The following is a 144179-nucleotide window of genomic DNA, read 5'->3' as shown; positions in this document are numbered from 1 at the left end:
ACAAGGATCACTCACCGGGGGGGACAAATTTGCAGAAAACTCTAGGCGTCAGGGATAATTTTGTTTTGGTTTTTGTTTGTTTTTGTTTTGATTTTTAGAGGTCGGGAGTGACCCCTTAGGCAAGGGTTGCTCCCCTGGGGGGATGGGGAATTGTATTTAGACCATTTCTGCCTCCCTTGGGGACAGATCAGCCGATTTTTGTTAGGCCAATTTGTGGCAATTTCACCCAAGGGGAGCGACTCCTTAGGGGCAAGGGTCGCTCCACGGGGGCAAATTTATTTTAGGCCATTTCTGCCACCCCTGGGGGAAGATCAGCCTATCGTTATTAGGCCAATCTGCCCCCAGGGGGGGCAGAAACCACTAGGCGCCAGGGATCATTTTCTTTTTTGTTTTTTTTTGTGCTTTTTTTGTTTTTTTAGAGTTGGGGAGCGACCTCTTAGGCAAGGGTCTCTCCCTAGGGGGCAAATTATATTTAGGCCATTTCTGCCCCCCTTTGGGGCAGATCAGCTGATTTTTGTTAGGCCAATCTGCCCCCAAGGGGGGCAGAAACCTCTAGGCACCGGGGATCTTCTTTTTGTGCCAATTTCACGCAAGGGGTGCGACCCCTTAGGCAAGGGTCGCTCCCCGGGGAGGGCAATTTTTTTTTAGCCCATTTCTGCCACCCCTGGGGGCAGATCCGCCTATTGTTATTAGGCCGATCTTCCCAAAGGGGAGGCAGAAACCACTAGGCACCAGGGATCATTTTTTTTGTTGATTGTTTTGTGTTTTTCTGTTTTTTTAGAGATGAGGAGCGACCCCTTAGGCAAGGTTCGCTCCCTAGGGGGCAAATTATATTTAGGCCATTTCTGCCCCCCTTGGGGGCAGATCGGCCTATATTTCTGAGGCCAGTACTAGACACCAGGGAGTTTTTTTTATGGTGAATTCCCAGAAGGGGAGAGACCCCTTAGGGAAGGATCACTCCCGGGGGGCAAATTTATTTTAGGCCATTTATGCCCCCCCCCACCCTTGTGGGCAGATCAGACAATTTTTGTTAGGCAATCTGCCCCCGGGGGGGCAGAAACCACTAGGCACCTGGGATCTTTTTTTTTGCCCCAATTTCATGCAAGGGGAGCGACCCCTTAGGCAAGGGTCGCTCCCCGGGGGAGACAAATTTATTTTAGCCCATTTCTGCCCCTCAGCCTATTGTTATTAGGTTGATCTGCCCGTAGGGGAGGCAGAAACCTCTAGGCACCAGGGATCTTTTTGCTTTTTTAGAGGTGGAAAACGACTGCTTAGGCAAAGGACGCTCCCCTGGGGGTGGGGGGGGCAAATTTATTTTTTGGCCATTTCTGCGACCCTTGGGGGCAGATCGGCGTATTTCTATTAGGCCAATCTGCTCACAGGGGGAGAAACCACTTAGGCACCAGGGATTGGTATGTGTGTGTTTTCATTAGGGGGGCAGCCCCTTGGGTAAGGGTCGCTCCCCATGGGGGTGAATTACTGTTGGCCATATCTGGCCTCCTTTGTGGCAGATGGGCCTATTTTTGGAAGGCCCATCTGCCCCCTAGGGGGGCAGAAAGCCCACCAGAGACCAGGGAAGTTTTTTTTTCCAAAATAAGGACCATACCCCCACCCCAAATGAATGGGACCAAAGATGTTCTGCCCACCAGTGGGCAGATGGGGCAATTACCCCTGATCCACACCCCGGGGGCACAAAGTCTACTAAATGCCAGGGAATTAAAAAAATAATAATATTGGGGTGGTGGCTACTAACCAGTATGGGCCTGGTTATGCCCCCACCCCAACTGAAGGGGTTAACAGTCTTCAGCTCTCCCCGCACTCTAAAACATCTTATCCCACAGCAAGCAAGAAGACATTTGATTATTTTGAGTTTTGGTTTTACATTTGGGACATGAGATCTTGGCTAACTCTCAAAATTGTCCCACTTGGAATGACAAGGGCTGCACTTTATGGACTTTGGAACGCTGCCATGTAGAAAAATCCACAAGACCTAGACACATCTGAAAACTAAACATCTGGGTGATTCCATGGTGGTGTGTTTCACATACACCCCGCACCATTTTCGTACCCACAATGCCCTGCAAACCTCCAACTTTGCTGGAAATCACAAATTTTTCCCACGTTTTTGTGATGGAACCTTCCGGAATCTGCAGGAATTCACAAAATTCCTACCACCCAACATTGTCTCATCTATACCGATAGAAATTCTGCGGCACTTGTCACCCTAAAAATGTTTTTTTGCAAACTGCCCTTTTGGAGCCCCTTTGGTGCCCCCTCAATATCGACATGATTTTGGTTCTTCCCTTTCACAAACACTTGGCCCACCTACAGAAATGAGGTATCATTTTTACCGGGAGACTGAGGGAAACGTTGGGTGGTATGAAATTGGTCCCAGTGTGTTGATCCCACACAGAAATGTGGGAAAAATTAGATTTTTTAGCTAAATTTGAAGTTTGCTGAAGATTCTGGGTAAGAAAGCATTGGGGGATCCACGCAAGTCACACCTCCCTGGACTTCCTCGGGTGTCTAGTTTTCAGAAATGTCTGGGTTTGGTAGGTTTCCCTAGATGGCTGCTGAGCCCAAGACCAAAAACGCAGGTGCCCCCACAAAAACAGATAGTTTTGTTTTTGATCATTTTGATGTGTCCAGATAGTGTTTTGGGGCATTTCGTTTCACGGGCAGTAGGCCTACCCACAAAAGTGAGGTACCATTTTTATCGGGAGGCTTGGGGGAACGCTGGGTGGAAGGAAATTTGAGAAAAAAGTGTTTTTAGTGGCCAAATTTTTAGGTTTGCAAAGGATTCTGGGTAACAGAACCTGGTCAGAGCCCCACATGTCACCCCATCTAGGATTCCCCTAGGTGTCTAGTTTTCAAAACTGCACAGGCTTTATAGGTTTCCCCAGGTGCCGGCTGAGCTAGAGGCCAAAATCCACAGCTAGGCACTTTGCAAAAAACAGCTCTGTTTTCTTTGTGAAAATGTGATGTGTCCACATTGTGTTTTGTGGCATTTCCTGTCGCTGGTGCTAGGCCTACCCATGCAAGTGAGGTACCATTTTTATCGGGAGACTTGGGGGAACACAGAATAGCAAAACAAGTGTTATTGCCCCTTGGCTTTCTCTGTCATTTTTTCCTTCCAATTGTAAGACAGTGTGTAAAAAAGATGTCTATTTGAGAAATGCCCTGTAATTCACATGCTAGTATGGGCACCCCGGAATTCAGAGATGTGCAAATAACCACTGCTTCTCAACACCTTATGTTGTGGTCATTTTGGAAATACAAAGGTTTTCTTGATAGTTATATTTCACTTTTTATATTTCAGGAAATGAATTGCTGTATACCGGGTATAGAATGCAAACCGATTGCAAGGTGCAGCTCATTTATTGGCTCTGGCTACCTAGGGTTCTTGATGAACCTACAAGCCCTATATGTCCCCGCAACCAGAATATTCCAGCTGACGTATCAGTATATTGCTTTTAAAAATCTGACATCGTAGGAAAAAGTTACAGAGTAAAACGTGGAGAAAAATGGCTGTTTTTTCCACCTCAATTTCAATATTCTTTTATTTCAGCTGTTATTGTCTGTAGGAAACACTTGTAGGATCTACACAAATGACCCCTTGCTGAATTCAGGATTTTGTCTACTTTTCAGAAATGTTTAGCTTTCCGGGATCCAGCATTGGTTTCTCACCCATTTCAGTCACTAACTGGAAGGAGGGTGAAAGCACAAAAAATAGTAAAAATGGGGTATGTCCCAGTAAAATTTTAAAATTGTGTTGAAAAATTGGATTTTCTAATTCAAGTCTGCCTGTTCCTGAAAGCTGGGAAGATGGTGATCTTACCACTGCAAACCCTTTGTTGATGCCATTTTCAGGGAAAACACCATGAGCCTACTTCTGCAGCCCTATTTTGGAAAAAATGACATTTTCACTGTATTTTGGCTAATTTCTTGGTCTCCTTCAGGGGAACCCACAAAGTCTGGGTATCTCTAGCATTCCTAGGGTGTTGGAAAAAAAGTACGCAAATTTGGCATGGGTAGCTTATGTGAACAAAAAGTTATGAGGGCCTAAGCGCGAACTGCCCCAAATAGCCAAAAAAAAGGCTTGGCACAGGAGGGGAAAAGGCCTGGCAGCGAAGAGGTTAAGGTTATGCAATAATAAGGTTTTTCCACTTAAGATGAAATATATTACTCATACTGATGAAATATGATTAATGATGAAATTATAAGCTTGCATACTATATGTGGTTCACTAAAACGTATTAATTAAGCACATTTTGGCCCATATTTATACTTTTTAACACTGCATTTGTGTCATTTTTGACACAGAAATGGCTCAAACTTGCAAAATACAATTGTATTTTGTAATTTTGCGCCGTTTTTGCATCAAAAAGTGGCACAAATGCAGCGCTAAAAAAGTATAAATATGGGCCTTTATATTTTTCCTTGTGTCACCATAATTGTGGCCTACAGTACTTGCATTTTGCATTCATGTAAAAGTGTTGATTTTTTTTTTTTTCATAATGTGAACTCTTCTTTCAGATTTCGTTCCCATGAGAAGCAAAGTCCCTTTGTAATAAATTAATTGTTAAAGCATGGACAGTTATGCCCATTTGTCCTTGGAAACATTACAATCCAGGAACATGCACTGAGATCTTATACATTTGTTTCAAACCTGTTAGGAGGCACACAAAAACAAGATGTTCCCAAGTTAGACTTGGGAAATTGTCCAAGTGTTACAAACTGGAGTCTGGTGGGGGGGCGTGACCGGCAGCCGATGAGGCTGCAAGCTTAGTGCGGAGCTCCGGAGCTGGATCGTGGCCCGGCCGGCATATATACCGCACTGAACCCAACAACTTAACAGCAGACCACCGTGGGCCCTTCCGGAGCTCTGCTGGACCTAGATGTGCCACTTTTTCTTAAGTTTTGAACTGCGTCAGAGGAGAGTTTCGTGAAACCCTCGGTCGGACAGAGAAAGTAGTGCAAAAACAAAATGGCGACTGCGTCGTATGCACCGCCCACTGAAGGCCAGAGAACGAAATGAACTCCCTGAGCAAGAGCAGCAACCGGAGCCCGAAGCCGAGTCCATAAAGTGCAAAAAAGAGCCCGGTGAGTGAGTGAGGGCATGGGCATGGGCAAAAGAGAGCGGTGAAGCACCGCCGGAGAATGGAGAGAGAGCAGAAGGATGCCCTCGGTGTTGGGGTATAAAAAAGAAAAGAAACAGCTGATCATCGGGACCAGTTTGACCCATGGGGAGACTCAGGAGGCTGCCGCCGCATTCCCAGCCTACTCTGAGCGGAGATCACTCGTTGTTGACCCGGAGATGTGGGGGTAGAATCGGAACCATCCCATCGCAGAGACCTGGGGGCAAATAGGACCGCTGACACCCTCGAGCATAACGGGGGCCCCCTTTTAAGAATCGGACCTGCGGTTCCCCTACACCCACGTGCCTCAGTAGCTGAAGGAGGGTCCGGGGTGCCGGAACAAAATACCCCCGCTTCGGTGCCCGCGCAGTAAGGAACCTGAGACACTACTTACCTGGGCGAGCCTGCGACCAGCAGGACCTGCTCCCCGACTCACCGCTCCGAATCGGAATCTCGTGCTGACCTCACCGAGAAACAAGCGAACTGGCGAGAGGTGAGGCTCTGCAGCGTATCCCTGACACGGCCCACGGATCCCTCCCTGAGAGTTGGAGTTGACCCCCCTGGAGGCTCACCAGATAGCCGACACATCAAAGCCAAGGGAACACGAAGGGAATGGGGCAGGAGTAATCATTAACAATAGAGGGTCTACATTGAAGGATCTCAAAGGTAAACAGCTATAAAACACCCATTACACCCCAACCTGCACCTCGAAACCAGACCCCGTATGAACACCCCAAACAGAACCCGCAAGAGGGCACAGAATGGGAAACGGAGAAGACCCGAACCCCCGTCAATGATAGAAACTTGTGGACAGTGGTAATTGGATGGGGAAAAAGACAGGCAACCTGAGCAGAAATCGCTACCTTAGACCCCTGCACTGGTAAAATTGCACAACTCACCCTCTTTAACCATAGCACAGTTCCAGCCATGGGGAAACCCAAAAAGCGAGACGATCAGGCCCAAACGGAATGTATAAACGTGAATCAACCCACCCAGCCCTCCAGCCAGGACTCCTCACACTGCCCTACCACTCAAGAAGCAACATTAGACACAGTGCTCCTGGCTATCAAAGAATCCCGTGAAGCACTCAAGGGGAAAATTGACAGTCTCTCGTCTGAACTCTCACTACTCCGATACGACCACCGCAAACTGAAAGAAAGAGTGGACACAAGTGAAAAATCTTTAACCACTATAGACATCACGCAACAAACTACATCTAAAGAAATGGTACATTTGACTTCCCGAATTAAGGCATTAGAAACCAGAGCAGAAGATGCCGAAAACCGAACACGTAGGAATAACCTTAGACTTATTGGAATACTGGAAGGCATGGAGTCTTCAGCAACCAGCACTGAAGCCTTTCTGGAGGAGTGGATTAGAACCAGTATGGCACCAGAGGGCCTGGCAGCTTACTTCACAATAGAAAGAGCACATAAGATCCCCAACAGAGCACCGCCACCGGGGTCTAGACCACGCACAATCATAGCTAAACTGTTGCACTACAAAGACCGAGACCACATCCTCGCCCGGTCAAGAAAACTAGGCGAAATATTATGCAACAACCAATGGGTCATGATCTTCCCGGACTTTAGGAGAGAGACCCAGATGCAGAGGGCTTTCTTCCACGGGCACAAGCGCATTCTAATAGACAGTGGGATTAAATATGCAATGCTCTTCCCTGCCAAGCTCAGAATAGAACATGAAGGCAAAACACATTTTTTCTCTTCGCCACAGCTGGTGGAGGAATGGCTAGAGTCACTGAACCTAACCTCGTCGACGATGCCCTCCAGCCCCCCCAACGAACCAAGGAAGAAGCGCAGCCGCTCATCTAAACAGATCACAGAGGTGGCCCCCTCTAAGCACCAATCCCTGCGGAAGATGCGAGATGCTGTGGAAGCAGCAGCGGCCCTCAGCAAGGGAACTAACCCTAGACCTGAAATTCTAGCAATCTGTCAGATCCAGACTCCAGCTGCGGGGCTCATCCATATCCTCTCGAGACACTGCCACTAGCCTGCCTAGAATAACTCCAGGAACATCTGAAGTAATTATCGCTAAAAAGAGTGGGTCCTCTGATCCGTGAGTATTTAAGAGAAAAACGTATAAACCCGGCTTGGATCCTTACCCAGCAGTTGGGCCGGGACAATAATTGTGGTAATTCTTGGGATAAAAGAGTGCATAACTTTGAACTTACCATTCTGAGGCCGGGCCCCAGGAGAAGCCTGGGACACGCACTCTCGGTCCCTACCACGCCACCCTCCTATAGGATTGTAGAACTGGAATGTTATCAGTTTGGACGGGAAGAGTTTTTGTAACCGGTCCTGGGGAGTGGGAGTTGGGATTTCTGTTTTTTCAAGTAGTTTTAAGGGAACATTGTGCACTGAGGCCTAGAATGGTAGATATACCTAGTCCCAAACACTTACTAGAAAGTTGTAGCGAAAAATCACCCCTGAACCACTCCTACATTATTAGCCAACAACCAGTGAACCAAGACCATGACTTCCAACTACAAGCTAATAACCTGGAATGCTAGGGGGTTAAATAATATAGCCAAGCGATATAAGGTACACAGCTACATCAAACGCAGAGGGGCACATATTGCTATTTTACAGGAAACCCACTTGCTAGAGCAGGAAGTCACGGCACTACGAAAAAGGTGGAGAGGCCAAATATTTGCCACTAACTACTCAGTGTTCGCGAGAGGAGTACTAGTTTGGATACACCCTGGCATCCCTTTTCAAGCTTTACATACATACATAGATAAAGACGGTAGATATGTAGTCATCTCGGGCAGACTAGATGGGAGAGAAATAACCCTCGGGGCCTCTATGCCCCGAACCAAGACCAGAAGAAATTCTTTGACAAAATGTCTGGGGAGCTGAGCCCGATTCTTGCGAACCCGAAAATGATAGGAGGTGACTTTAATTGCATCTCTGATATTACTATGGATAGATCACATCCCCCCCTCTCACAGACTCAATCTATAAAATCAGCTAAGGCATTCTCAGAATGGCAACAACACTGGCAAATCAGAGACTGCTGGAGGCACCTCTACCCACATAATAGAGAATATTCCTTTTATTCCGCGGTTCATGACCTACACGTAAGATTAGATACAATACTAGTCTCACTGGAGCTACAACCTGTTGTAAACTCAGCTGAATACCTGAGCCGTACCATCTCAGATCACAACCCTTTACTAATCTCAATTAATTGGCATAGAGAAAAACCAGTGATACCCACTTGGAGACTCAGAACTGAGATATTAGAGGACGAGGCCTTTAAACATCACCTCCACAATAGTGTAAAAGACTACTTCAAACTAAATGCAGGAACTGTGTCCTCTAGAGCATTAGAATCGGAAACCTTTAAAATAGAAACTAGGGGTAACTGTATTGGGAAAAGTACTGGAGTGTGCAGATCTATCGAAACGGAGCTTAATAAATTAGAAGACTCCCTAAGAGATACCGAGCGAAAGCTCCCCTCTAACCCTAAACTGTCCTCCCTTTTGAGGGAAACTAAAACGAAAATAATAGAAGAAAACATTAGACTCTCTCGCTTCAACTATAAGCAATACATAAGTAGACAGCATGCGGAAGGAGATAAAGCAAGCGCACTTCTGGCTTGGCTAGCTAAACCCCCCAAACATCAAACTATTATACTTGAAATAGAGAAAGATCCAGAGATTAGAGGTACTTAGCCAAAAATAAATTAATACTTGCTTCTTTGAATATTACTCCTCTCTATATGCTCCACCCTCCGAAACAATTAACTGCACTCAGATCACAGAACTGGAGTCACTAAGGCTCCCTAGAATGGAAGCTGAAGAAAGCACAACCCTAGCAGCCCCTATCTCGATTGCAGAAATCAAAACTGCAATACTAAGCATGGCAAAGGATAAAGTACTGGGAGCAGACGAGCTCCCGTCAGAGTTCTATCAGCTATATCAGGACACATTAGCACCCAGACTTTGCACACTATATACGGAAGCTTGGCAAAATAACAAATTACTGCATTCCACTAACGAGGCCATAATGATTTCCTTATTAATACCAGACAAACCTGCTACCGATGTCCACTCATACCGACCGCTTTCAATGCTGAACTTAGACTATAAAATATTAAGCAGAATACTAGCTAACAGACTTTTACCCTACATGTCCTCTTTGGTTCATCAGGATCAATCGGGATTTATCCCACTACGCAATACAGCACTAAACATCAGGCGATTAATATCACTTCTTCATTCCCTACCTGATACCATATCACAAGCAGCAATAATCTCAATAGACATTGAAAAAGCAGTCGACAGCCTGAGATGGGATTACCTAGAGCAAGTCATGTTAAAACTTGGACTGGGAGAAGGCTTCGTCCGCTGGACGAAATTACTATACACAAACCCCACAGCAAGAGTACGTACGGGCAACACCTTCTCTGAGCCCTTCACAGTGGGAAGAGGGACTAGACAAGGCTGCCCACTCTCCCCTCTTTTATTTGAAATCGAAGTAGAAGCCCTCGCACAAACCGCAAGATCCAAAGGTTACTTTGAAGGCATCCCAATGAACAATTGGACACACCACATCGTGCTATACGCCGATGACATGCTATTATTCCTTAAAAACTTGGTGGTGGATCTCCCTGGAGTGATAGAAATGCTAGATAATTTTGGCTCGGCCTCTGGACTCAGGATTAATTGGAGAAAATCCTCAATTTTCCCAACCTCCGAAGACACCCCAAAACCCCTTGACACCTGGGCTTCATCCACCTTCAAATATCTTGGAGTCAATATCTATCATTCAGTAGAAGATTTACTAGAAGGGGACATACAAAGCACAATCAGGGGAATTAAAGCTAGCATGCACTTCTGGAGCACCTTGCCCCTTACAGTCGCTGGAAGAATTGCACTGATTAAAATGATAGTACTGCCCAGGCTTTTATAATTCTTCTCCACGCTACCTCTAATAATTCCCTGCTCGATATTTAAAAGTACTGAGTCCTTAATTGCAAGCTTCATTTGGGGTCCCAACAGACACAGAATAGCACTTCAGACCCTACAAAGACCTACCTCTGAGGGAGGTTTAGCTGCGCCTAACTTAGAAATCTACTATTGGGTGGGACAAATACAATGGTTAGCAAGACTGATTAACAAACCCTGAGTCACAGTTGACTTCCAAATACCATTAAACTGCCCATTAAGTAAAATCCTGCACATAATATTGATCCCCAGGAAACCGAAAGAGCCGCTTCCTATAGAATGGGAATCCATTAGACACTGCTGGGAACTCTATCTCAAACGCTCCCGCTTCAAAACACCTTACGCTCCTGAAATCCCCTTGGAAGCTCTGAATTGCCTCCCAAATAAACAAATCTTTAAACATATTAACAAACTGATCCCATTCAACATCACGAAAATAGGTGATCTATTTGGTAATGGGAAACTTTGTTCCTTTGTGGAGCTGCAAGACCAGTTTGATCTCCCTTCTGGATTGTTTCTCACACATACTGCCATTGTTAGAATCATTCAAAAACTGTGGGGCAAGGGCGCCTGTGAACCCCCAGCCCATAAGGGATGCGAACTCCTATGCTCAATTGGCGAGCAGAGGAGGTTAATCTCTGGTATATATAAACTCATGCAAGGCGACACCTGCACTCCGCTAAATAAACTCAAGACAAAATGGCAAAATGACCTTGACCTGACACTAGAAGACAATCAATGGGCCAGAATTACATCCCACGTCTACACTATCTCTAGAAATGCAAGATTTCAATTGATAAATTTGTATATTTTCCACAGAGCTTACCTAACTCCTAAAAGGATAGCCAAAATATATAATACAAACAAATCTGATTGCCCACGCTGCTCTGACCCGGTAGCAGACATACTACACATGTTTTGGAAATGCCCCCTAATTAGCGCATACTGGTCGGAAGTATTCGGGAAGGTAGCCCGATAGCAGCAATCCTGGGGGACTTCCCATGCCCATCGACACATACGATGTCAAACAAATTCATAGACCTAGCTTTGATCTTAGCGAAGAGAGAAATATCATTACATTGGAAGGACCCAGGTGGCCCACTGATAATTAGATGGCTAGGCGCACTAGAAAAATGGGCCGAAATAGAGAGCACAGTACTAATGAAAGAAGCATCCCGAGGCCAAAGACCCAGGGAGAGTGTTACGCAATGGGACTTACTGCTTGAAAACTTTAAACCGGCAGAGGCCCCCTCCATGGACGAAGACAACTCTTTATCGAACTCGGACTCCGAACACGCTGCTACAGCTACTTAATAACAACGCCGGAGCTTTGACTTACCTCGAGACTTTTGAGACTTTTCGTCATAAGAAATATATTGAAGTACTTAGTGCACGAAGGGGGGCGGGAGGGTTTAAGTTGCCGGGGATTATCACAACATGTTTTGATTCATGTTATCACCCATATAAAAGTAATAAAAGATATATAAAAAAAAAAAAAACTGGAGTCTGGTGATAATTTATGATTGGATGATGCTTATTCAACATAATATGGACTGAAATCAGAATATTTTTCCTGGATTAATACTTCAATGGAAATTCTAACTTAAGTCAGTCACAGTCTTGGTAAGCCCCAGAAACTTTCCTGATGCTTGCAGATGCCTTGCTGAAAGCATGCTTTGCTCATAGAGATTCCCTGAATGATGTATCCCTTGGAGAGGTATCTTCCTCTCTGCCATTTGCTATTGCCCTTTGAAATGTCCTTTTAAGTTAGAAATTCCACTATGCTGACACTTTTCTTCCTTTTATTTTTGGTTAGTGACCTGTAGTGCTAAATTATCTTTTTCCAAATTATGTTTGTCCTTTTTGTATTTTTTTGTATTTTGCAGGCATGTGTTCCTCCCCACACATGTATCCCTGATTTGGTTAGCTGTAGGTTTGACCTGAGCGCAGCCATAGATTATTTGCTAAATTTGAATTGACTGATTGCAGATCCTGAGCATCGTGTATTATCTGTGTCACAGATATTCTTATTGACTTTATGTATTATTATTATTGAATGCTTAGTTTTATTTATGTTAGTTCACCTTAATGTATTTCCTCACCTTGGGCAACTCTTGGTGATTAAGTATCTTTATAATTTGGTCTTGTGCATTGTCTGCATGAGCTTGTGCTTGTAATAAATCTTTTAATTTTATTCCTGATTGGAGTTTTCCTTCTGTGACCACAGTGGTTATGGTGTCTAAGTTGTTGGGGTGGTGTTGAAATATTGATGGTTCACCATACATCTTTCTGGACCCAAAGGTCCATCAACATCATTGCCCATTTGATTCCTGCAAAGGATGAAAAATGGGCCCACAATGGTTTAGCAATGAGATTACAGAGAAAGGGGGAGAAGCAGGGAGGGCTGTAGAGAAGTGGAAAGATGAAGGTGGAGAAGAAGGAGTAGGGAGTGACAGGTATCGAGAGACAGAAGGCAAAAGTTATTGACGCCTGAACAAATTATTTTCAGTTGTTGCCCAAGCTGACACAAATTTGCAATTTAGACCCAAAGAGGCATAGAGAGAACTAAGAAGCTACTGGACAGGCAACCGTCAGTGTGGAATGCCCACAACTTTTCTCACCTCCCTGTGGCATTCAAAGCCAAATGTCATTCTTGGAATATGCCCAGTGATAGTTGAGCCTTCATGGCTTGTGACCTTATTTGACAGCCACCACCACATTGACTCCTTGTGCCTGTAAACCCCTTGTTAGTCTGTGGAAGTCCATTAGTGTTTGACACACCACCTGACCACCTGCAAGCATCACAGGACCACCAAGCTAGTAATTAATGCTGCAACCACTCTACCTTGTGTGAGAACTATACTGTGCAACAGTATTTGATACTCAGATTCCTCCACCCATGGCAGAGCATTTGCCAACAAGTGAATGAAGAAATTGCACCTGCAGAGCTTAGGCAAGAACTCCCCAGTCCTCTGCTCCTTTCTGACCCAATTGATTGATGTGTGCATCCAATTAAACTGAGCAAGACTGAAAGGTATGAACACTTGCATCCATTTGATAGCTCACACATTATGCTCTGGCTACTTTTCACTCTCATTACCACATAAAGAAATTCCAGAGAATGCATACATAAATATGTAGCATAAACCGTGAAGCAGATGCTTACATTGTGCCTATATGATTTTATTTACTAAAAGCCTGATCTAGAAAATGGCGAATGGTACTTAGTCTGTAAGGATGCAGCAGGACATAACGACTTTCACTCTGACAGACAACTGTCCTCCAAATTTAGAGATCACCACTAATCCAGTATAATGGGATTAATTCCAAATATGGGGCTATTCCATTTTACCATTAGAAAGGACCTATTATGCAAAATAGTGCCAGCCTTAATTTACAAAGCCCAGGTATGGCATTTGGTTTTGAACATATACTCAGATAAGGATGGGAAAGAAATATGGAAAAAGTGCTCTTTCAAATACTTAAGCTAGAACTTTGATCTAACATTTACGAAGTGGGTTTTAGTGTTTGAAATGGTTTGTATGATAAAGGAAATCAGGTAAAGATTAACCTTCTTTGGTATAGCTACATCTCAGCATAATTAGAGAGTGGATTGGAATATTAATTCTTTTGGCTTTGTTGATTGATTCTTATCTTCTAAGGTCCCACACTTATGCTGGCAGCTATAAGGAAACCAATGGTTTGTCAAAAAGAAGAACCAACTGGTCAAAGTATTTTTTATGATCTGTGCTGTAGTGATCCTACTTTAATTCTATGAGACAGTAGGAAAAAGGTGTAAATTAACGTTATTAAGATTGCAAAGTTTCCTGTTTTGGATAACATTGATGCTGGGGAAGGAAGATGGGATTAGTAGAGTGTATGGAGCTGCAAGGAAAACTGTCAGGAGGTAGTGATTCTTTGTTAGTGTATGGTTCATTAGCCTGAGAGATTAGGAACTCTCTTGTAATCAATAAAACGTGGACGACAAGGATTATATCATGAGAATTTAATACATTTACTTACTCCTAATGAATGTTTATGAGGTACTTTATACTGGGAGACAGTTAAGAAATGTGTGTTGTGAAATATTGTTGCTGTTTTGTATAGATTTAATTTATATGGTTTAGGTATGTTTAAACTGAACAAATATAAAAAGTAGTTGTCCATCACTATAGCTGATTTTTCTGTATCAAAGTGACTATTTCTACCATTTGGAAGAACAATTTTATGGGTGGGAGTAACATTTGGAAAAACATCCTGCAGTGTGTTTATTGAATGGTGAAATTTTCACCACCAGAGTGGATACTAGAAATGCATCATCAAAGTGGCGGCAGGTCATGAGTGCTCTCATATCCTGTCTTCTTAAAATGCTGACGTGTTCCTCTACAAATTAGGTGCAACATATTTGCTTCCACATAAAAATCTGACACACTTTCTATGCCGATCTTTCACAGGTTTCTCAGTACTTACACCAACAGACTTAACTCATGAAATGGGCAGCAAGCAAAAACGATAGCATGATTTGGGAACCTCATGGATGAGGTGGAATTGCTTCCAAGAATGTGACATTGTCCATTGTGTAAACTTTAATCAGGTCAGTGTATGTTTGATTTCTGGACGCTCTTCTGTTATGGTCTTCATTTGTTTTGTTTTTGTTTTACCTGTAAATATATATATATATATATATATATATATATATATATATATATATATATATATATATATATATACAAAAAGAAGAAATGTCCTGACAAGCGTGTTACGGCACACTTATTTCTCAGGTGGTGCTGGTTTAAGGCAGGACGTCCGTATTTCAAAAAAAGGATTCTCTTTCTACTTTGACAAGAGAAAACCGCACTCCGTCGTTGTGGCAATAATAGTTAAACTTTTATTCCATTAGTGAGATCACAAACAAACAAAACAGGAATCCCCTGACGCGTTTCGGTCACACCGGACCTTGTTCACAGGTGTTTTCTGTATACTGGTTTAGCGCTTTAAATAAACTACCCAAGCTCAACAGAAAAAATACTAAAGTTACACCAAATTATCAACAATTACTCCTTGACATCACAAAATATATATACACTTTAGCAAAGAAAAAACAAAAACTTTTTTACAAATATTCTCTATCTATCTATCTATCTATCTATCTATCTATCTATCTATCTATCTATCTACCTGTCATCTGTCTATCTATCTGTTGGCCTATCTATCTATCTATCTATCTATCTATCTATCTATCTATCTATCTATCTATCTATCTATCTATCTATCTATCCATCTATATATCTGCCTCTATATTACCCATTGGCGGGCGCCACTAGGTAGTTATAGTTGCGACTTTTTTTCCATTGACTAAGCATTTTTTCTTTTGCCAATAACTATAGCGCCGCTTGACAAATCTTCACAAAACTTTCAAAATGTATACTTTGATTAGTACAACTGCAATCTTGAAAGTTTCAGGATAATTCAGCAAGCGAGGGCCGAGAAAAAGGAGGTGGGGGCAAAACACTTTTTCACCATTTTAAGACAATGGGTTTTTTCAAATTTATGAACATGACTACAGCCCGAACTGCTGGACGCAATTACACAACATTGCCAGAAAGCTAGCTCTTGGTCCAGAAAGTGTGCTTTTATGGTTTGGTGTAAATCCATTCAGTAGTTTCTAGACATTAGAGTTTTAAAAATATAGATATCTAGGGACGCAGATCCTCAGTGGGTCCAAATGTATCTGTGCTGATATCTGATTGGCTACCAACACTTCAAGCAGGAAGTGCTGACAGCCATCTTGCCATCCCATAATGGGGTGGGAGAGAGAGAGAGAGATTGATTGTCATTGAAATGGTCTCTCCACACAATGACAGAACAGAGTAACAACAGAGTAACTTCAGGCCTAATGGTCAAGGTCTTCTGCTGTCTCTCAGTATGCTGAAGGTGCAAGTCCTAGTATGGCTTCATAGTGTGTTTGTTTATTCACTTGTGTTTTGACTTTTAAACCTTCCCAGTGATGGACTAGTCACATTCCTTTCCAATCACATGTGCGGGTTAAATTTCATAAGTATGATCGGAAGCCCCAAGGAAAGGAATTATGTATGGCCTAAAGGTTAAGGTCACTTCCCTTTGCAATGAAAGTTGAGAGTTCTACTCCAGGTGTGTCTGCAGTCACTTTTGTTCTTTAATTTCTTTTAAACTTTAAAGTTTAAGGGTCATACTGAAAGGTGTTCTCACTCTTTTTAATTGACAAATGCATTTTTCTTTTCAATTTCTCCAGACATTTCACATTCAGTATATCATTCAACAAAGCCTAAAAAACTCTCTATCTCCCTCTCTCTCTTTCTTTCTCTCAATTTCTCTCTTTCAATCTTTCTCCCCCTCAGATACTCACTCACCCACTCACAGACCCACTCAGACTCCCACACACTGTTAGACCTAGCAGCCGTAGGGTGGTCACCCCTAACATTTTGCCTGCCTCCCTCTGGTTTTTAGACTCTGCACACTTTACCACTGCTAACCAGTGCTAAAGTGCATATGCTCTCTCCCGTTAAACATGGCAACATTGGATCATACCCAATTGGACTATTTAATTTACTTATAAGTCCCTAGTAGAGTGCACTATATGTGCCCAGGTCCTGTAGATTAAATGCTAACAGTGGGCCTGCAGCACTGGTTGTGCCACTCACTTACGTAGCTCCTTAACCTTGTCTCAGGCCTGCCCTTGCAAGGCCTGGGTGTGCAGTTTTACTGCCAATTTGACTTGGCATTTAAAAGTATTTGCCAAGCCTAAACCTCCTCTTTTTCTACACATGTCACCCCTAAGGTATGCCCTAGGTAACCCACAGGGCAAGGTGCTGTGTAAGCAAAAGGTGGGACATATATCTGTGTAGTTTGCATGTACTGGTAGTGTAAAACTCCTAGATTTGTTTTTACAAGGCTGTGAGGCCTACTCCCTTTATAGGCTAACATTGGGGCTGGCTTCATACATTGTTTGAGTGGTAGCTGCTGATATGAAAGGAGTAGGAAGGTCATATTTAGTATGGCCAGAATGGTGATACAAAATCCTGCTGACTGGTGAAGTTGGATTTAATATTACTATTTTAGAAATGCCACTTTTAGAAAGTGAGCATTTCTCTGCACTTAAATCTTTCTGTGCCTTACAATCCACATCTGGCTGGGTTTAGTTCACTTTGCATCGAGAAGATCGACGCAGCACCAGCATAGCGACCGGAAATTCAATGCACGGCCCACCGGATCGCTGCACAGCCAAGCCAGAACGACGCAGCCCGACTTCCAGAGAGGAATTGACGCAGCACCTGCTGTGCGTTAGAAAATTCGAAACAATCGGCGCAGCTCCTCTGACTTCATCCTGCCAGTGCAGGAAATCCACGCATTATCCCCGGGGCGTCCGAAAACCCTGTAACCCAAAGAAGATCCACGACCGAGCACCAGAAATCGACGCACAGCCGTCCCTGAGTGAAAACTAAACAACGCATCGCTGTATGCGGCCCAAGAAATTGACACACACCCCTTTGTTTCCACGCATCTCCTCCTCTGAGGTTCCTTGCAGAGATTTTTCATGCTAACCAGGTACTTTGTGCTTGAAAGAGACTTTCAGTGCTTTTAAAAGACTTAAGACACTTTATATCACTTTTACAGTGATATCTCAACAACTACTTATTGCATTTTAATTGTTTTGACCTGCATTTATCCAGATTAATATTATATATTCTTCTAAACATTGTGTAGTGTATTTTTGTGGTGCTATAATGTGTCTGATTTAGTGCACCAATACTTTACACATTGCCTTCTAAGTTAAGCCTGACTGCTCAGTGTCAAGCTACCAGAGGGTGGGCACAGGATAATTTGGATTGTGTATGATTTACCCTTACTAGAGTGAGGGTCCTTGCTTGGACAGGGGGTAACCTCACTTCCAACCAAAGACCCCATTTGTTACACACACCCACTCACAAATCAACAGAAACCCTCATGCACGCACTCTCACACCCAGACACTCTCACAGCCACTCTCACACTAGATACACCCTCTCACACACCCGCTCACACCCTCACGAGCCCACTCACAGACCCACTCAGATACTCATGCATCCACTCACTGACCCACTCAGACCCTTGTGCACTCACTCACAGCCCCACTCAGACCCTCATGCACCTGCTCACAGACCGAGACACTCACGTACCCACTCACAGACCCACTCAGACTCTTACACATCAATTCACAGACCAACTGAAACCCTCACACACCCAATCTCACGCCTAGACAAACACTCTAAAATCCACTCTCACACCCAGATACACCCTTGCGGCCAACCCCCACTTTGCATGCCCTTCGGCGATGCGCAGCAGTGGTTGGGTTAACGTATTGTAATGAAGCTTACTTTATGATTAAAAAAAACATACAAATTCACAGAAAAAATCAAAGGTTGCAGGGACGTTTAGTTAGACTCACATTTCAGCTGCACAAAACCAGTGAAATACAGCAGTTATAGTTACCTCAGCTAACAATAATTGGCTCCCCTGTAATGCACTGCTTATGACCTTAATATGACATCACTCATGACATGGTCAGTGAAATCACTGATGACATCTTAAATGAAAAACCTAATTATAACATCGCTATAACCTTTTGTTTTTTAGTGAAAAAAAAAAAATATATATATATATATATATATATATATATATATATATATATATATATATATAGCCAGTAGGTGGTTATAGTTAGGACCTAATTCCGATAGACAAAGGTCTGTTTTTGTTTTGATAATACCTTTGGCACCGTTTGATGAATCTTCTTTCAGTACTAGTGTACTGGTCATTTTAGCTGCTATCTGGAAAGTTTTGGGGTGATTCGTTAAGAGGAGGCTGAGAAAAAGAGGGGGATCCAAAACATGTTTTCGCCATGCAATTTCCAATAGGGATTTTGACACAACTACAGCTCAAACTGCTGGATGAAATGACACCAAATGTGGCAGAAAGCTAGTTTTTGGTCCAGAAAGAGCCAGTTTTGTTATTTGATGAAATCTATTCAGTAGTTTTGGCATTATTAAAAGAAAAAGAAATATAGATATCAAGGGATGCCAAATCTTTGTGGCTTCACTCGCGGATGATCCACAGATCCGGGAGAAAAGAAAAGTCCTGATTGGCTAGCAACAACCAGAAAGGAAAGTTGCAGCTGCCATTTTCTATCCTGCGTCTAGTCAAGGTGAGGAATAAACACTAACAAAATAGCATAAGAGGTCCGATACACGTATCTTGACCCCATAGGAGAGATGGTGGGGTCCCTGAGGGTCCCCTCATGGGCAAAAATTGCACAATTATTATTTTTTGGGCTTATCTGCGGTTCTGTGGATCCACTGTGGCACTCAGCGCAGACCCACTGTATAAACTTGCAAAGGGTCTGCCAATCCCCAAAAAATGAAAAAACACCCACTCAGGCACCAGATTTCCAGCATGAGTTTGGATGCTTGTGGGGGTATTGACTGCAGGGCCCCTGGTGCTGGTTCTATTAATGTTTGGTAATTACATATTTATTTACTTTAAAAAAAACATACAAATTCACTGAAAAAAAACAAAGGTTACAGAGACATTGTAGTTAGATTGACGTTTTACCCAAACAAAACCATAGACGTTCAGCAGTTATAATTATGGTTATAGATATACTTATCAGAAGAAACTATAACTCATGCTGTTAAGTAACTTTAGGCCACGAGTTATAGTTTCATAAGTATAACTATAAGTCTAACTATAACTGCTGAATTGCTGAATGTCTATGGTTTTGAATGGGTAAAACTCCAACCTTACTATAACGCCCCTGTAACCTTTATTATTTTCAGGTTGCCAGTAGGTAGTTATAGTTAGGAAGGTTACAGTATGGAAAAAGCGTTCTTGGCTTATCTATAACCTTGGCCACCATTTGACAAATCTACATGAACTTTTTCAATAAAAGGGTGCTGGCGCACAGAAAGTTTTGGGCTGATCTGTCAAGCAGGGGCCGAGAAAATGGAGGGTCAAAAACATGTGTGTCCTATGTTAATTCCCATAGGAGTTTTGAACACGACTACAGCACGCACCACTGGATGGAATTACACCAAATTTTGGAGAAATCTAGCATTTGGTATGCAGATTACACTTTTCATTATTTAGTTTAAATCAGTTCAATAGTTTTTGAGAAATTCAAGGAAATCCAAATTTGTATATCTCTTGCCACAACAACTTCACGAATAATCACAAGCTCATGCATGGAAATACAGAGCTCTGATTGGCTGATAGCACTTCAAACTAGGAAGTGTTAGCAGCCGTCTTGGGGCTTGACTTCAGCCGAGTCCCAGAAATAGAGATTAATATTAAGACAAGGGGCCAGGGTAGAGACACCCTGACCCCTTAGCTCTGGTGTGGGGGGTCCCAGAGGGATCAGCTCAGGCAAAACAACACTTAAAAAAACATTAAATGCTGCAGATTTGTGACAAATTCAAGAATTTGCAGCAAACAATAGTCCCAGGGTGCGCCTAGTCCCAGGGGCATTGCCATTTTTATTACAGGGGTACTGTGTGCCCACTCCCCCGCAGTCCCAGGGACCCCACCTCCCCAAGGCTAAAACGATTATGTGTGTGGGGGGGGCACCAAGACCCCCGCAACCCTGAGGACCACCACCTCCCCTGGGCACAAATTAAAATTGAATGTGGGGGGCTGCTCGGCCCCCACAACCCTGGGGACTGCTACCTCCCTGGGGCACAAATTAAAATTTAATTCAGGGGGGCCGAAGGGCCCCTTCACAGCTCCGGGAACCACTACCTCTCCAGGGCACAAATTAAAATTGAATGCAGGAGGGCTGCCTAGTCCCACCACAGCCCCAGGGAATGCTACCTCCCTGGGGCACATCTCTCAGTCTAATGCCGGGAGGGCCGCACATCCCCCACACAACCCCAGGGACCACCAACTCCCTGGGGTAGCCATGGAGCACCCCCAAAAAAATGTTTTTATTATTTTGCCGGGCCCTGGAGGATGTGATCCCTGGGGTAAAGATTGGCTTGAGGAGAGGGGCCATGTGGCCCCTCCCCCCAAAAAAATATTTAGGCTTAGCCTCCAGGGATGGACACCTCGGGCCAAGATTGGTCTGGGGAGCGGAGCCTCATTATCTCATTATCTCCTCTCCGAAACAACAATTAAATATTTATGCTGGGCCCAAGGGGATGGGGCCCACTAGGCCAGAGATCGGGGGTGGTTGGTTTAACATATAACGTCTTGTACGTTTAAAATGGCCTTGTACATTTCAAATGAAAGGTTGCAGGGATGTTATAGTTAGTTTCTGAATTTAGTTGCACAAAACCAGAGAAATTCAGCAGTTATAGTTAGAGTTATTTTAAGTAACTATAACTCACAGCCTAAGGTAATTATATCTCACCCCCCATGCACAATTTTTTCTTCAATAATTTGACTGCTGATGATTCATTGATATTTTTATTGACATTATAAAAGTTGTCCGGAGTGCTGTAATATCTGGGGTATGGCGAGGGTACGAGTATAGTTACCTTAGGTTGTGAGTTATAGTTACTTAAAAATAACAGTGAGAGTGTCTGTCTGGGAGTGAAATTGGGTGTAAGAGTCCCTATGTGGGTGTAAGTGTCTGTGTGTTTGAGGGTGTATCTGGGTGTGACGTAGGTGTGAGAGTGTCTATGAGTGGGTGCGTGAGTGTCTGAGTAGGTCTGTGAGTGTGTGCATGAGTCTCTGAGTGGATCTGTCTGTGCATTTGTGACTCTTTGAGTGGCTCTGTGAGTGGATGCATGAGTCTCTGATTTGGTCTGTGAGTGGGTGTGTGTCTAAGTGGGTCTGTGAGTGGGTGCATGAGTGTTTGAGGAGGACTGTGAGTGGGTACTTGAGTCTCTGAGTGAGTGTGTGAGTGAGTACATGAGCTTCTGGATGGGTCTGTGACTGAGTGCATGAGTCTCTGAGCAGGTCTCTCATTGGGTGTGTGAGCCTGAGTGGGTCTGTGAGTGGATGCATGAATGTATGAGAGGGTCTGTTAGTAAGTAACTGATTGTATGAGTGGATTTGTGGGTGGGTGCATGAGTGTCTAAGAAGGTCTGTGAGTGGGTGTATGAGTGTCTGAATGAGTCTGTGAGTGGGAGCATGAGTCTCTAAGTGGGTCTGTGAGCGGGTGCATGAGTGTCTGAGTGCATCTGTGAGTGGGTGTCAGTACCTGTGTGAGTTACTTGGCCACAAAGATAATCACCTGCCCTTTTATCTAACAAGAATCCACAAATTTGAATGAAATATATTCCCAAGTGGAGTTCTGTCTGCCTCCTTGGGCAAATATACAGTATCTATGTATTCTACACTTCAGCTGTGTAATGGACCACGAGGCAATGTCACCAGTGACCTTGTGTGCGTTTTGGCAACATGAATAATCCTGTGCCTCTTTGTCTTGGGTTCTGTGATAACATGAATCCTCCTATAAAGAAGCCAACAAGACTACAAAGACACAAATCTTCACTAAACCAAAGTCATTCCTCTTATCTATTTGAAGGAAGTGGTTCTTTGTTTTGTGGAGATGTCCTCATATTGCTCAGCAAAAAATGCACCATAACAATTGGCAGGAAATGCACTCAGGGCCCTTTGCGAACCTGTCCTTCATCCTTGTAAAATGCGGGGAGATCTTTGCATACTACTAAGGTGGATAGTGTGGGCCAAGCAGGTGGAGCTTCCAGCTGATTTGCACATTTGCATGCTCATAGCAATTTAAAGAGAGAACCATGAGCCCTAGGGGAGGAGGGTCGTGCGCCCCCTCCTCCCTGGGTCGATTTCGGCCCCAGGGACCCCATCCTCTGGGCACACCACTAATCAATGGGTGTGGAGAGCCGTGCAGCCTCCTCTCCCTGGGTTGATTTCCACTTTGGGGACCCAATGCCCAGGGGGCCCGGCCAATGCACCTGGAGGACCTGTGCACCCAGTGTGCACGATGGGGACCAGAGGATACCAGGAGCTGGCATTGCTAGTGTATACAGGGTTCTGCTAAATGTGCAGCTCCCTGTGTGCAAGAGCATGCAAGAGCAGTAGTTTCATCTCTTTCCCTGCCCTCATCTTGGTGGGCAGGGAAAGAGATAAAACCTCTGCTTCCAGCGGGTGAGAGCATTTTACAAGCTCTCGCCCACTGGAAGCAGAATGTTTGCTCTGACTTGACGGCAGCTGTCAAAGCTCCCACCAAGTCAGAGCAAACAGCTATGCCCCGGTGAGGGGCATCCTGGGACATAGCAGAAGCTGGCCCTAGGGAGTGGCAGTACCCAGAGTCATAAGGAGGCCATTTGTCCCCCCTCCATTGTTTCAAATTAGCCATGGAGAGGTAGTGACCCTTGGGGTTAGGGGTCCAAGACAGACCCTCTTCCCTATTTTATTTCAGCCCCAGGGAGGTGTTGGTCCGTGGGGCTGTTGGGGGGCCATGCGCACCCCCTTATTTTCAATGAATTGCCCTGGGAAGGTGGCGGTCCCCGGAACTGCAGGGGCCACGTGGGCCCCCCAACATTCATTTGATATTTATCCCCAGGGAGGTGGTTGTCCCCCAGGCTGCCGGGGGTCCATGCGGGCCCACCAGACTTCATTTCATATTTAGCCCTGGGGAGGTGGTGGTCCCTGTGGTTGTTGGGGAGGCCATATCGGCCTCTCCCATTAGAAATGAAGATTTTGCCCCCATGGTAGTGGTGGTCCCTGTGGCATAGAGGGGCAACGCGGCCCCCTGCATATATTCACAGAATTTCCCCACGGTGGCGGTGGTCCCTGGGACTCAATGAGTCTTAGGAGGGAGGCCCTGTGCGCCCTCTTCCTTTTTTAAAAAAATGCACCCAGCACCTGGCCCATCCAGGAGATCTATTCAAAACAAGTTTGGGAGACTGCGTTTGTTTTTCTAAAATTTCACCGGATTCCCGAATCCACCACAATTTTCTTTGAAAATTAAAAATAATGCTTTTTTGCCTTGGTGGGGCCCCTCTGGGACCTCAATACCAGAGCTAAGGCAACACGATGTCCCTATCCTATCCCCTTTTTTTCTTCTTTTTTTACATTTTTCCTGGGATACAGCTTCCCAAGATGGCTGCCAACACTTCCTAGTTGAAGTGTAGGCAGCCTATCAGATCTCAGTACAAAAGCATTTGCAAAGCCTTCGTGCCTCCAGATATCTATATTTATTTTCCTTCTAATTTCTCAAAAACTATTGAATGGATTTACACCAAACGACACAAATGCTTTTTTCTGGACCAAAAGCTACCTTTCTGTCAAAATTGGTGTAATTCTGTCTAGCTATTCGGGCTGTAGTCATGTTCAAATCCCTATGGGAATTATAACGGGAAACACACTTTTTTTTACACTCCTTTTTCTTGTTCCACGCTTGACGGATCACTCCTAAACTTCCGATGTACAACAAGATTATCAGAAACACTCTTCTTGGAAACTTTTGTGAAGATTTGTCAAACTGCGCCTAAGATATAGGCAAGTTAAAAAACATTTTTTCTATGGAAACATGGTCCTAACTATAACTACCTACTGGCAACCGCCAGTAGGAGATAGATATATATATATATATATATATATACACACACACACACACACACACAGTGTGTAGATATGGAGTTAAGAACTTAAGAATAGTGAATGAATCTATACTTACCTACTTGCACTTCTCAATATTTTGGTCCTCTATACTTTTTAAACAATATTCTGTCCATAAGATATTTTTGACCTTTTTATTCTGTCATGATCTGCATAGGATACCCCCCATGGAACACCTCCTTGTCGCAAAGTAGCACATAATTCAACATTGCATTACTTTGGCTTTCTAACACAAGTCCTGGCTTCTGTTCGATAGTTAATCCCATCCCAACTCTTTGCACCAAGTTAATGCCACTTTTGGAATGCAAACTGGGAGAAAAGTGTTAGTAATTCTGGGCCCACTTCTTTTGGCATTCTCTCAGTTTGACTTTTATGCTCTTTTTCTTCTGGTATCTTACTAACCCTCCATTCACATATCTCATACCTCTTCTTTTATATTTTCAACACCCTCTCTTCACTCTCTCCAGTACATACTTTCTTGCATCCCCTCACCTCCTGCTCGCACACACAAATGCACCCACACATTTGTAAACACTGCCTTTTCTCTATCTTTTGCCCTGGCAGTATTCTGACATTTGCATACCTCCTTCACACATTTTTATATAGAATCACATTTACAACTAACATACCTGGTGTTCACTCCATGCTCTCTGCAAAGAGGCCAAGGATTGGATGAGCATGTATTCTGGATCTCTTTAATACCCACTGACGAAATTTGCTCTGCCTTCTGCCAGCTCTCAAATATGTCTGTCTATAAAAACTAACCCACAACTTGTGCTCACCCAAATATAGAGAGGAAGCTCTTTTCACAATACGCATTATACATGAGGAATATGTTGTATAAAAAAACTACAGAAACACAACACCCTAAAAAAATCACATAAAACAAATTCAAAATGTGGAATGTACATAGGAACAACATTCCTTTCCTAGGCTAAGTGGGGGCTTGGGGGGAGCATGGGCTTGCCCGGTCTCCTCCCGGGCTTATCGGGCATCAGTGGGAGAATCCACCACGCAGAGGATTTTGTTTGGAGTAGGGTTAGGAAAGGGCGGGCACAAAAGGTTGGGTATAAGAGCAAGGGGCAGGGTGTGGGTGGCCTCTTTGGCCGTTTGTCACACCCAGTAGGCGGTTCGCAAATTTGGTGGGTATGTTAAATAGGTAGGCCTTAGATTGTGTTTTTGGTGATTTTTAAGTTTTTTGAGAGAGGTTATTAAAATGGATGAGGCCAATAAGGTGGTGCAAGCACTGAAAGTGCTCCAGGATGAGGGCAGAGAGGATCTCTTGCGGGAAGGGGTTTTAAAGCAGGCGTGGGTGGGGCTGAGGAGACCTAAAAGGGTTTCCTCTGAGGGCGAAGTGGCAGCCGAGATGGCGTGCTCGTCACCCGTGCACTCCGGCAAGAAGTTTAGGCAAAAAAGTGTGCCCGGGTGAAAAGCAAGAGTTTCGCCCGACCGCGTATTACCTGAAGAGCAGGCAGGGTCCTTCGATTCACCGGCAGTCTCGGCGACAGCTTCTCAGGGAGGGATAAGGTTCACGAGGCATGCGGGAGCCTCGATAAGGCAGCGGGTCCTCTCTAAGGGTCGGGGAGCCCTGGAGAAGCATGCCGTGACAGTCATGGGCCGCGTGGTGGTGCGGCAGGAAGGAGCGCATGCGCGTTTAGATGCGCGCGCAGCAGTGAAAAGGAAGAAACAAGCTCAGCTCACTATAGAAAAAGACAGCGAGCGAAGGGAGAGGAGCTTAGAGGAAAGGTCCTGGAGAGGTGCAAACAAGATGGCGGCACCCTGTACTGGGGTTAATGAAGCCATAATTGTGATTTCAGGGGAGGAAGATAGGGAAGATGATCAGTTGGTATTAACCCATATTACAGGTAAGCCAGTTTTAAATATTACTTCAGGAGAGAGTGGTTTCAGGCAGTTTGTTCCGAGGTTAGTGAGTCCTATGTTACGCAATGTTCAGGAATGGGAGGTAGAAAATCAACAAAAAAATAAAGCTAGGGAGCAGGTTGAATTTGTTGACAGTAGTGGTTTGGTGATGAGGGGTACTATTTGCGGTGAGACAAGTGGGAGTGGTGAGTCAGGTATGGCACAGGTCAGGCTGGATTTTTGGCAGTCAGGTGTAGGGGCGTCGCAAACTGGGTGTGATGGCACTCATGTTTTGGACGAGCAAGGGGAGCAGTCGACTAGACAGCTTGGACGGCCGCCTCAGGGACAGCAGTTGCTGGTGAGGGTCGGGGCACCCTCAGGACGTCGGCTGGAAGAGAGGGTGCAATCCGGAGCGGTTTGCCTGACCACGGGGGAGTTGAGGGGTCCTTGCCTGGGCGTCCAGGATTTCTACCCAATGCATGAAGGTGTGCCATCTACCTGCCGGGGCGCTGCTGTGACGAAGACGTGATTCTTGATTATGAAGAAGAGGACGAATTGGAAGAAGTTTTGGCGGGTCAGCGGAAGGCGGTACAGAGTGGTGTGTCGTGCATTGCCACACGGGGAACGGTTCAGAAGACGGTCCAGAGTGATCGTAGGGTTGGAGGAGAGCGACAGGTGTCTGTGGCCGGCAATTTACCTAGAGGTGAGACTAATAAGGTACAGCCAAGCAAGACGGGGGCTTAACAGGTTAGGTTTGTTCGTGCTAAGGGAAGCACTGGTATGGACATGGGTATTCAAACGGGTGATTGACAACTGTGAAGGTATTGATGTTTCTATTCAGGTATGAGGTGGCGAAGCCCTGAGTAAATCCAAGGTAAAACAGGTAAGTGATGGCTTGGTTGCTGTTCCCTCATGTGAAGGGTCTGGGGGTTCGATAAAAAACAAGAAGGTGCCATATATGGGAGTGTCGATGCCATTGGGGGTGCATCTCACTCAGAAGTTGAAGGAAAAAATTTGGAAGGGGGAATTTATTGATGTCTTTAAACTGTTACATAGAGAGGTTCAGTCAAAAGAGGGTTCCAAGAGGAATGGGAATTGGCACGTAGGCCCAGGGTTCCTACTACAATTGAAAAATTGGACATCTGCCTTTTTGTGAATTGCCAGCATTGTCCTGAACTGTAAACTTCATACTTGTATAGCACACTACTCACCTGTTAGGGTCTCAAGGAACAGTATGCATATCACTGTGGAATCCCTCCTGGCTTTTCTTTGTGAGGTGCCCACTCCTGGGCAGCCTCCAACATAAAGCCAGGCATCCCAGCACTGTTGGGGCTGTTGTGGAGATTAAGCAAGCTATTGCCCAGAGTGGGACCCATTAATAAGATTAGGCAACAATAACAGAATTATCAGGTCTGAGGAAATTGAGCGCAAGACCTGCTGCGGCAGGAATTGAACCCTGGTCCCAGGCCACACTTCTGCTTCAGGGTCTGCCGCTCTAACCATTGAGCCACACTTATCCACTTTTCCTGAGTGCTGTGTTGCATTATTTAAGTACATGGATTTTGTACGTAGGGCTCAGATGGATTATGGTAGTTTTGGTTGGTTTCGTTATGACGAGGAGTTTAAAGCCAGAAAGGCATTGTGCCCGGATAAGGTTTGGGGAGAGATTGATAACGAGCTATGGATGCAATGGCTGAGAACGGCAAGGAATATCCCAACCACGCATACAGCGAGTGGTTTGCCTATATAATACAAGCCCTTTCAGGGTCGTCCCACCCATAGTGGGGCGGGGTTTGCGGCTAGGGGGCAGGTGCCACAGAATAGATCATGTTGGTCATTCAATTGTGGAGTGTGTACCAGACAGCAGTGTAAATTTCGGCATGAATGCTCCAGTTGTGGGGGTAGACACCCGGTTTTCCAATGCTTTGGGGGGATGCATTGGGGATGGCAAGGTGTGCAAGGTAGAGGAGGCGACAGCGGTAGGGGTCAATTGTCACAGTTGGCAGGTAAAGGGTCCTATGCCCGTTAAGATAGAAGTTCTGAGTTTTTGGTTGCAATTCTATCCCTGGTTGGAGGAAGCCAAAGTTTTGTGGTGGGGTTTCAAAGATGGGTTTAGACTGTGTTATCAAGTTCAACCGATCAGCAGATGGGCTAACAATTTGAAGTCGGCAAGGGACTATCCTGAAGTTGTGAGAGCTAAGCTGCAGAAGGAATTGGATCTAGGCCGAATTGTTGGGCCCTTCTCTTGTTGGCCATTGCCTAGTTTAACCATATCTCCTTTGGGGGTAGTGCCCAAGAAACAGGAAGGCGATTTTCGTCTAATTCATCATTTGTCATGGCCAATGGGGTTGTCCGTTAATGATTTCATTGCACAGTAGGATTCGATGGTGCATTATGCTTCAATGGACGAAGCTGTTTCATTGGTGCAGAAATGTGTCGGGCTGAAATGGCGAAGTCTGACATACAGTCAGCTTTCAGACTCCTCCCTGTACACCCTGAGGACTTTTCATTATTGGGCATGCAGTTCGAAGAGGCAATTTTTGTGGACAGGATGTTGTCGATGGGGTGCTCTGTTTCTTGTTCATTGTTTTAAATGTTTAGTACTTTCTTGCAGTGTTTTTTTCAGTTTAGATGCGGTTACAGATTTATAATGCATTACCTTGATGATTTCTTTCTTGTGGGTAAACCTGATTCAGGCGACTGTGGCAAGGCTTTGTCATATTTTGAGGAGGTTATGTGAGTTATGTGCCAGTTGGGGGTTCCCTTGGCACCCGAGAAAATGGAAGGTCCAGCGACGTGTCTAAATTTTTGGGGGATTGAGTTGGATTCTAGGAATATGGAATTGCGTTTACCCAAGGATAAAGTGCAGAAGCTCATTTCTCTGTTGGAGGAGGCGGTGCAGAGACCCAAGTTAGAGTTGCGTCAGGTCCAAAGTTTATTGGGACATTTGAATTTTGCATGGAAGGTGGTGAGAGTTGGTAGAGCTTTTTGCACGAGATTAGGTTTTGCTATTCGAGGAGCAGTACTACCTCATCATCATGTGCAGCTAAGGGCAAGTGTGAAAGCAGATTTGAGCATGTGGATTGTTTTTCTAAAAAATGTCAATGAAGTCACGATATTGGTGGACGAGGAGAATTGGGTTTGGCACATCCAAGTTTTTTCTGATGCATCTGGAGCTCACGGTTGTGGTCTTTTTTGGGGTGGGCATTGGACTGCAGAGAGTTGGCTGGCCAGCTGGAGAGCAGCCAGGCATAGCATTGCTTTATTGGAATTTTTACCCATAGTGGTTGCATTGTCCCTATGGGGTGACAAGTTTGCCGATAAGAACGTTATGTTCATTGTTGATAACCAGTCTGTGGTCAACTTGATAAATTCTCAGAAGGCCAGGGATGAAAAGGTGTTGAAGCTCTTAAGGCTCTTTTTGTTGAATTGTCTGAAATTCATTATAATGTTTAAAGCTAAGTATGTCCCAAATATTCAGAATGATATTGCTGACGCACTGTCTTGTTTCCAGTGGCAGTGATTCCGTGGGCTGGCACCGGGTGCGGATATACAGAAGACGGAAGTTCCTGGGGAATTGTGGGAGATAGGAGAGTGAGAATGTCGGAGTTGGTGCAACAGTCTATAGCTCCATCTACTAACTGGAGCTATGTCCAGGCTTGGTTGGAGTTCCTAAATTCAGGTGCTGTTCGGCGGGAGGGCGGCAGGGCGGTATGTAGTGAAGGCGAAAGGATGCAGTGCAGTTTATAATGCAACAGATTGAAATGGGGGTGTCTGCAGTTACAATATCAGGTAAGTTGTTGGGGATTTCATTTTATGATAAATATTTTGGGGGTTATGATCCAGTGGAGGGCGAGATCTGTAGGAGGATACTGGCTGGGTGGGCCAGGACGGGGGGGGTGCAAGACTTGATTGCAGACGTCCGATCACTTCTCAGCTGTTACGAAAGTTACTGTTAACATTAAATAATGTTTGTTTTTCCACATGGGAGATTCAATTGATGTCGCTATGTATGTCTTGGCTGTTTCACAGGGCGTTCAGAATTTCTGAGTTACTGTGATTACAAGGTAAGGAAGGCATATCACATTCAGCGGTACAGGTAAGAGATGGGGATTTATACATATGGCTCCGTGCATCTAAAATAGATCAGTTGTGTAGGGGCCGTGAGGTGAGATTGGAAGGTAAGGGGTCTCGGGTGTGTCCAGTTGAACTTTGGTTTTTCTTTTCCAGTATGTTACCGGCAACTTCCAGGTGGGTATTTGTTCATGAAGATGGCTCCAATTTGAGGTCTTCTCAGCTGCTTTCCGTTTTAAGGATGGCGCTTAAATGTTTGCCATGGCACCGCAATTTTATGGCACTCATTCTTTTAGGATTTGAGCGGCTACTGAAGCAAAATTGATGGGAATGTCAGATAAGGCAATTATGGATTTGGGGCGCAGGCGGTCTTGATGTTTCCATTGTTATGTTAGGTTGAATCAACAAGGAATAATCTGACCTGTTTGATGTTTCAAAATGTGGTTTTATCTTTGTCGTTTTTTCTGCTTTGTCCCCCTGACACCCCACCCCTTTTTTCTTCCATATATTTTTTCTCGTAGGATGCGTGGCGGGCCCGGACAGAGCTTTTACAGTTTAGATAGTAGGGCAATCATTTGTGCGTTGGGCCGAGAAGCAGGCTGCCTCGCGACATTTTGGAAGGCAATTGGGGGTGGATGGGGCTAGGATAAAAATTAGTTGGGTAGGGAAAAGTGGCATGATGTGAGGGGAGTTGTTGTATGTCCTGTCAACAAGATTAGAGTGAGGTGTTTGCCCTGACTTATTATTAATTCATTTGGGGGGAAATTATTTGGTTGCGTTATCTGGTATTGGTCTTCTGAAAAGCATGAAAATGAATATGTTGAGGATAAAACAAAGATGGGCAGGAACACATATAGTTTGGACCAGTTTGGTAGGTAGGCGCATTTGGAGAGACGCAAATTCATATAAGGGTATAAGTGTTGGAGGAGGCGGTGCAGAGACCCAAGTTAGAGTTGCGTCAGGTCCAAAGTTTATTGGGACATTTGAATTTTGCATGGAAGGTGGTGAGAGTTGGTAGAACTTTTTGCATGAGATTAGGTTTTGCTATTCGAGGAGCAGTACTACCTCATCATCATGTGCAGCTAAGGGCAAGTGTGAAAGCAGATTTGAGCATGTGGATTGTTTTTCTAAAAAATGTCAATGAAGTCACGATATTGGTGGACGAGGAGAATTGGGTTTGGCACATCCAAGTTTTTTCTGATGCATCTGGAGCTCACGGTTGTGGTATTTTTTGGGGTGGGCATTGGACTGCAGAGAGTTGGCTGGCCAGCTGGAGAGCAGCCAGGCATAGCATTGCTTTATTGGAATTTTTACCCATAGTGGTTGCATTGTCCCTATGGGGTGACAAGTTTGCCGATAAGAACGTTATGTTCATTGTTGATAACCAGTCTGTGGTCAACTTGATAAATTCTCAGAAGGCCAGGGATGAAAAGGTGTTGAAGCTCTTAAGGCTCTTTTTGTTGAATTGTCTGAAATTCATTATAATGTTTAAAGCTAAGTATGTCCCAAATATTCAGAATGATATTGCTGACGCACTGTCTTGTTTCCAGTGGCAGTGATTCCGTGGGCTGGCACCGGGTGCGGATATACAGAAGACGGAAGTTCCTGGGGAATTGTGGGAGATAGGAGAGTGAGAATGTTGGAGTTGGTGCAACAGTCTATAGCTCCATCTACTAACTGGAGCTATGTCCAGGCTTGGTTGGAGTTCCTAAATTCAGGTGCTGTTCGGCGGGAGGGCGGCAGGGCGGTATGTAGTGAAGGCGAAAGGATGCAGTGCAGTTTTAATGCAACAGATTGAAATGGGGGTGTCTGCAGTTACAATATCAGGTAAGTTGTTGGGGATTTCATTTTATGATAAATATTTTGGGGGTTATGATCCAGTGGAGGGCGAGATCTGTAGGAGGATACTGGCTGGGTGGGCCAGGACGGGGGGGTGCAAGACTTGATTGCAGACGTCCGATCACTTCTCAGCTGTTACGAAAGTTACTGTTAACATTAAATAATGTTTGTTTTTCCACATGGGAGATTCAATTGATGTCGCTATGTATGTCTTGGCTGTTTCACAGGGCGTTCAGAATTTCTGAGTTACTGGGATTACAAGGTAAGGAAGGCATATCACATTCAGCGGTACAGGTAAGAGATGGGGATTTATACATATGGCTCCGTGCATCTAAAATGGATCAGTTGTGTAGGGGCCGTGAGGTGAGATTGGAAGGTAAGGGGTCTCGGTGTGTCCAGTTGAACTTTGGTTTTTCTTTTCCAGTATGTTACCGGCAACTTCCAGGTGGGTATTTGTTCATGAAGATGGCTCCAATTTGAGGTCTTCTCAGCTGCTTTCCGTTTTAAGGATGGCGCTTAAATGTTTGGCATGGCACCGCAATTTTATGGCACTCATTCTTTTAGGATTTGAGCGGCTACTGAAGCAAAATTGATGGGAATGTCAGATAAGGCAATTATGGATTTGGGGCGCAGGCGGTCTTGATGTTTCCATTGTTATGTTAGGTTGAATCAACAAGGAATAATCTGACCTGTTTGATGTTTCAAAATGTGGTTTTATCTTTGTCGTTTTTTCTGCTTTGTCCCCCTGACACCCCACCCCTTTTTTCTTCCATATATTTTTTCTCATAGGATGCGTGGCGGGCCCGGACAGAGCTTTTACAGTTTAGATAGTAGGGCAATCATTTGTGCGTTGGGCCGAGAAGCAGGCTGCCTCGCGACATTTTGGAAGGCAATTGGGGGTGGATGGGGCTAGGATAAAAATTAGTTGGGTAGGGAAAAGTGGCATGATGTGAGGGGAGTTGTTGTATGTCCTGTCAACAAGATTAGAGCGAGGTGTTTGCCCTGACTCATTAGTAATTCATTTGGGGGAAAATTATTTGGTTGCGTTATCTGGTATTGGTCTTCTGAAAAGCATGAAAATGAATATGTTGAGGATAAAACAAAGATGGGCAGGAACACATATAGTTTGGACCAGTTTGGTAGGTAGGCGCATTTGGAGAGACGCAAATTCATATAAGGGTATTGAGAAACAGTGAAAAAAGGTGAACAGGGAAATGAGAAGTTTTTGTCGGGCATAAGGTTTTTCAGTTCTGTTACATGAGGAGATTGTTTTCATGGATGCTGATTTGTACAGGCACGACGGAGTGCATCTTTCTTTTTGGGGAATGAATATTATCTATTGGACTTTCGTTCGGTGATTGCGGATTTGTTGTGTGAAAAGTTGTGGGATCGGTAGAGGGCTTGGACGCCTTTTCAGGTGGGGCAGGAAAATGCCTGGTGGGTTTTCCTGTGTGGGGGGGGGGGGGAGGTTACATAGAAAGGCTATGGGGGGAAGGGAATGGAGGCAAAAAGATGAGAGGGCAGGGAGTTTTCACAAGGAACACAAGGGAGGAAAGGCAAGGGTAACTACAGAAGGTGGACGGCAGGACAGATGGGTAATGGATTGGTCAGGTCAAGGTGGGGATGGGAAAGGGGTATTGTTGAGGGGTAGGTTTTAGAGGGGGGAGGGGTTTAGGAAGATATATGTATTAGTGAAGGAATTGTAGTTTTGTAAGGCTTAATGCCAAGGTTAATGTTTTCTATACCAGACCTGTGCTATTAAAGTGGCCTTTTACCCTTAAAATGGTGTGTGGTGTTTTTGTACGCCGTCTCGCCCGATGGTGGTTTGGGGGGAGCATTGGCTTGCACGGTCTCCCCAGGGCTTATCGGGCGTCGGTGGGAGAATCCACCATGCGGAGTGTTTTGATTGGAGTAGGGGCAGGAAAGGGCGGGCACAAAAGGTTGGATATAAGAGCAAGGGGCAGGGTGTGGGCGGCCTCTTTGGCCGTTTGTCACACCCAGTAGGCAGTTCGCGAATTTGGTCCCACCCGCCCTCCCATTTTCTTGGTACTTAGTCTTCTTGGGACTATGGCTTTGGGTATCTGCTTTAATAGTTCAAGTCTCTGCTTAGGATGCAGTTGCTTTGGTGATTTTGTTCATGCCGCTGGTAGACAGGTCTGGTAAGTGGGGTTTTTCACAGACAGGCTTTGGGGGGGAGGGGATGGAGGTAAAAATATAAGAGGGCAGGGAGTTTTCACAAAGGAGGAAAGGCAAGGGTAACTACAGAAGGTGGACGGCAGGACAGATGGGTAATGGATTGGTCAGGTCAAGGTGGGGATGGGAAGGGGTATTGTTGAGGGGTAAGTTTTAGGGGGGGTTTAGGAAGATATATGTATTAGGGAGGAATTATAGTTTTGTAAGGCTTAATGCCAAGGTTAATGTTTTCTATACCAGACCTGTGCTGTTAAAGTGGCCTTTTACCCCTTAAAATGGTGTGTGGTGTTTTTGTACGCCGTCTCGCCCGATGGCCAGCGTCTGGTTTTGCAGATTTGAGCGCTCATGTGGTGGTAGGGCACAAGGGGGACCAGGACACTCTTAGATGGAACATCAGCCCCATCTGTGCTTGTGAAGTCACTGCGCTTTTTCCACTGGTTCAGTTCTGCCCGAATCACAGGCGCCTCTTTCTCTCTCCTACCCTCGCGCTCACTTTTCTCTTTCACAGCTGTTCGCTACTCTCCTTTGTGGTTTGTGCCATCAACAGGCTAATATCAGGTTTCCAATGAAATCAAGATTCACATTGTCTCTTAACTGGATGTTGCACCGACATTACTTTACAAAATTAAATAAATAATAATGTCTCTGGCACACTGTGCTCTGCTGTCTCAACGTTCAATTGACGTGAAAGCTTAGGGCCTCAAGGGCCAATTGTTTCACACAAAAATAAAAAGCTACAGAAACTGGACTTTAGTAAATGTCATTTGCAGTGTGCAAATTTGAAAATAACACTCTGGTCCAAATATATTGAGTTTGGCCTGTGTATAAGGGAGCGTTCGAAAAATGAGAGTGCTTGCTGGTGATGAAGCAGAAAATGAAGGTTTTGATTTATTAACGCTTAAACGTAGTGTGACATAATCATGTGTGACATTAACCGAACTAATAAAGACTGTACGGGGACAAAATGTGCCCTTAGAGTAGTTTGCCAACATTTATATGCGTGCTTTGTATAACGTGGTGTATTAGAATTGCACCAATCTGACATAATCATAAACGTATGCTACGATTCGCTTGCTTGAACTACGTTAGCTTAGCATTACTTTAGAGGAGGCTTTGGCCTAGTGGCCTGGTCTCACGGTTTAGATGTTCGTATTTTTCCAATGTGCTATTAAACGTGTATTTCTGCTTGAAGCTGTACTTTTCCACAGAAACTGTTCACATGCTTATCTTAAAGTTTTGTGCCAGCATGGCATATTTTCTCTTTAATTCAAGGTCGATTTGCAGGTGCGGACAATGGAGGCTCTGAAAGTGAGCTAATTGGGAGACAATGTTGCGATTTGCGTACCCATCTCCAAGGATAATGTATGCTTAAGTAAAAGCTTGAGAACTGTCGTTTTTGATTGGTCAATTTGAAGCTAACCTAGGAACCCTCCAATGGAGACCCTACAGGACTTGAACTGTTGTCTATAAAAACCAGGTGCACGAGAAGAAAAGACGTCATTTCTACCATTACCCGGACACTACGCCATTTTGACTTCGTAGCTATTATGGCCCACTTCGCTGCGACGCCATTTTGAGAGACTTTGATGCTTTCTCTAGTCGAGAGAAAGAGACTTTAATGATTCTTGCCCTAGAGACTTTAACTTTGATCCCTTTGCATGAAGTAGTAGTTTTACCTTGCCGCCGTGAGGCAATTGCCCTGTCCACCCTTGCCCCTTTGTCCCGTCCCATGCTGATCGAAGAACGGTACCTGTGAGACGAAAACTTCCTTGTATGCTGATCGTAATTGGTAAATATGAAAGGAAATTGTAAAATTGCATTGTGTTCCTTTTAGGTAACCAACTGCTGATTTTTGATAAGATCCCTAGGTAGGAATTTTCTAAATTTATGTTGCTAAATTGTTTTGCATGAAGACCCACATGCCGATGCTAATTTGAGGTTAGATGAGGATTACATATGTCGCACGATGCAATTTGAGATCTTGTTATGCTGACTAAATGTATTCAATTAGTTCATTACAGATTATCGTATTAGTGCTTTGCATTGCCATTATCGAATGCCTTGTGATTCAAATGCTACATAGATTACACTTGTTTCGACGATATGGACAGCTATTAATGTTCATTTATGTTTATCATTTGGTGTTGAGACACATTTATATTGTGCTAGCTTTGTTAATATAGGGAAATAAATTCACTAACTTTGCAATAAACTGGTGTGGTTATTCCTGACTGAAAGGTCAGGGTTCGCCGAAATGTATTCTGGACTAATCATTAAGTGTTATGTTGATCAAGGTATTGCTTATGTACGTTATTGATTATTGATTTGAGATGAGATTGATCGATTAAGAGTACAGAGAGTTCCCACTTAGTCAAAAGATTCATCGGCCTAAAGAGCGTCCGAACACAGGTAAATTGTTACTACGGTTCGCTCTATCAGTAGATGGTAGCAGAGGATGGTTACGTCTTTTGGGACCCTGTACTATTAAAATACATGGTGTTGAATTAACGGTTACGCATTTTGAGGCCTCATTCGAGAAGTTGAATTAGATTTTTCTTGAATAAAATAGATTGACAGAATGATGATGGGCTAGGTCCACCGCGACTTTCCCGGGATCTCGGAGCTTGCGAATGGAGAGAACGGAGGTGTGGAAACAGCGTTGGCGGTACTAGTGATGGTGTGAGTGAAGTTAGGGTTTTGCGCTTGCACAGCTTATTGCCGCAGGGTGTGTGAAAAGGTTGCGAGGACTTTTCTTTTTTAAGGATAGCGGAGGTGCGACTCCGAGTGTAGAAGTAGAGAAGTCGTCGAACTTCATAGAGATATCGGAGGTGCGGCTCCGAGTGTGAGAGTAGGGAAGTCGTCGAACTTCATGTGCGTGTGGCGCTTTGTGCATAAAAAGGTCCACGTGGTTGTTGTTGTTGAGACGGGCCCTGCGAGGTCAAGAGACTCCGGAGTATGTTGATCCATGTTGTGGTCTGGGCGGTTTAGTAGGTTGATCGGGCGTGGTCAACGAGTCGGTACGTGTGTTAGGGAGTGAAAGAAACTTCGACTTCGGGCTCTGACAAGATTCTAAGTGCACTAGAACAGATCATTGACAAGTTGAGAGTAGGTCTGCAGGTCAGATTTGCTTGCGAATGTGGGGACTGAGAAAGACGGAATAGCGGCCGGAGGCTAGTGAAAGGTCCCGAGGCTAGTGAAAGGTCCCTAAGGTCCTGAAGCGACTGTGTTACCCTTCCTGTAGTAAACCGACAGATCTGTTTTATTTTTTGGTAGCTCGCAATATAAGCAAGAAGTTGTTACGAAAAGAGGTGAGTGAAGGAAGACTAGCCGCGAGGCTTTGTCAGCCGCAGTGTGTGTGAGTGTGACGTCACTAAGAGCCGCGCTGGGATAGGTTGGTTGGAGAGAAGGGTCGCGCACGGATTGGACGCAGTCCGTGGGGCTCGTTTGGAAGGGGAAAGGCAAGCGAAGAGTATTCCGGGAATTAAAGTCACCTATTGATTACAAATTTTGTGGAATAAAAGTGACCTATTGATTATAAACTTTGTGAATTAAAAGACGAGAAAATGAAATTCCTTAAAGCATTTAGGAGCGCAATGAAGGGGGAGTCTTACATCAAAGCGAGCGTAGGGGAGGAGACGCCGCCCGAGGGCACACCAGCTTACATTGTAATGGAGGAAAAAGGGGTTGCTCCGTGTCTTTGGCTAAAGCAATGGCACAAACTGACAGAGAAACATGGGAGCGTAGCGTTCCCGATACATGGGACATTCAATATAAGGATCCTAGAGAATTTGAGATTCACGATGTATGACATGAAGGTACCTCCAAGGCCAGAACAGTTTGAGGCTCTAGCAATCTGGGAACTAATGGCCAGACAGCAACAGCAGAAGAAGTTTGAGACCAGGATGAGAAAGGTAGAAAAGACACTAGCGGATGCTAGGTGGGATAATGCGCAGAAGGTGTGGAGGTCAGATATATTGCAGGGGATAAAATTGTTTCCAGCAATTACTAAGGAAGAAGAGGAGACAGGTAAGAAAGCTACCTGTAAGACAGACAGGAAGTGTTCCAAGGATAGAGAGGACGAGGAAAAATTGAGAAGAGAAGAGGAGTTAGAGGATGAGGAGTTAATAATGCAATTGCTGAACGACCGTCCACCACCTTATGCGGAGAATGGACAAGGTCCAAGTACCAGTTCTGCCCCTCCGGCATCGGTACAGAACAGTGAAACCCGGAGTTCAGGAGCGCCATCGGGATCTAAGGACCCGAGTTTACTGTTCACCCCGCAGATACCGCAGGTTAGGAGAATATATCCAGATGTGCCCATAATGAAACCAGCAGAAAATTATCAACCGCAGATGCCAGGGTACTACAGCAGTGACAATAGTGGAGGAATGGTTCTAGAACAAACAGTAAGGGGAGTACAGAATGGTCACAACCCAACAATGACACAGGCTGAATCAACTCAGTTTATGATGCCTCAAAAGCAGATGCAGGGAGGAAACGCTCATGCTCAGATGACAGGGAGTCAGATGGGCATGCCGACAATGATGACCCATAGTATGGGGATGAGCATGCCTCAGAACGTGGGATATGGACAGAACCCAGACGCGATATCACTACCCATTACTGTAGGTCCACCGGTACCTCTGTATAGCCAGCCTAACTTAGGCATGAACAGTCAGGGATCAATGCTGCAGAATGGGACAGAGAGGAGGTGCATAGAGAACACTCCAGGGATAACTCCGATAGCGGCTCAGCCAAGTGGATCTGGATCCTTGATGGAGTTTAGTCCCATATGTACTCAGTCTACACTGGTGAGGTCAAGCCCCCCACTGATAATACCTTTAACATCGAATACTGAAAAGTTGCCGCAACCATCAATGGCAGTCGATGTGAATGCTACACTGATGGGGGTAAATGCGCAACAGCTGACACAGTGGTTCAACAGTCTGAATTCCACACAAAGTTCAGACAGTGGGAAAGGAGAAGATTACCTGAATAGGATGAGGCTGAACATGGAAGCACAAGAATTGGTGGAAGGGACTATAGGTGTGAATAGGTTAGAGTCCTACACGGAAGAGGAGCTGAGGTATCTATGTCCAAAGATCACGAAAGAAGTGAACAAGGTACATAAAAGTTTGCAGGAAGTAGCGGACAGAAACGGGATCGACATAGGCAAGACGAAACACTTGAGCAGGAGCTATAGGTTGGATTTTGGGACCACAGATTTTGAACACATGAGGTCAGCAGGTATGAAGGCACACCTTAGAGAATTGTTGCAGAGTGCCCAAGTGTGGAGGTGCTTAGACAAGTGGGAAAGCAGGTGGGTAAAAAGGAAGGATAAGAGGAGGGACAGTGCTACAGAGCACAACGAGAAGAGACCACAAAGCAGCGAGACAGTAACCATGTTACCAATGAGGGAGACAGCAGGGGGAAAATTAATACATGTACCATGGCACAGAAGCGACATTCAGTCTTTTACGGATGATTTTCCCAAACTGAGAGAGAAGCCGATTGAATGGTATCAACAGACTGATAGGTTTGTGAAGCTTGCAAAATGTCTCTGGGAAGACCTGAACACTCTCTTTGAGATTGTGGTTCCGGCAGATTTGTGGGAGGATTGCAAAAGAGCTGTAGGTTGGCCGACAAGTGAACCAGAGAGAGACAGAGAGACGGGTGCACCATCACCTATGGTGATGAGCTTGTACTATAAGGTGATTGAGCATTTGAAGACGAAGGTTGCCGCGAAAAATGTGGATTGGCAGAAGATTGATCGAACTGCCCAAGAGGCTAAAGAATCGATTCATAGTTACTATGAGAGGTTGTTGAAGGCGTTCAAGAATTACAGTGGCACGGAAACAATTGAGGCGAAGGATATGCTTCATTTTGTGTTTAGATTTGTGGAAGGGTTGGGACCAGAGATAAGTCAGATGATAAAGTCGCATTTGATTTGCTGGCAGTCGAAACCGATTGATGAGGTCTTGACTTATGCGAAATACTGTAGCGACGAAATTGAGGTGAAACAGAAAAAGCTGAAAGAGAAGGTGATGATGATGCAGCTTAAAGCAGCTCAGACAGGTCTGCAAGGTTTGCAAGGGATGCAAGGGTTCCAACAGCAGGTACCGCAACCGCAGCCGCAGTTGCAGGGAAACATGGCATTTCAGCCACAGGCGAGACATCTGACGAACCCAATTACAGATCCGGTACCAGTCAGCATTGGTAACTATCAAGGGGTACATCAGTTTGTGGTATGTGACTCAAGCCCGATAGCACTGTTAGGGAGAGACCTATTGTGTAAGTTGGGTTGTTCAATAATGTGTTCGAACGAAGGAATAACAATTCAGACGAGCAGTGATGGGGAAGAAGAGGACAGTGTAGAGGGGGATGAGATGGAAACAGTCGATGGAGAGTATCCTCTGATTTGTCTTTTCCCGATGATAACTGAAGAAGATATTCCAGCTGAATTACGGGAAACAGTCGGAAAGGAAGTGTGGGACATGACAGGGAAAGAGGTGGGATTGATGAAAGGAGTGGAACCAGTGAAAGTGATGGTAAAGCCCAATGCGATCTTTCCCCAGACCCCACAATACCACATGCCACAAGATACCCTCATGAAAGTTGCTCAACTTATTGACGAATTTGTAAAACAAGGAGTACTGAAGGAAGTGTTAAGTAGTCCATGTAATTCACCAATAATGGGACTAATAAAGCCGAGTGGAAAGGTCCGACTTGTGCAGGACTTGAGGAAAATAAATGACATCATAGTCAAATGCTGCCCTGTTGTACCGAATCCAGCTGTGATAATGTTTCAAATTCCTTGCGATGCCGAATGGTTCTCAGTCATCGATTTGTCACAAGCATTCTTTTCTGTGCCTCTTCATGAGGACAGCCAATTTCTCTTTTGTTTCAAATTCCTAGACAGAGTATACAGTTGGTGTCGAATTCCTCAAGGGTTCTCTGAGTCACCGTCGATATTCAATCAGGTTCTAAAGAAAGACTTGGAAGAGTTAGAGTTGCCATTCGAGTCAACCCTAGTACAGTACATTGACGACTTACTGGTTGCATCAAAGACAGAAAACGACTGCACAGCCGATACCATTGCTCTATTGAACCATTTGGGAGGGAATGGACACAAGGTGTCTCCTTCCAAATTACAGTTCTGTCAGAAGAAAGTGAAATACTTGGGTCACCAAATAGAGAAAGGGTCACGGAGAATAATGAAGGAAAGAATTACAAGTGTACTTCAGATGAGTCTGCCCAAGACGAGAAAGGAGGTGAGGAAATTCTTGGGAATGGTGGGCTACTGTCGCCAGTGGATTCCCAACTTCTCGACTCTAGCGAAGCCTTTACTGAAACTGACCCAGAAGGATGCTTTGGATCAAATTGAACTGAAAGGAGATGAAATGGATGCTTTTGTTGAATTGAAAGAATGCATGTGTAGGGCTCCAGCTTTAGGTATGCCTGATTACACAAAACCTTTCACATTGTTTTGTCATGAACGTGATGCATGTTCTTTGTCTGTCTTGACTCAAGCCCATGGTGGCGTAAACAGACCAGTAGCGTATTTTTCAGCTACTTTGGATCCGGTCGCAGCAGCACTCCCAGGGTGTTTGCGCGCCGTAGCAGCAGTTGGTATCAGCCTCACTCAGAGTGAAGGAATAGTGATGGGACACCAAGTAACAGTCATGGTCCCTCACTCAGTTGAGATACTTTTGACCCGCTCCCGAACGCAACACATGACTGGAGCAAGACTCACAAGGTATGAAACGATAATTCTGGGCTCACCGAACGTGCAGCTGAAAAGGTGCACTACGTTGAATCCAGCTACCTTGCTTCCTGGAGAAAATGCTGAAATTGAGAACGCTGAAGACGTCGAGCATGACTGCCTTCAGGTGACTGAATTTTGCACAAAACCCCGACCGGACATTAAAGATACTAAGCTTGATGAAAGTGACCAAATTCTTTTTGTTGATGGTTCATGTCTAAGAGATGGGATGGGGATTTTGAAAGCAGGATACGCTGTATGCACTGTAACAGGGGTCTTGGAAGCGGGATGGCTTCAAGGAGTCTATTCTGCACAAGTAGCAGAACTTGTAGCCCTTACCAGAGCATGTCAACTGTCTGCATTGATGAAAGTCACCATTTACACTGATAGCCAATATGGGTTTGGGATTGTGCATGACTTTGGACAACTATGGTCACAGAGAGGTTTCCTGACTTCTTCAGGATCCCCAGTGAAAAATGGGGAGAGAATAAGGGAATTGTTACACGCCATTCAAGTGCCAGCTGAAGTTGCAGTGGTAAAGTGCAGTGCTCACACGAAAGGACAGGACTATGTTTCTCTGGGAAATGCATATGCAGATCAAGTCGCAAGATTTTGTGCCTTGAACTGTATATTACTGAGAGATGAATGGAACTCAATAAGTGAGCCAGAACTCGAACCAGCTGAAGCATTTGCCTTGAAGGTCGTAGATACAATAGAGGAACTAAAAGCATTACAAAATAATGTCAGGGAGGATGAAAGAGATTCCTGGATTAAATCACAATGTATAAAGAGACAAGACGAGTTATGGGTTTCACATGAGGGAAAATTTGTTTTGCCAAATAGTCTCTTATCACAGCTTGCGCGGTTCTATCATGGGCAAGCTCACCTAGGGAGAGATGCCATGATAAGATTGTTCAAAACTGATTGGTTTAACCCCAGATTTCGTCAAGCTGCAGAAGCAGTTTGCCATCGATGTGTCACTTGCCAGCAGATGAACCCAGGAAAGGGAACGGTTGTGAACGCGAGCCACATTGGTAGGGCAAGCGGTCCTTTTAGTCGTATGCAGATGGACTTCATTGAGATGCCTGTGCATGGAGGTCTAAGATATGTGTTGGTGATTGTGTGCATTTTTAGTCACTGGATTGAGGCATACCCCACACGTAGAAATGACAGCCTTACAGTTGCCAAGCTATTATTGAGAGAGTTGATACCACGTTTCGGATTCCCGATCTCTTTAGAATCAGATAGGGGAAGTCACTTCAATAACGAGGTGATAAAGTTACTTTGCGAAGCGCTGAACATTGAGCAAAAGCTGCATTGTAGCTATCGCCCTGAAGCATCAGGACTGGTGGAGCAGATGAATGGTACACTGAAATCAAGAATGGCGAAAATATGTTCATCGACAAATTTGAAATGGCCTGACGCATTGCCCTTAGTGCTAATGTCAATGAGAAACACTCCTGATAGAAAAACTGGATTGTCTCCGCACGAAATTCTCATGGGCAGGGCTATGAGACTTCCTGCAGTTGCCGCAAACGTGCTTTTGAATATTACAGATGATATGGTGTTAGACTACTGCAAAGGACTGGCTGACGTGGTTCGCTCTTTCTCTCACCAGGTGGAAGCGACCACTTTGCCACCGATCCAAGGTCCAGGACACGAACTGAAAGCAGGTGACTGGGTCGTGGTAAAGAAGCACGTGAGAAAATCGTGTCTGGAACCCCGTTGGAAAGGCCCTTTCCAAGTGATCCTGACGACAACTACCGCTGTGAAGTGTGCGGGGGTTCCCAACTGGATTCACGCCAGTCACACAAAGAAAGTGTTGTGTCCCACAGATGAGGAAGTTGAAGCGCTGAAATTGCCAGTGCCTGATAAAACAGTGCCGAGTGCTGAGACAGAACAAAAGCGAATTGAAAGCGAACAAGCAGCAGCAGGAGAAAAAGAGATATTATTGGAGGGCGAAGAGTCCGACTCACTTGGGGAAGACCAAGGAGAAAGTTCAGACAGCGACGAAGAAGCTGCAGGTGACAAAGAGCCTGAAGCAGCTGAGGGTAGCAAAAAGCCTGAAGCAGCTGAAGGTGACAAAGAACCTGAAGCAGCTGAAAGTGATACAGAGCCTGACGAAAGTAACGGTGACGAAGGGCTCGAAAAAGGTGAAAAGGCAGGAGAGCCTGATCAGAGGAGGGCTTTCCCAGAAACAGACGATACAGAAAAAGGAAAGGAGAACGTGATCGGTTCCCCTGAAGGAGGGGACAAGGCAGAGCAGAACGAAAAGGTTCAAACCTCTACAGAAAAGGTCGCAGGTCCATCAAATGGACATGGTGCAAAGAGGAGACTAAGTATATCACCAGTAAAACAAAGGTCTGGAGAAGGTTTGAACGACGGAGAAAGGCCAAAAGTAAAAGAGAAGAGGAAAGAAGTGTCTGTCGTGGTACCAACCTCGAGTGAAGAAAAAGACTTGACAAAAGAGGAAAGTACCAGCGAGGCAGAATCGAAAAGAGAAGCAAAATTGAAAAGGAAAAGGATACCAAACAGGAGATATTCTGGTCCTGAATGGGCATATGCAGTCAATGACGATTGGACTGACGAGTTTGTATCTCTAAGCATTGAGAACGAAGAAGAGGAAGAGATACCAATAGAAAAGAAAAGTTTCATAGACTCTGTCGATTGAAAGGGTGATAAATGATATTGCTTGCTACAATCTAACGTGAAACAAAACAACCAGCTGAGACATTGCTAAACCGGATGAGACATTTGCTAAACCGATAAAGACTGAGTTATTGCCGAATTGAGACAAATGCTGCTAACCGATAAGTGACTGGCCTCTTGAAGAAGACGGTGTGAACGTTGCGCTCGCTCAGCTTTGTAACTGAATTGCTAAATAGTTTCATTTATAAGTGCTTCTAACTCTCTGATTCTATACAGATCATGACGCAAAATAATAGAAAGAGATATTGTAAAAATGTGTGTATAGGCTTGGTAATCACATGTGTGATAATAATAATGGCGATTGTGTTTGGAATGCATGGAAACGGTGAGAATGAGACTATTGAGGCTTCTACTATTGCTCCTGTTACTGTCACTGAATTAACACCATTGAAAAGACTAGCATTGGATGAGAGGCTCTTGCACGATAAGAAAGAGCTTTCGTATAATGTTTTCTATCGCTTACTAACAGAATATGTTGAGACAATGGATGCGAAAGATTGTTATGTGTGTACCCAGATACCGACATCAGTGAAGGAAGGGGTGACATATCACCACATGCCTCTTACATACGGGATTACATGTAGTATAGTAATGTCTAGGTTTTATGGTCAAACTAACATACAGTATTTTTACTCAAATTATGATGTTACCTTTGCTTATGTTCCTATAATAGCACAGCTTAGCCAGATTGCTAAAGATTGGGATGCTAAAATAATGAGGGAATTTTTCGAGCCAATGCAACCTTTTGAAACGGCTCATGCTCATAGGGAGAATCTTACCTGCTCACTCTCTGCAGTAGAAATAAGCTTTTTAGATCGCACAGATGATAGAAGGGCACAAATGAAGGCGAAATTAGAAAAAGAACTGCATAAGAGGACTTCAGTAGATAATTATGATTTTGCTGCAATAAAGACACAAGGGAAAATTGCTTTAGATGCTTGGCATGTAGGGAAGTTTTGTATATATTGAGGTGAATCTTATTATGACAACATCTTTGTAGGGGCGAGTGAGTGTAAGCACACGTTTATCTTTAAGGCCAAATGGACATTCATGATGAACGGACTTGACCCTGTCATTCCAGGGGTATATTACATTTGTGGGCATAATGCCTATTATCGTCTTCCAAAGGGATGGTGGGGGAGATGTTATTTGGGTATAGTGTTCCCAAAGGTTTATCAACTGGATGACGTATCGATGATTCAAAAGACATCTGGATCCCATCGTATCCAGAAAAGAGAGACCGCAGCTGCTGTGGTAGGTGATATATTTGGAGCCATGATTCCTTCATTGGGAGTTGTGCTGAATTCCATCAAAATAAGAAAGTTGTCTACTATAGTGGATAACATGTTGACAACGTTTTCAGGTGCTATAATACTGATAGATGCTGAACTTGCAGCGGAAAGAGCTATGACTCTTCAAAATAGGCTTGCTTTAGACATTCTTTTAGCAAAGGATGGAGGCGTTTGCAAAATGATTGGTGCCAGACACTGTTGTACCTATATACCTGACAATAGTGTGAAAATTAAAACTATGCTTGCTAATCTAACAAAAGAAAGTGCAGATTTAAAGGAATTGAAAGAACCAGGAGTGTGGGAGAAGGTTGGAAAGGGACTTGCTTCAGTGGGACATTGGATTGGGGGAATTTGGAACGGAATATTATTGAAAATAGTAGAAGGAATATTAATAGTGATAATTTGTGTATTTGGAATTTGGGGAACAAAAAGGGGAATAATAATGATTATGGAAAGAATTAAAAGAAGAAAGGAGGAGAAAATTATGAAAAGAATGGCAGAAGAATACAAAGCGCAAACTAGGGGAATTAAAAGGAAAAGGGAACTGACAGAATTTTAATGGAATAAAATTTGTGGGCTAAATTTGTGTGATGACAAGTAGTCATCAGAGGAGGGATTGATGAAGCAGAAAATGAAGGTTTTGATTTATTAACGCTTAAACGTAGTGTGACATAATCATGTGTGACATTAACCGAACTAATAAAGACTGTACGGGGACAAAATGTGCCCTTAGAGTAGTTTGCCAACATTTATATGTGTGCTTTGTATAACGTGGTGTATTAGAATTGCACTAATCTGACATAATCATAAACGTATGCTACGATTCGCTTGCTTGAACTACGTTAGCTTAGCATTACTTTAGAGGAGGCTTTGGCCTAGTGGCCTGGTCTCACGGTTTAGATGTTCGTATTTTTCCAATGTGCTATTAAACGTGTATTTCTGCTTGAAGCTGTACTTTTCCACAGAAACTGTTCACATGCTTATCTTAAAGTTTCGTGCCAGCATGGCATATTTTCTCTTTAATTCAAGGTCGATTTGCAGGTGCGGACAATGGAGGCTCTGAAAGTGAGCTAATTGGGAGACAATGTTGCGATTTGCGTACCCATCTCCAAGGATAATGTATGCTTAAGTAAAAGCTTGAGAACTGTCGTTTTTGATTGGTCAATTTGAAGCTAACCTATGAACCCTCCAATGGAGACCCTACAGGACTTGAACTGTTGTCTATAAAAACCAGGTGCACGAGAAGAAAAGACGTCATTACGACCATTACCCGGACACTACGCCATTTTGACTTCGTAGCTATTATGGCCCACTTCGCTGCGACGCCATTTTGAGAGACTTTGATGCTTTCTCTAGTCGAGAGAAAGAGACTTTAATGATTCTTGCCCTAGAGACTTTAACTTTGATCCCTTTGCATGAAGTAGTAGTTTTACCTTGCCGCCGTGAGGCAATTGCCCTGTCCACCCTTGCCCCTTTGTCCCGTCCCATGCTGATCGAAGAACGGTACCTGTGAGACGAAGACTTCCTTGTATGCTGATCGTAAGTGGTAAATATGAAAGGAAATTGTAAAATTGCATTGTGTTCCTTTTAGGTAACCAACTGCTGATTTTTGATAAGATCCCTAGGTAGGAATTTTCTAAATTTATGTTGCTAAATTGTTTTGCATGAAGACCCACATGCCGATGCTAATTTGAGGTTAGATGAGGATTACATATGTCGCACGATGCAATTTGAGATCTTGTTAATTACAGATTATCGTATTAGTGCTTTGCATTGCCATTATCGAATGCCTTGTGATTCAAATGCTACATAGATTACACTTGTTTCGACGATATGGACAGCTATTAATGTTCATTTATGTTTATCATTTGGTGTTGAGACACATTTATATTGTGCTAGCTTTGTTAATATAGGGAAATAAATTCACTAACTTTGCAATAAACTGGTGTGGTTATTCCTGACTGAAAGGTCAGGGTTCGCCGAAATGTATTCTGGACTAATCATTAAGTGTTATGTTGATCAAGGTATTTCTTATGTACATTATTGATTATTGATTTGAGATTAGATTGATCGATTAAGAGTACAGAGAGTTCCCACTTAGTCAAAAGATTCATCGGCCTAAAGAGCGTCCGAACACAGGTAAATTGTTACTACGGTTCGCTCTATCACTGGCCACACTAGAATCATACCGTAACCAAGTTTTGGCATCGAAGGCAGGCCGCGCCCAGCTCACTAAACGTGGGGTTGAACTGCTTTTGTTTGCAACTGAAGTTTGAAAGAAGGAAAGCGCAGTAAAAGCAGTCATTTTGTGGCTTCGTTCCAAGTGTTTGCTTAGATATTTTTTTAACTCTTTTGATTAGGATTTAGGAAAATAACTTGAAGAAGGTGAGGTGCGCCCTCCCTTGTTTGCCAAGGCTGGGATGCTGTTAGTTCGGAGCTGGGGGTTGGGCCCTCGGTTTAAGGGGGTGTAGCTCAGGAAATGATAGTGCAGTTTTTACGGTATATATACATGGTGAGCTGCGCTGCTCACTGACAGAAGGACCCCGCCGTCGCACAGAAGAGTCTGCTGGCCGCGTTGCAGAGTCTTGAAGTCTTCTGAACAACATCATGTCGACCGCCGGCAAAGTAAGCTCGAGAGCTTCAAACATTATTAGCGCTGGGTTGCACACGAGTGAGGGAGTCTTTTGGACCGAATGTTGCACGGACATTTGAACTGAGCGATTGGTGCAAAATGACATTTTTTTGCGCTGATCTGACGGTGCAAATGTCTGTGCAAAACTGCCGCAGCAATAGAGCAATATGCCTAGCCCTTAGGTGTATACGCCTACTTAATTAAAACAATGAAAAAAGCTTCAGTGGGAGAACAACATACTTTTTCTCTTGGTTTGAAGCTGGCCTGTATGATGCTATTAGCACTGCAATCATCTGCGTGAGGCACATATTTGAAATAAGACAGACGCAGCATTTTAAAGGGATCCCTTTTTCCACCACGGCTTTGAAAAGTATTTAAAGAGGTCCGCAAGACTGTGTGAAGGCGCCTCAAATTTATTATATTCATGAGTTTTAGGTAGCAAAGTGGGCATCGAAATGGCACGTGCTATCATAATATGTGGTCCAGTGACGTAGCGTGGGTTGTCAGCACCCGGGGCAAGGCAAGTAATTTGCGCCCCCTAACCCGTGGATTTTAGCACTCGAGTCGAGCTGCGAGTGGGAGCGCGCCCCCCCCCCCATGTGGCGCCCGGTGCGGCCGGCCCCCCCTGCACCCCCCACGCTACGCCACTGATGTGGTCGACATAGCGTGCTTTAATTCAGCTGCCGGATCAAACTGTTCCGACAGAGCTGAACTGGTGTTTGCTTCACGCCCTCCGACAAAGGTTGCTCACAACTGACCGGTCTGTCAGAACACATAGTATAAATAATGAAGCAGCGATTCAGATGGACGAACATCAAATACGACATTTCGATATAGAAAAGAAACATTTAGAAATGCACCAGTTCAAGCATTATGGTGTATATCTATTACGTAACCCTGCATATACATGGAGAATGAGAGGGTGAATTAATGAACGTCGCAGGGAGGCTAAAATGTATCTGATTTAATTGATGAACAGGTATTTGGATTGTAGGAAAGGATGATTGGGTGGATAGATGAACAGACGACGGATGAATGGACGGATGGGTGCATGGATGGATGGATTAGTGAAAAGATAGATGACGGAATGGGTGAATGGGTTGTAGGTGGATGCACTAATACGCACGGATGGCGGGATCTGTAGAAAGACGGGTACATTGATGGTGTACAGAGAAACACGCACCCTTGTAGGTAAAGTTTTTCTGACTGTCTCAGCAATTAATAAAAGATAGCAATAGATGGACTGACAATTGCATAATATACATATATTTTGCTCACTGTTGCAGTCTGTCATAGATAAAATATAGATTATACGTTTGACAGGTAGATGAAATTTATGGACCAATTAACATAAGATGTGCAATAGAACACACATGAAATGTTGTAAAAGAGAGAATCCTCTTTATATACCTACAGGAAACGCGCAACACGTATTTACAATGCAGGAGTTTCCACTTTTGAACGAGGCAAAGGGTGATTTACCTGAGCTTCAGTCACGTGGGTAACGTCAATTGCCCCATGCATGCATGTGTGGTATACGTTCACCCATGTGTTCGCAGGAGTTCTGTGTATTTGTGTGTGCATGTTGGTGCATCCCCGTGTATGCCTTTGTACCATCTCTTCATATATGCATTCGTGCTGTACCCATGCATGTCTGCATAGAGTGCCCCAGTGTGCAATTGTAAGGTGTTCCTATCTAAATCGCCCTTGTAAATACATGTTTGCGAAGGCTCAGCCGAGGATGCGTCCCTGTGTATGCCTCTGGGGAGTTCCCCCGTGAACCAATCAGGTCTCTTTCGCTCCCATCCTGCCATTCCCCTCACTTTCCTTTTCATAAGGCTGCACTTTGCTGAAATACACTGATTATGTTTCTTGGCACATGTACAGCCTCCAACTAAGTGAAACAGATGCCGTCCAAATGGAAAAAAAAAATAGGTTCCGCCAAGGAAACTATACAGCACTCATTACAGATAAAGTATTTTATAGTTGGTAATCAAAAGTTTAATAGTGAGCAACATTTATTCTAGGTTATTTGATATTCCTTTTAAAGTGGGTCCAAAGTGTACTTGTAATCAGAAATACAGAAGAAAATGCAAGCAAATGATTGGCCTACCGTGCAGAACTGTATGAAATGGGCATCGTGCCCAACATTCTTGGCAATGTAATTGCCCAGGCCGCCCATTTAACACACCCAAATGGTCATTTATTTTCCATTTGATATCTTTTTAGTTTGCATTTCTGTGTAGGGTGCTGTGCCACAAAGTACACATTTGTATATCGACCTGCAGTATATCGTCTATCAACATTACACCTACACAAGTAAGTGTGGAGTCAAGAATAGTAAATCTATACTTCCCTATGAATGCTACTTTAACTATAAGTTGGCAGTCAAAAATGTGGTTTCAATTCATGTGTAGGTTGATATCATTGGCCTCGATATTTTGATACACAGCCTGAGGTTCGATGGGAATCCCAGTTGGTAGCACTCTGCTGTAGAGTGGCATTGCTTGAAGAGCGCATGCTCCTACCAGAGTAAATCTGGTTGCTTGACATTCAGTGAAGAGGGACTTTGTAGGAAGAAAACTCTAAAGAAAATTAAAACCATCTTAACCGTAGGCTCAAAAGGGGGCACTGTTCAGAGAACAGCTGTGTAAAGGCAAGTTGCATGCATTATTGTAGAACTTAGGACCAAGATCCTGAGACCCTCTGAGAACCGCTGTCCCCCACCCTCGCAGTGTAGTGGTTCACAAACCAAAGTCGAGCAAGATCTGCTGGTGGAAGCACATTAAGTACAGGATGTCCTTATTCGATGATTCAGCTATTCAGGAAAGCTTGTATGAAGGCCTCTGGGGCTCCGACAATATGGAATTCACCTGGGTTGTGGTGCTAAGCAAGCAAAGCTGTCAATGCCTGCATGAATATGGCTGTTTTCTTAACTTCTGCAATGTGCTTTTTTCTCAGCAGATAGCAACTAGATCTATCTGATTCAGGCGAGAGCTCCAAAGAAGAGTTTGCGTTTGTGTAGTGAACACTGCCACGCGGTGTGGTCCCAGATGTCATTGTCAGAATATTGTGTGACATAAATATGGTGTCTTAAGTATCATCTACAAAAATACTGCCACATTGCAGTTAATAGAAATTTTATACCCAATGGAGCGATAGCTATAACACAGTATCTTAATCAGATAATATTTTTACAGAGCATTTCTGCAAACAACCTTCTTACATAGGTGCCAACACTGTGCCTAGGATTAGAGGTCTGAGAAGTCTGAAGTTTAATGATTCACAAATTTGCATAGTCTTTAATACTTTACAAGACTTGTAAGTGCAATGCCGGCAAAGTTATCTTTTTTTTTTTTTTTTTTTTTTAAAGGGGCACATTTATTAGTACTGTATGGTAGAATGAACCCATTTCTCCCTTTGCTCAAGTTAGCTTGCAGACTGCTGCTGCTCAGCATTCAGGTCACTTGCTTGAAACCCCCACCTCCCAGCAGCATCCCTGACATAGGTCCAACAGTTGCCAGCAAAGTCTCCAGTTCCAAGAAACCTTTTCTGCCCCAGACTCCAGACCCCCTCCTGCTCAGATTCTCCCTCCCACTCCTACTCCCATCACCTTCTGTTTATGGTGACCACGGTTCGGTTTCCAGCAGAGATTTTCTGCCTCACAGTGTCTCAGATGTTCTTGGTGGGGCATTCTGCAGCAGGAATGATCACATCTGGCAGTGAGAGCTGGCAAAACATGATGTCAATAAAGGTTGCCAAGTTTTCCTGAAGTTTCCTGATTTCACTCAAATTAGTAGGTGTAGTTTAAACTCCATCCACCCTTCCTAAGAAGAAAACCTAAAAGAGGACATATTGCACTAAAGCGTGTATCTGAGAAGAAAGACCCAAGGCTGCATTTAGAAGCACTGTCTGGATAATTAGCTACACATCTGGACCTGTGAAGGTAAGTGTTCATATTGAGAACTGTGGCAAATTAACCCTGCCTATTCATGAGATTCTTATGTCTCATTCTGAACACATTCATTTCAACACTCTGAGATCCAACCAGCTCACTTTTGGCCAACCCAGGTGGTCTTCTGAGCACTCCAATATTGTAAGGTATGAGTTTGGGCACCCAGTGACATACACAAATACATGCTTGTTACACTCATAAGAGTGAAAATCTAGGAGGTGGTTGAACAGAAGACTCAGCAGAGCTTCATGTGAAAGTGTCATATTTAATAGATAAACATAAACATCTCTATTGATCTTCAGATAAAAAAAAGTAAAACTTACAATTGGTTCACTGATATATCATAGACCCTCTCTCTACACGTTTTCATGTCCACACTGATTACATATGTCAATGCTCTACATGCATAACTGAATATATATATATGTATGTATATATTTTGCTAATAACTTTGACACTGTTTGATGAATCTCCACTAAACCTTCCAAAAAAGTGCTACTTATTGACTAGTTTGTGTATGGAAAGGTTCAGGATGATCTGTCGAGGAGGGAAGAGAAAAAGGAGGGAGTCGCAAACCACGTTTCCCCAATTTATTTTTCCATAGGCTCTTTAGACACAGCTACAGTCCAGGCCCCTAAACAGATTTACACCAAATGTGTCAGAAAACTAGATCTAAGTCCAGAAATAGTGCTTTTTGTGTTTTGGTGTAAATCTGTTCAGCAGTTTTGGAAAAATTAAGGTGAAAAAAAGAATAGATCAACTGCAAATGATCTGCGGAGGCAAAAAATCTTCCTGAGGTTTGATTGACTGCCGCCTCCTCAAAAATGAAGTGGTGGCAGCCATCTTTGGGGGTTGGGACTTAGTCCTGACTCCCAAGAAAAAAGGCAAAAAAGACATAAAGGTGCAAGGTAGGGAAACCCTGACCCCCTAGTCCTGCTGGCGGAGTCACAGAGGGACTCCGCTTGGGGCCAAAAATATATAAATATTTTTTTGCAATTTGTGGAGGATCAGTGAATTTGTCTAGTATCTGTGAATCCTCAGTAACATTTTAAAAAATCACAGGCTCCCATCTGTTTTTGTTAACCCTGCCCCCGGTGCGCCACGGCTGGGGGGAGACTGCATTAGTTATAGGGAGAAAGAGCACAGCCCTCCTCCCAAAGCCTCAAAGAGGCCCTGGGGACACCAACCTCCAGGCCTGATGAGTTAAATAAAGGGGAAGAGGCGCACTGCCCCCTCCTTGAGTGTCCAAGATGCCACAGAAACCTCACCCCTGGGCATGATATCTTAATTAAAGAGGAGCAGACATGAGCCCCACCAAGCCTCCAAGAGGCTGCAAAGATCCCACCCCCGGGCCAGTATCTTAAATAAAGGGGAGGAGTGCTGCGCCAACCCCTCCCTGAGCCAGGACAGGCCCTGGCGACCCTATCCTTTGGGGTATGTGTAAGGAAATGCCTCCTTGGCATGGTTACCCCCTGACTTTTTGCCTTTGCTGATGCTATGTTTACAATTGAAAGTGTGCTGAGGCCTGCTAACCAGGCCCCAGCACCAGTGTTCTTTCCCTAACCTGTACTTTTGTATCCACAATTGGCAGACCCTGGCATCCAGATAAGTCCCTTGTAACTGGTACTTCTAGTACCAAGGGCCCTGATGCCAGGGAAGGTCTCTAAGGGCTGCAGCATGTATTATGCCACCCTAGAGACCCCTCACCCAGCACAGACACACGGCTTACCAGCTTGTGTGTGCTGGTGAGAACAAAATGAGTAAGTCGACATGGCACTCCCCTCAGGGTGCCATGCCAGCCTCTCACTGCCTATGCAGTATAGGTAAGACACCCCTCTAGCAGGCCTTACAGCCCTAAGGCAGGGTGCACTATATCATAGGTGAGGGTACCAGTGCATGAGCATGGTACCCCTACAGTGTCTAAACAAAACCTTAGACATTGTAAGTGCAGGGTAGCCATAAGAGTATATGGTCTGGGAGTTTGTCAAACACGAACTCCACAGCACCATAATGGCTACACTGAAAACTGGGAAGTTTGGTATCAAACTTCTCAGCACAATAAATGCACACTGATGCCAGTGTACATTTTATTGCAAAATGCACCCCAGAGGGCACCTTAGAGGTGCCCCCTGAAACTTAACCGACTGTCTGTGTAGGCTGACTAGTTCCAGCAGCCTGCCACACTAGAGACATGTTGCTGGCCCCATGGGGAGAGTGCCTTTGTCACTCTGAGGCCAGTAACAAAGCCTGCACTGGGTGGAGATGCTAACACCTCCCCCAGGCAGGAGCTGTAACACCTGGCGGTGAGCCTCAAAGTCTCATCCCTTTGTCACAGCCCAGCAGGGCACTAAAGCTTAGTGGAGTTGCCCGCCCCCTCCGGCCACGGCCCCCACTTTTGGCGGCAAGGCTGGAGGGAACAAAGAAAGCAACAAGGAGGAGTCACTGGCCAGTCAGGACAGCCCCTAAGGTGTCCTGAGCTGAGGTGACTCTAACTTTTAGAAATCCTCCATCTTGCAGATGGAGGATTCCCCCAATAGGGTTAGGATTGTGACCCCCTCCCCTTGGGAGGAGGCACAAAGAGGGTGTACCCACCCTCAGGGCTAGTAGCCATTGGCTACTAACCCCCCAGACCTAAACACGCCCTTAAATTTAGTATTTAAGGGCTACCCTGAACCCTAGAAAATTAGATTCCTGCAACAACAAGAAGAAGGACTGCCTAGCTGAAAACCCCTGCAGAGGAAGACCAGAAGACAACAACTGCCTTGGCTCCAGAAACTCACCGGCCTGTCTCCTGCCTTCCAAAGAACTCTGCTCCAGCGACGCCTTCCAAAGGGACCAGCGACCTCTGCATCCTCTGAGGACTGCCCTGCTTCGACGATGACAAGAAACTCCTGAGGACAGCGGACCTGCTCCAAAAAGACTGCAACTTTATCCAAAGGAGCAGCTTTAAAGAACCCTGCAATCTCCCCGCAAGAAGCGTGAGACTTGCAACACTGCACCCGGCGACCCCGACTCGGCTGGTGGAGAACCAACACCTCAGGGAGGACCCCCGGACTACTCTACGACTGTGAGTACCAAAACCTGTCCCCCCTGACCCCCCACAGCGCCGCCTGCAGAGGGAATCCCGAGGCTTCCCCTGACCGCGACTCTCTGAAACCTAAGTCCCGACGCCTGGAAAAGACCCTGCACCCGCAGCCCCCAGGACCTGAAGGACCGGACTTTCACTGCAGAAGTGACCCCCAGGAGTCCCTCTCCCTTGCCCAAGTGGAGGTTTCCCCGAGGAAGCCCCCCCTTGCCTGCCAGCAGCACTGAAGAGATCCCTTCATCTCTCATTGACTTCCATTGCGAACCCGACGCTTGTTCTAACACTGCACCCGGCCGCCCCCGCGCCGCTGAGGGTGAAATTTCTGTGTGGGCTTGTGTCCCCCCCGGTGCCCTACAAAACCCCCCTGGTCTGCCCTCCGAAGACGCGGGTACTTACCTGCTGGCAGACTGGAACCGGGGCACCCCCTTCTCTCCATTGGAGCCTATGCGTTTTGGGCACCACTTTGAACTCTGCACCTGACCGGCCCTGAGCTGCTGGTGTGGTAACTTTGGGGTTGCTCTGAACCCCCAACGGTGGGCTACCTTGGACCAAGAACTGAACCCTGTAAGTGTCTTACTTACCTGGTAAAACTAACAAAAACTTACCTCCCCCAGGAACTGTGAAAATTGCAGTGTCCACTTTTAAAATAGCTATTTGTGAATAACTTGAAAAGTATACATGCAATTGAAATGATTCAAAGTTCCTAAATGTACTTACCTGCAATACCTTTCAAACAAGATATTACATGTTAAATTTGAACCTGTGGTTCTTAAAATAAACTAAGAAAAGATATTTTTCTATAACAAAACCTATTGGCTGGATTTGTCTCTGAGTGTGTGTACCTCATTTATTGTCTATGTGTATGTACAACAAATGCTTAACACTACTCCTTGGATAAGCCTACTGCTCGACCACACTACCACAAAATAGAGCATTAGTATTATCTCTTTTTACCACTATTTTACCTCTAAGGGGAACCCTTGGACTCTGTGCATGCTATTCCTTACTTTGAAATAGCACATACAGAGCCAACTTCCTACATTGGTGGATCAGCGGTGGGGTACAAGACTTTGCATTTGCTGGACTACTCAGCCAATACCTGATCACACGACAAATTCCAAAATTGTCATTAGAAATTGATTTTTTGCAATTTGAAAAGTTTTCTAAATTCTTTAAAGTCCTGCTAGGGCCTTGTGTTAGTCCCTGTTAGCATTTCTTTTAGAGTTTAAAAGTTTGGTAAAAGTTTGAATTAGATTCTAGAACCAGTTTTAGTTTCTTAAAAAGTATTCCAACTTTTAGAAGCATAATGTCTAGCACAGATGTGAATGTGGTGGAACTCGACACCACACCTTACCTCCATCTACAGATGAGAGAGCTAAGGTCACTCTGTAAACTAAAGAAAATAGCAATGGGCTCCAAACCTACCAAAGTACAGCTCCAGGAGCTGTTGGCAGAGTTTGAAAAGGCCAACCCCTCTGAGGATGGCAACACAGAGGATGAAGATAATGACTTGGAGGAAAATTCCCCCCCTCCAGTCCTACTTAGGGAGAACAGGGCTTCTCAAGCCCTGACTCCACAAATAATAGTCAGAGATGCAGGTTCCCTCACAGGAGGGACCAACAACTCTGAAATCACTGAGGATAACTCCAGTGAAGAGGACATCCAGTTAGCCAGGATGGCCAAAAGATTGGCTTTGGAAAGACAGATCCTAGCCATAGAAAGGGAAAGACAAGAGATGGGCCTAGGACCCATCAATGGTGGCAGCAACATAAATAGGGTCAGAGATTCTCCTGACATGTTGAAAATCCCTAAAGGGATTGTAACTAAATATGAAGATGGTGATGACATCACCAAATGGTTCACAGCTTTTGAGAGGGCTTGTGTAACCAGAAAAGTGAACAGATCTCACTGGGGTGCTCTCCTTTGGGAAATGTTCACAGGAAAGTGTAGGGATAGACTCCTCACCCTCTCTGGAAAAGATGCAGAATCTTATGACCTCATGAAGGGTACCCTGATTGAGGGCTTTGGATTCTCCACTGAGGAGTATAGGATTAGATTCAGGGGGGCTCAAAAATCCTCGAGCCAGACCTGGGTTGACTTTGTAGACTACTCAGTGAAAACACTAGATGGTTGGATTCAAGGCAGTGGTGTAAGTAATTATGATGGGCTGTACAATTTATTTGTGAAAGAACACCTGTTAAGTAATTGTTTCAATGACAAACTGCATCAGCATCTGGTAGACCTAGGACCAATTTCTCCCCAAGAATTGGGAAAGAAGGCGGACCATTGGGTCAAGACTAGGGTGTCCAAAACTTCCACAGGGGGTGACCAAAAGAAAGGGGTCACAAAACCTCCCCAGGGGAAAGGTGGTGAGACAGCCAAAAATAAAAATAGTAAAGAGTCTTCTACAGGCCCCCAAAAACCTGCACAGGAGGGTGGGCCCAGAGCCTCTTCACAAAACAATCCTGGGTACAAGGGTAAAAACTTTGATCCCAAAAAGGCCTGGTGTCGTAGCTGTAATCAGCCTGGACACCAAACTGGAGACAAGGCCTGTCCCAAGAAAGGTTCCACTCCAAACTCCAATCCAGGTAACACTGGAATGGCTAGTCTCCAAGTGGGATCAACAGTGTGCCCAGAGCAAATCAGGGTCCACACTGAAGCTACTCTAGTCTCTGAGGGTGGGGTGGATTTAGCCACACTAGCTGCCTGGCCGCCTAACATGCAAAAATACAGGCAGCAGCTCTTTATTAATGGGACAAGTGTAGAGGGCCTGAGGGATACAGGTGCCAGTGTCACCATGGTGACAGAGAAACTGGTTTCCCCTGGCCAATACCTGACTGGAAAAACCTATACAGTCACCAACGCTGACAATCAGACTAAAGCACATCCCATGGCAATGGTAACTTTAGAATGGGGAGGGGTCAATGGCCTGAAACAGGTGGTGGTCTCCTCAAACATCCCAGTAGACTGTCTGCTTGGAAATGACCTGGAGTCCTCAGCCTGGGCTGAGGTAGAACTAAAAACCCATGCAGCCATGCTGGGTACCCCTGAACTGGTGTGTGTAAAAACAAGAGCACAATGCAAGGCACAGGGTGAAAAAGTAGAGCTGGAGTCTGGAAGAAAGGCCCAGCCTACCAAGAGAAAAGGAAAGTCAGTTGGGAAACCAACTGCAACACAGTCAGAAAAAGAGAACCTCTCTTCTCAGGAAGAAGTTCTGCCCTCTGAGGGAACTGAGCCTTTGGAGCTTGAACCTTATCAGGTTGAGCTCTTAGGCCCAGGGGGACCCTCAAGGGAGGAGCTGTGTAAGGGACAAGAAACCTGTCCCTCTCTTGAAGGCCTTAGGCAGCAAGCTGCTGAAGAGTCCAAGGGCAAGAAAAATGGAACACATAGGGTCTATTGGGAAGATGGACTCCTGTACACTGAGGCCAGAGACCCCAAACCTGGTGCCACTAGGAGAGTGGTAGTGCCTCAGTGGTTCAGAGAGTTTATTCTGACCTTAGCCCATGATATTCCCCTTGCTGGGAATTTGGGACAAACCAAGACGTGGGAGAGGTTAGTCAACCACTTCTACTGGCCCAATATGTCCCACAAGGTTAAGGAGTTTTGCCTCTCCTGCCCCACCTGTCAAGCCAGTGGTAAGACAGGTGGGCACCCAAAGGCCCCCCTCATTCCACTTCCAGTGGTGGGGGTCCCCTTTGAAAGAGTGGGTGTGGACATAGTTGGTCCACTAGAACCTCCCACAGCCTCAGGAAATATGTATATCCTAGTAGTAGTGGATCATGCTACTAGGTATCCTGAAGCTATTCCCCTTAGGTCGACTACTGCCCCTGCAGTAGCCAAGGCCCTCATTGGTATCTTTACCAGAGTGGGTTTTCCTAAGGAGGTGGTGTCTGACAGAGGTACCAACTTCATGGCAGCATACCTAAAACACATGTGGAATGAGTGTGGAGTGACTTACAAATTCACTACACCATACCATCCACAAACTAATGGCTTAGTTGAGAGATTCAACAAGACATTAAAAGGCATGATCATGGGGCTCCCAGAAAAGCTAAAAAGGAGATGGGATGTCCTCTTGCCATGTCTGCTTTTCGCTTACAGAGAGGTGCCACAGAAGGGAGTAGGATTCTCACCCTTTGAACTTCTGTTTGGTCACCCTGTAAGGGGACCACTTGCTCTTGTTAAAGAAGGCTGGGAGAGACCTCTTCATGAGCCTAAACAAGACATAGTGGACTATGTACTTGGCCTTCGCTCTAGAATGGCAGAGTACATGGAAAAGGCAAGCAAAAACCTTGAGGCCAGCCAACAGCTCCAGAAGTTTTGGTATGACCAAAAGGCTGCAATGGTTGAGTTCCAACCAGGGCAGAAAGTCTGGGTTCTGGAGCCTGTGGCTCCCAGGGCACTTCAGGACAAATGGAGTGGCCCTTACCCAGTGCTAGAAAGGAAGAGTCAGGTCACCTACCTGGTGGACCTGGGCACAAGCAGGAGCCCCAAGAGGGTGATCCATGTGAACCGCCTTAAGCTCTTCCATGACAGGGCTGATGTAAATCTGTTGATGGTAACAGATGAGGATCAGGAGGCAGAGAGTGAACCTCTCCCTAATCTTCTGTCATCAGACCCAAAAGATGGCTCAGTAGATGGAGTGATCTACTCAGACACCCTCTCTGGCCAACAGCAAGCTGATTGTAGGAGAGTCCTACAACAGTTTCCTGAACTCTTCTCCCTAACCCCTGGTCAGACACACCTGTGTACCCATGATGTGGACACAGGAGACAGCATGCCTGTCAAAAACAAAATTTTTAGACAGTCTGACCATGTTAAGGAAAGCATCAAGGTGGAAGTCCACAAGATGCTGGAATTGGGAGTAATTGAGCGCTCTGACAGCCCCTGGGCTAGCCCAGTGGTCTTAGTCCCCAAACCTCACACCAAAGATGGAAAGAAAGAGATGAGGTTTTGTGTGGACTACAGAGGGCTCAACTCTGTCACCAAGACAGACGCCCATCCAATTCCTAGAGCTGATGAGCTCATAGACAAATTAGGTGCTGCCAAATTCTTAAGTACCTTTGACTTGACAGCAGGGTACTGGCAAATAAAAATGGCACCTGGAGCAAAAGAGAAAACAGCATTCTCCACACCTGATGGGCATTATCAGTTTACTGTTATGCCCTTTGGTTTAAAGAATGCCCCTGCCACCTTCCAAAGGTTGGTGAATCAAGTCCTTGCTGGTTTGGAGTCCTTTAGCACAGCTTATCTTGATGATATTGCTGTCTTTAGCTCCACCTGGCAGGATCACCTGGTCCACCTGAAGAAGGTTTTGAAGGCTCTGCAATCTGCAGGCCTCTCTATCAAGGCATCCAAATGCCAGATAGGGCAGGGAACTGTGGTTTACTTGGGCCACCTTGTAGGTGGAGGCCAAGTTCAGCCACTACAACCCAAGATCCAGACTATTCTGGACTGGGTAGCTCCAAAAACCCAGACTCAAGTCAGGGCATTCCTTGGCTTGACTGGGTATTACAGGAGGTTTGTGAAGGGATATGGATCCATTGTGACAGCCCTCACTGAACTCACCTCCAAGAAAATGCCAAAGAAAGTGAACTGGACTGTAGAATGCCAACAGGCCTTTGACACCCTGAAACAAGCAATGTGTTCAGCACCAGTTCTAAAAGCTCCAGATTATTCTAAGCAGTTCATTGTGCAGACAGATGCCTCTGAACATGGGATAGGGGCAGTTTTGTCCCAAACAAATGATGATGGCCTTGACCAGCCTGTTGCTTTCATTAGCAGGAGGTTACTCCCCAGGGAGCAGCGTTGGAGTGCCATTGAGAGGGAGGCCTTTGCTGTGGTTTGGTCCCTGAAGAAGCTGAGACCATACCTCTTTGGGACTCACTTCCTAGTTCAAACTGACCACAGACCTCTCAAATGGCTGATGCAAATGAAAGGTGAAAATCCAAAACTGTTGAGGTGGTCCATCTCCCTACAGGGAATGGACTTTATAGTGGAACACAGACCTGGGACTGCCCATGCCAATGCAGATGGCCTTTCCAGGTTCTTCCACTTAGAAAATGAAGACTCTCTTGGGAAAGGTTAGTCTCATCCTCTTTCGTTTGGGGGGGGGGTTGTGTAAGGAAATGCCTCCTTGGCATGGTTACCCCCTGACTTTTTGCCTTTGCTGATGCTATGTTTACAATTGAAAGTGTGCTGAGGCCTGCTAACCAGGCCCCAGCACCAGTGTTCTTTCCCTAACCTGTACTTTTGTATCCACAATTGGCAGACCCTGGCATCCAGATAAGTCCCTTGTAACTGGTACTTCTAGTACTAAGGGCCCTGATGCCAGGGAAGGTCTCTAAGGGCTGCAGCATGTATTATGCCACCCTAGAGACCCCTCACCCAGCACAGACACACTGCTTACCAGCTTGTGTGTGCTGGTGAGAACAAAATGAGTAAGTCGACATGGCACTCCCCTCAGGGTGCCATGCCAGCCTCTCACTGCCTATGCAGTATAGGTAAGACACCCCTCTAGCAGGCCTTACAGCCCTAAGGCAGGGTGCACTATACCATAGGTGAGGGTACCAGTGCATGAGCATGGTACCCCTACAGTGTCTAAACAAAACCTTAGACATTGTAAGTGCAGGGTAGCCATAAGAGTATATGGTCTGGGAGTTTGTCAAACACGAACTCCACCGCACCATAATGGCTACACTGAAAACTGGGAAGTTTGGTATCAAACTTCTCAGCACAATAAATGCACACTGATGCCAGTGTACATTTTATTGCAAAATGCACCCCAGAGGGCACCTTAGAGGTGCCCCCTGAAACTTAACCGACTGTCTGTGTAGGCTGACTAGTTCCAGCAGCCTGCCACACTAGAGACATGTTGCTGGCCCCATGGGGAGAGTGCCTTTGTCACTCTGAGGCCAGTAACAAAGCCTGCACTGGGTGGAGATGCTAACACCTCCCCCAGGCAGGAGCTGTAACACCTGGCGGTGAGCCTCAAAGGCTCACCCCTTTGTCACAGCCCAGCAGGGCACTCCAGCTTAGTGGAGTTGCCCGCCCCCTCCGGCCACGGCCCCCACTTTTGGCGGCAAGGCTGGAGGGAACAAAGAAAGCAACAAGGAGGAGTCACTGGCCAGTCAGGACAGCCCCTAAGGTGTCCTGAGCTGAGGTGACTCTAACTTTTAGAAATCCTCCATCTTGCAGATGGAGGATTCCCCCAATAGGGTTAGGATTGTGACCCCCTCCCCTTGGGAGGAGGCACAAAGAGGGTGTACCCACCCTCAGGGCTAGTAGCCATTGGCTACTAACCCCCCAGACCTAAACACGCCCTTAAATTTAGTATTTAAGGGCTACCCTGAACCCTAGAAAATTAGATTCCTGCAACAACAAGAAGAAGGACTGCCTAGCTGAAAACCCCTGCAGAGGAAGACCAGAAGACAACAACTGCCTTGGCTCCAGAAACTCACCGGCCTGTCTCCTGCCTTCCAAAGAACTCTGCTCCAGCGACGCCTTCCAAAGGGACCAGCGACCTCTGCATCCTCTGAGGACTGCCCTGCTTCGACGACGACAAGAAACTCCCGAGGACAGCGGACCTGCTCCAAAAAGACTGCAACTTTATCCAAAGGAGCAGCTTTAAAGAACCCTGCAATCTCCCCGCAAGAAGCGTGAGACTTGCAACACTGCACCCGGCGACCCCGACTCGGCTGGTGGAGAACCAACACCTCAGGGAGGACCCCCGGACTACTCTACGACTGTGAGTACCAAAACCTGTCCCCCCTGAGCCCCCACAGCGCCGCCTGCAGAGGGAATCCCGAGGCTTCCCCTGACCGCGACTCTCTGAAACCTAAGTCCCGACGCCTGGAAAAGACCCTGCACCCGCAGCCCCCAGGACCTGAAGGACCGGACTTTCACTGCAGAAGTGACCCCCAGGAGTCCCTCTCCCTTGCCCAAGTGGAGGTTTCCCCGAGGAAGCCCCCCCTTGCCTGCCTGCAGCGCTGAAGAGATCCCTTGATCTCTCATTGACTTCCATTGCGAACCCAACGCTTGTTCTAACACTGCACCCGGCCGCCCCCGCGCCGCTGAGGGTGAAATTTCTGTGTGGGCTTGTGTCCCCCCCGGTGCCCTACAAAACCCCCCTGGTCTGCCCTCCGAAGACGCGGGTACTTACCTGCTGGCAGACTGGAACCGGGGCACCCCCTTCTCTCCTTTGGAGCCTATGCGTTTTGGGCACCACTTTGAACTCTGCACCTGACCGGCCCTGAGCTGCTGGTGTGGTAACTTTGGGGTTGCTCTGAACCCCCAACGGTGGCTACCTTGGACCGAGAACTGAACCCTGTAAGTGTCTTACTTACCTGGTAAAACTAACAAAAACTTACCTCCCCCAGGAACTGTGAAAATTGCACTGTGTCCACTTTTAAAATAGCTATTTGTGAATAACTTGAAAAGTATACATGCAATTGAAATGATTCAAAGTTCCTAAATGTACTTACCTGCAATACCTTTCAAACAAGATATTACATGTTAAATTTGAACCTGTGGTTCTTAAAATAAACTAAGAAAATATATTTTTCTATAACAAAACCTATTGGCTGGATTTGTCTCTGAGTGTGTGTACCTCATTTATTGTCTATGTGTATGTACAACAAATGCTTAACACTACTCCTTGGATAAGCCTACTGCTCGACCACACTACCACAAAATAGAGCATTAGTATTATCTCTTTTTACCACTATTTTACCTCTAAGGGGAACCCTTGGACTCTGTGCATGCTATTCCTTACTTTGAAATAGCACATACAGAGCCAACTTCCTACAGTATGCCTGTGGGTTGTTTTCTTGTTAATAAATCCTGTATTTAATCCCATTCCTGCACTTCAGTTTCTCTTAATCACAGGCTGCATTTAAATGACCTAGGCATGACCCAGACTGGCTACATCCCCCTGTTGAACTGCATAACTCACGCCAATACTTTGCCGCTCACCATAGATGACCATTTTATCCTGATGTGTGCATCACTAGTTTGTTATCCCTTTACGTTTTGGCCAGGGCCTGCTGCAGAGTTCACAGAAAACGAGTTTAAAATTTCCATCAACCATTTCTTTCATTGAGTTATTTAATTCATCCAGCCATCAGTATAGAGACAGCATGTGAGTTTGCTCTACACCATTTTTCATTGGTTCCTCTACAGGTGAACAACCAATCCTCTATTTTTTTCAATAAACACTAAACACAACAAAATAACCGAGGCTTTCAGATGTTCAGATGGAACAAGTCAATGCCTCAAAACATAGTTCCACTACCCCCAGGATATATCCCCGCTTCTGACAAAAGTTCCTCTCTTATGCCCAAATTGCTTTAATAATCTTAAAACTTTAAGTTACATTGACATGTTCCAAACATAACAAAATGGAAGAAATACATTTAATGTTTAGAACCTCTTAAATGTAATCAATGTGTCGGAAAAACATTACATGTAAAATTAGCACAAAGCTCATATAAATAATGTTTGCATCAAACCTGATTGAACAAACTCAGAATATGTCAACACAGTAATTTTATCATGCTATGATTCCTATTTTGAAAACAGAAAAGAAAAAGGTGGAAGAAGGATTAAAAGAAAAGGCAGAAATGAAATTCATGTCGTTATCAAAGGATTGTTTATTAGAACAAAGTCAATTAGTTCAAGGAGAGAGAAAGAAGCTGTGGGGTATAGTCCAGTAATATATAACATTTTCTGGTGAAACCCTTCAAGGAGACTTTCAGATCTTGAAAGTATTAGATATACAGATAAAAAGACTAGATAAGCTATTGTGTTAAGGGTGAACATACAAAGTCTTCTGAAATGTCACTTTTTACTGAAATAATGTTCACTCTTTCTAATTTATGGTTATGAAAAAATATATTTCGCCATGGCCCAAAAGAGTAAGGGGCATATTTATACTCCGTTTGCGCCGGAATTGCGTCATTTTTTTTGACGCAATTTCGACGCAAAACTAACTCCATATTTATACTTTGGCGTTAGACGCGTCTAGCGCCAAAGTCCATGGAGTTTGCGTCATTTTTTAGCGTGGACACCTACTTTGCGTTAATGAGATGCAAGGTAGGCGTTCACGTCTAAAAAATCTACTCCGAGGCATGTGCATCGGATTTATACTCCCGTGCAAAATTCACGCCCGGGAGTGGGCGGGTCAAAAAAAATGACGTACGGCCGCTTTTGCGCCGTTTTTTAGCGCCTGCAAAAGGCAGGCGTTAAGGGACCTGTGGGCTCTGAAGGAGCCCAGAGGTGCCCTCCCATGCCCCCAGGGACACCCCCTGTCACCCTTGCCCACCCCAGGAGGACACCCAAGGCTGGAGGGACCCATCCCAGGGACATTAAGGTAAGTTCAGGTAAGTGTTTTTTTTTTTTTTTTTTGTGGCATAGGGGGGCCTGATTTGTGCCCCCCTACATGCCACTATGCCCAATGACCATGCCCAGGGGACAGAAGTCCCCTGGGCATGACCATTGGGCAAGGGGGCATGACTCCTGTCTTTGCTAAGACAGGAGTCATTTCTATGGGGGTTGGGAGTGGAAAAAAATGGCGCAAATCGGGTTGAGGCGAAAAAATAGTCTCAACCTGACTTGCCCCATTTCTTGACGCCCAAGCTCCATTTTCCCCTACGCCGGCGCTGCCTGGTGTACGTCGTTTTTTTTAACGCACACCAGATGGCGCCGCCGGCTTACGCCGGCTAACGTCATTCAATAAATACGCCGCCCGCATGGTGCTTCAGAATGGCGTTAGCCGTCGCTAATTTTTTTGACGCAAAACTGCGTTAGCGCAGTTTTGCGTCAAAAAGTATAAATATGGGCCTAATTCTCTCCATGTTTCCAGTTAGTTGTAATGACTTATAGAGCAATCTTTAGAGATAAATCAACTAATGTGTTTGTCATGTAACAATTAAACGATGCATTGTGAGTGCCACCTGGTAAAACATGTAAAATCGAAAATGCAAACGTTTCTTTGCAAATTATGGTATTCATTCCTTAAAAAAATATGTTGAGAACAATTAAAGACCACACCGACCACATCACATCTAGTAAAAGTGGATGAACAATATCTTTCATGTTCGAATAATTCATCGTACAAAATATGACTCTAGTTAACAACAATGTCATCAAAGAAAATTAACAGCTCGAGGACCATAATGAATCTTGATCCAGATTTCGTCCCAGGGGTGAGTTGACAGCTAGCTTTGAAGAACAACTGTTTCTCTTAATTCTTAGCAGATGAGATTCTTTTAATAGGAGACAGTCGGTAAGTATGAAAGTGTAAAGGTTCCTATTGTTCCCCTAATCTGAAGACACTTGACACCATCCTGACACTCGGGCATTTGTAGATTTTATTGGTAGCCTCGATGAAAGAAAGTGATTGTCTAAGATCCAACCTAACTCCTAGTAGGCAAGTGTCTACGTCTACACAAAATAACAATTATCACAAGTTGGGGACCTTATGCTTCAAAGAATGAATAGATATTGTCTCAGGTTACCACTTGTCTCTTGTGAGCAAGGGTCATGTGCACTGTTGGGGCCAATAAGTATGCTTGCATTGTTTGAGATCAATTATTTTTCTTGTGTACTCTTCATAATTAATTTCACCAGCATTACATGTGTTCTCTGACGTCACATGATAGACGTCAGAGAATGCCATGTACAGAAGAAGGAAATGTTGCCACCCTAGACAGTGCAACCTTTTGCCACGATAATTCCTCATCACCCTCTTGACATGATGACAAATGTTGTTGTTGCATGGGCGATCCACCCAACAGAGGGACGATTAACAAAGCTCGTGATATAAAAAGAAAACATCTACCACTTGAAGGTTTCTTTTATGTTTTGAGTACGTTTAAAACTTTTATGGGATTCACAAATCATTAATAATACCTGCAATACACTTGGAAATCTATGACAGATGAATATTTCCAAGAGTATTCTGGTTTTGCAAATGTGCCTGGACACGTTTTGGTGAAGGTAAAAAATCTACTTCTGTAAATGATGCAAAACTGTGTATTTGCACGTCTAGCTATTTTTTAATCCCTGTGGAGAGCACCCTTTCCCTACTCCACGGATCGTCCTTTCCCTGCCCCTCACTTGAAAGCCACTTACTCCTGCATCGACTCGAATAAGTGTGTGTTCTCAACACTAGTCTGAGTTCACGCCTTTGTCTCTATTTGTTGCACCAGACATGTCGCTACCTACTGTACTTAAGTCTGGTTTAAAATAACAAAGATTTCTGAGCACTTGGAAGCGTATATGCCTTTCCAGTGAGGGGATGCATCCAAACAAGAATCCGAGCCACGAGATGCGCTGTGCTCATTTAAGGTTTGGTGCGCTACTAAAGCTTTATCTAGAGGGTTGCATCATTTATTATAATCTGCATACAATGATGCACTTGTGGATCAGATTTATGTAACTGCACAATCCTTTCCAGTTTCTCATTGGGAGGCTGACCGGCTATCAAAAAGGGCCAAGAGGCAACTGAAGTGCTGGCTCTGGCTCTCTGACTGTCTGGGCCAAAAGACATATTCAATAGCATTGCAAGTGGGTTGATAAATGGGTATGGTGATACAGGAGTCAGTCAGGTATACTGATTCTGGTCTAATGACCAATTCCAGTCCAATTACCTGCCATTCATAATTTTTGGTTCTAGAATGGAGAATAACAAACTGGCCCCAGAATCAACCATCCAATTCCTCACCCTTCTCTGATTCTGAACCCTTTCCGGCACACGTTCTCAGGCTTTTAAAGGGAGGAAATGTGCTTGTGGGCATACTTGGCTGTACCAGGTGCGCCCCTGCACTTGGTAAAGATTGGAATCGGGCTGGGTGGTTTCTGCCCTTCGGAACTCAGAATGGGGGCTTTACTTGTGGGTTTGGCACCAGTCCCACCTACAGACAGGCTGGGCTTCATGGAAGGCAGGCATGCAACACATACAAATTCACAAAATGGTCGAAGTGTCTGCTGGCAGGCTGCCAGGAAATGCTGCTTGGTGAATAGGCCCGTTCACGCACCAGCTCCTGCTGCATTCTTAGCCATTCCCGCTGTGTTTATTCTTAGTTGAACGCCAGGTTTGTTAAGTCAACATGTATGTTAACACATGCAAAGGGGTGTGTGAAGCCAAGATTGTTGGCATTCTCTCTTCGTGCATCTGTCATTACTAGAGGATTATCTCCAGAGTACAGTTAATCCGGTCTCGACTTCAGAGCTGAGTGCTCCGTTGCGCTGCAGGCGTCCTACACCAGCCACGTGTCTGATCTCACTGTGAGAGCAGCAGAGCAGCTACTAGCAACAACTTGTAGGCTGTGGTCTTGGCTCCTGTTCAGAAAAGGATCCTTGCTCAGCCCCGTCCCTGTTCATTACATGAGCCTCGTATCGGGCAATACAAGAGTGGCAGGTTTCAGGTGAATGGGCGGCACCTTAGGAGGGAAACGGCTACTCCTCTCCCTGGAAGATTATAACTTGAGTAGAGGCCTCACAATACCACAGGTGGGGCTTCTACAAACCGAAGAGAGCAAACATCCACAGAGCTCTAATAATTCAATGTGAATTCAATTCAATTGAGCTGTAAAGAAATGACACCATAAAGCACCTGTTTCCTAGTGACGCTATCCTTCTTCCCACGTACATACATGGGGGCAGATTTAAGAGCCCCTTGTCATTTTTTTACGCTAAGGTGGCCTCTTCTCTCTGCCATATTTACCACTTTGTAACCCCTTGCACCACATTATGCCTGTGCCAGAGATAATGTATGGAAAGGGGGCCATTAGGAGGCTCGAAGAAATGGAGCGGTGACATTTAAAAGATTTCACTGCACCATTTTTCTGTAATTTTTAACGCTCAGAACAGCTGTTAAAATAGCACACCCATTTAACTCAATGGGTCTCCTTGCACTTTGCTACACTAGTGTCAACGTTTTTGACCCAAGTGTAGCAAAGCATCCCAATAGAGCCAACAATTTTGACCCTATTGCTTTAACTACGGCCTGGTTCACCATATCTTAAATACGGTGCACACATGGTGGTGTTAGGGGTGTGCAGGGGAACACAAGAAAAGTGGCGCTGCATTGGATGCAGCTGCCACTTTTCTTAAATTCGGCCCATACAGAGATCAAAAAGATGGTGCCACGAATCGTGTTCCTTCATGGTGTTTAAAAACATGGAATGTGATTCTTCCATAGATACCGGTGAACCCATCATTCAATTCTTTCAGGAAGAACTGAAAATCCCTGGTGACTGAGAAATACTTGCTTAACTATTTCCTTTACTTTCTGAGCTCTGTAAACAAACTCTTCCTTGACTCCTCTTACTATTTGAGAGCGACTTGCCTAATTAATTTGCTCTACAGTATTGCAGTGGAAATAGATCATGATCCCCCCACCCCTGAGTTTTGCTTGAGAGTTTGTTTACATCACAGATTCTCTCCGGTCTCGTTTGCAACTTTATCTTGCTTTTATGATGTTGTACAGCGCTCCCTCACCCCCGGGTTTTGTATGCACTTTATAAAACTAAATAAGTACTAAAATGAATGCTGGTGGCTCATTAGATAACATTGAATGGATTAAATGAAAGGATGCTCTATAATTTAAAAGTAAATTTAAGACACATTAAAAGGTAAGGTTAGTGCGTAATATACAAGGAGGAGTTTTCTTTGCTATATAAATACTAAACTACAAATAGAAAAGGAATATTTACATATTCAAAAAATATTCAAACACAACTGAAGATACATACATGCTACAATGGAAAGGAAGCCAAAGAATGACCACACATTTTACAACATTTTACAAAAAGACAGTGAGAAGGAATGGGACCGGAAAACCTACACTGATAAACAAATGTATACCACTCATTCAGGAAATCAACGTTTAACTTGTCAATACTCAGATAAGTGTCATTTTCTGGCAGTGAAGAATCCAGCTCAAATAGTAAAAGTCATGTTTTTCCACTGATTAATGGCAGTCTACCAAAGGACAATGCAAAGACTTCGGCGATTTCAGCTAGTTTATGCATAGCTACTTCTCCATTTTCATTAGTAATACTTTTTATTCCTTGCCATTGAAGAATAGCTCATTGATACATTGAAGCTTAGCTTCGCTATTGATTCAAGGGCATTTTGTACTGGGTGGCCCTATGAATTTTGACCAAGGGTTGGGGCTCTGCCCACCAATGGGGTCAGTTCGCTATGCGGCCTCTGCACAACCTGATAGTCCCTGATGCACAACTGAAAGATAAAGTCACACAGTGGTGAACGTCTACGTATGTGGAACGTGCTACCTCTCAGTACCCTGCACCGAACAGGTGTTCCTGTGCTCTACTTATTGCTGTCCATTAGCCTGGGGTAGAACTAAAGGGGCAGGGAATTCCTTCAAAGGGCACCCTTGATGGCCCATCCTTAGGATTTAGGGCTTCTGTCACCAGGAATGAAACGATTCTGCCAATAGGGAGCCTCTGTCCTAGCTGTAGTGTTAGTGAGGCAACCAAGGAGTATGCATATTTCATTTCAGTATGTGGTCTTGTAGTCATGGTCATGTGGTCATTCCTCTCAGCCTGTCCCTTTGAAATATTAATATTCAAATACAATTAGTAGAAATGGAAAGAACTGCACCATCTTAGACCTTTTACTAAAAGAGAGTTGGACATTTTTAGGCCGAGTTGCAAAGTCATGTCATACGTAAAAGAGTACCTATGTAGTACTGCTTCACTCACTCCCTATTAGTACTAGAGCAAACAGGACACATTCCTTTCAGACATGTCAGAATATATGGACTTTCAGTGGCCGATTCACAAAGCTATGTGCGACTGCATAAGAGTACTCCTGTAGTAATATTTTAGGTATACTTACATGCTTTTCAGAATCAGCCGCCAAGATCCAATATGGGACAAAATTTTGAATATTTATGTAATATTTAGATACAATTAGGACAAATGGGAAAGACTGTGTCTTCTTTTCAGTTTTACTGCTAGTGTATTCGACATTTTAGGCTGATTCTCAAAAGGATCTTAGGGTACCTAAAGGGACAAAGAGTACTCATGTCATACTACTTGCCATCATGATAATTGTGTGTGCAAATTGACCCACTGAGTATCAGATCTCCAGCCCACTTTCGTAAATTTGCCTCAGTGGCATGGGCCTGATATCAATCCATAAATTATATTACAGCATTTATCCTATCTAATCGTTAAAGCATTCAAGATGCCCAGTGTCAGAAAGCTAATAAGTAGTTTGTCCATTTTAATGACTCTGCTGCTGCAAGAAACTATTTTTTACGTCTCGCCTGTGACAGTGCAAGCATTGCACATGCTCTGGCTTGCAACAGATATTGATTAGAACAAGAGGCTTACAGCCTGCCCACTGCTTACCACTGGTTGGCTTTGTTGTCATTTTATTTATTGCCTTCTAATTGGCCAGTGCGTACCGTCTTGACTTCCTCTTCTCTTGGCTAGTGCATTGACTGATTGCTTCATTTTGAATAGCGTCCAATGCTCTTGGTGCTCTGATTGATGTATTATTTTTCGTTTTTATTATCTTTGCCTGTCCTTGTCTGTGTTGCTTGTTCCCTCCCACCCACTATGTTGATTCCTCCCCTATCCCCATTGTCTGTGTTGCTTCTTCTCTTCCCACCCACACCCCCATTGTCTTTGTTACTTACTCAGTCTCCCTCCACCCCTTCCCATTGTATGTGTTGCGTCTTCCGCCTACCACCCCAGTTTGACCATGTTCCTTATTCCCCCCAAACCTCCCACCTTCCCATTGTCTGTGTTACCCAGCCCCCACCTGCTATGAGTAAAAAAAGTGCTATGGTGTCCTAGCTCTTTTTTTGTCGTGTTAACCCTTTCCCTTCCACCCTTCCTCTCATAGTCAATGTTGCCCGCTCCTTCCCACATCCTTTCTGTTGTCCTAGCTGCCCACCCATGCGCCATAAGAAAAAAATCACTATGACGGAATAAGTGATGGCGGCATCATAGCACTTATTTTTATAACTTTTAGCCATGCTAAATAGCCCTGCGCTGCTATACGACATGCTAAAAACATTGGTAAAGCCAACAGTTCTTGAATAGGCAAGACCTATTGCCTTTCCTATTGCTTGTTCTTTTTTGCTTTCAAACCCTGAAAGATTAACTATGTCTTTAAATAGACTGTCAACAGAGTTGAGAAATGAAAATGTCTTAATGTTTTCCAATAAGTGTATTCATTTTTTCCTTCGAAATGTTCATGCAAATACCTCTGTAACAGGAGCGCTTTTCAGAAAAGGCCTGTGGCTACCCTTGCAAATCTAAAAAAAGTCGAAAGAAAATGTGTTTTTCAAGTGTATGTCTTTCTGACGGAGTGTATATATACATATGTGACTAATATGGCATAAACCAACCTAAAAAAGCAGACAATCGCTTTAAAAACCAACAGGAGTTTAAAATGATGAGACACTACTCGAACTGGCTGAAGGACAGAGTTGGTTGGAGATACTGGGCAATTACCTCAGCAAGGAGTATACTAATGACTGTAGGCCTCCAAGAGAAGGATGGGTGGGATTACATTAGCTGAGATGAGGCGGTGCGGGAGATGAAGGCCATTGTTTTGTGGGGGTTCAGTGACTGCAGAGCTAGTCTGCTGAGTTTTGTCCCGTAAATCGCCGTGAGCGCAAGAACATGTGCTTTTAAGAAAACAGTTCACTGCGTCCCTAAGCTTCTCCTTAATTAAGTTATATTTCTCTTATTCGTCCACAGGTCATAAAATGTCGGGCAGCGATTTGCTGGGGGGCTCATCAACCCCTGAAGGTAGAGGAGATCGAAGTGGCGCCACCCAAGGCCAATGAAATCCGCATTAAGGTATCAACACTATTGAACTAATACTTTCATGTCTTTTTTTTTTTTTTAAATGATGAGGCACATTTTGAACTTGAGAGGTATTACAGTCTATGGTTACCCTGGGAATAGTTACTTTCGAAGTCTAGAAACTGGTTCGAAGTGCAGAGAATGTGATTCCTGCGCAGTTTTTGTTAGTGTGAAAATAGCTATGTCTATTAACTTTCCAGATCTTAGCAACGGTTCTCTGCAAGACTGGATTACTGCACCAATTCCAAATGCAACCTAAAAAGTTGCAAAATCATCACTAAAGTGTATCTTGGATAGTCGCCATTTTCTGTAGTGCCGATCATGACTAACCTAAAATTTCATAACCCTCAGAAATCACGACTCACCATACGAAGAAAGCGGCGCACACATTAGTAGCAGAAGATTAGTAACTCGATTCCTTCATTAAACTTGACGATTAGGTACAAATATTCTTGAAGGAAATCTAGATAGTTATAGCCTGGAACGAGTTTGTCTTTGAAAGAACAAACTGAACCAGCTTTTAATGTCTCTATAGTATTGGCATTCCATGTGGCTCTTCTCAGACCCACTATCATTCCCAACAATGTGATCAGCAGGGCAGTTAGGCCGTTGTGTACGAGGACGCCTCCAATTTCCAGGGATGATATTTACAGGGCTGGACATGAAGGGCAGTTGATCTTCGTATGTGAAAAGAAGGGAAAATAAGTGATTTCAAAGAAGGGTCGTTGAAAAGGCAGATGTGGTGAACAAGATGGTCCTCGCCTCTTACGGAAATTAATGTTAATTTTTTCATTGCTCTTAAACACTCTGCAAGTTACACAGTAGTGTCTTTGTTCATCCCTGTCACACTCTATCCCTATTATGAACAAAAACCGCATGGCAATTGCTTCCAACCAATAAATAGTTGTAGCCAGCGTTTTACATTGAAAAATAGAAGTGCAGGTACTCACTATTTAGAGTACCTGTTTACCCCTGAGAAGTGCTGGTACTCTCCCATTAGATGTTTTGCAGCAGTGCTGAGAAGTACAGGTAATCTGTCTTTCAAATGAAAGAAGTGGCGGTACTCAATCCCGGACAGTACCTGCCCATTTATACCACTCAGAGCCAGACAGGCCTTAGCGGGCATCAGGCGTTTTCCCGGGAGGCTAGAAGGGTGGGGGCCGGTGCTTTAATGGTGGGGGCTGGTTTTATTACTGGGGTCCGATCTTGCAGCTGTGCTGCAATATCGACCACCAGTAACAAAGGCATCAGTGCTTCACACTTGCACTGCCCCGTGCCCCCTATCCCCGATCCGGGGGCTTGTTGGATAAAATTGTCAGGGCTGCTTTGGGTTCCCAGTCCGGCCCTGTTACCACCGGTTGTAGCTTGAAACTCTTCACTCTTTGCAGTAAAATGCTGCTAAGCCTAAAAACAAGGCAAACGCAGTTAAGGACAATTCACACAGTCCACATCAGGGCCTTTATAACAGGGTCGCCAGAAGCTTGATAACTGGAACCCTAGACCTCTCCAACCACATCTTTCATTGGATAGTTGAGAACTCTTCTAAATGGCCATAGCCAGAGGTGAAAGTTGTTTATTCATTTATTACACTAAGTAGATAACAAGCTTTAGGGCCGCCACAAAATGTTTTTCAGCAAAATATAAAGGCACATGTGCGTTAGCTAAATTATAGGTGATATCCAAAATGTAGACACCCAATATTGACAAATAATGCAACCAACTACTGCCTTCAGCTTCAGAAATAAGCAGGTTGTTTACGACTGCAGACGGTAGTGTCACAGCTCTAGTCGCGCAAATAACTCAGACTAACAGCTATGTGGCTTGACTTTTTCCCCTGGCTTTAGACTACTCTTGATTCTGTTTAAACTGATAACCCTAACCCAGAGCTCAAATTCCCTTCCTCTAAGTTCCGTTTAGTCTCCAAAGCCTGGCTTTTGACGCCACTTGTTTGAAATGTGCCCAATGTCTCGAGCAGAAACCTAAATAAATGTTACCTTGTGAATCAATTTTGTCTCTACTCCCTTTAAAGTACAGAAACTAGCTTTACACTAGCTGTGTACTGATTAAGAAACTTGAACCGAGGCTCATGGAGACAATCATATTGACTTATTCATATTCGCCTGCTCCCAGAGAGCCTCCACCGTTCCCAGTAGAGGAGAAAGGGAGAGTACTAAAACATAGTTCTGCAGATCTGCCAACTTGAGACTAAAGTTTGCTGTGCGAGAAAGGGGCGTGGCTTTTGAAAGGAAAGGGCTTTATGCCGAGAACTCACAGAGAAGGCCTTCTGCCCCCATCCCATGCCCCATCGACCTCCTTCGTCCACCAATAAATAGAAAACAAAAGGTTGTTGAGGCTCCTGTTGATGTCCTGGGGTGTTTCACACTCCACAAAAGGTGAGCTGGAAATCCATTCTCTGCAGTGCAGTGGTTTCCAGCTTGCTTTGCCTACCACCATGTGATTTCGGCTCCTCACTGGATACTGTGTAAAGGAAGCCAAAATCGAGTGACACACAGTGGCACAGTGTGAGTTGGTAGGTCTGGTTGTGTAAGGTGGCCATTTGTCAACAGTCACCCTTTATCAGTGGGGATAGGTGTATTATGATTCTTGGATGAGTAATATCCAAGGTATCTCCCTTTGAAGCAGGATATGCCCAACACTAGACAGACCACCTGCAACATTTCCCAATAAAAGAGAGGATTTCAAGACATTGTTTGTGTTATTTGGGAGATAGTCTCACGCAAGACAGCTTGCATCACAACTGCACAGCATATTTGTCAAGCCTAGCATCTTGGAGTGATTTTACCCCAGACATTTTGCCTTTTACTCTTTCTGTTTTGCAGAGTGTGTTTTTGTTGGCCTTAGGACTCTGCACACTTTGCCACTGTGAACCAGTGCTATTGTGTGTGTGCTCTCTCCTTTAAACATGGTAAAATTTGCTTACACCCAATTGTCACATTTAATTTACTTGTAACTCTCTAGTACATGGTGTCACGGGTACCCAAATTCCATTTGATTGAAATGCGAACTATTTTGGGTAAAGTTATCTGTGGTGGCAAACCCCATAGCATTGCCCTGTTGATATTCTGCTTGAATAGGACTGAGACTTTTTTTTAAAAAACACAAAAACTCAGCAATGCCACATTATGACATCTCTCTCTTAGTGATGTTCTATCAGACTCAATGAAAATGGAACAGGAAGTTTATTAAGTGTCTTGCCCTCTTCCAGCCTGAAAAGAGGCACAACTTTTGTCAAGTATTTATACATGTTCAAATATATATATATATATATATATATATATATATATATATATATATATATATATATATATATATCTTTACATTTACTGATTCATTTGGGGGTTAGGTGTAGTTATGGAATGCTGCAGTACCTTTGTCAGACTGATACAAAAAACTGCCACAAAGCTGAAGGCTTCTCTTGTCACTCATAGTTTCAGGGTGCATCTGAATGGTAAAAGTGTTGAATAACATTTCTTAGGTTTAGACACTTGGGCCTCATTTACAAGGAAATGGTGCAGCACGGTGCCACAAGTTTTTTTGCTGCACTGAGCTGCATCATTTCCAAAATGCAGAGATGCACTGTATTTACCAGAATACGGTGCATCCCCGTGTTTTCCCCTGTGCCGGCACTAAACCAGCTGCCTAGCACCAATGCAGGGGTGATTGTTTTTGTGCGGAATAGTGATTAATGGCGTTTTGCTGCACACATAAAAAGAGGAAAAAATGAGGAGAAATAAAAGTATTTCTCCTCGTTGGGCCACTCTAATAACACTCCTGGGGAGGCATCAGTTTTTGGTGCTGCTATACATTTATGTTTCCTTGTGAATCTGGAGCAGTGTCAAAAAGCAATGGATGTCGTGGTGCTACACCCACAGCAGCACCAATTGCATGCCCCTTTGCTGCAGAAAACTGCGTCGGGTTGGCTCATACTTACAAGGCTACGTTAAGCCACGAAAAGTGGCTTAACCCCACCTTGTAAATATGGAGCAGGACATAGCGCTACCAGAGCATCATAAAAAGTGAAGTTCCGGTGGCGCAAGGGGCTTGTAAATAAGCGCTATAGTTTCCTTAGACAGTAAGACTACTTTTATTGGCTACTATAATGAGAGTGCTGTAAAGGCAGACCTGCCAACCTGAAAATAAAAATCACTGAGTGAGAAGGGGGCGTAGCTGTGGAGGGTGCAGGGCTTTATGCTGAACTATATTTGAGGCCCGTCTGCCCCATGCCTTGCCCCAAATGACCTCCTTCTCCCTCCTCTGAAAAAAACAAAAGCATGAAGATTGCTGGGGTGCAGTCAATGTCCTGGGTGTTTTCACACCTCCTAATGGACATCAGCTGTTTACAGCCTTCAAAGAGGAGCTGGAAATCCACACTTTCGGTGGTTCCCATCTTCTCTTACCTGCCACCATGTGATTTTGCCTCTTCACCGGTGAACGCATGAAGACAGCCAAAATCGTGTGATTCACGGAGGCACCATGTGAGTTGGCAGGTCTAGTAAAGGTACTAATATTAGGCCAGGGAGCTCTCCCTTCCTGAGTAGGAGGTCGGGGGGGGAGGGGTCCTACTTCACAGCACTGTCCACAAATTGTTTCAACAAAACTGCATCCAGGCCTTTCCTAAACAGCAAGGACATTTATTTAATCAAACTTACCACATTAAATGCCTGTAAACATGGATGTCAAAGTGCCAGTGCTTTAACGATCGCACAATGTGTTGATGAATGTAAACAAACAGGATCAGGGAATTACATCAATTTACCTACTTTCTGTTGCAACAATACATCATTTACGGCCTTCAATGAGCACAACTCCATCATTTACACTTACGTTGCTTGTCTTGTGGCCCAGAGCTTTACAAAATGTCAGCCCACCCTGCTTCCAAATGTGCCAGATCAGAACTTCCAATACTGTCTACTGGTACTCAATGTGGACATACCTTTGCGTGCAGTAGAGTCAATGATGGGTATGATGGGCATGACACAGCCACATTGCATAATTATTGACCATTAGAATGCCAGACTATTGTAGATTTGAGCGTAGGTTGGGCTAAGTTCATTGTAATTGTGATATTTTGACCCCTGCAGTTGTATACAAGGTACACACTGCAGATTGTGGGGAAACCAATAATCTAGGGAAACCCTGAAGAGTGTTATTCTAAATAGACGCAGGCAGCCAACCTGATGGGAATTGTGGAGATAATGTAGGTGGCCCCCATCGAAAGGCTGTTAGTATTGGGCAGAGTTACTGACATATCAGGTTTATAAACTACCACAGGACACTTTAAAAAATCCTTCTCAGTGTGTGCAAATCCATTTATTACATATCACAGTAGATCTCTCACTACAGAGAGGACCAGCAGCTTTGTTCACAAAGCCCATTGAAACTTCACTAACCGCAGACCTTTCTCTTTGAGAGTCAGTACTATTCCTTCATGGCCCTGCAGTGCTACAATATACCAAAGTATACATAAAAGTGATGGATGGAATGCTTTAATTATTCTCAGTTACTACTAATTACATGGGACTTCACCCCCGTCCATCTTTATTTTGCACATAATGCCACCACAGTTTGTACTCAGCCATATGCAAATCAGTCTTGACCCTGCTCCAAAGGGAAAAGGCCATCCTGAATCACCAGGCCAGGTCCTTCCTGAACCAGATCACAAGCTAATATATACCAGCCTACTATCAAAATGTCACCTAATTGATGCCTCAAGTGTCACGTCTGCCTTTCTTTTGTTTATGTCAAGTGCGTAAAGTGCTTATTGATTACTTCATGGACTGTTGTTTCAATCAACCGCACTCATACAAATATTGACTATGGTACCCTAAACTATATTTATGTACGTTCGACATTGTTCCTTGAAGTCATTAGCTTTCAAAATACTTTAAAAAGTACAAAAAAGAAATATTGATCGATTTTACAGGAGCAATGTTAAAAAATTCAGTACAGTGAACATATGAATTATATGGCACCCTTTAGTGTGCACTTATTCCTCTGATGCATTATACGTTGGGTAGTAAAATAGTGCGCTACTACTGGGACGAGTACTAGGTTGTATCACCACCCCATTGTCCTGCCATTACAAGTATAACGCGGAGAATGGGGAATAACGTGCAGGCCCATGTGTTACTGGGGCACTTAGCACATGTTTTTACCTAATTCTTGGTCCGTTTCCTCTCACAATTTCCACATTTTCTAAGCTGGCGGAATTTGTGAACGAAAAAGAAAGTGGCGGTAGTGTCCGAGTACCACTAGCTACAGCAAAGGCTCCTAGTAGTGCCACAGAAATATCACAACATCTGTGGAGTGGTAGAACCATTGAAAATCATGCGAGAATAACACTTTGCACTATTTCTAATAAAGGCATACGCTTACAATGCATTTCAACACTTTTATGATCTTCACAGGTCAAACTAATGTAGAACAATGTAATGATATATATCCTGCAGCACAACTCATCATCCGCAATCTAAAAACTCACAAACGTTTTTTTTCTAACTTATTGCTTTTCTATTTAGAATACTTGTATAGCACCGACCTAGCCACAAAGGCAACAGAGTGGTTGACATGGAACTGTAACAATGATATACAAGAGCGAGCATTTGGCAAGGCCAAGAAGGAAATTTAAAAACACGTTAAACATTGAAAGAACAAATATGTATTTGAACCATTCCGGAAAGACAGGCAGTTGATCTTGAGTTGTAAATTATCTGCAAGGGAAATCTATTGTCTCAGACACTTTATGAATATGAAATATGTATGGGACACAACGTCCTGAAAATTGAATTGACAAGATTTATCAGTGAGACACACCACCATCATAAATATATTCAAGAAGGCATCGTGGTAAAACTTGATGCAAGAAGCAAATCTTTATTGGGCTTAGTTCTCATAAAACAGCCGAGACGTGTTTCACTCTGGCGGATCAGATCAATATATTACGTTGAATTAGGGCACTGGATCACACCCCGAGGCACATTCTAAGCGCAGTAATTAATCCATCTTAAATGGGGAGTTGAACTTGTGGAATAGTGTCAGCTTCCTTGAACAGATTTTGGTCCTATTCTCAAAAATACTTTAGTGATTCTGCTACAATGCTCAATTCATCCCTCTAGCCTTTAACAAGTTATATGTAAGTTATTCTCTGCTTTTCCCCTCCAAGATCATCTCTACTGCCATCTGCCACACGGACACCCTTCCAATGGAGGGCATGCTGGCCACCTACAACTACCCATCGATTCTTGGCCATGAGGGAGCTGGCATTGTGGAGAGTGTTGGGCCCGGCGTGACTTTGATCCACCCAGGTAAGAGGCTTTTAACTGTGCTGTCCTACCACAGTATGCCAACTTGTTGTCTGCACAGTTGCATTATAATCAGGATTTGGAGAACTCTGCAGCAGAAGTGCTTCCCTCCTGAGCTATGCAATCACAAGCAGGAACTTTATTCAGCAGTATCTTGCCATATAACTGAGTGCAAAAATATGGTATTAATGCAGCAATGCTGCCAGAATATTGGGTCCCACAATATAGTAAGGGTAAGCACAAATCAATAAGATACCGAAGTGTGGAGCTACGGAAAGTAACTCTACTCTTCATAACTCCACACTTAGGTACCTTATGTTGTTATGGTACATATACATCAAGGTACCAATTGTAAATCTAACTTGATTACATATTTATATGTCCACATTCGCAAATTGTGGTAGTTGGTATATTTAAAACACAACATTCTGGTAGAATACCACATACTGAAATTCATTTAGACAAATATTGGTTTAAGAGTTGCATGACCGCCTCGGTCCACAGATATGAGTCTACATTACAAAATACATCTGAGGTGGTTTATGTGAGCTTTGTGGGTACATTAGTACATCGGCAATAGTACATACAGAAAATCCAGACAGAAATGAGCACTGAAACCTATGAGGATTTGTCAGTACTCTGATGGTGGTGCATTAGCCAGGTCAAGTTAGAGGAGCATTGTGAGAGCTTTGATGGAATGTCAACACTGAAAAAGGAAGGCATGCTGCAGATGAAGAAATAATTACTTTGGAAGAACCCTTTGGATGTTTATGGTAACTGGAGTCGAGAACATGATGCCAATTAGGAACAATGCAGGAGGTCTGCAGCATCCTCAGAAGTAGCATAACATTAATATTGCATGATGAGGTCATGATAGGGTTGCCTTGAGAGAACCCTGTGAAGAACTCAGCATGAGAATAGTTGGGTGTGGTGAAGTCAGAGCAGAGGTGAATTATCTGAGCTCTGGCTTTTTCTCAGTACTGGGAGAAAAGTGCATGGTGCAAGACAAATTAGTGGGGTGTGGGCTGGCTGTCTTAGGATTTGAAAAGTACTGCATATAGAAAGTTGGTACTGGGGTACAGCCTGGTGGGTGTTTCATTACCTGAAAACTAGAACAGTGACTGGTACTTATCAAGACAGAGTTGTTTGTGAGGAACTGTGTGAATCTCTCATTCTGCAAGAGGGCTGCTTGGAAGTTCATGGTAGAGGTGCATTGTGAGGGCTCTTAAGATGTCTCAGTCAGTGGCGGCCGTCAGTTTTAGGAGGGAGGGGGTGGGCTGGAAGCACACTCACACTCATTCTTTCACACACACACACGCACGCACACACATCCATTAACAACACTAATCAAAATTCAAACATGCACAAATGCACCAAACATTCATTTAAAAAGATCACACACACACACTCTAACCTTCAGCCTCAGAGGTCCCAGGAGGGTTGGGACTGCTGCCTTCCTTCACTGGCTGACCTTAGGTCAGCCAATGACGGAAGGCAGCAGTCCCAACTTCGTCACAGAGTAGGACGGGGTCAGTGAGACTGCTGACCCCACCCCACTCTGTGATGAGGTGTCACTGATTGACACTCGCCAGGGGCGCTTCAAGGCTTAAACTTGAAGCGCCCAGGTCAAAGTCAATGGGTGACACTTCCTCGTCACCTGGGGGAGGGCCTCGAGGCACCTTTGCTGAGCCGAGGAGGTTACACCCACAGGAGCTCTGTCCTCCTCAGCCCAGCAAAGTTCAGCTCAGGCAGCCAGGAGTCTGCGCAAATCGCGCATGTCTGCCCCTGGTTGCCTGACCTAAACATGAAGAGTGTCTGTCAGGCTGACCTTTGTTCAGCCTGACCAGCACTCTTCATGAGGGCAAAAGGTGGGGGGCGTGGCCCCTCCGCCTTAAAGGACGGGCCGCGCCTGGTCTCAGTACTGGACAGCAGCTCTAAAAGCAGAGATGGACAAAGCTTTGCAAAGGACATCGAGAGCATTACATAAGACTCGTTGCTCACATTGGCCACATGCACAATATCCATGCCCCCTTGCACTGTAAGAGTTAATTGGCACCACTGCATTTGGTTGTACACCGAGTCGTCTTTGGTTAGATTAGCCCTGCACCAGATGTACACGCCACTGTGGTCTCTGTGAAATTAAAGTATTTTTTTAAACGACTGACAAAAATGCTCAGAAGATACGTTTTGACCAAGCAGGACCTTAGCAAGTAGGAGCCAGAGGAGACATTCACCCTGTTTCCTATTACTTGAAGAGCCTTGCTCTCGTGCTCAAAGTTCTTGCAGAAAATATTAAAACAAGCACTGGTATTGCCAATAGGTCTGACTTTACAAGAATGTTGTATGGCAGTGTAAGCTTTGCAAGTTAATAGCATGGAAATTAATATGTATTTGTATGGAAGCAAATAACAGTAGAATAACATTGGTGTAGGTCAAATGATAGCTGTACCATCGAGCCAGATCACAAAAATCCACGTAGTTAATGACTGCTCTTCTCCCATCTGTACTCCTGCCAGAAAAACATCCAGAAATAATATTGGTATCTATGACACTTTAACAGCTTTACATTATCACATGTGCCCCGAAATTTCAATCTCAGACATCTGTCTTAACAAAATGATCACAGCTGTGTAGCAGACAAGAACTTTTTTGTGGAAGCACAGAACTTTTGTCCAATCAAAACATGTACTCCTGAGTCACAACAAGTAGGCGGAGCCAAAGCTGTACCAGCATGCTTTTCTAAATTGCAGTGTCATTTTGAAAAAGATGCATTTCTTTGCTTACTCTTCTGCTTTCTTCCTCAACCCTGCACTGTCACTGCAAGCCCACTCTCCCTCTCATGCAGTATAGCATCAAACACTTCCTGTCTGTAACTGTATTACATTGTACACACTCCTCTAACTTCATTATTATGTTATGCGAATTAGTAGAGCGCATGGCTACCTGAAGGCCTCCCAGCACTAACAGCAAGACACTTGGAGTTGACAGAAAATTATGCTTTAAACAGCCAGGTTTTTAAGAGCCTTCCGGAAGGATAGTTCATGGCTGATCAGGCGAAGAATAGGTGGTAATGAGTTCCATAACTTGGCCCCCTGGTAGTCCAGAGAACTTCTACCCCATCTAGACTTCTTCACTATGGGGATCACGGCTAGGGAGGACATAGAAGACCTAAGCTGTCTGGAAGGTGTATAAAAAGAAGCCAATGTCGTAAGCAAGGGTGGACCTCTTCTGTGCAGGGCTCTGTGAATGTAGCACAGGGACTTAAATGATATCCAGTGTGCCACAGGAAGCCAATGAAGAGAGGAAATTGCTGCTTTTACAGGTCCATGCCTTGGTATAGTAAGAAGCAGATGGGCCGATGCATTCTGAACCACATGCAGCTTTTTAATCACAAATCTGGGAGATCCAATATACAGAGCATTGCCATAATCCAGACGTGAACCAATCATGGCCTGTATAATGAGTCTTTTGGCAGCAAAAGGGATGATTCTAAAAACCTTCCTCAAAAGCCTAGGCAAACCAAAAGAGGTTGCGGAGACTTTATTGACCTGTTGAGCCATGGTGAGTTGGGGGTCAAGCTAGACACCCAGACTTTTAATGAGTACTTTAGGAGGTGGACGTTTTCCCAAGCCTTCCAGGAAAGAGGGATTAGATCTAAGCTGTGAATGATGTCCAAGTATCATCACTCCAGGCTTATTATCGTTGAGTTTCAGCCTACCTTGGGACATCCATGCCACCACAGCTTGGAGGCATGGGGCAAGTAGTGGGCCATTAACACTGGAGTTCGTGGATAGTGAAACTACCAGCTGTGTGTCATCCGCATATGAAAGTAGGGACATCCCAGATGGCTTGACAAATTCTGCCAGAGGTAGCATATAAATATTATATAGTGTGGGGCTGAGAGAGGACCCCAGTGGCACTCCACAACTATTCTTGATAGGAGATGAAAAATAGGGCCTATCCAAGACCTGATTCGATCTACCCTTAATAAAAGATGTGGTGCAGTCTAGGGAGGACAATGATATTCAGATCTCTCATACTCTACCAAGTAATATATCAGGGTCTACCGTGTCAAATGCAGCACTAAGATCCAGAAGAATGATAGCTGTAACAAAGCCCTGATCCAGACGCCTTCTTGTCTCTTCAGTAACTGTAATCAAAGCTGACTCAGTGCTATGGAAGGGTCTAAAACCCATCTGACTAGAGTGGAGGATATTGTTATCCACTAAAAAACGGGACAGTTGAGTGTTGACGTGCCTTTCAATTATTTTGGACAGAGCAGGCAGCAGTGACATAGGTTTATAATTACTGAGTAGTGTAGCATCTAAGTTAGGTTTTTTCAGAAGAGGTTTGACAATGGCATGTTTCCATTGTTCCGGTACTGTGCTCCAAGACAATGATAAATTCAAAAGATTAGTGACAACGGGTGCCATAACTGAGGCACCTAAAGCCAGCACATGAGGAGGAGCTGGATCAAGGGGAGAACCTGACTTAAGAGTGGTGAAAGATTGCAACACAGAGTCTTCGGATATATGAAGAAATTCTGAAAAGGTGGCAGAGCACAAGAAATTCTGTCCCATCCCCTCCAAGGGCTCAGCAGTAGCTGTAGGAAGAGTCGAATAAATGTCTAGAACTTTTTGCTGAAAGAAGGTTGGAAGGTTATTACTATGTTATTGGGATGCATCCATAAGCACAGAGTTTTGTTTTGACTGGGTAATTTCATTAAATATCTGAAAAATCTCCTTAGGGGAGTTTGATGCCAGCTCAATTTTGGACGCATAATAAGTAGATTGTGCTATTTTCATTTCTGCATGATAGGACCTAAAGGCTCTCCTGTATCCTAATTTTAAAGAATCATCATAGGACTTTCACCAACTTCTTTCCAATTTTCTACATTCTCTTATGAGATGTAGAAGATCTGGGGAAAACCAAGGAGCGCCCTTCCTGCAACATCCTCTGGCTTTATTATAGAAATATAAAAATTGCATTGCTGTAGCATGATGTGTTCTGTCCTTCCTCTATTTGGTTTCCTGAAGGAAATTTCTTGTAGATAGTGGAGTTCTTCCCAAATCAACACTGACGGTTGTGACATATTTAGAGCAGATGTGGCATGAGAGCCAGGAATGCAGAGATTGGAATTGTGGAACCTGGTTTGAGTCTTGGTCTTGGCTCAACATCCTGTGCTTCTTGGCTAATTAGTTAATCTCCCAGTGCCTCGAAAATGAAATAAATAAAAATAGGTACTTACAACTGCCCTGTAAAGCACTCTAATTCCCTTTGGGTAGGTTTGTGCTACATAAACTCACCCAAAAATACATAATAATAAAACAGAAACACCATGGGGGTCATTCTGACCCCGGCGGGCGGCGGGAGCCGCCCGCCTGGAGGGAACCGCCGAATGACCGCACTGCGGTCAAAAGACCGCGGCGGTCATTCTGGCTTTCCCGCTGGGCCGGAGGGCGACCGCCAGAAGGCCGCCCGCCGGCCCAGCGGGAAACCCCCTTCAACGATGAAGCCGGCTCCGAATGGAGCCGGCGGAGTTCTAGGGGTGCGACGGGTGCAGTGGCACCGTTGCGATTTTCAGTGTCTGCTTTGCAGACACTGAAAATCTTAATGGGGCCCTGTTAGGGGGCCCCTGCAGTGCCCATACCAGTGGCATGGGCACTGCAGGGGCCCCCAGGGGCCCCACGACACCCGTTCCCGCCAGCCTCTTCCTGGCGGTGTAAACCGCCAGGAACAGGCTGGCGGGAAGGGGGTCGGAATCCCCATGGCGGCGCTGCTTGCAGCGCCGCCATGGAGGATTCCCTGGGGCAGGGGAAAACCGGCGGGAAACCGCTGGTTCCCCTTTTCTGACCGCGGCTTTACCGCCGCGGTCAGAATTGCCCCAGAAGCACCACCAGCCTGTTGGCGGTGCTTCCTCCGTCCCCGGAATGACCCCCCATATCTCTAATTCCAGGGAGGCCTTACCACAAATCAGCGGTATTCACTAGCACTGCCAGAGGTTTACTAAAGGCAGACTGAATACAGTTTATTTCTCATGCCAAGGGACTCGAATGTAGCTCACGGCACCCCGGATGTCATTGGGCTACCAAACAATTATCTAGCCTAGGACGGACTGCTATTTATTCAGCTTGACTCATCCACGAGGGCCTAGATGCATCATTTTCCAGGCTCTTAAACATTCCATGGCATTTGTTTGGGTTGCTGAGAACGCATCACAAAATTTATTTAGTTTCTGATGACTCTCCACCAGGTGTAACTGTCACATTATAACTTACGACCAATGACATAAGTAAAACATGCACTCCTTTCATTACATCTATACAGCCTCATTCACTGTGCTTCACCAATTTCAAGGATCACCAGACACCACTGTTTGTGAGCTATGCAACGGTGTAGTAATGTAAACCAGCTTCACAACATGGAAGACTGCAAGTCAAAGAAAGTGTCCATTCACTTACTCCCTACAGCCATCTCACAACAGAGAAAATCCTCCCAGATGAGCGATCAACCTTTGCTTACGGCCCCCCTTTTTTTTTTTACCAAACTCCCTTCCTCCAAACAACACTATGGAGGCATTGTTCGTTACACACGGCTGCAGTACTTTATTTAACACAAAAGGTTAACGGTTCACAGCACATGACATGACAGTCTATCACACGCTCCAAGCAAATTGTCCTTTTTACTATTATATGTTCTGTTCCTCGGGGTCTCAGTGTGTGCCGGCGGCTAGGCTTCCCTTGCTGCAAAGTCCTTGTGGGCGGTCCTGATTTCTGCCTGGGCTGTAAGTGTTGTGCCCGCCTGCAGCTACCCCTCTTTTCGACCAAGACTTGTCTGCCCCCCACAGCCCCTGCTGTCAGGCATCCCTAAGGCGCTATGGGGTACTTTACAACTTTAAAATGCTTTGGCCCTCATTACAACCCTGGCGGTCGGTGTTAAAGCGGTGGTAATAATGCCAGCAGGCCAGCGGAAAAAAAATGGAATCATGACCATGGCGGAAACCGCCAACATAGACATCCACTCTAACACTCCGACCACCACAGCGGTAGAAACAAACACCGCAGCGGTAACCGCCAACAGACAGGCGGAGGACAAAGTACAGCCCACCGTATCACAACAGGCCTATCCGCCACCTTTTCCGGGGCGGAACCAACGCTCTCAAAAGCACGGCGGAAACAGTACACAGAAGGGAAAACACTCACCTCTCGACACCCAACGAGGAACCAGGATGGCATGGAGCCCGAACTACAGGAGTTACCAATTCTGGTCTTCCTCCTGCACTATCAGGAGCAGGACAGATGCCGTCGACGACCACGGTGAGTACTGCACCCGCAACACAGGGGAGGGGGAGGGAAAAGAGAGTGACACACACAGGCTACACGCAATACCCCATCCCCTCCGTCACCCACAACAACATACACACAAATACATGCAGCAACATTACATATACACCCCCCTGGAAGAACGCAAGGATAAAAGGAAATTATTGTAATGAGTTTAATCATGAAAAATCTGATAGTGAAAGTTAAAAAATCAGTATACAAATGTGCACACCAACTACACAAGTCCGGATAGTGTACCAATGATTGTCTGTGGACCAGTGGTCCCAAAGTGCATGGGTGAAGCCCACACAAGATACCTGTCTCGAAACATAGAGAACACTGCTAGGGCATCTGATCGAAAATAAACAGGCACCTCAGGGGGAAGGGAAGGGAGGGCACCTCAGCCGGATGAACGCACAACGCCACTACTGCACGAGGGTGCCCCATGCCCATTGCTGTATCCTGGGGAGTGCAAAGCCACAGTCTCTCAAGTGGGTGGTTTGCTCACTGCTTTATCCTTGGGAGTGCAAAGCCACAGTCTCTCAAGTCTCTCAAGTGGGTGGTTTGCCCACTGCTTTATCCTGGGGAGTGCAAAGCCACAGTCTCTCAAGTCTCTCAAGTGGGTGGGTTGCCCACTGCTTTATTCTGGGGAGTGCAAAGCCACAATCTCTCAAGTCTCTCAAGTGGGTGGTTTGCCCACTGCTTTATTCTTGGGAGTGCAAAGCCACAGTCTCTCATGTCTCTCAAGTGGGTGGTTTGCCCACTGCTTTATCCTGGGGAATGCAAAGCCACATTCTCTCAAGTCTCTCAAGTGGGTGGGTTGCCCACTGCTTTATTCTGGGGAGAGCAAAGCCACAGTCTCTCAAGTGAATGTCAATCTCCACTGGTTCTGGAGGGGGCATGGTACCCAGGGTACTTCATCCTGCTAAGGACAGAGGTAGTGGATGTCAATCTCCACTGGTTCTGGAGGGGGCATGGTGCCCAGAGTGCTTCATCCTGCCAAGGACTGAGCTAGTGGATGTCAATCTCCACTGGTTCTGGAGGGGGCCTGGAGCCCAGAGTGCTTCATCCTGCCAAGGACTGAAGTAGTGGATGTTATTCTCCACTGGTTCTGGAGGGGGCCTGTTGCCCAGAGTGCTTCATCCTGCCAAGGACTGAGGTAGTGGATGTCAATCTCCACTGGTTCTGGAGGGGGCCTGGTGCCCAGAGTGCTACACATGCAGTGTGGCCGGTCCCATTCCCTCACCTGGGTGTGTGTGCCACGAGATTGCCTAGGAACAGGTAGCATGATACGCCATGGAGTCAGAGACACACCCCACACTGCTGTGGCTTCGCCTTCCACCTACAGGTGCAAACAGTGATGGAAGTCATGTATCATGGAAGCTGGGCAGGGTCCAGGAACTCTCCTCCAGCCTCGGACGACTGACCACTGGGGATGGTAGCCATGTCAGCGGTGGTGCCACTGTCCAAGCACATCGCGGGGCTGGTGGCGGGGCTGGTGGCGGTGCTTGCAGCGGTGTCTGTGGCTGCAGTGCTGGCGGTGGTACATGGGTCAGCGCCTGTTGAGGGACACAGCAGGACGTCTCCTGCAGCCTCAGACGGCTGCCAACTGAGGAAGATCCTGGGGACTGTTGCTGAGGCTGCAGACGTGCAGGTGGCTTTGCAGGTGGCGGTGCAGGTGGTGGCGCAGGTGGCAGTGCAGGTGGCGGTGCAGGTGGTGGTGCTGGTGGTGGGGCAGGTTGCGGTGTTCGCTGCCGTACAGGTTGGTGGAGTCGTGGACAGAAGGGGTGACACTGGTCCCTCAGTCAGTGCCACTGTGCCCTGTCCTGACCTGCTCTTCTGCTTTTGTCCCTTCCCCACCTTTGATGGTGCTGCAGGTGTCTTGCCACTGTCCCCTTTTGTTTTGGCAGAGCCCTTGGTGGCTGGTAGGTGCGGCTTCTCCCTCTGGGATGTGGGCACCTTTTTCACCTTGGCAGGTGGCAGAATGTCCTTGCCCTCGCTACATGGCACACTGGCAGCCCTGATGGGTGGTGTACTCGATGACCCTGCAATTGCAGGCACCACTGTGCCTGGGGATTTGGTGGCTGAGGTGCTGGGTTGGGACCTGGAAAGCCTGGCCCTAGGTGAAGGACGGGGCGTAGGTGAAGGGAAGAGGTCAAGGTTTGCCAGGAAAAGTTTTTTAGGCACATTGGGACTTGAAGATGGATGGGGTTTGGGAGTGGAGGAAGAGGTAGTGGTTGTAGGAGGTGTATGTTTGCTGAATTTGGGTGAAGGTGCATGGGCCGGAGGCCGTGAGGTGGATGGCTGTTGAGTGGGTGTGTGCCTGCGTTTGTGTACTTTGGGAGGAGGGCTCACAGACACACTGGGAGAGGACACTGGGGATGTGTGCATGGTGGGGGGGTGGTGATTGCACTTGAGCGGTGTGTGGTGATTGGCATGCTGGTGATGGAGGTAGTGGCTGAGGATGTAGTGCATGCAGGTGTGAGTGGAGACGAGACAGGGAGGGAGGAGGAGGACATGGAGGAGGGGGACACAGTGGAGGCAGTGGATGTTGCTCTGTCTGCATGGGGATGGTGCTTGTGTGAGTGCTTGTGGGATGTGTGGTGCTTATGTTTGCCATGTCCACTCTTGTGTGTTGATGAGTGTGCATGCTGGTCTGATGGTGTGCTTGGGATAGGCTGAGGTGCAGTGGATTGGGTCGGGTGGAGGAAGATGGAGGCTGGACACAGGGACAATGGCTGCCATCAGTGCTGAGGCCAGAGCCTGAAATGCTCCCTGTTGGGCCGCCTGCCCAGAATGAATGCCGTCCAGTTATGCATACGTTTGTTGCAAATGCCTCTCAGCACCCTGGATGGCATTCAAAATGGTAGATTGCCCAACAGTGAGGGATCTCAGGAGGTCAATAGCCTCCTCAATGAGGGCAGCAGGGCTCACTGGGGCAGGGCATGAGGTGCGTGGGGCGAAGGAGATGCCCACCCTCCTGGGTGAGCGGGCACGGGACACACGCTGGGGGCTGCTGGGAGGGCGGTGCTGGTAGGGGGTGGCGGCTGTACCTGTTGATCCGGTGGGCACAGAGGGGCCCGCCACCGCAAGGGAGCTCCCATCAGAGGAGGAGTCGCTGTCACTGGTGTATGCTCCAGTTCCTTTTGTGGAGCTCCCCTCGCCCTCCATCCCACTGGTGGCTTCAGACTCCGTTGCTTCACCCTCCAGGGCCAAGTGGGTTGCAGCTCCCTCCTGCTCCGATGCCACTGCTCCTACGCCAGATAATGCTATTGCACACAAGAACAGGGGGACAAATCAGAAAGGGGGGGAAAGACAGAAGAAAAACATGTTCAGTGCATGCAACACCACTACCGTTGGTGGACACAACACACAGGGAGCAGCCCTCTCCACTACGCGATGCACTAACAGTTCCTGGCAAATTCACACGCCCATGGTGTATGAGGTCTAAATCCAATTGCTGCACACCTGGAAGTCACAGGAACCTGACTAGGTGTAGATGGCTATTACCACTAGTGGGTTGGGGTGCCACAGAGCCTGCCCAACAAGGGACCTTGCTACCAACTCCGCCCTGGCCTAGGGGAACCCACTGCCCACCTCCCCCACCCAGACACCTCGTAATGCGTGCAGAGTCAGCTGAATGAGAGTGTACTCACCCCCTTGTGGCTGCTGTGATGCCCTCAAGCGCCCATCCAACTCCGGATAGGCCACCGCCAGGATCTGGGACATCAGGGGGGTCATGGTGCAACGGGCACCCCTTCCACGTTGGGAGGCCATCCCCAGCTGGGCCTCTGCCGTCTTCTTGCTCCAGCAGCGCAGGTCCTCCCATCTTTTACGGCAGTGGGTGCTCCATCTGTGGTAGACCCCCGGGGTGTGGATGTCCCTGGCGATAGCACGCCAAATACCCTTCTTCTGGTGGGCGCTGACCTAGAGGAAAGGTACAGGAGGAAAGGATGTTACTTATCCGTCCGGACCTTCATACTCATTCCACCAGTTCCCACCCGTGCCCTGACGCACATACACTCACCATCCACTCATGCAGGTTTCAGCCCCGTCCCCATGTATCTTCCATCCACATCACTTTAAACAGGCATTGCTCACGCGGCATGCTCACAGTGTACTCACCTGTTTGTCTGGAGGACCGTACAGTTGCGTGTACTGGGGGAGGATCCTATCCACCAGTTTCTCCAACTCCTCCGAAGTCAAGGCAGGGGCCCTTTCCCCAGACACTGTAGCCATCGTCGCTTCCAGACACAGGTCACGGCTGCATTTGCAGTGTAGGTCCTCTCCGGTTGATGGTCAGGTATCAAGTGAGGGAACAGATAGAAAATGGCGGTCACGTCTGCAGGGGTGCGAACCGTCACCACCGGCATACATCGTCATTGGGTCCTGGGACCCATAGGGCCCAATGTTAACCAATGCTGAATAGCGCTGCGGTCTTCGACCGCCCACCGCAACGGTGTACAACGCCAGCGCAGTTACCTCATTTCCCCTTGTCCCACCTTACAGGTCAGGCAGCCGCCATTTCAGGGGGCCACATGGGATGGAGAAAAACGGCGTCCCACCTATCTAGGCCCGGAATACAGACAGATATCGGCACATTGTGAATTACCAACGTTTCAGCAAATAACACATGGTGATTACCTCTGTGTTGGATGACCCTCTGCTCGCTGTTCTCCTCCATAAGGCACGTCTGCTGGGGCAGGTGATGAGATGGCGGCATCCTCCGGTGTACAGACCCCTGGTGGATGAGTTGACAATGGAAGAGAGACACATCATAATCACATACAGACTTGATCATGCAACAATCCTGGAACTGTGTGCCCAGTTGGAGCCAGACCTGATTTCAGCTATCCGCCATCCCACAAGAATCCCCCCTCAAGTGCAGGTTCTGTCTGTACTGCATTTCCTGGCCAGTTGGTCTTTTCAGACAACAGTGGCGATGGCATCAGGGATGTCACAGCCTATGTTCTCTAACGTGTTGTCCAGAGTGTTAACTGCCCTGCTGAAACACATGCGCAGCGACATCGTTTTCCATAAGGTGGAGCATTTGCCCACAGTGAAAGGTGACTTTTATGCCCTGGGACATATCCCCAACATCATTGGTGCAATCGATAGTACACATGTGGCATTTTTCGTCCCCCGCAGGAATGAACAGGTGTACAGAAACCGGAAAAGCTACCATTCGATGAATGTGCAGATGGTATGTTTGGCAGACCAGTACATCTCCCATGTGAATGCTAAGTATCCTGGCTCAGTGCATGACTCTTGCATTTTGAGGAATAGCAGCATCCCTTATGTGATGGGCCCACTCCAGAGGCACCGTGTGTGGCTAATAGGTGAGGCCAGGGTCCCAACACAGTTGACATAGGTGTCTGGGTATGGGGTTGTCCCTAAGGGTTAGTGTGTGTCTAACAATTGTCCCTCAACATTTGCAGGTGACTCTGGTTACCCTAACCTGTCGTGGCTACTGACCCCAGTGAGGAATCCCAGGACAAGGACAGAGGAATGCTACAATGAGGCACATGGGTGAACTAGGAGGATTATAGAACGCACCTTCGGCCTCCAGAAGGCAAGATTCCGGTGCCTCCATCTGACAGGTGGCTCCCTATACTACTCACCGAAGAAGGTGTGCCAGATAATAGTGGCCTGCTGTATGCTGCACAACCTGGCTTTGCGATGGCAGGTGCCTTTTCTGAAGGAGGATGGGCCAGTTGGTGGTCTTGTGGCAGCTGTGGAGCCTGTGGACAGTGAAGAAGAGGAGGTAGAAGAAGAAGATGTCGACAACTGAAACAACATCATCATGCAATACTTCCAGTGAGACACAGGTAAGAAGATGTAACTGCTTCCCACATCTCATACTATTGTTGGAGTTAGCATACGTCTGTCATTTTCACTCAGTGTATGGGCCCTGACTTCTTACTTTGGCTTTCCATTTAACAGATCTGGTTCCCACTTTGTGCCCTGTGCTTTGTTTACTGCTGGCCTTCAGCTGTGTTACATTGGTATGTGAACAAGTACATTGACATTGCTATATACCGGAGATTTAGCAATTACACATTTGTGAAAGCGCAGACTGACTCCAGCTTGTTTAGTGATTCAAGTGTGTTTATTTATGTGCAAATAAGTGGAGGGGGTGTAAAATGGGCTGGGGTGATGGTGGAGGAATGCCCATAGCAGAGTCCAGTCTATTTGTTTCATAGGTGCATTGTCCAATGGAGCATAGGAAGTGGAGCAATAGCAGTTTCAGGTGGACAGGGTGTCAAAGTGGGACAGAAGGGTGACAATCAGGGGGGTCTTATTTCTTGGCGGGGGTCTTGGCAATGTTCTCTGTCTTGTTCCTGGATCTCAGGGACCGTTTGCAGGGTGGTTCTCCATCTGCAAGGGGTGGGGTGCTGGTGTCCTGTTGTTCCTGTGGCGGTGCCTCCTGTCCCCTAGCGCCGGCGTAGGTGGAGGGCTGTTCATCGTCCAGGCTAGTGTCAGGGGCCCTTTGGTGTGCCACTGTGTCCCTCCTGGTGTTGAGAAGGTCTGCCAGCACCCCTGCAATGGTGACCAGGGTGGTGTTGATGGACTTCAAGTCCTCCCTGATCCCCAGGTAGTTTTCCTCCTGCAGTCACTGGGTCTCCTGAAACTTGGCCAGTACCCAGCCCATGGTCTCTGGGGAATGGTGGTATGCTCCCATGATGTTGGAGAGTGCCTCGTGGAGTGTCGGTTCCCTGCGCCTGTCCTCCCCCTGTTGCACAGCAGTCCTCCCAGCTTCCCTGTTATCCTGTGCCTCTGTCCCCTGAACCGTGTGCCCACTGCCACTGCCCCCAGGTCCCTTATCGTCCTGTGTTAGTGGGTTTGCCTGGGTTCCCTGTAGTGGTGGACACACTTCTGATTGACGTGTCCTGGGGACACAGGGATGGGCCCGCTGGGTGGGTGCTGTGGTGGTGTTTCCTAGGGGTGGAGGTTCAGTGGTGGTTTGTGACTGTGTCAGTGGAACCGACTGTCCCGAGGTCCTTGATGGGCTATTGTCATCACTGTGGGCCTCTTCTGTGGGGGCACTGGCTATGTCTGGCACCTCCTGTCCAGTGACGTTGGGTAGGGGTCCTGTTGGGGTGTAGATGCATAGTTATTGTATGTGTGTGTGCCATCTTGTGCAATGGGTGAGTTACCCTCTACTCCTGTGCTTGCATTATTGGCTTGGTCCTTGTGTGATTGGTGATTTTGTGGCATGAGTGAGTCTCTCTACTGGACATGCTTTGGGGATGGGTGTCCATGCATTGGTGTTACATGCAGCGCTTGGTTTTGGGATGTATGGGTTGCGTTAGTGGGGTATCTGCGGGTTGTTGGGGGGATGGGTGTGAGGGTGAGTGTGGAAGTATGTGATGGCATGCAGGTGGGGTGGGGGGTAAAGTAGTAAAGATTTGTCTTACCAGAGTCCAGTCCTCCTGCTACTCCTGCGAGGCCCTCAGGATGCATAATTGCCAAGACTTGTTCCTCCCATGTTGTTAGTTTGCGGAAGGAGGTGGGGGTCCGCCGCCAGTCCTCTGTACAACAATCTGGTGTCTGGATACCACGAAACGTACCTTCCCCCGTAGGTCGTTCCACCTCTTCCTGATGCCACCCCGTGTTCTTGGATGCTGTCCCACTGCGTTAACCCTGTCAACAATTCTGTGTCATAGCTCCATCTTTCTTGCAGTGGATGTCTGCTGCACCTGTGATCCGAATAGCTGTGGCTCTACCTGGACGATTTCCTCCACCATGACCCTGAGCTCCTCCTCTGAAAACCTGGGGTGTCTTTGGGGTGCCATGATGTGGTGTGGGTGATGTGTGAGGTGGTGTCTGTTGTGATGTGTTAGGTGATGTGTTGGTGTGTGTTGCTTGAGGTGCGTGGATATTGTATGAGTGATGGTGTTGTGTCTCTGTGGATGCTGGTGTTGTGTTAGGTAGTCTCTCTCTCTGGCCTGCTTTCAAATTTCTGGTTGTAAGGGTTTGTGGGTGATGTGGGTGTGTGCTTTATATTGGATTGGGTGTGTGGGTGTGGTGTGTGTATGTGTATCAGGTGTGTGTATTTCGAATTGTCCAATGTGGTTTTGTTTTGTTAGTGTATTTTGAGCGCGGCGGTGTGTACCACCAATGGTTTACCGCCGTTGAAAGACCACCGCGTTGATTCGTGGGTCGTGATACAGTGGGTGTATTGCTGTTGGCGATACGGTGTGGGTTTTGGTATCGCCAGTTTATCACTGACCTTTGGTGTGGCGGACTTGTGTGGGTGTCTGTACTGTGGTGGATTCCGAGCTGTTGGTCGTGATACCTGTGGTGGAATTCCGCTGCCGCAACGGTATGTTGTCGGTCTTCTGCACGGTGGAAAGCGGAATTTACCGCAAATGTTGTAATGAGGGCCTTTATCTCCCCCTGCCGAGTGCAACCTTCTGACTTTCATTGGAGGTGCTGCAACACTTGCTCTCAGGTGTGGGTGGCGGGATGAACTGGATCTTCCTAGGCCTCGATCTGGGCTGGATCCCTCTTAACCCTTGCGGCCCTCCATTGCTGGGTTTGAAACCCGCCCCCAATCAACCTCAAGCCCTTCGCTGGCTTTCTGGCCTTGCCTTCCAGTTTCCACCGCTGGGAGGTCCTGATTTGTGCCCGGGCCGCAAGTGCCGTGCCTGACTGCCACTGCCCCTCTTTTCTATCAAGACCTGTCTGCCCCTCCCAGCCCCTGCGGCACTATGGGGTACTTCCTCCACTTTAAAACACTTTGGGCCTGATTACAACTTTGGAGGAGGGTGTTAACCCGTCCCAAATGTGACGGATATACCACCAGCCGTATTACGAGTTCCATAGGATATAATGGACTCGTAATACAGCTGGTGGTATATCCGTCACATTTGGGACGGATTAACACCTTCCTCCAAAGTTGTAATCATGCCCTTTATCTTCTCCTCCTGTCTGCACTCTTCCATCATGCTGCCAGTGGTTTCCCGACCCCGGGCAGCTCCCCCTTTCACGCCTAGGAGAACCCCAGATTCTCCAGTTCCACTACTATGTTAAGCAACAACATGTCTATTCCTACTCCTGACAGGTGTACCACCATCTGCAGCTCGATACCCCGACGATCACAGATTGACCAGGCCATGCCTCACGAACCCCAACGCATTAGCCTTGCATAGCTTGGACATGGTAATGTTTAGTTTCTTCCTTGACCACTCTACCACCCCAGTGTCCCTGGCCTCTCATCATGCCTCCCTGGCTATGATCTCTGACCATATTCCCTCACCCGGGCACACTAGGCGTGCTACTTCTGTTAGCCCTGCCGTCATGGCCCCCAGCAGCTCCCTTCTACCCATATCCATGAGGTTCCTCCCCACCAGATGTTTCACCACCACGTCTGGCTGACTTTCCGTGTCGAATGCCTTTGTTAGAGTTGGTAACAACTGCGCCCCCCTCAAGCCTGGCTGACCTAACCAAGTTACCTTTATGTTATGCAACAATAAGCCCCTATAGGTGTTCCTTGCTTCTGCCCACTTCTGCGATCCAGCCACAAATAAATGACCCTCGATCCACGCTGTACGGCATTCCCCACCCAGGTCTGTAGAAAGAGAAGCAAGATTAGGAGCTGGCAGGCCTCACAACTAGCCTCAATCTAGGCTGGACCACTCTTAACCCCTGGGGTCTCAGCCCACGCCAGCCCTCCATTGGTGGGTTTGAAACATGCCACCAATCAACGCCAAGCCCTTCACAGGCTTTTCGGGGGCTTACTGGCCTTGCCTTCCGGTTTCCGCTGCTGGGAAGCGTCTCTTGGGACTTTCACTGCCCGGCTTTGCCTCCCTGCCCACTCTCTTACATGTTAGAGGACCAGTGATAACTCCTGACCTCCCGACTTTGAAAATACTTTTACTATGTGAGAATAGGGGGAGGGCTGGGATCTGGAGATGCGGGTAGGACTTTGAAATAAGCACCTTCGGATCAATCAAAATGGGGCTGGGCCAAGGAGAGGGGGTGGTGATCTATCCTGCAGTAGCTGAGGAGAATTATAAATAAATAATGAATGCATTTGAAAAAAACACTGATCTCCTGTGGAGGTTACAAACTCCCTGACGGATGTCAGCTTCGCAGAGCCTCCACCCATGAGCTGGAAAGCAGATCTGTGTATAGGTTTCCAGCTCACCTTGTGCACACCACCTCATCTAAGCTGTTCACCAGAACACAATGTGAGAAGAGATGATATTGTGTGTCACATGGTCGTGCCTAATTTGGAAGGTTTGTAGAACCAAATTCTGTGGGTAGTGTCCATACAGGCAGTGGGTGGTGCCAGGGATAGAAGTGGGTGGGGCCAGTATTGGAAATCCAAAAAGGCCTTCCAAGAGAAACCTTGGGATTTGGCTGTTGTACATATTTGTTTCAAATTAATGCACAGATTTAATGAATGGCAGTCAGTTTTGGGCTAGTTAGCAAAAACAAGTACTCTAAAGGCTCTATATTTTTTTTTTAATAAATCATGGCCTGTCATGGGATTTCTATTGAAAGAGGCACTTGTCCTCAATGCAGAATACCTTGTTGTCCAGTATGATGCTTTGTTTTCATGCTGGAAAGAAAGCCTGTATGAAATGCACTATGCGCTGAGGACCTCATTTACTAAGTTTTGGCTCAGGGCAGCACAACAAGCCTTTTTGCTGCACCACCCTGTGTTGGGCAGGTATGCACTGTATTTATAAGATATGGGGCATTCCTGCCCTTGTTCCCTGCACTGGCACACACATTGATACCTAGCTTCAATGCAGGCACCCTTGCACCATGGTGCAAGGGTGCCTGTGCTGAAGGGATGATTGTTTATGTGCAGATAGGGACACATTCCTGCACATAAACAATCATTAATGGTGTTTTCCCCTTTTTATGTGTGCTGCAGAATGCAGCACGCATATAAAACAGAAAAAACAGGGAGAAATAATGGTGTTTCTCCCTGCTGCACCACTTTAACACCACCCCTCAGGTGGAGTAGGAATCTGACACATTTGTAGACTTGTAACTCTGGGAGTGCGTTGGATTCCATCAGATTCCAAGGGTGTTGCATGGCAATACCCACTGCAGCACCCATGGAACACCCCTTCCACATTGTTATGCATGAAAGGGGTCCATATTTACAACCCCATAAAAAGCCATGCAATATGGCTTTATGTGGCCTTGTAAATATGGGCCGGCACACTGTGCCACTGGAGCATCAAAAAATTATGATCCGTTGGCGCTGTGTGAACCTAGGGCCTTGTAGCTGAGGCCCCGAGTGTGTTGCCTAGCGACGTGGTTGGCCATGCAAATATTTATTTCTATTCCAGATAATAGAAATAGGACAAAAACAGTGAAGTTAAATTGTGTGTCTGTATTACGAAATGCAGTCGTGCTGTTAGTCTGATTCAAAGGTTCCGAGTTTGAACTATGCTTGTGTACATTCTGGGTGTATTAACCCAGGACCCGCACTACTTAAAACAAACTATTGTGCATTGGCCAGGTGCAACCCAATATATAAAAAAAAAAAAAACTCGTCCTTTGTTGGAAGAATTATTTTCATTATATCTCCTTGTTTGAATAGGTTTCTTGAATGCCCATTCAAACTGTGCACAGGATCATCAGAAGGAGGTAGGGGGAGGAGCAGATCGGGAATTACGCCTCAGGCACTGAACATTGCTAATGCTATTATTACAGCCTCACAAAAGTAAAATCTCAAATTTGTGCCCAGTCTTGTGTCATAGTTACTCGTGTGTCATTCTGCATTAGCAGAGCACCCTGAAAAGCCATGAAACAAGTCAAGACACTTTGGATGGAAATTTCAGAGGCGTAATCGTTACAGGTTAAATATCTTTTGCTCAAACAAGGTCAACATATTTAAAAATCTAACTATATCCACTCTATTTTACCTTTAAAACAGTCTTCGATCTCCAAATAGGAGTTGCAATTTATCCTAGTTTAATTTGCTGAAAAGGAAACAAGCACTGGCAAAATCAAAATTCTCGTTTCAGTGTTCCAACACTGTAAGGAAAGACAGGCAAAACTGCAGTTATAGCCAGACCTAATGGTTTTGCCAATTTCTTTTCTTGATCGCGGTTTCTGATTCATAAAAGGAACTACCTGGCGTGGAGAGGATGGGGCATTTTCAAGCTGCACAACAGCGCAGTGAGTGAGCACTGTTTAAACATTTTACCCAACTAAATTCTTCCCAACAAAGTGAAATAATCAGATTCAATTTGTTCCTCTTCCATCTTGCCCCAATCAAAAATATAAAACGTAAACACTAAATAAACCTCCACATTTCCAGAGATCTGCAATACAGGAACACCTAAAGCAGTGTCCGTGGTGATTAATTCCCCTTGAACAGGTATACACCCTCGAGCAGAGAATCATGTTGGAAAAGGTCCAAGTTGTGTATCTCACTTCAGAAACACAGGGCCTGATTATCAAAGGTAAACATATACGTTTGGGTAAGATGACGCTTTTCGGTGTTAATAAAACTGCATTTTAATAATAAGTCTACGAAAGCGGAGGCTGCGCAGTCGAGGTGAGAACTCTACACATAAAAGATAGGGCAGGCCTTTCTTTTTACGTGCAGAGTCTCTGCACCCGGAAACTTTCCATGAAAATGCAGTTTTGTGAATACTGAAAAGAGTAAACTTACACGCACACGTGTGAGTTTCCCTTGTGAATCAGGCCCTAAAGGAAGAATTCAACATGGGAATAAATGGTTATTGTTGTTAAGTTTCTTAATAAAGGCGATTCATCTGTGGATTATTTCTGACATCCCCATAACAAGTGAAAGGCTGCAAAGGTATGGGCTTTAAAGAATATATAGTCTCCGTGTTTTATGTGTGGGTGCTCTACAAGCATGGCCTTGTGCTCCACGTAGTTCTTTGTTTTGTTAAGCACGGTTTTGTGTTTCATTCACATAGAAGCGTATGTTTATACAATGACTTTATAGTCACGTGTCTTCTCCGATGAGTTCCGCTCAGTTAATGGAACACATTTCTAAAAATATCTCTCCAGTCACTCCAAGAAATGTAGGCAAGTTAAGTTCTTAAGAGGTAGCAACTGACAGGGTAGTTACTTGTAAGGCTGAAACTGCAGTCCAGTGTATGATTAGATTTCAGTTGTTTGTCTGTGCTGTACCCACACTTAGCACATCAGTAACAATTGGCTTTCAGATGGGTTAAGCACTAGAACCTATTATTATAACATTATTGCACATTGTTGAGGGCTATACCAGTTGTTAAGGCCCTTCCCTTAGGTAAATGGCCCTCTCCCTAGTTTATAAGCACATAGGCGAGGGTCTTTAACTGCCAGTATAGTCCGAGACAGAGGGATTATAAAGGTGTTAGTACAATCCAGCTACTGAAGATAGACTGTTCTAAATTATTCAGGGAGAAATAAGAAAACAGGCATTTGCAATGCTATAGGTCTCGCATTTGCTTGAGTTAGAACTATTGGCATTGTAAATTCATAACTGGACTTTTCTTGTCACATAAATTGGTCAATCCTGCCTCATAATTTCATCTTTTACTGCTATATAATTCCAGTGGCCCTGCATATAACTAAAGCACTTCCATGTACCTTCTTCCTCTATCTGCAGCAAAATATGAAAATGTTGCCTTTTACCATTCTAATTTAAATCTGCCATGCTAATTCCAATAAAATACTACTTTCACCTCCCTACCATGAGAGTTGCTGGGTGGCTAATGCAATTCCCCCAAAAAAAGACACAAGAAAGCCATGGAGGAGTAACAAGACAAATAAACTAGAAGGGTCACCCAAACAGATCAAGAGTGTTCAAACAGTCACAGGGCCTGTTTACGAATCTGAGTGTCACTAGACCGCCAGACTTGCAGTTGCGGTCAGAACCGCTGGTGCTATGGTGGTCTGACCGTCACATTACCGCCGTGGCAGTCAGATCGCCAGAGTACCACCGTCTCTGCCAGGATAGGTGATACTGACGGGTTGACAGCGGGTGCAGGTAAAAATCAGCCAGAGGTGTGCTGCATCCAGCGCTGCCCTGCTGATTATGACATGGTTTTCTGACAGCCTTTTCTTGGCGGTTTTACTACCAGATAAAGGCTGGCAGCAAACAGGTGCAAAGAGCTATGGGGGGCCTGCACTGCCCATACATTTGGGATGGGCAGTGCAGGGGTCCCCCCTACCCAGCACCCTGCTATGCAGACAGTGAGCATTGCAAAGGTGATGGTGCCACCTATGGGTGGCAGCATTGCTACCGGCACAATTACCAGCCGGCGACAATGCTGCGGAAAGTCTTAATGGACCAGCAGAGAGGTAGCCAGTAAGGCGGCAACCTCCCCGTCTGAAGTTTGGAGGATAGGTCATCCCACCCGCCAAACTCATAATCAGGCCCATAGTGTAATAAGAATGTTAAGCAGGCCTGAATTATGGACATAACTGTAATAAGGAGAGATTATTAAAACATATACAATTATCATATAAATGTTTATTAGAAATAAACTTTTGGCATTAGACTGTAATGCTCAAAACAGCCCCTGGAGGGCACCATAGCAAAAAATATTATTTGTAAGAAACATGGTCAGGTAACCATATTGTTAGCCCCAAGAGGGCATAACCCCATGAAAAAATATATGAGAAAATAATGCAGTGTAACCATATACTTAGCACCTATAGGCCATTTTTAGGGCTAGCAGGCTTACTGCAATGATATTACAAACAAGGCCTTTAAAACAAAACTTCTCCCAGCTGTGAAACAAACGTTGTAGCCATGAGAAAGCTTAAAAAACACTGAATGTTGGAAGGGTTACCACTAACCTAGTGTGGGGACCCAGAGATGCTGTAGACAGAAAGAGCATTTTGAAGGTGGTCCCATTGTCCTAGGACCACCACATGCTGAGTCATGAGCAAAAAAGCGTAGAAAAATAATGCTTGCAAAGAATTATGGAACAATTTTCTGAGTGAGTTCAGTGAATATTGTAATATTGGCTCTCCCGATATGCCGGGAAAGCCCCTTCCCTTTAAGGACTTCTGTTTTATGTGAAGCATTTACCAATTTCAAGTGTTCTAAGTGGAGAGCCACAAGAAATTAGTCTGATTAGGTAACTGTGAACAATTTGAACAGCCCTCCAATACTGCAGATCGAGTTCACGTTGTTGTGCCTGTTTGCGCTGTGAGCGCCATGGCTGCCACACAGCATGAAGGGGAGAGACAAAAGAAATAATTCACCACCCTGAAGTATTTAGCGATCATGCAATAATCCATGTAACAGCAGTAGTCTGCAAGGCGTGACAAAAACAACCACAATGCGGGACAAACCTAAAGCAATGACCAATTACATCAAGTGATTTTTGAAAGGCAAGCCCATGGACGAGTTAAAGTGATAGGTTGGACGCAGGGTCCCACATTTTGTGCACCCAACAACAAATAAAGAGTATTTCATAAAAAAGGAGCAATGTTACCATACAAGGAACTCAAGGAAAACTCATCTGCATGGTACATTACTACAATACAGCAGTAGGCTTTTGGAATGCCTCTTTTAAAAGAATGAGCTTCACCTTGGATAATTTGCTAAATCAGCCAGTGAAATAAGTAACATTGATCATTGATGATGTGAAAATGTACCTTCCATGCGGGATTAAAGAAGGCTATCCTTGCTTAAGAAAATAGTTCAATAAATTATATGTATGATAAGTTTCCAGTTTTATCGGTTTGAAGTTAATGGGCTCACCATTAATGTTGCACCTTAACGATTTGGTAAATATTTGGTCATGCGTATTGTATGGATTGTTAGTAAATTTTGAATCTGCTATGTAAAACCCATTTTTTTAATTCTCTATTGGGAGAAAATTAATTAAAAAGTAAACTCGCATTGGGAAAGCTCACATGTATGGCCTTGGCATGCTGGTGCAATTTTTATTTTATATGTCTTTGTTACTGCAAGCACATGCTACAAAATAAAACAATTAAGCTGCTTCCACCTACATGGGGCCACAGATGCTTGCAACAATATTACATATTTTAAAAACATGTACTGTAGTGGATATTTTATGGTTTAATAATGTTTACAAAAACCAAGTCTTTTAGTTGTGCTGTGCATTTTACTACTATGTTTTGTGAAGGCAACAATAAGAAATCATTACCCAACCAAGCACACATTGCCCCGTGCTTTGTGCTGTGATGTGTTCAAGCAGAATATGAATAACAATACAGCAGACCAATGGATGAACTCTGCTGACCAAATCACCCCAATGAATGTATATTATGCACAATGTTTTTGGAAACAATATCCTAGCGAGACCGCTTCCAAAGCCAGATCTAAAAATTATAATTCCTTTATGGGTTTCTGATTGCCAGTGCTGAGGACAAGTGTGATTTCCTCTCATGTATAGCTACATAGAGTAAGTTTCAAAACAAAAAAAACGTATATTCTTATACCGGAGATGAAATCACAGACCATTTTTTAAAAGGCACAAATGTTTGTTTAAATTTCAAAAGAACATCTTTGTCACAGTAGCCCCTCAAACCTTCATGTACTGAGGCCTAAACTGATTTCGGGCCCTGTGAGACCTCCACGGAGATACAGTTCATGGCTATGTAATGAAATAAGGTCTCCTTGGCTCACCTCTTGCCTAGAATCAATGTGTGATTTCAGCTCAAAGGCAGTGCGTGTGACCTTTGACAGACCCTAAATCTCCACGGAGAATAGTCAAGCTATTTCAGAGGGTGTCAGTGAGCGTGCAGTGTCTCAAAAGTGAAAAGCTTAGTGTCGGTCAGACTTGAACCATTGTGCATTCTCGTTGCCTTTAGAGTCTTACCTTGTAATCTCGTATGCACCACTCGTTTCTGCGCTGGAAAGCAAAACTGAACAGTTAACCGTCGCATTCTTCTGTTGCATTTTTGATTTGCAAAACTGACTGTGTTGGCAGGGATCGTGCCATGAATCGTCTACCTTAAAATAAAGGTGACAAAAGAATACTACCTAGTAAAAAATGAAAGGTAAAACAGTTGGCATAAGCAAGACAATTCAAAGCGCCATGGCCGCCATGAGCGGTAACAAAACCTCCCCAGGGTGGAACAAACATAAAGCATTTACCAATGATAACAAAGGATTTTTGAAAGGCAAGCCCACAAACGAGTGAAAGTGATGGGTGTGGTTAAAACCCACAATTCTTACAACAGGTCAAAGCGCTTGCACGCATGACCTAACATTGGAATTTTGGAGTGATCTGTATGAGCCATTATTGGCACTCTACCACTCTGTTGTATTCAGTGTAGCTCATAACATTCCAATGTTCTAACAGATGCTTATCACTGAAAGGATACTGCCTTGCTATATTATTTATGGTACACCAAATATCCTGGCCTATGCATTGACATTTAGCTGGAACTTACTATGTTTGCTAACAAAGTGAATCGTTCCATGTAGTACATTCAAGCAGTCTTGCCAGACTTTAACAGTGTCATCTATTGATGGTCCATTGACAAATCTAAATTAAGGTGCCTGAACCAATCCAAAAATACTTTTGCAAACGTAATCACGGCGTCAATTTAAAATTAAAGGTGTTAGCATGTTGCAAATAAAATCCTTTCATTCTAAAATCTGACTCCACATTTGCTATGGGGACAAAAAAGTTAAGGGAGGTCGTAAATCAGGTCTTGCAGCATTTAATATTTAAGGCGTTGCTTATTCCTGGCAGAATACGTTATTACCTGATAGGTAGAAAACTGGTCTTCAAGGAGATTTCAGACCACTGTTTTCAATTTATCAGTTTAGATATCTTTAATGCAAACATTTGCCAACGGTGTGAGGAGATTTCAGACCACTGTTTTCAATTTATCGGTTTAGATATTTTTAATGCAAACATTTGCCAACGGTGTGGTCAGGCTTTCCAACTATTCTAGAATGTTGCATGGATACGTACTGGTACTCCCTCCTCTTTTTAATAACAGTGAGGGCGCATGCATCAATCAACCACCAATCCTGCTGCCTAGGCAATTTTATTATGCTAAAAATAGATGCTACCCTCCTTTCACACCCACTCTATCTATCTGCACTAGTAGCTCCACCGAATGACATATGGTCAAGGCTAGTGCACAAATTCAGAAAGAATGACATAAGAACTGTGATGAGGAAGATAAGACTTGGAGTAATGAGGGTTCCCAGGATCTAGTATGCATATTACCTTCTCTTCCTTCTTTCTTGAGTAAGCCCTTATTTTCCTTTAGCCATAATGTACACAATAAACCCAAGCTCTCGGCATGGATTTCTGCCTGGAATAACAGTCCTACAATCATCTGGTTAGGTGGCCAGACCCACCATAGAAGCCTAAAGATTCCCAGTGGGTCCTTCAAGAAAATCAAAGAGGTAACAAAGCACCCTGCAGCAGCTCATGGATGCAGTTTTTCCCAGACACAGTGTAACTTCTCACAGTAGGATGAAACCTAGCCTACTCCACAGGGCCAGACTAGCACTATACCCTATGTGGCATTCTCTCTGGGCTCCACCAACGGCATTAAAAATGCCTCATCATGATCTTCCTTTCACTGCAGGGGCAACCAACAACTAGTGACATAACCTATGAAGACTCAGTCAGAAGATTTTCTAGATAGGGTTGGGTTGGAAAAGGGGAAAGAACATTTTTTCAATGGAAAATTCTTTGACGAGGCTACAAGTGTGCCTTTTTTCGATGATACAGGCAACCACACTGTAGAGGCAAGAGATACAGAATCAAACATTTAGCAAAATAGTGAATAATTAAGTGGAAATGCAACTTCCGAAAGTTTAAGTGTGGGCGTTTGAAGAGTGCATACCAATTAATGGAGTCAAATTCTTTTCCGCTTTTCCCAAATGTTTTTGGTGACATTGTTGCAGATATTGGGAATTACCTTCATCTTTTTCAAACAAATTTATCTTGTAGTATTACATGGCAGGAGAGTTCAGAATCCAGAAATTGCTATAAAAAAGTGACTAATGATAGGCCAGTAAAGACGGATCAAGAGCCAGCGAATATGATTTACTTTGATCAATATGGTGATGTATTTCAATCAGAAAGAAACATGGATATTGCATGTGTGCAACAAGAGCATGGTTAGCTGGTACGAAAAAAGTGATGAATTTTGTTTCATTTCAAAACGTTCCTCAAGTTGCAAACCAATAGAAATAGGAGAAGGGGCCAATGATGGTAAGTGGAATGAAATGTGGGAAACACTATAGCGGATGAGGCAAGCACCACAGTATCAAGGCTTATGGTATGCACCTGAGGCTGGCGGTGTGTGTGCGGGGGCGGTGTGGTGGTGGTGGTGAAAGATCTATCAGTTTTTGGTGGTGTGGTCTGGGGATAGCAGACTGTGATTGAGAGAGCACGACTTGTGATGAGGAACAAGGGTGGTAAGGGAGGGAGGCAGGGGGTGCCCAGCTTACTTTGCTGACAAAGAGTGAGCTGGTGATAAGGAGCATACCTCTTGCATTTATATTTTAATATCATGTTTGTGAATCGATTTGCTGAGAATTAAAACATTATGATTATTTTAATTCCTTGCTGTATGCCATTTATCTTATCCTATTTCACGTTGCAATTTCCAACCCTCCTTGAAACTTGTATCATGTGAGCAATAGTTTTTAAAACATTTGTCCATAATGGAGCCTCTTTAAAGGGCTTTCGGCAAGTGAGGCCCAAAAACACACCTGAAAAACGGGACAACAGCGTGTGAAGGCACAGAACGAAGACATGATTAGATCCAAAACTCCAGCAAGTAGAATTGAGAATTTCAAGCATTAAACATTTTCCAGCCAAAATAGCCAAGAACTGTTACTTTTTTTTTTTTTGTTGCTAACAACATATCGCTTTACAGCGAGGTTTTATGTGAAACCTAAATATGGGTATGCCACAAACTAACTTTTCATGCGCAGGATTCCAGTGCCTAGAGAACATGAGTCAGTGTTTGGATGGTAGGACTCTAGGGCCCTCGTTAAAAGGCGCCTCAAATTGGGGTCCACTAGTATTATGAAATCCACGGAACTTATCCTGGTGATTCAGGGGAGCAAGAAAAGGAAACTACCAGCTGAAACAGTCCTAGAACTACTAATTTCGTGGGAATTCCCCTTTTCTAAAGCACCCTCATAATGAATGAAGGAATGCATTAATTAATTTTATATAGTTCTGCTAATACCCAAACATGGTGCCTGGGCACCAGAGGGACCACGAGAGATAAGGAAATGAGCCCGCTATCACGACATGCCACTGTTAAGTTTTATAAATAGACCAATGACTGTAAACTATACATGTAAATATGATTAATGTCCAGATGTGCATTTGGGATTTCTTTATGAATCAAGCACAGAATATCCCAGGATATACCTTCTTGTCTTGAGCTGTGTTTGAGATGAAGGGATGAGTATCAATGCACTACTGTTGCCTAAAGGAGTCGAGCAAAAGCAGATAAAGAATGACAACATTTCAATATCTAGTGGGTTTAAATACTTAATGGAAAACACATTTGCATTTTTCAATAGTCTAAGCTTCTAGGAGAAGAGGTTACTATACAGCTCATGTGGGAGGGAGTAGGGAAGCATAATTAAATCATTTTTATTGCTGGGGAAACGGCACGGTCTATGAAAATCTAAAAAAAAATGATAACTAAAAGCAAAATATTCTTTTGGTCTAAAAATCCATTATTGCCATATACGTTTCTGTCACTGAAGGGAAGGACTTTGCAAATGGGTACAATGCTGTCACTCACAGTGAAGTTAGCCAGAGTGTGAAAAGATTTCAACCGTTTTTTCATGCTTTGTGCTGGAGTGGGTGGAAGAATAATGTAAATGACACAACAACAGACCAATGGACAAAGACTGTTGTCTGAAAGCCCTCATAGGTAAAAATACTATACATATAATTTTATTAAAATCAAAATAATAGCTGGGGTAAAGCAGCTGAAAGATGCATAGATAATTCTGATGCACAAAAATAAATATTCAATAATATATGCACAAATATGTTTACAGGATGTTCACAATAATGTGTCTGTGGCCAATGTACATATAATTCGTTTCAGTGGAGATTGTTTGCTTGCTCCTGGTGATTTCTAAACTCTGTACTGTTTTTAGACATTAGTGAAATCTGAATACACCAACAAAAACATACCGAAGAGTAACTTTATTGAACAAATGAAAACCTGATCTATTCAAAACTATACTTCAAAATGTCCTGCAATTGCCGATTTTTCATGAAATGAACCGCACGCAATCCCAATTTTAGGGCAAGATGTACCTAAGGGTTTTACTCATTCTGGGTCTGATTACGACCTTGGTGGATTGGATAATCCGTCATAAATGTGATGGATATCCCGCCCATCATATTACAAATTCCATTGTATCCTATAGAACTTGTAAAACAGCTATAGAAATATCTGTCATGTTTGTGATTGATGATCCCATCCGCCAAGGTCGTAAGCGGGCCCTCTGTATCTACGGGAAAATACGTTAGTACTTTGAGACCGGAATTCCTTTAATATTTAATACATTTTCTTATATATTTTTTCTGTTATCTCTGCATACACAATTATAGTATTAAAGCAGACTGCGATGGATTCATACTGCTGACTTGGATAAGAAAGTTACTGTATCAAAGTGCTTGTAGGAGGTGGCTTCTTGGGCACTTCCTTTTGGACTCTATGGCCCACATCCTGAATCAATATCTCATCACAAAGCTTAATGTTATTAGACTGAAGCTCTGATGGAAGCTCTGAAACAAACTCGCAGCACTTCTTCAGAGGAAGTGCATCTTTTGAGTTTGTATTTTATAACTTATCCTGTGCTAACAGACATACCTTAAAGTGTTTGTCAATAATGTTCTTGTTAAAATCCATTCTTACTGAGCATAATTGAAAAATAGCAAATCTGGTGCTTTGTAGTCATACAAACTGCAGACACCACCATACTGTAGAATTGTCTTCATCTCTCAGATGATCTGCCTTAGTTCTGCTTCCACAAGTTAGTCATCGTATTTTGTACAGGAATACACAACATGAAAGAAATCCACATTTCTATGTGTTCACCCTGGCTTTTCACCTATTGTTGGACCCAATATTTTGATGATTTTACAACTCTGTGCATTTTACCCTGCTAACTAGTGATAAGGTGCCAATGCTCCCCTTTTCAAATGATGAAATTGCTATACACCTAATTGGCATATTTAACTTACCTGGAAGTCCCTAGTATATATTAGAAAGTGTACCCTGGGCTTGGAAGTTAAATGCCTCCAGTGGACTGCAGCTTATATTGTGCCATTCACTACAGTGGCAATGTAAATACGTCTCAAGTGTAGCCTGACTGTAGCAGTGTAAAAACTGCAATTCACCCTGACAAAATAAACTCTATTGATAGACCAAAACCTCCCTCTTAAATATTGTCTCACCTTTTTAGGGTCAAGCACGCAAGCACTCTGGCCTGTTGTAATCTCTCTGTGGACTTTTAACCACGCCCACTATTGCTATTCATTCTTTGTTGAGCTTGTCTTAAATGCTTCATTTTTATTGGTGCATTTTGTGAAATGTTCCTCCTTTATGTGCTTAGTTCCCCCCCAGGCAATTTCACTAAGTGAATATTTTTGTTCAGTTTTGGTTTGTTTTTCATCTCAACCGCAATCATTTCTAGACATTCGTGCAGATAGTCAATAACTCTTGCGCTCACGCTCATGTTAGTCGTGTCGCTTTTAAATGACTTGCGTATGTCAACTGTTTTACTTTTCATTTTTAATTTATGTGGCAAGAAAAGTCCAGTTAGGAATTTACAACGTTAGTAGCTCTAACTCAAACAAATGAGAGACCCATTGCAATATAAAATGCTTGTTTAGGCTTTGCTACCCACAAGAAAGGGTGCTGGTATTTCAAAGGATTTAGCTTAGTTCTGCACATTTTCCTTAATTTCCTGCTGATTGCAGACCTGAAAATTCCTCGGTGTGTGCCTACCAAAACGCCCCACTCACTCCCAATCCCTAACCTTCCTCTCATTTGGTGCAAAGTTATTAGAAGTTGGCAGGTTTGCGACTGCGTTCTGTGGCATCTGCAGGAAAACTGAACACTGGTATACAGAACAACAAACTCTTCTATTGTTTAGACTAAGAGGAACGTGACTGTATTACGTTTTTCTAATCTCTGGATTGTTTCTTGTTTCCATAGGTGACAAAGTCATCCCCCTTTGCTTTCCTGTATGCGGGGTGTGCAGAGTCTGCAAGCACCCAGACGCCAACACTTGTGACAGAGTTGAGTAAGTTTTAAATTGTATTTTCTTATTTTTATCCGCCAAGTAAAACAGCCGATGTAATTGAATGATATAATGAAGTTTTATGACCACCTGCTTCTTCCATTGCTTTCGTACACCAACTTAATTAAAACAAGTGTTGGCAAAGCCATTAACTCTGGCTATTTTATGAGTGAAAGTGATTGATATCCAATTTTGTGGTTGTGTGGAGGAATGAATGGCTGAATGCCAGAATTCATCAACAGTTGGATGGATGAGTGATTATAGCTTAGGAGAGAGTAGCCAGTGCATGAATGGATGAATGCGTGAGGGATTGGGTAGTAGAATAATTAGTCAGCTAGTAAGTGCTGATGATTAAATGAGTCAGTCCATTGATGAATTGTTAAATTACTGAGAACATAAATGATGGATGAATGAGTGCATGAATGACTGAATGAGTGCATTGATGGGTACAGACAGTTTTACCTAATCTTTCAAGCTTCAGTCTTAGGCAGTATGAGCGAACATATTATAAAATGCCACAAATTCCCAACTTTAAGCTAGTGGCAGCACCCGCATGCCATTAGTGCCTACCAAATGTCAGTGGTGGCTACTTCTCAATGGGAGTGGCGGGTTGGGGGGTTTAAAAAAAATAAAATAAAATGAAACAAACACACTTGCCTTTTACGTCAGGAGAGATGGTTCTGTATCTCCTTCGTCCTCTTCTCTTCCCTGACTCCCGGAATCACACAGGCTTTCAGACTCCTCTAAAATCATGACCCTGCTGTCACCAGCATGACAGCAGTGTCGTGACTGGAGTGGGACCCTGTGCTCTTTTTCCTCCTGGCTGTGCATCACATCGGGGTAGAGAAATGCTAAGTGTGCATAACTGTTTGGCCAGCCATCCATGGCAGAATGCAGCACAGATAGGAAAAGCAAAAAAGAAGGAGGATTAAAAGTATTCCTCCTTGTTGCGCCATGCTAACAACACCCCTGGGGTGGCGTTAGATCTTGGTGCTGCCTCAGATTTATGAATTCTTGTAAATATGAAGCAGCGTCAAATGCAATGGGTGATGCAGTGGAACACCCACTGCAACAACCATTGAACCCCTCTCTGACACAGAAAACTGCATCGGAGGGGCCCATATTTACAAGGAGGCGTAACGCCACAAAAAGTGGCGTTGCACCTCCTTGTAAATATGGAGAAGTGGTTAGCTCCACTGGAGCGCAGCAAAAAGTGGCGCTCCGGTGGTGCTAGGGCCTTGTAAATGTGTCCCTTTGTTCTTCTGATTTGTATTATTTCACCCAGATTTAGCACTCTGGGTGAAAGAACACAATGTGGAATGCGGGCCTTATACATATTGGTGATGATGTCGGGAAGGTACTTTGAAGGCCTCATTATTTCAGATTGCTCCTGGCTAGGTTAGTAGTTTCAATTTGAATTCTGTTTTTCAACTTGATCAGTAAATTGCACTTCCTTTTTCCTAAATCCTGTTTCCTAAGAGGGTATTAGATGCCATCTGGTGGATGTTACATGGCAGCTGCTAGTCATCTGGAACTTTGCATCTTATGTAAATTGATCTGTTTGTTAAGTTTAATCAGCAGATGGTACTACAAATGTCACCTTCAATATCATACATGCACATCATGGAAGTAAAAAAACACAGATCTAAAAGGAAATAATGGAGACGTCTGGCAAATAACCATCCTTTGTGTGATTAATTTGGAGTAGCACCATGCCAGTGCTGGTCAAGGCTCCACCCAACCACACAAGGACCGTCATGCCATCCCTTCCAAGGTTAGGGGGCCAAATATATGTCCATATGACTATTTATTCAATGATGGTGCAGCACTGGCTTTGCTTTCTAACGTGTTACTGTCCCTGCTTCTCAGTTGTGGAAGGATGCCAGTACGTACTTTCATATTTTGGGGCATATTTATGAGCAGTTTGCACCATGCTTGCACCATGCGCTGTGGCATTGAATGGCTTCAAAAATATAGAGTAAGGCAAGGCAGTACAAATCGCTGCATTACCTTGCTCTACGTAAGGAAGGTGTTCCATGGGCACTGCGTGGGTGTTCCCACACAACGCCCATGATTTTTGGTGAATTTCCAGATTTACCAGAACTTGTACACCTTGAAATGCGGCAAAAAGTTATGCCTCCTCAGGAGAGGTGTAACAAGGAGAAATAATTGTATTTCTCCTCTTTTGTTCCACTTCCTATTCAGCAGCACACATGGAAAGAGTAAAACGCCTCTCAGCATTGTTTTTATGCATGAAGTTATCCCTTCCGGCACAAAAGCAATCTTGCATGCACTGGTGCTAGGCTGCCAAAGGGCAGCAGCACAGGATGAAAGGACAGGAATGGGTCATATTGGACACATACAGCGCATTCCTGCCCTTTCCCTGTGATCCTCGTTATGAGCCCCACTGTTTCCCCTCTGTACAAATGTTTGGTAGATAGGACACCTGGGCCCTCCTGGTACTAAACCAACAGCAACTGTGGGGCAATCAGGTCACAAAATATTAGTAGCATTGCATTGTATTTAATTGTTTGAGGTTGTTATTGAAGCAAAACATTACTGCACTACTAATTAGAGTGCTTCAAATGAGGAGTCACCTGCTGTGCAGTTTTGAGGCTTTAAAACTCAAACTTTGCCGCAAACTGCTGGTCTTTTCTACGAATCCAGTAGTTCAAAAGCTGTGTTGAATTCATACGGACTGAGATTTGTAATTGGACATTCTTAGCCTGTGATTTATTTCCTCAGCAAAGTTGGCACATTTGTGACCCATTCAAATTCCAAACTCTGGACCCACACGAATGTCCATTAATTAGATTTCTCCGTTTTTATTAGTAGGAAGATACCTGTCCCTTGATCCGCCACATCATTCAGTATGGCTTTTGTGTCTTGCCTTTATGGACATTTTGCAGTCCTTCCAATGCTTGCACCCGACGTGTCTTAAATTTTAGTAGTCTATTGGGCTTCCATTCGTTATGAAGGGAACATTTACAATAGACAGAGAAAAGGGGAATCAAGACCAACCTATCGCGAAACCTGTTTAGTTGTTTTTAATTAAACTGAGAAAATGTGATAACTGCAAGAAATGGGGTCTCTAGTTGACAGTGGTTTGCACCCTGTCCAAGTAGGGACCCTCACTCTAGTCAAGGTAAGAGAGTCAACCAGCTAAGATAGCCCCTGCTCACCCTCTTAGTAGTTTAGCTCAAGCAGTTAGGCTTATCTCATTGGCAATTTTAAAAGTAAAACACACACACAGTTACACAGTGAAAACACCACAAAAGTACTCCACACCAGTTTAGAAAAAAGCCAATATTAATCTGATTAAAACAAAACCACAATGACAAAAATCCAACATACACAATCAATTATACACATTTTTAAAGATTACATGTAGTTTAGTGCTTAGAAACACAATAGCTCCAACTGGGGCTATCACAACAGTCCGACGCCACTCACGAGGGAGTGTTGGATGGTCATGGAGTCACACGGACCCCAGGTACAATACCTTGAGAAACGGTGATAAAATAAAGATGTTGCACAGAGTCGGGGAGGTGAGGCTTTGCTGGAGCTGGTGCAGCGTCAGTTCCTTAATGCTACTGGGGAGGAGAGGCATCCGTTTCTTACTGCTAGGCAAGGTAGGTGAGGTGTCAATTCCTCATGGCTTCAGGGGAGGTGATGAGGCATCGGTGGAGAGAAGTTGGTTCCTTACAACAAGGTGGGTTTAATGAATCCAGCAAATCGAGAAGCTCGACGCTGACTTCACAGTGTTGCAATCACACTATTGGGCAACAGATGCTGCGCAGAGTCTCAGCCTTGTGCCATGAATATCAGTGACATGGCACTCTGAACTCACACGGTGGTGGGACTTTGGGAGAGCTGTGTTAGTTGCTGTCTTGCACTTGTGGGGACCACGGCTCAGGTGCAGGCAGAGGCATGGAATCGGACAGTGCAGCCAGTTCCAAAGTCGCTGTGGAGTTGTTGTGCTTGGTTTTTTCTTGTCTGCACCAAAACTTACTCCCAAGGGCCCAGGAACTGGATTTGGAACCATTTGGCAAGTTAGGACTCTCCACAAGAGAGGCCAGGTGCTGGCATATGAAGTCTTTGATGTCCCTGAGACCTCTTAACAGGAGGCAAGATAGGTCCAAGCCCTTTGAAAACGTTTGGAAGTAGGATATAGAAAGCAAAGTTCAGTCTTTCCACTCCCAGGACAGAAGCAGCAAGCAGCAGACCAGCACAGGAAAGCAACAGGCAGAGTGGTGGTCCCTTCTACAGCTTCCAGCTCTTCTTCCTGTCAGAATGTCCTCAGTCCAGAAGGATTCTAACCATGTGGTGTCAGAGGTCCAGTACTTATACCAATTTCTGTCTTTGAAATAGGCAAACTTCAAAGAGAAGATTTGTAGTGCACAAGACCTTGCCTTTCCCTGCCCTGGCCCCAGACACATTCCACGGGGGTTGGAGACCGCTTTGTGTGAGGACTGGCACAGCCCTATTCAGGTGCAAGTGTCAGCTCCTCCCAGCACTCTAGCTCAGGAAAACCCATGAGGAAATGCAGGACACACCTCAGCTCCCTTCGTGTGACTGTCTAGAGTGAATTCACAAACAGCCCAACTTTCATCACAGACAGGTAGAGGCACAGAATGGTTAAGCAAAAAAATGCCCACTTTCTAAAAGTGGCATTTTTAAACCTACAACTCAAAAACCAGCTTCACCAAAAGATCTATTTTTAAATTGTGAGTACAGGGACCTCACGATCCATATCTCTATCTGCTTCCAATGGGGAGTTACACTTAAAAGGTATGACAAGGCAATCCCCATGTTACCCTATGGGAAAGAGAGGGCTTGCAATAGTGAAAAATGAACTTAGCAGTATTTCACTATCATTACATGTAAAACACACCAGTTCATGTCCTACCTTTTAAATACTCTGCATCCTGCCCATGGTGCTACGTTGGGGTGACTTACATGTAGTAAAATGGAAGGTTTGAGCCAGGCATGTGGGTGCACTTGCCAGGTTATAATGGCAGCTTAAAACTGCCCTCAAGGACTCTGCAGTGGCAGGTCTGGGACATGTTTACAGGGCTACTCATGTGGGTGACACAATCAGTGCTGCAGGCCCACTAGTGCCATTTAATTTACATGGTGCACTATACTAGGGATATATTCGAAAATGAAAATACAATTTAGAAAGAGAGCACTTGAATTTTAGCACTGGTCAGCAGTGGTAAAGCACCCAGAAGTTCAGCACTGTTTTAAAAACAGGAGGTCAGAAGCAAAAAGACTGGGGAAACCATGCCAAGAGTGGACAGGTCTAACATCAACAAGTATAAATGTTCTCTTATAACTAGAATTGTAATCTGTAATATTTAACGTCCAAGGGATTTAATCATGTTTTATTGTTGGTTTGAATGGAGGTAAACAAAAAGGGGCTCACTGTAGGAATGCTAAAAAGCAATTACTTTCCAAACAGAATAAAGATTTACATGTGCCTAAATGTGAATTTTATTTCCTCTTTAAATCAAATGAAAGCAAATCAAATATTGAATATCAATGATCTTGCTAATCTGTGAGTTTTTCCCTTGCACAGTGGTGGGAAATACATCGGACTGATGGAGGATGGTACCAGCAGATTTACCTGCAAGGGGAAACTGATTCACAACTTCTTGACAAGCAGCACCTTCACCGAATTCACCGTTGTGGCTGAAAATGCATGTGCCAAGATCGATAGTGCCGCTCCTCTGAATAGAGCTTGTCTGATTGGATGTGGTTTTACCACTGGATATGGATCTGCAACTCACACGGCTAATGTAAGAAGTCTCACTCTTGGGTTTCTATTTGTATTCCTTATTGGAAGAATAGAGATGTACCATAATACTCGAGATCTGCCTATGCTAGAGCTTCCACAAATGTGTTATAAAAGCTATTTTTTACAAATTTAAACCCCAAATATTGAGAAAGGCTTCTAGTGAGACATGGTGTGTTCTAGCACTTGAGGGTCTGCTGTTGAGCTGTCATTAAGTTGTGTCACCCTAGAACAGTCATTTCAAATCTGAGTTTTTGGTCCTCATTATGAGCGGCCCAGTAATTTGAGTGATATTTATTGTACCCGATAAAATCCGACTCTGCTCAATCAAAGTTTGCCAGGTGAAATGAATCCTGACCAATTACGAGTTTTGGGAGAATAACAGCAAAAGCCATGCCTTCTCTAATATATACCAGGCGTTATGCCCATGATAAAAATTAACGGGTCTGACCTGCCAATATTTATCACAAAACTCATAATTGTGTTATGAACAGTAAGACCTACACAAATGTAATTAAAATTACAATAACGATTGCATCACAGTTAACCAGACCATCCTTAATGTGGGCCTGGAGTCCTGCTTTGGAGGAGTTGAGGGGATGCTGAACTCCTGTGCCAAACATCATATACAAAAAAAGTTAATACTTGATGTATATCAAAGTAGCTGAATATGTTGGTAGCTGGGAAATATATTTTGAATTTTCGAGATCGTTAAATAAGAAACTTATCGATTTATATAGTAAAGAAATTAGAGATTGCGAGGCTTCTTCACTGATTCACACAGCATCATAGAAAAAAAGAGGCACTGTAAAATGCAAGATTGCTGGTTTTCCAAAAAAAAACAAGAAGCTAAGCCTCCTGTGAAGGAAGGTTGGCCTCCTATGCGCCTCTCACTCTCCAGGTAGGCGTGGAGGAGCAGCCAAGGCCCAGCTCAAACAAGGAGGTCTAGGGTTAAGTCAGGACTCAGTGTAAACCAATTGTCGAGTTTGCAGTGACGATGAGTTCAGTTACATTTGTGAGTTTTGTGATACACATAATGTCTGGAAGTTCTAAAAATGTTCATAATATAAGTTAATGTAAAATGTTAAAAACAAAAACTGAGTACAGAGGAAAATGGTAATGCACCACAATGAAGAGATAACACCAGGCCAGTGTCGTGCACATCAGAGCACTCCTAAAAACAAGCCAAAACTACAAAATATCCATTGCAGTTTGTGTAACGATGAAATCCTTTAAGCATTGTTCACAAACATGTACCGTTTGTCTAAGGATTATGAACACAAAACGAAGATTGCAATACTCCTTGGTCTTGTTCCTACTGTTTGCAAAGATCAAAAACAAGATAAAAGAGAGAAACAATTAGAATACAGTCCAACAATAATCTGCAAGCACATGAGAAGATTTCCAGTTTGGGAAAGGAATTACGGGGTCCAGGAAAGTATGCCTGTCTTCTGGTTTAAAGTGACACGCTGGTGGTCCCTTAGGCCCTTTACAATGGCAATATCTCACTTGCTGGGGGTCCTAGAGACTCCAAGGGGCAGATGTGAGAGCCCCTTGCGCCGACTTTCTCAACATTACCATAATTTTTTTACGCTAATGTGGCCATATTATGGCAAAAATGCAGCACCATATTTACAAAGTGGCGCAATGCATGCATTGCACCACTCTGCAACCCCTTGAGCCACATTATGCCTGCGCCGGGCTTAATGTATGCAAGGGGGCATTCCCCCCGTTATGGGGGGGGGGCATAAAAATGGCACAAAGAACTCTATAAGATTTCTTTGTGCCATTTTTTCAACATTTTGAATGCCTGCTCAGAGCAGGCGTTAAAAGGGGGCACACCATTGGTTAGAAGGGGCTCCTATGTACTGTTCAGGGTTAGCGCCAAACTTTTGGTGCTAACCCTGAACAGTACATCAATAGCATAAAAAATTCTGACACTATTGCCCCCTTCCAGGTGGCATGGTGCGCCGTATTTTAAATACTGCGCACACATGGTGACGGTAGGGGGGGGTGCTAAGGGACCCTATGGAAAGGGGTGCTGCAACACTTTTCTTAAGTCTGCCCCCAAATCTCTACATCCTCGCTCGGGTGGGAGCAAGCTTGAGAATGAATTGAAGCAGAGAGCAGTGTGACCCAAGGATCACATTTTGCCGGCCCAGAGGAACAAACTACAAAGAGCTCCTACTGTACCACACATACCGTTTCTGATCCAGCTAGCACTTTGGCCCATCAAGTGCCGGGCCTCTGAACAGAGAACAGGGCCAACAAAGAACAAATCAATAAACGTTAATGCAAAGAAACAATGTACTCACAAGATTGAGTCACTGCTAAGCACACATCAGCAGACTTGCATGTAAAGCAATATTCTTTGATACACGTCTTCTTCGGAAATTGTACAGAAGGTTTCAAGGCACTGCATCTGTGTCTCTGGACTCTTTGGTTTGGCTCGAAGTTTCCACACAGACAATTTACTAGGCAACAGTATGGCAGAACTGGGACGCTTCATCAAGCCTTTTTTGCCCGGTCTCAATAAATTGAAAAGAGGCACAGGACTCATATGTTTGTTCTGGAAACACCAATAACAACAGTATCCATTCAGGTGTGTAGCTAAATAGAGTTTATGTATCTTTGGAAGTTCAAAAATCCCACCAACTATCCTGGAAAATATTTTTGTTCTACAGAGGTGTGCCTGTAAAGGCCTTGGAAGCAAAGAACAGTACAGTAATAACAAGGGGGAGGTGGGTCTGTCTGCTGTCCTCTGGGGGCAGAATCCATCCTCTATTTTGTAAGTGATTGCAAACCATCTCTTGGGTGGATATTTTAGGTGTTCCTGATCATTAGTGCAGAAGATATGCACATAATGTTTATAAACATTTCGAACAAACAAGGAAAATATTACACTCTCTCCTTCTGCACAAGCCACTAGATCACATTTAGAAGAGGAGGCTAAAGGAAATCATACCTGGATCTAACCTCTGCCCCCTAAACGTTGTAAATGATGCCAAAAAGCATAAGGCCTGTGTAAAGAAGGGGAAGCGGGTTACTCTTTTAAGACTACAGGGCCTGGAGGCCAATGGAGGATCTCCCCAAATCTAGAGTACGCCAAGAGAAGAAGAACCATATTGGTAGTTTAAGGTGTCCTTAGTGATCATAGAAACAAAAGTGTTCCCAAAAAGACAAGGGATCTTAAAGGTACAAAAGAAAAATGGCAGGGATGGTACAGTTGCACCAGTGATTGGGGGCTCCTTTTATTACTATTGTGTGAAGTATGCATTGCACACATTATCCTTGTGTCCATGCATAACTCATTACTTTTCAACTATTCAGGTAAGTTATCGTGTGATTCATGTGTATAGCCAGCATACTGTAAGGTGCACACTTATTTGTAAATTACCCCCCACAGAATGGACATCACAGCATGGTTTCCCTTACCTTTAGCTGCATTTGCTTTAATTCATTTAACAGTATCGTTTTTATACATTTTCAAACTGTACATGTTTCATGCAAAAATAATTGGTTTTACAGATATGGCACCTTTTTACTATACACTCTCTGGAAAGGCTGGCACATTTCAACACACTGTCAGCACTACTACCCCAGATCCATGTGGGAGTATGTTTGATGCTTAGCAAAGAGTAAACCAAGAGGCCTGCGAATGCCCAAAACGTTAGTCCTTTGTGGGTGGTAAGTTAGGGCCTGAATTACAGTTTGGTGGATGAGTACTTAGTCATAAATGTGACAGATATTCCGTACTCCTTATTACATGTGGACTTGTAATAAGGCCTTAAATATCCATTTCATTTCTGTTGCTACTCCAAAGACACGCCTTGGTCCATCCACTATTCCAGTCCCTGTATAAGTAAGGCAAACATGCCTTTTGTACAACTGCAGGTAAGTACATATTTCCACATTATGGCTTAGATAGTGCTGGTCTACTTTAGATCAGGAAAATAGTTTCTTTCATTAAACCCCTTTATAAGGTACAATATTTTCTAACACCTTTAGCCAGATTTTCTGCTGTAAATATATCTTTTTTATAAATATATTTAGGCAAATAAACATAGCGGTTTCAAACAAATAGCATAAAGGCAAATTTAAAACAAGTGATTAGTTCCTAACAAAATACACTAGGAATGTTCCATAATGCATAACACATGGCAGCTCCTATCAGTGCATGTGAATACTCATGAATAGCGCCAGTATGTACAAGGAATTGCTTCTAACTCAGCACTCCTGACTCGTACGTAAACAGTGTGTACTACATTCTGTAGCTCGGCAGCAAGATGTTGATGAAGCCTAGCTAATGAGTGAGTAGAGTGATCCTGATCCAGATGTGGTAATCAAGATCCCCCTAGAGGACTGAGAGCGAGATGTCTGCTTTCTGCGGGTGGGGCTGGCATATTTATTCTTTAAGAAATGTTTTTAATTAAGTGCAGTTTGTTTATTCCATCTGCAGACCTCCCTGGAGTTCAGAGATTGATCTGTGGTTCTTTTTTGAGCCAAAAGGCTTGATTGTTTAAATTTTAGAATTTTTGTTTACATAATCTAGATTTTTTAGAAATTCCTCGGTGACTCATGGGGCACTTCCAAGTGAATAGCTGGAGTTGCTTTCAGGCAATAATAAGCGTAAAAATGTCAGAATACTATAAGTGACTGTGCTCCTTTTGTTCCTACAAACATGCTGGTGTCTTTGTCTCTGTGACAAGGGGCAGTGGGAAGGTAACAGCAGAACAATGTGCCTTTATGTAGCCCAGCATCACCCCAGCCAAGCTGTAACCTGTAATCTAAGACGCTCTATTCAAACCATCACAATCTAATTTCCACTCGGTGGAATGCGGGATTTCTCCTTCTAACCAAAGGTGTTTTTGCATCGCGTACACAATCTAAAAATGCTACACAGTCAAAGAAATTCATTTTTCTGCTCTTCGATGAGTGATTGCTGTTGAAGAGATTATCTGCACTATTTTAAAGCCATGTTTGCAAGGTTCTGTAAAGGGTTACAAAACAGGTTTTTAAACATATACAGGAAATCCCAGCCCTAGTCCTTGCTCAGCCTGTTGCATTTATTTGCAGAAAAAAAGACTATAGAGGAGCTCAGTGAGTAGAGACATCAGGAAATGGGGCCTGGAAAAGGGGCTGGATTGGGGCAGTTTGAGTATGTTTTCCCTGGGACTTACATTTCTAGAAGTAAAAACTAGCGCACGATGGGGTAAGATTGTTTAATGAAATATATTGTACGCCCGAAAATAAGAATATAGATAAAAAGTCACATTATTGAGTAGGTGCACATTTTCCCAGGAATAATGTCAAGATGTGTGCCAGTTGTGTTGCCATACTTAATGAACACAACAGAGTACTTTGTTAAATGAGGGAGCCATCTCCGAGTGCAGCGAGAGTGAGCCACAGTTACCTTTTGCAATCTGTTTGCGAAACAGCCTTTAGATTTTAAATAATTGCTGTTTTCATAGCAGAAGTTTTATCCACAATACCTTAATCTTCCTAACACTTACTGAGCGTTAAATTGCAGCCTCTACAAGAGGATGCCCTTAGGATGCAGATTGCCTGCATGATCTGCGGGCAGAGCTGTTGCTCATTCTTCTGCTCTCATCTTCTGAATTCACATAGAGAGCGACGTTAAATCTTCTCAATAACCTGGCCTGTGTTGATGACGTGAGCAGAGGCTGATGATACATAATTTTATGTTCAAGATTAACTCCACTGCAGTAAATTGCATTACACTTTGAAATATGCGAAAATTAAATACATTGTGATGCTATATTGAATTGATGCATTTCGTTCCATTGTGAAACAGCAAAAAACGACCATAGCTTCTCACTGCATGTCTGTTATGTGTTGGCTTCGATGCTCCCATAGGTTAAACCAGGAACGACTTGCGTGGTGTATGGCTTGGGAGGAGTTGGCTTGTCGGCTGTCATTGGCTGCAGAGTGAACGGAGCCGCTCGCATCATTGGAGTAGACATCAACAAGGAGAAGTTTGTCAAAGCTAAAAAATTAGGAGCAACTGATTGCATCGACCCCAATGATTGCAAAAAGCCCATCCACGAGGTGATAGCCGAAATGACCGACGGTGGAGCCGACTACTCGTTTGAGTGCATTGGAAATGTAGACACTATGGTATGCATTTGTATTTTTTTGTTTCCTATTGTGCTTAGAGAAGCCACATATGACAGCATTAGGTTGTGAGTTTATGATCATATTACTAGGACCCACAATAGATCTTCAGCAGTGCGCTCATGTATGTAACTATTAAAAACGAATACTCCCAAGTCTTTCTCTTTCTAAAGTGAGAGCAGTTGAATATTTGTTTAAAGGAAAAAAGTTAGGCACAGCTTCGTTAGTCAGAAAAAGTAGGCAAAAAACTCAAAACGTTAAAGCCATACAGCGCACTTCAAGAACGTTGTTAGGGACATATTAAGCGTCAATAGAGTGAGATGAAAACGAATTTTTGAAGCCTGTGATGCGGAACCATTTCTCTCCATCTGTTTCATGTCAGCTGTCGGCCATCAAGTGCTCTCACTATGCGTTTGGAGTCTGCGTGATCATCGGCGTGGCTGCGTCCGACGCCAAGGTGTCCATTGATCCCATGCTGCTGCTCACCGGCCGCACCGTGAAAGGAGCTTTCATTGGAGGTACGGTATTCAGTCAGCTGAGAGGCAGAGCCCTTACTGCCTCTGAAGGAGCTGAAAAGGACCGTGTGGGGGATATTTGAGGCCTTTAATAAATTACCATTCTGTCAGGGAACTCGTGGTCTAAGCATCATAACTTACGTACAGACGGACGTCGTGCACAGGCTCTTGTTTGTTGCAGTAGATGGGTGGACATCTTTCTTGGCCAATTAAAAAAGTTTGAGTATGTGGGCAGTTTTGCAACTTTGATGAAGACGGGCATTTAAAGAGCTATACAAACTACCTCGTTGTTGCAAAGGTGGATGTGCCGTTTGTCTTAACCGTGAGAAAAAAGGTCCAAAACCGAGGAATGCGTTGGCCAGTCTGAGAACAACCAAATAGCAATACGTACAGTACTTCGTTTCCTGATCTCCACAAGTCAAGCATTTGTTCAGCCAACATAACACTTGGGCCCATATTCATACTTTTTTAGCGCCGCATTTGTGTCGTTTTTTGACGCAAAATCGGCGCAAATTGTATTTTGTAAGTTTGTGCTGGTTTTGCGTCAAAAAATGACGCAAAAGCGGCGCTAAAAAAGTATAAATATGGGCCTTAATTTTCAAATTCGGCACTTCTCTCTGCATATAATTGAACTCTTACTTAGAGATGGTCACATTTGTTTCACATTATCCAAAAGGCCGGGATTCAACCATTCATAGTTTTCTTTGGAAAACACAGATGTGATTTCCCCAAAATGTCAGAGTATAACGTGACACCATGAACCCTATGACCCAACATGATATTATATGTTTAAACCCCTGTTTTACCCCGGGTCTCTCAACACCTACTATTTGTTGCTGAGCAGGGAGGGAAGTGCAAGGAAGGTAATATTGCAGCAGATGCAGTGTCCCAGGGCCCCAGCAATTTAAGGTGCCCATTGTTCTCCAAGTATGACTGTCTTTTGTTACCCCAACAAAAGGAGTACCAGGGGTCATGTTTATTGCTTACCTTAAGGTTCACGGCAACCATACTTTGTCACTGTTGTGGGAAAAGATTATGAAACAGGCCCTTCGAGTACCACCATCTGTCTTTGTTAATTACAGCAAGTAGTAAATATTGAACACTATAGGAAAACAAATACCTTTCAGTTAATGTATAAAGGTCCATCTGAATTGCGTAACTGTCTCCACACCATGTTGCAAGAAACACTGCTCAAAATGGTTGGATTTACCATCCAAAATAAGACCAGCCTTGTCAGTTAGTCTACCAAAATGGATCTATTCAAAGCAAATTTGATCAAACCCATACAAAGAAACAAAGCAGCAGATGAGCAAAATAAAGGCCTTAGTTCCATTAATTAAAAAAAAGAGGGGTGTTTAGATATCAAAATATAGAAGATCTATCACCCTGAATGTAGAGCCCAGACAATAGAAAAAGCTTACTGTTTGTTGCTACTTCATAAATTATCAGATATCTTGCCATGCTCCCTCCAAGAGTTGTTGAAAACAACACACACAGCATTCAGTACTTGGTACACAGAAAAAAATACTTCTGAACTAGCTAGAGTGCTTGGAGCCCTTTTTTAGAATTAATTTGAACAGCTTTTTTTTGGCTCTGTGTGCAGAGCTCACAAAGGGAAAGTACGTGTCTGGGTTTTCACAGCTTCAGTCCACAGAATTCACGGGGCTTCCTTATTCGTGACAAAGGTCAGTTGAAACCACTTATGTGCATTGCTGCACTGGCCACTGACTGTATCCACCATGCAGATGGACCATTACATTGCCAATTTTAGAATTTTGTTCATGAAGAAGAGGCAGAGGGATGAATAGGATTTTGAATATTTGCATTTTGTGTTGAGATTCGTGGTACATTTTTAAAAACTGTATTTTATAGATTTAGCAGTTGTAAAAGTGTGCATCACAATAAACATCTTCCCTTTTCATTTCCAAAGGACTCCCCTACAATTAAACTACTGCCAATCACTATCCCACTGAAGAAATAGGTGGATTTAAATTCAACAAGAAATATACACATTTGGGGTGATACTACTAGATGAAAAGCACAAGAAGATAAAGATTTGTGGTGTGATTTGGTTGACTGGAATACTTTATGCATTCACTACTGTACGTAGTTTAATAACTCACTGATTTTTGACCACCACTGTCTCTTTTTGTATATGGTTATAATGTGCACGTGCCAACCCAATTTGCTTCCTTTAAATAATGATGTGTTTGCTTTTAGGCTTAAAATGCAAAACTGCCATTCCCCTATTGGTTTTGGACTATCTGAAAAATAAATTTAGCATGGAAGAGCTTGTCACACATACAATGCCTTTTGAGAAAATCAATGATGGATTTAAACTTCTGCACGAAGGGAAAAGGTGAGTTTGACCCCTTTGAATAATCTTCTGGCAAAAACAGCCAACACGAAGAGGTTTGTGTTAGTAAAATTTCATATTGTATCATAATGTGTTTTGTGATAAAAAATGTTACTTTCTGATTGAATCTCAGGTGATATTAAAGAGAAGACACTGTTTGTATGACATAAAAATTATAAAGAATTTACATAATTATAGTGATTATTGCAGATCTTTAAATTCCATTATTGTGCCTACTAGAATTCTCAAGTTGTCCGGTGCCACATGTGACAAGGCCTGTTTTCCTTTTTACGTTCCCGGACGTGTAGTGTATTACTCATATTAGGAAAATAAAATTACAAGCATCTGAAAACAAACTTTTTAAGCGCCCTTTTTCAACTAATGATTGAAAAAAAATAATAGAAAAAGTGTAACAATGTAGAGTGATATGCTGAAACACAAACACTCTTCGAAAAAACACCTACTAATGGAAATCCATAGTTTGTACAAGACAAACTAGATTTCCCGAAACACATTGATAAACCCACTGTAATCAATGCATGTATTTGTATGGGCCCCTTCAGGAGCTTTTAGTCTGCCTATACATAACATATATTTCTTTTTTTGAGATAGTAGAAAGTATAAGTAGATATGGCCCCAAATTGTAGACAGGTATTTCCATCTAGAATATACAGCCCGCATTACTTATTCTGTTAACCTGTCTGAGACCATGGCCAAAAGACTCTAACACCACACCCCAATCTGGATTAGGTATGTCTACTCTCAGCCCCGTGAAACGTTTTACATCTACGTTAACACATACTGCGCTTCTCTTTGCCACTTCAAGTGTAAATCCACAATTTGTAAATACAAAACATGATTTCCCAATGTCAAATTGAGATATTGTCACACTTAACCTTAGCCTTGTGATTGCAAAGTTTTTCATTCATATACTACGTTTTTCTTTGCCGCTTCAAGTGTAGATTCGCTTTTCACAAAAATGCTTACATGTACAGTACAACCAAATGGAACACTAGCATGTGAACTCTCCACGTGCACCTTTGTTCCAGGCAACTCAAGAACATGAGCTTTCGTGGGTCAAGAACCCCAAAATCCTCAGTACAATGTGTAACATTCCCCATTAGGTGATTTGCAAATTGTTTTATACTTGCTAACCAACAATTCATTATTTCCATTTGTTTGCAGCATTCGCACCGTCCTCGACGTTCAAAAGGAATAATCTAAAGTGGCGCCATCGAAATTCAAGGGGTCCTGCAATCCTCCATGCATGTTTTTAGATTCCCCCCCCACCCCCTCGTGCCACCTGTGCACAACCTTCCAGTCTACCCCTGATGTATTCCGTGCCACCAAAATTGATGTTTCCGAATCTGCAGCAAAGAAACGCCCAAATACAATATTTCGAGGCTGACTTTAGCTTGCAGTGTTCTGATGATGTTTGTAATCAATTTAAATCCACTTAATACAATGTAATAAATAGTACTTTGATTAGATTTGGGTGTACTTTGTTTTAGTATTTTTTAGGGAGCAGCTGCTATTACAAAAGGGATTGCATCACTTTGTTTCTTTAGGTGTGTTTTCTCTTGTGTTTACGATTATATTCCAAGACTTTCTTTTGTTTATCTTGTTTGGTTATCTTATTTTGTTTACCTACTTTTTCTTAGTTACTCACTCTATTTCTTCACTGCTTCCGATTATTACAGTATCCATTTCCGCTACACTTCGGCAATATATTACTCTTCCACCAAGAAGTTATTCTTATCATTTTATTACAGTTATGGTGTATGAGGGGGAACCGTTTATTGCAGGTCACTCAAGAATACAATAGATTAAGATATCGTATTTTTGAGATGATTATTCAAAGCTATATTGAAAAAAAATGGAGCTACATGGACATAGTAAAACATAATAAATATACGGAAAAGGATCCTATATAAGGAATATAGGGAACCTTTTCACGCCCCACTGATGTTTGATAATGCAGGCATTGGGAGGAAAGGCGTGACTGATTATGTACTTATCTGTTGAATATAGTTGAAACATTAAGAAATAACTCATGTGAAAAAACACAAACTTAAAACAGTCAAGGACAACTGTCATCAAAGCCTTGCAAAATGCTACTCTTGACTTAAGGTGTTTTGGAACAGAATGTAATCCACAACAAATGTTTGTAGTTGGTATTTGAATTCATTTCTCTGGGCTCCGCAATTGACAATTTAGCAAATGCTTTAATATGTAATCAGCACCATGCCACACACCAACCTGAAAGTCTACCGTAGAAACTGAACCCCATCTCACCCAAATATCTTAAATAACACCATTGTCACAGATAGCCAGATAAGCCAAAAAACTACTTTTGACCCCGTCAGTATTGGCCAACTCCAACATCAACTTTATGACAAGTCAATTAACAAAATGTTACCTTCATACTTTGGTGGATGTACCTCCATATTATAAAACATGATTTTCCCGTGTGTATCTCTCAAACAACCAGCCTCCTTAAACAACGTGACCAGATCCAAATATGCAACTTAAAACTGAACAGTGAAGCACAACAGTTATTTCATAGAAGATAAGCATGTCTCTCATAATCTTATTTGCCATGGTGGGGAAATCCATGGGTGCCATTTGCTACATTGGAGACAACATTAATTATAAGCAAAAACAATTAAAAAACACTATAAAAAAGTTAATATGCTTGGCTTATAGTGGAGGGAGCCTCTTCATTGATTCATGAATCGGTCTGTGGTATTATGCTGGGCAAGTGAGCGAATACAAGAATGATACAATGGATGGGTGATTAGATGGCAGTATTTATAACCAAGTGCATGGATGAGTTGGGGTTGAGTGCATGGATCGACGCATCCATTCACCCACCTATTGGCTCATTTTTGCATTCACTAGTCTACCCATCCAAAACACAGTACACCCACATACACAGACACACACACACACAGACACACACAAAGACACACCCACTCTAACATGACCAGTCTTTTTATTTTTTGGCGGTATGAGTCTGGCATTTCTCTGTCTGGAGAGTGATTAAAGTTGTTACCCTGCCACCTCATTTGCTTATGTCTAGCCTCACTTTGACTATCATAGCCCTTTTACAATTGGCATTTTTAATGGACCACATGCTGCAAGTGTTCCAATGCTAAAATAGTGAAATTGTTTGCATTTATAGTTACCAAGTAATATAATCAAGAGTTGAAATAAATGCCAAAAAACAGAAGGAAATCACAAAGTCCACTAAATTATCTATATGTGTAGATAAAGGTCCAGAAAATATGTAGGAGTAGCTGTCTTCTGTTCCTATTTTTCATTTACTCATCTATTCATTCTCTGATGTCTCAAAAATTAAGGGCCTGATTTAAGGAAAGTGGTGCTTGCACTCTTAGCGTCTTCCTAACAGCACCATGTGTGTGCCATATCAATGAAAGGGTGCATTATGGTGGTATTTAGGGAAACAGCATCAACATTTTTGACGCTAGTTCGGAGCTTTACAGCTTTCAAAAATGTTGACGCTAAGCCTGCAAAGCCCCTTGAGGCCCATTGAAAACAATGGTGTGCCTCCTTTTATCACCTACTGTGAGCAGGAGTTAAAAGTGCTGAAAACAATTACACAAAGAAATCTCTTAGATTTCTTTGTGCCATTATTTTGGCCCTCTCATGGGGGAAAGCCCCCTTTGCATACATTATGCCCGGCCCAGACATAATGTAGGGCAAAGGGTTACAAAGTGGCGCAAACTGTGCCACTTTGTAAATTTGGCGCTGCAATTTTGGCCTTGTTGGGCCACATTAGCATAAAAACATGATGCTAATGTGGCGTAAGGAGGTGCTAGGGTCTCTTAAATCAGCCACTTAGAGCCTAATTTAGAGGTCAGTGGGCATAATATGTATCGTTGGCATGGTGGAGTACTTTACTATCCCCATGCTGAGGGTATTCCACCCACCAAACTTAGAGATGCCCACCTCCAGTGGACATCTTTTTGCATTGGCAGGAACTGTCAACATGGCAGTTTCTGTCAATGGATTGAAAGTTTGATCGACAGCTCCGTCAGCATGATGTAGCCGCATGACAAACTTTCAGTGTTTTTTATTTTTATTTTGAAAAACAAAATACCAAAGCAGGATTTTGTTTTTGAAAAAAAGAATCTGTGAACCCTCACTTTGAGAATTTTCTCTCATGGCATAGGGGCATTTTGCAGTTTTCACTGTCCCTTCATCACCAGGCTTTACCTGGAAGTGACAAAGAGTGAAATCTTGCCCCTAAATAGGGCAGGGATGACAAATGACAAGTTGCGGTAGTCACTCCCATCGACATAATGAAGGTCTGCCCGACTCTAAATGAGGCAGGCAAAACTTCAGTTTGTCAGAGAAGGTACTCCGTCACCTTTGTGACAGAGTACCAGTGGCACCTCCTCCACTATGGTGGTGGAGCATCACCCCACCGCCAGCAGCAACCACTGCAAATCCTTTAACAATGAAAGGATAATAAACTAAGTTTATTATCCTTTCATTGATAAAGGGGCGGGGCATTGGGGATGACTGGGATGAGGGGAGTGCACTGTACGCTCCCCTCAGTGCTCCTGTGTGTTTGGCAGGCTGTCTCAGGCCAGCCAAACACAAATACGCACTGTGCAGGCAAAGGCTCCCAGTCTACCTTGGAGCTCCCTGGCTCGGCACTCCTAGCCAATCCTAATGCTGCTCTGAGCGGTGTCAGGATTAGCCACATGGCAGGCCGGGAGCCTGTGCCTGCTTGGAGCTGAGACGATGGAGGATCAGTACCGCGATGCGGAGGTAAGTATTTTTACAGTTATTTGTTTCATTTTATTAATCTCCCCCTTCCGGCACGTGCCGCCCCGTCCCCTGTAACTTCTGCGAACCGTGACTGCAGAGTACCCGCTCTGCCAAACTCTGAATCAGGCCCCAAGTCTGTGCTAGACTAGTACATGAAAAAGGACAACAATTATATAATTAGATTTAACACTACAGTGGATCTGGATGTATTGTCCTTTCCCCTGAATGGATTTTTTTTAATTCTCTCGGATCTAACATTCTTGGCAACTGGAACATATTGCCAAACTCTTTTTTATGATTTTCTGGGTCATGCTAGCGAATTGTCTGCAGTAATTGCTATCGAGGCTCAAACAAGAGTAGTAATATTTTAAATTGGACACCATTCTTAATTTTGATGCCTGTAGAGTGCATTCATATTACATGTAAGATCAAATGTAACGCAGTGGTATTTGGATCTAAAACACTATCGCTTGCCACTGTCTCTTTAAAAGGTCATTGATTTAGTGATTCCAATGTTGTTGCACCATTTAAACTCCAAAATATCATCAATTTGGTTGCTTGGGACTTTCTAAACTCTATCACTCTAGTTGCACTTCCATTAAATGCAAAACTGGTTAGATACGTGGTAGTGGGAAGCCGAAAAAACAACTTTAACTGAACATCTTTGGCTCAAAACTCTCACCACGCTTATCTGCATCAATATCATTAAACTTCAGTCCATTTACATAAAAAATTGATTCATAAACGACAACTATGATTAAATTCACCCCATTCCCTTACTTGCCATAAAGTTCAAACAAGCAATGGTGCTCTTACTCTGAGGTTCGCCATCTACAGCCCCTTATGTATTGTAATGTAAGACTTTCAGTAGAACACGATAGGGGAACCACACCCAATATTCAACCATAGCAGATATAATTAACTATATTGATTTGTTTTTGTACTCCACAGTCACTCTTATCTCAAGTATCCATTGGGATAGTGGTTCAAAGTCAAGAAAACTGCTTTTGCTACTGCATAGCCCGTAATTTCTCAATTCTTTATTAAACCTGCAGTGTTCATAAAAGTCAAAACACCTTCAGTTGAGGCAATGTGTTTCATGCCGGCAGGAACTTTTTCAAGGCTGCACTGTTATGTACGTCAATCATTAAAATATATTTTATACAAGAAGTAAATAGTTTACACAAATATTTTTTCTAAAATAATCACTTGCATTTTAGGTTTGCTGAATTTTAATACATATACGATTCCTTACATCTGTTGCCATCTATGTTGTAGTATTAGTTCACTAATTAAAGATGCAAATTATCATTGTTTCATAATAGAAAACATCAAGGAAAGTCACTAATTAAACCTGAGTTCAATTTCCTGGTACCTAGGCCATAGAGCAAGCAGGTGTAACTTTGAAGCAATGCATTACAACACTTTATTGATGGGGTAACTGCTGTGCCCCCATCAATCTGTAAAAAACGACCAAAAACAAAAATACGAACTCAAAACCTATAAACGCAGTAAGTATTAGGATTAGGTAGGGTCCAGCTTCAGAAGCCATCAGAGTACCTAAAAGTGAGGTATTGCCATCTCCTAAGATCACAGGGTAGCGCAGGCATTTAACTGACATCTTGATGTGGCACTGTGGGTAGAGGAGGATGCCACAAACCCTGACGTATTGAAGTCTGGCACAACTACTGAAATGGGAATATTAAGGTGCAGTTGCTCACTATCCCAGAGTACCTGTTTGTGACCCAGAAGTGCCTGTGCTCTTCCATCATGAGTAGTGCACCCTATTGAGAAGCGCTGATGCACTCAGTTTCAAATATAAGAAGTGCGGGTATCAGCACCTGGCAGCATCTGCTCATTTAAAGCATTGGTCGAACATGGCAATAAGACCTATGAAAAAATCTTAAAGATGCTTTGGAGGGATCATTCAAAAAGTGCTTGTTCACTTTTCACTGTGGTTTAAATGTCAGAGAGAGTGATGGTTCTGTTAGAAATGAGGTCTTTGGTTGGCAGTCAGATTACGCCCTGTCCAAGCAAGAACCCTCACTGTAGTCAGGGTAAAAGAGAATCACCCTCAGCTAACCCCCACTTGCCCCCTTGGTAGCTTGGCACGAGCAGGCAGACTTAACTTCAGAGGGCTAGGTGTAAAGTATTTGTACCAACACACATAGTAACTCAGTGAAAACACTACATAATGACACAACACAGGTTTAGAAAAATAGGAAATATTTATCTAAACAAAACAAGACCAAAACAACAAAAATCCACCATACACAAGGCAAGTTATTAATTGAGAAGCAAAAAGAGTCTTAAATTCTTTAGAAAACAATGCTAACACTGTTAGCGTTGAAAAGTACCAGGGTCGCATTAAAATAACATGCACGGGCGAGTGTGCATCGAAAAAGGTAAGCGGTAAGACGATTTCTCACCCGCAAGCGAGCTTGTGTGTTGTTTCTCCTTCTCCAGTCGAACCGGCGTGCGTCGTTTTTCCTCCCCGCAGAGGAGCGATGCGTCGATCCGGGCAGCACTCAGGTTGGGCAGTCGTTGCATTGTTTTTCCACGCCCAGCAAGGTTTGCGTCGAAAATCCTGCCGCACGGTGATAGCAAAACCACGCTGTGTGGGTTGTGATGATATCAGCCTCCGTCAGCGATGCAGTCTGTCGTTTCTCCAGCCACATGCATCGATCTCCCAGCTGCATTGCATCGCTTTCAGATGCAAAGCCAGCGGCATGTCGTTTTTTTAGCCGCTCTCGGAGGTTGCGTTGGAAATTTCCCACCATGGCGGTCTGTGCATGGATTTTCAGGCTTGGTCGGCCAGCTTCACCTGTCAAGGCCCCAGGAACTGGATAGGACACCACTTGGCAGGGAAGGAGTCTCAGCAGAGAGTCCAGGTGCTGGCAGGGGAAGTCTTTGATGGCCCTGAGACTTCAACAACAGGAGGCAAGCTCAGGACAAGCACTTGGAGATTTCTTCACAAGCAGGAATACACAAAAAAGTCCAGTCTTTGTCCCCTTTCACCAGGCAGAAGCAGCAACTGCAGGATAGCTCCACAAAGCACAGTCACAGGCAGGGCAGCTCTTCCTCAGCTCTTCAGCTCTTCTCCAGGCAGAGGTTCCTCTTGGTTTCCAGAAGTGATCTGAAGTCTGTGGTTTTGGGTGCCCTTCTTGTACCCATTTTGTCCTTTGAAGTAGGCTTACTTTAAAGAAAGGTCTCTCTTGTTTGTGAAATCCTGCCTTGCCCAGGCCAGGCCCCAGACATACACCCAGGGGTTGGAGACTGCATTGTGTGAGGGCAGGCACAGCCCTTTCAGGTGTGAGTGACCACTCCCCCCCTCCCTCCTAGCACAGATGGCTCATCAGAATATGCAGGTTACACCCCATCTCACTTTGTGTCACTGTCTAGATGGAGTGGCAAACAGCCCAACTGTCAAACTGACCCAGACAGGGAATCCACAAACAGGCAGAGTCACAGAATGGTTTAAGAAAGAAAATGCTCACTTTCTAAAAGTGGCATTTTCAAACACACAATCCTAAAATCAACTTTACTAAAAGATGTATTTTTAAAATGTGAGCCCAGAGACCCCAAACTCCAAATGTCTACCTGCTCCCAAAGGGAATCTACACTTTAATCATATTTGAAGGCAGCCCCCATGTTAACCTATGAGATGGATAGGCCTTCCAACAGTGAAAACAGAATGTGGCAGTATTTCACTGTTAGGACATATAAAACACATTAGTATATGTCCTACCTTAAACATACACTGCACCCTGCCAATGGGGCTACCTAGGGCCTCCCTTAGGGGTGTCTTACATGTAAGAAAAGGAAAGGTTTAGGACTGGCAAGTGGGTACACTTGCCAAGTCGAATTGGCAGTTTCAAACTGCACACACAGACACTGCAGTGGCAGGTCTGAGCAATGTTTACAGAGCTACTATTGTGGGTGGCACAACCAGTGCTGCAGGCCCACTAGTAGCATTTGATTTACAGGCCCTGTGCACCTCTAGTGCACTGTACTGGGGACTTTCCAGTAAATCAATTTTACCAATCATGGATGAACCAATCACATACACATTTTGTGTAGGAGCACTTGCACTTTAGCACTGGTTAGCAGTGGTAAAGTGCCCAGAGTAACAAAAACAGCAAAAACAGAGTCCAGCACACATCAACAACCTGGGAAACAGAAGCAAAAAGTTAGAGGAGACCACGCCAAGGATGCCAAATCTAACAGTTACTATATAAGTGACAACATTTTAACTCATGCAGTGAGGGAAAATTGAAAAAAGTAGTAGAATGACAAGCCATATACTGCAATAGACCAATGCCTGCACTAAGAGCAGAGGAAAATAGTTCACTTGCTGAAGTTTAGCAAGCACAGTCTATGCATACAGGCTGACCTCACAAAACTAAATGTGGCATCAGTAGTGATCCAGCGTCACCCCCAATAAACAGAGCATGCATCTAATGAGCAGTATTTTGTACAGTCAGCAAAACCCTGCAATGTCCCATACAAGCTTCTTCCTGAAGTAAAGACAATGGCTACTAGTACCAAATCTTGAGCTGATTCTACCATTCATCCTACTCTGCTCACCCAGATCTGAAAGCTGGATCAGGAGCCAACGCCAAAGAGAGGAGAATTCACAGAAAGCACAGAGCCACAACATAGTGCCTTGAAACTCAGTTTCCCAAATGCACTTTGGCCAGAGCTGCTGCCAGTGCCGGATTACAGGCAGTGAAAAGTGCGACGGGTGCTGTTGCACCTGATGCACCGACACATTTCCGCCGGTTCAATTATGAGCCGGCATCAATGTTAAGGCCCTGTTCCCCGCTTGACTGGCAGGTGGAAACACAGTTTCCGCCTGCCAGCCCAGCAAGCAACTCTTAATAGGGCCGGCAGGCGGAAGACCGCCATGGCGGTCTACCATGCAAATGAGTTTGGCGGGTGGCCTCTGCCGCCCGCCAAACTCATAATGAGGGCCATTGTGTTGAACCTTCAAGAAACCCAGGCTGTGAGTTGTCTGGAGATTGTCAAGATTCACATCACTCAACTGATGCAGCAGTTTGTCGGACAAGGCTCAATTTCAGAGGGAGACTCCGCTTTTTGTTTTTTACCCAACCCTGACATTATTGTACCTGTCAATCATGTATCTACTGGAATCTTTTGTTAAATATGCCATCACTCTTCAATTAATATTTATCCGGTATGCAACAGAGAGGGATTCAAACACACAGCTGAAAGGTTACATTTTGTCATGCTTGGGTAAAACAAATTTGGAGGTGTACTTTTGGGCTCTGTCATGCTGCCCTCAACATATTGTGGACCTATCTATCAATAGCGTGGAGGGGTGGGTAGCTCAATATGCTGGATGTCCATTGCTTTGAAGAAACTGGTGACTGGCAGGCCCTTCGGTTGAGGCGCACCAGCTTGACTCATGCTTCCATTCTCCTGTAAGCCGTTAACGTGAGTACCCTAAATGGTCATTGTCTATTATATACAGCCAGTGCTTAATTTGTGGGAAAAAAAAATTCCAGGGCCACTGCAGCTTGCACCACCCATTGCCCCTGCCAGCGCTGCCACTGACAGTACTAACGTAGCTACTAACCACCACACCCAAAGCTATAAAAATGGCTTGGACGGAGGGTCTCTTTAATGCATATTAAATTAATAAACACCTGTAGTTGTACTCATTTCTAAATTAAACAAAAAGCGACTCCATCTGTCAGACTGTCGTAGGTGCCAGTGTTGACAATTAAGTGGCAGTGCCGAACACCGGAAACCACAGACTCAAATTAGGCACTGTAGACAGCACACGAACAAGCACTACACATTTATTGAACAAGGTAAGTATTGGTCAGAGGCATTGGAGTCTGTTGTAGACAGGTGAGTGTTACTCACCCAGAGGTATCAATTCGGCAAGTTGATGCAGCAAGGGATGGCTTTGAGGGACCATGAATACTGTATCATACTGGGAGTCCTTGGGAGCATTCTCAGAATAAGAGCACATGGTGCCACATTAACTAAGTTCTCGCACCCACCAAAAGCAGTTTGATTGTGGCAATGAGTTAGGCTCGAAAGATGCACTCCACCTGGAGATTGTAAAAGCTTACCAAGCGGACACGGCGTTGAAGATGTTGTGGTGGGTCACATTCTACTCGGGGAACCTGAGTTCCAGTAGTTGTTCCTGCGGTTATTCGCTATTGACGGTTACTGGGTTAGTCTTGTGCTCTCTGTTCCATACATTTACTCCAGTATCTTTCTGGTAAAGTAAGATAGAAGGAACGAGGCGAGGCCATCTCCCCTAAATTGAAAGAGGAATGAAAGAAAGGCTAGTAGAGCTTAGATACTGTGGAATTGCAAGGGATGGTTACGGAGGAGAGTTTGTCATTTGAAAGGAGAGCTATAGACAGCTTACAGAAATATAGTGGGCAGTGAGGCAGAGAGACGTCATACAGTAGGCTATAATTCAGACAGGAAGGCATGCAGATGATGGAGGTAAACGAGAGGATGATTGGATACAAAGCAAGGGCACGGAAAAGTCATTTTTCGTGAAGTGTTTTCACAGGGCTTAATTTGTAAATGAAAACGTGAGATGCCCAAGGCTCTTCTTTGAAACACGGGGCTGCTGCAGTTAAATGTGCGAGCACAATACTGTGGCAGTGCAATCCTAAAGCCATCTTGGGCCTCTCTAATCCATTTACAGCCGCTCTATGCCCCTTCAGCTCACTCTTGCAGATTTCTGCTTTCTCCCTTTGTGCCGCTTTTTCGTTTTTCTTTTCCTCCATCTTCCCATATGTGTCTTTTGCTCGCAGTAAATGCTTGAGGCAGAAAAATAAAGGTGCCCCGCACCGGAAACCATGGAATCTGAAGATGTAGAGCTCATGTGGAATTTTTAGAAAGCAGCAGAAGCATATGGGATAGAATGCTGTGTGTCATATGACCTGAGGTTGGATCTTAGCCTATGGAGTATTGTCGGTCTGTAGAGGTTCTGGTATTTATATTTGTGAATGCTAAAACGGAGGAATTTGCTAAGATAAGGGTCATTGGTCATGGTTATATTTTAAGAGTGTTTCTATAATAGAAATACTTAACAGTGGGCAAGGCTAACGCTCCGGTAGCTGACCTGAGGGTCTAGCTCCTAGTGAATGAATGTTGGAGGGGCTTACATCAGTTCAGCTGTAGACAGTGCTGGTGGTCCAACTCACCAAGCTTTTTTCGTAATCAACTGCTTGTGGAAGTTAAAGAGTCAAGTGACACCTAATTCAACAAAACAAAACAACTCACTGAAAAAGCTTTGTGAATCGGTCTATAATAGTGTTAAGAACAAGTATTGTTTTCTTGTTTGACTGGAAATTCATCGTACCTGTTTGTATAACATTTCTACACAATGCTGACTGCTCCATGTAGCTTGTTCATCCGAGGCATGCTTGTTTGGAGTTTGCACCTCACTTCCACTAGTAATAAGTACTGTAGTAACTGCAGTCCTAGTGAACAGTGAAATGGCATTGCCTCATCCATAAACCGAATCATTGTACGAAAGTTAACAATGGGAACTGCAGTGAGCAAAAGATCTTCCAGAAGTGGGAACGGAACAGGAGGTTGAGGTTCCTGCTGAGAAAGATGTTGAGAATACAGCTCTTCCCCATCTGTTTCATGATCTCTTGCAAGAAAAGAAAGAGTACCCCCCATCTTTTAAAAGCCCCCTTGTGATAATTTGGACATGAGTTGGCACCTGGTCAAGTCTGAGAGGCAAGGTATTTGGAAGGTTGTAAAAAGTCTTGCAAGTGAGGAAAGTGGTAATGATGGTGACGAGCCAGTGATCATATGGAGAGTGGCACAGTGGACGTTTAGATAACCTCTATTCAACCTGCTCTGAGGCATGTGGTTCCATTAGCACCACTGGCTCCGATGTTTGCAAAAGCCCTCTTATAGGAGGTGCCAAAGAGTTGGAACTGACCCTACTTCATTCTGGAACACGTTTGATTAGTACAAGTCGATCCATGATAATGTAATTTAAAGGAGAAGTGATGCAACAGCAAAAGCCATGACAATAGAGGTGACAAATGCGGGATACTGGATTGACTGATTCAAATGCTACTTCCTTTCAAGATTAAGACATGGAAAGTCAGCAAGGAAGACAGTGTCATGAGCCATGCAATCCTGTGTTGCATTTGCTATAAGATCAGTTGAAAAAGTAGAACAAATGTTCATCAGTGTCAATAAAGAAGCAGCTTATTTAGTGTAATATCATGTGATGTGATGTTTGTTAAGGCTTTTTATTTTATGTTATGTTATGTTATGTTATGTTATCTTATCTTATATTATCTTATCTAATGTGTATTTTTAAAGTGCACTATCGCCCTCAAGTGTATCCTGGCGCTAAGCAGGTGTGTGTGTCTAGCCCGCCTATGGTAGGTTGGTTTATTGAAAAGCTAGGTCTTCAGCGTCTTGTGGAATTCAAGAAGAGAGGAGGAGGCTGTGATTTAAAATGGGAGGTCATTCCATGCTTTCAGAGTAAATCAAGATAATACCTGTAATCCTGATCTGGTTCTGAAAATGCATGAAATGTGTGTTAGTAGGAGTCCTATGGAGCAGACGTCTCTTGGTTATTGGGGGAAGAAGGTACAACTGTTCAGGTAGGTGGGGCCTGGGCTATTTTGTGCCTTGAATGTGAGAGTGAGGAGTTTGAATTGAAAGCATTTGTGTATCAGGAGCCCGTGTAGTTGCGAGAGGGGTGGTGTAATGTGGTGTTGCGTAGGTTCTCATTATCCTATTGAGACTACTAGATTCAGGCGGCAGAATCACTTGTATTACGGGGGACTCAGTCTGAACCCACACCAGGTGACGCCTGTCGGCCTAATCCGGGTTTAGTTCCAGCTAACTAACAGTGCCTCATCTCCACCCAAGAGCAGGGATGATTGGGGAACCTGGCGCATGATATAAATGACCCTTGATAACGCGTCCAGCCCTTATAAATTACCTGTATCTGGACACGTTGGAGGTCGGTGAACCTTTTAGCCGAGTTAGACTCTCCTCATCCTAGAATAGTCGGATCACTTAAATCAATAATCAATAACTATTGTAATCGATACCCAATACTCAGTTAATAGATCAAAATAATACATTAGAAATCAATAACAGATGGTATTTCGACGCATCATGACCTTTCAGTCATGAATAACCATACCAATTTATTAAAAGTTAATGAGTTTATTTCCCTATATTAACAAAGCTAGCACAATGTATATAAGTCTCAAAACCAAATGATATATGTATACGAACATTACTAGCTGTCCATAATGGCGGAAAAAACGCAATCTACGCAAAATCTGGATTATTATGCACTCGGTTATAGCAATGCAAATCCCTAATATAAGTAACTGAATTTGACTAATTTCATACATCGGTCAGCATAAAAAGATTTCAATTTAGCATGGTGCATCAGATGAAAACCCTCAACTAACCTCTAATTAGCATTGGCATGTGGGGTTTCATGCAAAACGAATTTAGTCAACACAAATTTGGAAAACTTCTAGCTTGGGCCCTATCAAAATAGCAGTTGGTACCTAAAAGGAAAAACACAATGCATAATACAATTATCCTTTCATAATTGCCAAATACAATCAGCATACAAGGAAAATCTTCGTCCTTCAGGTACTGGTTCGATCAGCATGGGGCAGATTTTAAAGGGGGCAGAGTTGAGGGCAAGTTTCCTTGCAGCAGCAAGGAGAATGGGGCAAAGTTACTGCATGGGCAAGACGGGGCAAATCAAAGTTAAAGTCTCTAGGGTGAGAATTCTTAAAGTCTCTTTCCCTGGAATAGAGAAAAGGGCATCGGGATGTCGTCTAATATGGCGTCTGGTATTTGGCTTCAAAGATGGCATCAAGGAAAATGTCTGACTTCTCTTTGTCCGGTGGGTTTAAGTAAGAAACATTCCAAATTCTGCAGGGTCTTCCATTGGAGGGTTCATAGGGTGGCTTTGACCAATGAATAGTGTCTTTCTCATAGTACTTATTTATGCATACATTGTCCTTGGAGCCTTGGAACACAAGTTGCAACAAAGTTTGCCAGTTATTTCGGTATCAGTACTTTTATTGTCCGCTCCTGCAGAGACTGACCTTGTATCAAAGGGGATGAAACTGGCCTAGCACGAAACCTTGGAGATAAGTGTATTATTCATCTCTACTGGAAAAATACAACCTTAAAGTAAAATATACGTTTTATTAATTCAAGCAAAAAGCCACGCAGTTAGAATTTCAGACCAGGCAACTAGGCCAAAGCCTCTACTAAATTTAAGCTAAGCATAAAACAGTTCCAACAAGAAATCATAGCACATATTTGTAATTATGACGTATTACTAAATGTTTCAATTCTTCATGATTAATTTAAGCTCATTTATAATAATGACAAACTACTCCGAGGGCACAATTTCCCTCGTACATTATTTTCTTTACTAAAATCACACTACATTATACGATTTTGGTTACATGATATATGAATATATGTTGGTCCTTCTTTTTCTGCGTCATCACTCTTCGGGGAAATCGTGGTCACTCAGATCTCATCCGTTTCTCTCAGTTACATTAGTCTCACATGTGCAAGGACAATCAATAAAGTTTTATTGAAGTGATTGCATCTTAAATAATAAAGCATGGATTGCAATAATTAGGATGATGAAGCACAACAAGATTAAAATTGTGACAAGGAGAGTAAAACACAAAAATAACGCTACCATTGTGTCACTAAGATTGTAAAGGATAGTTCCTTCCTAGGCTATGTTAGAGCACAGCATGTTAAGCTCCAATTCTGCCCTTCAGTTTCCCCCGGGGAAGACATCATCCCTCATACCTGAGCAACAGGCCTGTAGTCTACATAAGCAGCTGCAGTGAAGCACTCAGCAATCAGCATACAGTCGTGGTCACCTGGCTGTAATCTCCCTGTAACGTACATGGGTCAAAGTAGTGTTTCTATGATAAAACAGCTAATGTTCCACATAAGAGTGTGTATGATTCTGTGAACATTGGAGACAAAGCCTAACACTTTTGCCGGCAACCTATCTTACTGCAGCCTTGAGAAAAGCACAGAGTGAAAGAAATTTCTTGTTTAAGAACGCAGTGCTGACATAGGCTATGAACAGCTAGATAGAGAAAATAAAAAAAGACTAGAAATGTAGCTATTGTTAAAATAATAAAAATGAAGCTGAATAAAATATATCTAGGTTAAAGTGCACAGTGGCAGGCTTAGTATGCTAAAATAACGTGTTTTAAAAAATGGATACACAACAGTGTGTTCTGTGTAGGTGGTTGAGAATGAGTCTGGCTGCAATGATCCGGATGGTTGGTAGTCTTCATGTGAGATGCTAGGTATCCCAGCATAGAGGGTGTTCCCATAGTCCAAGTTGCTGGTGACTAGGGAGTGAGTGACAGATTTTCTAGTGTTGCTTGGGAGCAATATGAAGACCGTCCTCAGGATAATCAGAGTGTGAAAGCAAGATGCAGTGATTGCGTTGTGCAGCCATGTCATAGTGGATAGCTTCATCCTGCACTTGAACACTAATCAAAGGCTGCAAAATGAGAATGTGCCCTCCAAAGACTATAGGCCTCCTTTACCAAGATTTAGCATAGAGCAGCGCCATAAATATTTTTGCTGCGTTGTCTTACTTCAAATCAAAAGGACTGGAATGTACTGTTTTTAAGAGATACAGTGCATTCCTGTCCTTTTAGCCAGCACCTGTGCACAATTCAGTACCTAGCGCCAATGCAGGCACTCTTGAACCATGGTGCATGGGTGTCTGCTTTGTTGGCATGATTGCTTTTGTGCAGGAAGGAACACCTTATTGCACAAAAACAATTAATGGATATGTTTTCCTCATTCTATGTGTGCTGCAGAGGAAACAACAAGGAGAAATAAAACAATTTCTCCTTGTTACACCTGCACTGGAGAGGCACAAGGTTTTGGCACTGCCCCAGGATTACAGACTCTTGTAAATCTGGGACAGCCTCAAAATTTGTGGGTGCTATGTGCTCCTCCTTGATACAGAGTAAGGCAACTCAGGGCTTTGTGCTGCCCTGCCTTATTCCATATTTATGAGGCCATGCAAAGCCAAGCAGGGTGGCTTTGCGTCACCTCATAGTTATGATTGAGAGGCCTGCACCACTGGAGTGTCTAAAAAAGTAAAGCTCTGGTAGCGCAGGCCTCTTATAATAAGCCCCTCAATCAGCACCACAATATTGGATCCACGATACAATGAACTGGACAATTTAATGCCTTTTCTTGAAAAGGATGTCTTAGGGGCATATTTACAAGGAGTTTGCACCCCCTTTGCGTCATTTTGTTTGATGCATCAGTGGTGCACTCCGCTCCATGTTGCCCCAATATGTCCGTTTTTAATCGCCTGGATCCAAAAATACCTGCTCTGGAACTGGCTGTGCCACATTGTTTATAATGTATACAGGTAGGAGTTTCTTCTTAAAAACTCATGCAGCAATCTTTACAAGTTTTTCAATGTGTGAAACATCTTTCAGATGTGTCACTTTTAGGCCGGAAAGTATCAACATTGCTACACCTCTGTAATCCAGGCGTATGAAATGACACAGTGGCTTTTCAATAGGAATCTGACCAGTTGAAGTCACTTTACATGCAGTAATGGTTTACAAAATCACATCCCCTCAGCCAGTAGTACACCTACACATAGATCAATCATGTAGTAGGACACCTTGAT

At 44.3% G+C, this 144179-nt stretch overlaps 1 protein-coding gene across 1 annotated transcript; it reads left to right on the top strand.

The window, feature by feature from the left end:
• Positions 1 to 48923: 48923 nt before the first annotated feature.
• Positions 48924 to 128154, top strand: LOC138289617 (all-trans-retinol dehydrogenase [NAD(+)] ADH1B-like). Its single transcript, XM_069230188.1, has 9 exons — positions 48924 to 49076; positions 73871 to 73972; positions 81162 to 81303; positions 111777 to 111864; positions 117443 to 117662; positions 123536 to 123796; positions 124176 to 124311; positions 126529 to 126667; positions 127850 to 128154. Exons 1-9 carry the CDS (start codon positions 49059 to 49061, stop codon positions 127881 to 127883), a joined length of 1140 nt encoding a protein of 379 aa, XP_069086289.1. The 5' UTR covers positions 48924 to 49058; the 3' UTR covers positions 127884 to 128154.
• The last annotated feature ends 16025 nt before the right edge of the window (positions 128155 to 144179 follow it).

This window comes from Pleurodeles waltl, chromosome 1_1 (genome assembly GCF_031143425.1).
Source record: "Pleurodeles waltl isolate 20211129_DDA chromosome 1_1, aPleWal1.hap1.20221129, whole genome shotgun sequence".
Lineage (NCBI taxonomy): Eukaryota > Metazoa > Chordata > Amphibia > Caudata > Salamandridae > Pleurodeles > Pleurodeles waltl.
The sequence above is the reverse complement of the archived record's forward strand: the minus strand, read 5'-3'. Positions and strand labels throughout refer to the sequence as shown.

Coding starts and splice junctions, on each gene's coding strand:
- LOC138289617 (XM_069230188.1), top strand. Junction 73,973..81,161: donor CCAATGAAATCCGCATTAAG/GTATCAACACTA, acceptor TTCCCCTCCAAG/ATCATCTCTACTGCCATCTG. Junction 81,304..111,776: donor CGTGACTTTGATCCACCCAG/GTAAGAGGCTTT, acceptor TTGTTTCCATAG/GTGACAAAGTCATCCCCCTT.